This window comes from Amblyraja radiata, chromosome 34 (assembly GCF_010909765.2).
Source record: "Amblyraja radiata isolate CabotCenter1 chromosome 34, sAmbRad1.1.pri, whole genome shotgun sequence".
NCBI lineage: Eukaryota > Metazoa > Chordata > Chondrichthyes > Rajiformes > Rajidae > Amblyraja > Amblyraja radiata.
Window position 1 is genome coordinate 16,868,747 of NC_045989.1, and position 132,909 is coordinate 17,001,655.

General features: G+C 42.9%; 1 protein-coding gene across 1 annotated transcript; it reads right to left on the reverse strand.

Annotated features, from left to right (window-relative positions):
* Positions 1 to 37,015: 37,015 nt before the first annotated feature.
* Positions 37,016 to 119,215, reverse strand: aldh1a2 (aldehyde dehydrogenase 1 family member A2). The gene is made up of 13 exons (XM_033050625.1): positions 118,607 to 119,215; positions 88,818 to 88,922; positions 87,124 to 87,264; positions 84,496 to 84,625; positions 67,587 to 67,648; positions 65,183 to 65,311; positions 64,953 to 65,066; positions 50,015 to 50,117; positions 48,672 to 48,856; positions 47,895 to 48,059; positions 47,604 to 47,761; positions 41,528 to 41,602; positions 37,016 to 41,317 (listed from the first exon to the last, which is right to left on the reverse strand). The coding sequence occupies exons 1-13, from the start codon at positions 118,721 to 118,723 to the stop codon at positions 41,245 to 41,247; spliced, it is 1,557 nt and encodes a 518-aa protein (XP_032906516.1). The 5' UTR covers positions 118,724 to 119,215; the 3' UTR covers positions 37,016 to 41,244.
* Positions 119,216 to 132,909: the final 13,694 nt, after the last annotated feature.

Genomic DNA, 132,909 nt, shown 5'->3' on the forward strand with positions numbered 1-132,909 from the left:
AGATACCTTTGTGAAGGAGACATCTTCTTTGTGACCAGATGAAGAAATGTCTTCCACAGGTTAGTTGACTTTGCCCATGGTCCTCCGTAATGGAAGAGTGTCACGTTGGAAGAGGACCCATCGTTACATTTTACTTACACCAGGTAACTGAAGGCGGGAAGTTGGATGACCATTTGGGGATCATAAATAATGGGGCAGAGGCACAGCTGGAGGCCAGATGTTCAGAGGCCCATTAGGATATGTCGCGCAGTTTATGAGAGTTGCTGGAACTAATTTTCTATGCCTTTCTCCGGTTGCTCTCCTTCTCCCATCATCAGCTCATCTTATCCATGAGCTCCTCCCATTGACTCCATTCCCACTGACGGGCCGACTCCGCTTCCCCTTCACCCATCAGCCCGACATGAAGAGTGCTCCCTGGTAATCCGGCACTCTCCCTCAGCCCCACCTCTCTCCACACAAACATCGCCCCTTTTCCCTGCTATCAACAGACACCTCCGCAACAACCTTGCTCTGTATGGTTCTTAGTCATTGTTAACTCCCATATTCCGGCCTCTTTTCCAACAAAACACTGCATTGCCCAAGCACAGCAGTGTGACAGTGTACATCACCCCCTCCTCCAATACCCCAACTTCTCTTTGCACAGTACCACCGTACTTGCCTTCCTGCATGTCCATCTCGATGGGCTCACTTACACCTGGTCCCATCTGCTGGCAGTCAAAGCATTTCCAGTAATCGCTTCTTTCCCTGATCTGACATTAATCCCAAGGGGTTCCCTCAATGTTTCCCTTCATTCATGCAGACTGCATGAGTGCAGAGACATGGAAACAAGGGAATGCATTTTAGTGACTGGTTGAAGTGTTTTGTATTCTTCCTAAGAATTTCTGTTTCATCATATCTAGAATGAAAAACTAGGAAGAAGAGAGCTTCACATTTCACCCAGATAATTTATGTTGCTTCCCCTAGAACACTGAGCCACTTGTGCACCTTTCTAATGTGGAAATTACATATTGATCTTAAGCACCTGTGCTTTGCACAGATTAGATTGCATGCAACCATTGATTACTAGGCCCAAGCATTAGTAGATGCAATGCTCAGTCGTTGGTCAGTTGTTTTCCCAACATCAGATGCACATCCAATGGGATCACCATCGAAAGCCACTATACCCAATAGCCCAATACCATCCAATCCATTGTCATTCAATCCAATGCCACAGTATCCCATGCCATTCAATCCAATGCCCATTCAATCCAATGCCTATCCAAAGACAATGCCAACTAACAGCACCCAATTCATCACCACTCAGTTGTATTCCATGCAATTGAACTCTGTCCCAGCCAACACTCATCCAATTATATTATTAGGGACTCCAGGACCTGCTGCCATATACAATGACAACAATTTCCGGTCATATGTACGATTTGCAATTCTAAATCTCCGAACACTAAGGACCAGACGCTGCTGTAGATCAGCAAGGAGGAATGACTTAAAGCGACCCCAGTGTTCTTGCGACATTTCACTCTTTGCTTCTGACAACTACAGCCTTGATTCCGCAGCATATTTCTAACATTGCTGTATATTTTCTGATTTATAGTGGCCTCTCCACATAATTCACCACACACCTGAGTGGTGGCTCCCTCTGTCAGTGTGACGAGTCCATGCAGTAATTGGTCCACGCCTGGTGTGGGACAAGCCTTATCATGTGTCTCTACACTGTAAAAGGATCGGTGTATTGTTTTTCTGCTGACTGGTTAGCACACAACAAAAAGCTTTTCACCACGGTACACGTGGCAATAAACTAAACTGAACAGAAGCTGTGTTCACTATCATGGGCAGTGATGGTGGCCACCCAACCTCTGTCTTCCCTCCACATGCTCCATGGTTGCCATGGCGAGAGGTTCTTTAATGCCCCTGTCCCACTTAGGAAACCGGAACGGAAACCTCTGGAGACTTTGCGCCCCACCCAAGGTTTCCGTGCGGTTCCCGGAGGTTTTTGTCAGTCTCCCTACCTGCTTCCACTACCTGCAACCTCCGGCAACCACCTACAACCTCCAGGAACCGCACAGAAACCTTGGGTGGGGCGCAAAGTCTCCAGAGGTTTCCGTTCAGGTTTCCCGTTCAGGTTTCCTAAGTGGGACAGGGCATAAGGCTCTGACAAAAGAAGACATGGTTATCAGGGTCCATGACACAGCAGTCTTGGCCTTCAACAAATGTGCAGGTAAGGTTGTTAAGAGTGAACCAGGTGAAAAAACACGCATCAAGTGTTTTTACCAACATCCCATTTTTAGCCAGGTGGTCCAACTGGACATTTGTGCATTCATTTAGCTGTGCAAAAAAATAGTGAACTTGGCACGTTAGACCCTCCTGCTGTTGGTGCCGGGATAAACTGACCCCCCATGATCCTGATCGTCTGAACGTTGCTTCGATATTTGTGGAGCAAATTGTGTAAAGAGATATATGTGGTGAGAAATTGAACACATGGGAGTGGGTTCCTTTACGTGTAAGTCACTTTATGTTGCTTGATGGACATTGGGAAATTGGATTGGGTGCTGCCATGCACGACTCCCCTAGTTTTACACGAATCCCGCGCCAATCTTGCAGCTAACAGTGTCATCACATGTGCAGCAGCTATTTCTGCGATTACTGAACTACCTTGGTGTGTTAACCTATCGCCTGCATTTAATTAGCACAGAGAAAGCAAGGAACAAACTGCAGGGCAGATTGGCAGAGAGACGTGAATTAAGGAGTCGCCAGTGTGTGCCATGACTTCACTCACAGCTTCCATCACAATATTCAGTCCCATGGACAAGCACCATTGTCGGCTCCCTCAATGATCACAGCATAGCCAGACTGATCGAATCATACGCTGCAAAAGTTCATGTCCATTAGTGATAGGAGCAGATTTAAGCCATTCGGCCCATCAAGGCTACTCTGCCATTCAATCGTGGCTGATCTATCTTTCCCTCTCAACCCCATTCTCCTGCTTTCTCCCCATAACCCCTGACACCCATACTACTCAGGGCAGGGTCCCTCACAGCTCTTTCAGTGCATTAAAATGCTGCTTTCAATGTAAATTTGCAGTTTTGCAAACGGTTTCCAGAGAGGGCTTTAGTGTCACTCAGTAGATGTTTAACACTAGAGAAAGGTGAAGCTCGATCTCTACGCATTGGTCTTTCAATATCTGACATGAGGTGATTTGAGACAAGGCCTCTTAATAGATTCCAGCTTTTATGTACAAGCTAGAGCACAACCTGCAGCAGATTAAGTGTCTGAAGCCCTGAAGACTTTATATCATAAAGAACATTGCATTCAATGGTTCTTTATCGTCATGTGTACCTAAGTACAGTGTAACGTTTTTTTGTATACAGTTCAGGGACATCCAGAAGGAGGAACAGTCCATTTAATTCATTGGGGTCATTGTGGCATTTAACATAATATGGGTAATCTTTTATCTAACTTTGTACTCTCTCCCTAAGATCAGGTCCCTTCATTGCCTTGATTTCTAAAGAAAGCAGCAATGATAAGCTTCTGACAATTTATTTAAAGGAAAGGTTACAGAGGCATTTGCCTCATCCAACTTGTGGATTTACAAAATATTCTGCGTTTAGTTTAGTGTAATTGAGAGATATAGCATGGAACCAGGCCCTTCAGCCCATCGAGTCCATGCTCACCATCGATCACCATTCACACTGGTTATATGTTATTCCACTTTCACCTCCACACACTAGGGGCACTTTTACAGAGGCCCAATTAACTTACAAATCACATGTCTTTGGGATATGGGAGGAAACTGGATCATCCAGAGGAAATCCATGCAATCACAGGGACAGCATGAGGTCAGGGTGGAACCCGGGTCTCTGGCGTGTGAGGTAGAGCTGCTGCCACACAGTGCCATGCCTGTTCCAGGGTTCAATCCTGACCTTGGATGCTGTCTGTGTGGAGTTTGCGTGTTTTCCCTGTGAACACGTGGATTTCCTCTGGGTGCTGCGATTTCCTCCCACATCCCAAAGGCGTGTGTCTTTGTAGGTTAATTGCCCCAAGTGTAGGGAGTGGATGTGTAAGTGGGATAACATCGAACTTGTGTGAACTGGTGATCGATGTTCAACATGGACTTATGGGCCGAAGAGACTGTTTTCACTCTGCATTTCTAAACGAAAGCTAAAAGCTGCAGCAGTTGTATCATACATGGTTGTATCAGTAACCAGCCTGAATGAATCATTTCCACTTAGTATTATCAGTGAGATTGAAAAGGTGCATTATAAACGTATTCGGTAATAAAAGCAATGGTTGCTTCTGACAGAGATCTCTCCCACTCACTACCTGCATGGCAATGTAAACACATCCAAGTCTTCCTAACACTTCAGAAGTGGAGGAGGCTGTTACTTGGAGCTGGAAAACAGAGAGCTGACAAACTCCAGTCGATGTTGGCTATCAGCTGGAAAGGCTGGTTACTGCCACATGGCCCAACATTAAGTGATGTTAGATCTGATCATTTCAACAGCAATGCTATTAAATGTACTGCACTTGGGAATAGGGCAGCCAGCACCTGTTTGATTCCACTTACTATTCAGTCCTCTCTTATTTTACTCCGACCTCTCGTCTCCCAAGGATGGTAAATCACGACCCACAAGTGCCCACAGCTCAACCTCTTGCATCCCTTGAAGCAGCCCAAGAGCTCCAGGTCACCCGTCCACATGGTGAGCCCGTTCCCTTCAGCTAATCATTTGCACATTGCACCAGCATTGAATGGGAGGTGGATACAACAGATATTCTGCAATGTTACTGATCGTTTTTACACAAAATGAATTACAACTTGCGGGGAATGGCTTTTGTTTTGGCAGAAATCCTGGCATCCTGCTTTGCCAACTTGAATTTAGCTCAGAGGGAGTGGATGCCTGACTCTAGGCAGAAAACAACTTTAAATCAATTACTTAGGGACATACCTCACTTGCCAAACCTTCATGCGCCTATTTTACAAACCATTTATTCAACAAATGTTGAAAATCTAGTTTGAGGAAGGTTTCAACACCTCCCATTGACCCACTTCAACATGTCCATTGATTTATTTGATATTGTTTTAAAGCTATCACAGTTCATTGTGTGATCAGGCAATGAGATCTTCACATGATGTGTGCTGAAGGGTGTAACAGTTTCATTGTTTGATACATGGGCTGCAATAGACATTTCCAAACATGACATCAATAAAAATGCAATAAAATCAAACTGAGTTTTTTGATTTAACTGGCACAGACTCGTCAGCTTTGACATGAATATATTAATGAGCAGCGTTTAGGCTTTGTGCCAGAATATGTCAGGAACTGAAAGCTGCAGACACGAGGCTGTTTCTCAACACAGCTCAAACCATTTTATAAATGAAGTAGTAAAAGATCAGGGGCAGCAAGGGGGAAAAGATACTGACATAAAAACAATGCAGAATGGCTTGTAATGATTTGTTAATATTGATCCATAACAAAAAACAACTATTTTTTACGCAACATATCTTCAATTACTGTCAGAACTTGAAATACAGTGCAGGATGATGTAAATGGGTAACTGTGCATAGATGGGTTATCAAATTCTGCAACACTAGAGGCCATTCAGCCCATTGTGAATGTACTAGTCCTTTGAATCTTTTAACTGTCCAGCCCTATCCTTAACCTCATCCATCACTGGAAGGACACAAAGTGCTGGAGTAACTCAGTGGGTCAGGCGGCATCTCTGGCGAACATGGATAGGTTTTGCAAACTGGCATCTGCCGTTTCACATCAAGAATTAATGTTAGAAGTGACACATGTAGCTACTTGCGGCTGTCTAATAATCACATAGATTGGCTTTTAGTCGACACACATCAGAAGGTTGAATGGCTGTGTTGGTGCAACATTTGAAAATCGAAGCTCTAGGTGTACGGCAGCATTGTGAAGAGATTGTACAAGGGCAAAGAGATGCAGAACTCGGATGATGTGTAGCATCGGGGTGTCGGTGCACAAGGTTCAGCTGGGAGCCGACCACAGAAGCATGCGTCGTATGCCCTTGAATTTCAGAGGCTGAAGGGCAATTTATTTAAGGTCCCTGCAAGTGAGAGAAAAAATTGATAAAGTGAACTTCTAGAGGCTATTTCCTCTCGATGGGTTATCTAGAACAGGATAATGGTCAGAACCTTAAAATTAGAGGCTGGAAGCAATATTAAAAGGGGATTGGAAATGTGGACTCAGGCCTGCCTCAAGGCAGAGAGAGGCACTGAGTCACAGACTGAGGTTGACCGTTTTTTAGACTTTAGACATTAGAGATACAGCGCGGAAACAGGCCGTTTGGCCCATCGAGTTTGCGCTGACCAGTAATCACGCCATGCACTACCACTATCCTACGCAATAGGGATAATTTACAAGTTTTGTTTAGGGAATCCAATTAATCTACAAACCTGCACGTCTATGGAATGTTGAAGGAAACCAGAGCACCCAGAAAAAACCTACGCGGTCAAAGGTTTCAAAGGTCTTTTATTGTCACCTGTACCAATTAAGGTACAGTGATATGCGAATTACCATACAGCCACACTAAAAAATCAACAAGACACACAACTTCATAAAAGTTAACATAAACATCCACCCCAGCGGATTCCCCACATTCCTCACGTTGATGGAAGGCAATAAAGTCTAATCTTCATCCCTCATTTTTCTCCCGTGGTCGGGGCAGTTGAACCATCGGTCAGGGCGATCGAAGCTCCCGTGTCAGGACGGTCGAAACTCCTACGGCATGGAGCTCCTGAAGTCAGTCTCTAACCAGAGGCCGCGATGTTAAAGTCCGCAGGCACCCGCGGGAGAGCTCAGAGGTCGATCCCTGGCAAAGGGGTCGGGGGGTCCCTGATGTTAAAGTCCCGCAGGCTCACGTGGTGGAGCTCTCGAAGTCGGTCTCCAGCAGAGGCCGCCAACTCCTCGATGTTAGGCCGCAGTGAGGACAGAGATACGACACAGAAAAACATTGCATCTCCGTCGAGGTAAGAGATTAGAAAAAGTTTCCCCTAACACCCTCCCCCACATAAAGAACAAGGTAAAGAACATTAAAAACATACATTTAACACATACTAAAGAAACAATGAAGAAGAAGAAAGGGACAGACAGATTGTTGGCGAGGCAGCCATTGCTGGCGCCACCTGGGAGAACGTAAAAACTGTACAAATAGCACCTGTAGTCAGGTTCGAACCCGGGTCTCTGGCACTTTAAGGCAGCAACTCTACCACTGGGCCATTGTGCCTTACTATGGATATAATAAACTGGATATAATACAGCTAAAAGAAGTATTCAATGCATTTTACAAATAAATAAGATGAAGGCCATAACCAAAATGAGCCCGTGAAAAATCTATTTCACATTTCCTGTGCTTTATAGTTCAGTATTAGGTTGAATCATTCATCCTTGAGTGGGTTTGACTCTGAAATCTCCTGTACTGACTTCTTTACCCATGTTATACAGGCAACGAGAACTGCCAGCCCATCCATTCACTGCTGGATCAAGCAGCACCAGTTGGTTCTTCATTCAATTTGCATTCATTGCATTAGTTAAATTATATGAGAGCTGGTTAAGTGGGTCAGAAGGTGGCGCCACACGCAAACTGAACCACAAGACTTTCTCAGTCGTAAAGGAATGGAGGTAGCTTCATACAAGGAGGAGCCAAGGTGGTCATGTTTCTCACTCACGGCTGTGGAGCCCTTGGACAATTAGGGTTTGTAATATTCCACAAGACTCTTACTGTGTGCTCTGGTTGAGAATATGATAGATATCTGCTGTGATGGGAATAGATTGGAAATTTAATGATAAGAAGAATGGGATTAATGTCCGGAGTTGTTGGGAATACAATGGATATATCTACATTGGTGAGAATGAGATGGATACCCGCTGTTGTTGGGAATGGGTCTGAAATTTGCTGTTGCAAGGAATGGGATGGTATCCACTGTTACTGGGAATGTGATGGATATATCCGGGGGGCTGGGAATGAGATGGGTATCTACTGTGGCTGAGATTGCTGCGTATATTTTCAATGCGGGAATAGGATAAATATCTGCTGAGTTGGGAATGGGATGGATCCCTGGTCTGGTTGGGAATGCTGTGGATATTTCCGGTGGCTGGGAATGGCATGGATATCTGCTGTGGCTGATCCCTGGCCACGTCAGCAATGATCCCATTTTCCTGATGGCTCCCTGCAGCCAGTGGAAGGACTGACGTAAGTCAATGTGGCAGAATCTGTCCTGTTTTTAATCATCTTTACAAAGCGACTCCAGGGTTGCTAGGCATCCTGGAAAAAGACAAAAGAGAATTTACTGTGTTTAGATTAAATGTGTACTGCTGTTGGAAATGCCACAATGACGCCTTTTGTTTTGGTCTATTTTTATCTTTTTCCTGAGAGTGAACTACTAATTGAGTGTCCACTCTTGCTGCAGTGGTTACAATTCCCCCCTTTCCTTAAACCCCTGTTCCACTTGGAATTGATGCCCAGAGACGGGCGGAGGGCCAGATGGCATCAACTGGTGGCACTGCCCCTGGAAGGGAAAGACACACCCCTTGATCAAACACCAACACAGACTCCCAGACTCACACCCAGCAACACAGCAGGGTTTGGTTACACTATTCCACCACAATAAGAACAGAGCCGCACCACAGGCAGGACACCCTGATGACCACAACCATTCACATGTCGTGCCAAGGGATCGTTCCCGCGCGACGTTGACCAAACTGCACAGAAGCACAAAGTAAGTTGTGGAGACGTAGTTCACGAAATCTAGCATGTCTCTGGGCAATGGGTGCCAGCGCTGCAGGGAACCTCTCACCCACACGTCTGGGGTACGTGGATTGGGCCCATCCCCATTCTGCTCAGCAGGACCTACATCTGTGTCTGTCTGAGGAGAACCACTTCACAGCCAACAGAAAGCTTTTTCAGAAATTCCATCCTGTTACAAAAATAATTTGTCCCCTTCCAGTAACATCTTAAGAGAGCTGTTAGAAGTTTCACTGACAACACAGGGACAAACATGGTTCACATTTAACAGTGTCATTCTGGGAGGAAGGAGATCTTGTTGTATTCTGATGCCAGCTGTATTGAAGGGTGGTGCTATACCTGACTCACAACCCAAGCACAGCAGGTACTGAAGATTCATTACGTCCCCATGGTTTAATGAAGGTTGGGATAACTCCAGCTAACGCCTCAGCCAAACCAGATGAGTTGCTCTCAGCCAGTGTAGGACTGGAGTACAGCCTGTACAGCTGGAAGAACCACTGCCTCACCGCTCCAGCAACCCTTGTTCGATCCTGATCCCGGCCGCTGTCTGTGTGGAGTTTGCAAGTATTTTCCGTGACAGTGTAGGTTCACCCCTGGGTGCTCTGGTTTCCTCTCACATCCCAAAGACGTGTGAGTTATGGTGTTAATTGGCTGCTGTCTGTGTGGAGTCTGCCTGTGTCCAATGGCTGGATGTGGGGAGGCTGAGGGGAATGTGGAGAGGATAAAGTGGGATGAGTGCAGTGGGATCTCCATGTTGGCTCAAAGCTGCCATATTCTATATTCCTAATGTTTTAGAGGCACGACTGTGAGGGGCGGGTGTGGGCGACTGATGGGGACCAGTTGCAAACACAATCAAGTGTAGAGGGAGGGTCGGGACACGTTGGGAGCTCACGGCTGTGCTGCCACAGAGGACAAGCTATTGAATGGACCTCGAGAATGGCTCCCACTATCAGAGTTGGTGAACAGCTCATGCAGATCTGCCGTTAGTAGCGAGAAGAGTTCACTGAGAAACAGAAACATTTATGACATAGAAACATAGAAAATAGGTGCAGGAGTAGAGGCCATTCGGCCCTTCGAGCCTGCACCGCCATTCAATATGATCATGCCTGATCATCCAACTCAGTATCCTGTACCTGCCTTCTCTCCATACCCCCTGATCCCTTTAGCCACAAGGGCCACATCTAACTCCCTCTTAAATATAGCCAATGAACTGGCCTCAACTACCTTCTGTGGCAGAGAATTTCACAGATTCACCACTCTCTGTGTGAAAAATGTTTTCCTCATCTCAGTCCTAAAAGATTTCCCTCTTATCCTTAAACTGTGACCCCTTGTTCTGGACTTCCCCAACATCGGGAATAATCTTCCTGCATCTAGCCTGTCCAACCCCTTAAGAATTTTGTAAGTTTCTATAAGATTCCCCCTCATTCTTCTAAATTCTAACGAGTACAAGCCGAGACACAGAAGAAGGTTATTTGGTGTCTGTGTTGGTTGAGAGCTGCACAGATCGATCGAACCTTCCTGAAGTGGCTCTGTGGGCCTGCAGGGTAGAACTCCTCGAGTCCACAGACAAACACTCCTTCAGGCAGTTCCCAGATCCTCACTAGCCTCTTTCTCTCATCTCCTGTCCAATCCTTTTATCAAGTGCTTTTGATTTATGCCCCTGGTTTTGGACCACCTTCCTAAATTCTCATCCCTCATAATTCTATCACCTTAATTAAACCTCCCTTCAGCCTTCTCAGTTCCCGGGAAAACAACCCTAGCTTATTCAATCTTTCCTTATGGTTCAAGTTTTCCAGTCTTGGCAACTTTGTTATATATCATTTCTGCACCCTCTCCAGTGCAATCACAGCTTTCCTGTAATGTGTTTACACAGTCCAGGTAATTCTGCTACAACTTGTGCCTCCATAACACTAATTGGATTTAATACGATTGATGATTTAGGGAACACTATTTGAATTATAAGGGCTGAAATTTTTTTAACTGCAGTAACAAAAATAAACGTATAGCTATTAAAAAGACCTTTATTTTTGCAAATTCTGTGGGGAAATATAACTTTGCTATAGTGAGTCTGAAACTCTCTCACCCCCTAACCCCCCTTTTCCCCATTGACACTATTTGTTTTTATAATGTAATTTTCTATAATGTGAGCTTTGTTAGAAATGCAACTATCGTGTTCTAGCAGAACTGCCTGGACTCAAAATGTGGTATTGTGTACAATTGTAGTATTATCTACTTGCATTTGTTTTTTTAGTTTAGTTTAGAAATATAGCATGGAAAAAGGTCCTTCAGCCCACCGAGTCTACGTTGGCTGTCGATCACCCCATTCACATCAGTTCTATTTCATTCCACATTCTCAGCCAGTCCCTACACACTAGGGGGCAAGTTACAGAGGCCAATTAACTCACAAACCCGCATGTCTTTGGGATGCAGGAGGAAACTGGAGCACTTGGAGGAAACCCACGCGGTCACAGGGAGAATGAAACCCACACAGACAGCACCCAAGGACATGATCGAACACGGGTCTCTGGCGCTGTGAGGCAGCAGCTCTATCAGCTGTGCCACTGTGCTGCCCTTTACTCCTGGACTCCGAGTCACAGAGATGCCTTTCTCAGCACATCAACTTGCAAAGGGAAGCAATCCAATCCATTTTGAACATCTTCATTGACCTATCTGAAGTTTTCTATCTGATGTTTTTCAGCCTTAATGTCACCCGTTTGGCCGCATCAGCAGACCATGTGTCAACTTCCTTGTGCACAGTAAACTTTGATCAGGTTTGTTATATATATTACATATAATCTCGCATCTGGCATACGGGCTGTCTTTGCAAGAATGGGCTGTAGTGTTAGTGAGTTGCACGTGAGTTAATGACAAGCACGGGAGTGATGGTTCACAAGCACGTTGTATGTGGGTGCCAGTCTATGTCAGGGAACCTCTCTGCTATTTGAGGATATATGGAGCAATTTGAAAGAATGTTATACTTCCCAGTTGTATCTTACTTTGTTGGATTGTGTGGCTTTCATAGAAATTGCACTAGAGGCTATTATTTCTAGGCCATAATGCCATAACATCATAGTTTGGGTATTGTTGATCGAGGCTTAGTTTTCTCCTGATACTGTCTAGCTGGATCATATGACTAATGTTAAAAAAACTAGACACCATCTTTCAAGCAATTCTCATAGCTTCTATAATATCAGTCACAGGAAGACAATTAGTTCAGTCTCTGCCTGAACAAAGAGGGGAATTCCCAGCCTTTTAGTCAAATAGTCTCAGAATAAAATGACTGTAATTAGGAAAAAAAATCTTGGTCAAGGAAAGCGTAGATCTTTATTCAAAGAGTGTGAGTTATCAGTTATTAGGCACATTATGACAGATCTTTGGGGGATCAGACAGGAAAATGGATTTGAGATATTAGATTAGGATTAGGATTCGCCAGGATCTCATTGGATGGTCAAGATGTTTTGCATTATTCATGCTGCTATTGCTTATGTTCTTCAAGATGCTACAGGAATTATTTGTCATGTCAACAAAGCATCGGTTTAACATCTCGTCCAAAGGATAGCACTTCCCAAGGCTCTGTACTCTCATAAAACTGGTTTTATGAGCCAGTTTAAATTATATACCCATATCATTGGAACGAGTCGTGAACACACAACATTCTGACTAAGAGACAGGAGTGAAAACACTGGAATCTTTTTTTCATGTTCCTGGGCAACATTCTAATCCACTAGACCAAAACTGCCCAGTGAAAATCTCTCGGCAGATTGGTCCATTGATAGTGGATAGTTGTCCAGGGTCCTGTGGCAATTTCTAGCAGACCTTGATCCAGCTGTTACAATCATCAGATTGTAGGGATGAAGGGAGCGATTTTTTTTTTGAGCGGAAAAACCTTAGTGTAAACATTTTGTTAATACAAAACAGGAGTTGCACTATGTGCTTGGACCTGTTGTAATTTTTCCAGCAAAATTGTTAGTGGGAAATATGTTGTCCTTAAGTGTCTGAGTGGAGCGGACCAGCAAATAAACCTTCATTAAGGAATATAGGTTTGTCCGTGACCAGCGCATGTGTGGGAAAAGTGACCCAGTATGGACTGATTTGCTCATACACTAAGAGTTTGCTTTTCCTCTCAGCAGTATGGAAACGATGCCAGATTTTTCTGCAGATGTAAGCAGGAGCAGATAATGAGCTCCGGAGAAAAACAACACCAGTTGAGCTGGGGTTTGGCCAAGGCTCATTTGGCCTGTGGTCTCAAGTTGGGGACCAATCGTGCTTTCTTGCTTTCTGTGGCCTCCAACATCTCTCCCAGGAGTTAAGGAAAACAAAACGATGTGGTACAATTACAGCTTCCCAATATGCCAGCTTGGACAATGAGATGTGAGGGGAAGATAATAAAAGCTATTTTTGCTTTACTTTATAAGAGAAAAACAATGATTAAATCAAGACAATATGAATAACAGCTGCAGCAGGTTATCATTGATGTTTAAAGAGCGAAATGAGAAGAAAGTAAATAAGTATTTCCGATAAGATCACTAAAGCAGCAATAAAGAGAAACAGTGGAAATTGTACAAGCAAGACACCAGCTGATACCCAACATGTGATTCTTTTACCATTAACTTATTCACTCACTGAAGTGATACACATTATTCATGGGAAATGGAAACAGTATTCTACAGTTCTGAGTGCTTATAACATGACGCGATGAAATCTATATATTACTAAAAGTCCGTTTCTTTCTTTGTTTGTTTGTATGCGTACGTGTGCGTGATAGTTCAAATCCCCGCTAAAATGGTGCACGATAGTGCTGCAATTTGTGGCCCACCTTACTCACCATTTTACTTGGAAGTAAATGAAACAACATTAGTTCGGATTAATGTTATATTTTACAAGTTATTGACATTTTAAACTTTACAAAAATCACTTTTCAAACGACTTTTCCACTTGCCCTGCCCGTCAGCCGCATTCGACGTCACAATGATGTCACAATGGGATCCCTGAATCCCATTTTAAAAATCGCAATTTTCAACGAACAAAAAAAAGTGTTTTAATCAAATTCTTCTGTTTTCATAAACAGCTAACATTGTGTTTAGGTTATTTTAAAGAAAAAACCCAATTCTCATTGAGAATTTCTTTTTTTTTTAATCACGATTTTCATTGTGGAGTGGTAGGATAGGGGAGAGGTTTCATTTAAAAAAAACATCGTGTTTTTCATGGTGGGGGGGTGAGATAGGGGGAGGTGGGGAGGTGATGAGTGGGGAAGCAGGGGGATAGAGGGAGAGGAGGGGGTAGGGAGGGGAAAGTGGGGGAGGTGAGGAGGGAGTGGGGGAGGAGTGGGGATAGAGGGAGAGGAGGGCAGTGTGGGAGGTGAGGAGGGAAAGTGAGGGGTAGGATAGGGGGGAGGTGAGGAGTGGGGGAGCAGGAAGGTGGAGAGGAGGGGGTAGGGAGGGGAGAGGGGTTATGAAGGGAGGGAGGGAGTGACTGAGGGTAGGGGAAAGGAGAGGGAGGGAGAGGTGAGGAAGGGAGTGGGGGAGGGAAGGAGGAGGGGAAAGAAGAATGAGGGTGAAGAGCAGGGGGAGCGAGTGCTGGTGATGAGAGGGAACGGAGGAGGATAGGGGTAGGAAGAGGTTGGCGAGGTGCAGTTGCGGGTGGGTTGCCGTGACTCGTGTCACAACAGAAAGCCCTCAGCCGCCCGCGCCTGTGCAGTTGGGGGCTATGGGTATGTGGTGGAATTTTGCCTTGGGGGACGGGCTCAATGGGTCCGCACCTGGTCTAGTGTAATAATAAAGCTTCCCATTTATAACAGTAAAGGGTGGGGTACTATGTACTATGCCGATGGAAAATTGCTGTCTGGTGAAATTAATCTTCACTAATGGAGAGATTAGTTTAGTTTAGTTTATTGCATGGAAACAGGCCCTTCGGCCCACTGAGTCCATGCTGACCAGCAATCACCCATACACTAGCACGATTCCACACACGAGGGAAGATTTACAGAAGCCAATTAACCTACACGCCTGTGGGAGGAAACCGGAGAACCTGGAGAAAACCCGCAAGGTCGCAGGGAGAATGTACACACTCCATACAGCCAGCAACCGTAGTCAGGATCGAACCTGGGTCTCTGACGTTGTAAGGCAGCAGCTCTACCGTTGCGCCACCATACTGCCCCAAAATGAATTGTCAAAGGCTTGACCATGTAGTTCAGTAAAAAGTCCAGCAATTTTACAGAGACTGCCAAGGAAAGATTCTCTTCACTGTTCTTGTGCGCTGTACACAAATCTGAAGACCTGCTGCCCCAGTTCCCCGTATCCCTGGAATATCAATCCTTCTTTCCCTATTTTTATGCTGCTGCTACAAATGCAATGGAACATCTCGCGATATCTCACGTTATCTCCTTCTTTTATTCACAAGTGCTTAACATAAGAGGCGCTAAAATATGCCAACCGTACATTAGTGGGTTGTGCAAAAGAATGTCACTCTGCTGTGCGTACATGACAATAAAGAATCATTGAACCATTGAACGTCAAATAGACACAAAATGTTGGAATAACTCAGCCGGTCGGGTCACATCTCTGGAGAACATGGATAGAGATGCTGCTTGACCTGCTGAGTTACTCCAGTGCTTTTTGTCTTATATTTCTGTAAACCAGCACCTGCAGTCCCTTGTTTCTCTCTCTTTCTCTCCTCTCTACCACATTATCGTACTTGCTGACTCTTCCCCTCAGAATACACACACTATCCTAAGATACTTTTACCCATTGTCAGAGCTTCTTATGTGGGCACAGTAGCCACTGGCACCATGAAGATGAGACTCAATCAGAGAGAACTCAATTACGAAGGGAAATTAACACCAACCTGACAATTCCTGACACTAATGAACTAATCAGATCTTGGCACCAGTGATATATATAGATGGTGAGTCATGTTTGAAGTGGCCAAGAACAATTTTGCCAATTTACTCTCTCATTTTCTGCTTAACAGATTTCAAAAGGACAATTTTAAATAAGTATCTCTGCTGCCTCTAAGCCCCAATGTTGGTTACATTCAATTATTTCAAACAAGGTGGTTCATAACTATAATTTAACAAGACGACATGGTGACGCAGTGGTAGAGTTGTTGCCTTACAGCGCCAGAGACCCGGGTTCGATCCTGACTACGGGTGCTGCCTGTGCGGAATTTGTACGTTCTCCCCGTGACCGCGTGGGTTTTCTCCGGGTGCTTCGGATTCCTCCCACACATCAAAGACGTGCAAGTTTGTAGGTTAATAAAATGTGTATATTGTCCCTAGTGTGTAGGATAGTGCTGTAGTGTATGGGGATCGCTGTAGTGTATGGGGATCGCTGTAGTGTATGGGGATCGCTGGTCGGCACGGAAGGACATGTTTCCGCGCTGCATCTCTAAACTAAATTAATTCAAAATATTTTTGAAATAATGAGCACATGAGACAGTGGACTATGCTCTCTCTGATAATACTGGGATCATTGTTTGGATTGTAACTGAAAACTGATGGACAGATCATTGGGAAACTAATGTTGGAGTTGCCTGTTAAAACACTTCATCTTTTTGCCACACATAGTGACAAATGCCAGATTTTCCATATCAACATCATTTTAATGGCAGAGGTAACATTTATTTTAATGAATTATGATCAGTACTAAAATAAGCCCAACAGCAACAAGTAGGATCATAGTTCATTATAATTCAGCACTGAAATACTGACTTTTAAAGCACATTTATTTTCATTAGTAGAAATGTATTTGCAATGCAGATGCAGTTAGGGGGTGAGATGCATGACAAATAGACAGATCGATACAGAGACGCACACATACGCATACACACACACACACACACACACACACACACACACACACACACACACACACACACACACACACACACACACACACACACTCACACACACACGCACACACAAACGCGCACACACACACACACACACACACACACACACACACACACACACACACACACACACACACACACACACACACACACACACACACACATAAGAAAGACACAAAATGCTGAAGTAACTCAGCGGGACAGGCAACATCTCTGGAGAGAAGGAATGGGTGACATTTCGGGTCGAGACTGAAGAAGGGTCTCCAGAGATGCTGTCTGTCCCACTGAGTTATTCCAGCATTTTTGTCTATCTTTGGTTTGAACCAGCATCTGCAGTTCCATCCCACACTCATAAGGGAAGCTTACAAGACACTAAAACATACTAAAATAAAGAGAGAGAAAGGCATAGACACAGAGAGAGACACAGAGAGACACAGAGAGACAGGCATAGACACAGAGAGACACAAACACAGAGTTGAGTAATACTTGTGTGGCAGATCATAAATTTATGCATAATCTTTCTTCTGCTTGCCACGCCAGCAGGGTTTGTGTCGCCACTGACCCTTAAATCACAACTGATCTTTGTGGAAAATGTAAGTTGCCCACGAACCAAATCGGTCTCAGCAGAAATCCAAGTTAATACAAATAATTAGCAAGAAAATTACAAATACTTAAATAAATAAAACATTTGTGTGTTTACATTGAGGCGAGACTCGAGACAATCCCCAGATAACAACTTCCATTTTGTCGCTGGCCCCTTGATGTGAATATGTATTCTCTGAAATGCCAAGGCTAGTGAGGACGTGTGGATCATCTCATTCACGGAGAATTGTAACCTTCCTAACCATGATGCAATATTATGAAGACATTTCTAAAATTGAAACTCGATGGACAAGCACTCCATGGTTGGAAACACAACTCACACAGAGGGAGATGGTGGTGTTTTAATAGTGGTCCATAATCCTGGCCCTGGACATGACTGTAGGAGTTCCTCAGGTCAGTATCCTCGATCCTAGCTATCTTCAGCTGCTTCCTCAATGAGTTTCCTTCCATCCTGACGGACGTCCCACCATCAACTTTTTGAGGGTTGCAACTGACATGAAATTCAACTGGAACAGCTAAATAAATCCTCCAATTATAAGGTCGGAAGCATGGCAAGTGAACCTGCTCCAAAATCCTTGAAGGTCACCCCAGGACAAGTCAGGAGGGCCTGGATGAATGGAGCTCCAAAGGCACTGAAGAAGCTCAACATCATCTACCTCACACCCTTGCAACACTCAATTATTTATTCCCTAGTGTGTGGATGAGCATCACAGCCTGGGAGAGTTGACATCAATGTGGGGAGAATAAAAATGGATTCTTGTAGGATTTGTGTAAATGGGTGGCTGACGTTCGGTGCAGACTTGGTCTGCCAAAGGGCATGTCTCCGTGCTCTATCTTTCTGTGACTCCATTACTTTAAAATTCATGAGGCATTCATGAATTGGAGGAAAGCCAGAATGAAAAAAAGTCATTAATCATTCAGTAAATAACTATCAGCCAGCTCTTTAACTTCATTATATGATTTGACAGGATCCAAAATGATTTGATAACCAAAGGGGACGAAAATGTGCATTGGTTTGGGAATGATGCGTTTCCCCCCCCACCATCTTGATTCATAACATCAACGGCATTCGTGAGGCAAAGCAAGGCCATGTATAGTGGTGGATGTTACTCCTCAGTGTAGATCACACCCACCAATAGATAGAATCCACACTGTGATTTGGGGAGTTCCTCAGTGGCCACCAAAAGAGGCAAAAGGATGGCCTGGTACTAACCTTCCCTCTGGCAAAGAGTAGGGAGACCCCCTGTAGTTACAGTCACTGGAGCGGTCTCCTACTTCAGTTCCGATGCTGCAATCTCTGATGTTCCCTGGCATGTCCTTGTATTCCTGATGGTGCTTTCTGATACTGAAGCCAAGAAGATCTTCATGGGTGCTAATTATGGTGGACTTCAGGGCAGTTCAGACCCTGCGGTCACTATGCATCTCCTGTTAGTTTAACGTGTGCGATGTACAGTTTTGAGTCACTTGAGACCTGCGATGTCGGTGTTAGAAACATAGAAAATAGGTGCAGGGGTAGGCCATTCGGCCCCTCGAGTCAGCACCGCCATTCAATATGATCATGGCTGATCATCCAAAATCAGTACCTCATTCCTGCTTTTTCCCGATATCCCTTGATTCTGTTAGCCCTAAGAGCTCAATCTAACTCTCTCTTAAAAACATAGAAATATAGAAAATAGATGCAGGAGTAGGCCATTCAGCCCTTCGAGCCTGCACCGCCATTCAATGTGATCATGGCTGATCATCCAACTCAGTATCCTGTACCTGCCTTCTCTCCATACCCCCTGATTCCTTTAGCCACAAGGGCCACATCTAACTCCCTCTTAAATATAGCCAATGCACTGGCCTCAACTACCTTCTGTGGCAGAGAATTCCAGAGATTCACCACTCTCTGTGTGAAAAATGTTTTCCTCATCTCGGTCCTAAAAGATTTCCCCCTTATCCTTAAACTGTGACCCCTTGTTCTGGACTTCCCCAACATCGGGAACAATCTTCCTGCATCGAGCCTGTCCAACCCCTTAAGAATTTTGTAAGTTTCTATAAGATCCCCCCCCTCAATCTTCTAAATTCTAGCGAGTACAAGCCGAGTCTATCCAGTCTTTCTTCATATGAAAGTCCTGACATCCCAGGAATCAGTCTTGAAAACATCCAGTGAATTGGCCTCCACAGCCTTCTGTGGCACCGTGGCTGTTGCTGCAGTTGGTTTGGTTTGATGGAGGTACTGTAACAGATGGATTAGACAGTGCTCAGTCCACCATTTGACAATCAGAGACCAAACAATATATTATGGTTTATTCGGAGACAATCTCCAGCTCTTTAAAGAAGAGATATTGCTTGGCTTAGGTTTTGCGGTCAGCAAGGCAAGTTTATCACAACATTTTTAATTAACTTTTTGAACATTTTACAGAGCATGGAATCAAGATCGGAACGCGCATGGGATTTAGTTGGAAACTGAAGCATCATAAAGTTAAAAAATTAAGATTAAAATATTTTCTAATATTTTAAACGAATTACATTTTGAATTCCTTGACTGAGGAAATGACAATCCAAGTTGTAAAATTAGTTTATTGAAGTCTAATGGCTTCCTGGACAATAATTATAGCTTAGTCTGATGTTGGAACCATACTTACGCCACATGCAAAACTTTTCAGAGATCTTTACAAGAATAATAATTTGCAAACACCGGAACTTTCTATTAGTTTTTTACTTTCTCCAGATTTCATTGGGGAAGTTGCAATCATGTTCCCTGTGAGGGGCGGATTGTCATCAACTTCATTCCTATGACTATGCATTCTCCAGTTATTGCTTTAAATTCTCACAGTAGTATAGTGTGTACAGAGAGGCATAGGGTCAGACAGCACAGAAACAGGCCCTTCGGCCCAACTAGTCCATACCGACCAAGGTGTCCCATCTTAGCGAGTTCCATTTGCTGGCATTTGGCCCATATCCCTCCAAACCTTTCCTATCCATGTACGTATCCAAGTGTCTCTTAAATGCTATCATCGTACTTGCCTCAACTAGCTCCTCTGGCAGCTCCTCCTCCTGGCAGCTATGGAGAGAAGGCAGGTACAGGATACTGAGTTGGATGATCAGCCATGATCATATTGAATGGCGGTGCAGGCTCGAAGGGCCGAATGGTCTACTCCTGCACCTATTTTCTATGTTTCTATGTTTCTTCTATGTAACCCACCACCTTCTGAGTGGAAAAAGTTGCCTCTCAGGTTCCCAGTAAATCTTTCCCCTCTCACCTGAAACCTATGTTGTCTGGTTTTTGATTCCCCTACCTTGGGTAAAGGCTCTGAGCATTCACCCCATCTGAGAGTCTCACATTTATTTCTAATCTCATGTTCTGTCCTTCACAGTTGCTGATTTATTAGAAGAAACAAGATACGAAGGGCCACCATATTTTACAATGGATGGTCAGTACTTCTGTAACCATTGCAAGGGAAAGAGTGCTTCCATCCCGTTTGTCCCCACTCCTGTTGTCAAACAAAGGGGATGGAGTCAAGAGCACCTCATGAGAAGGAAGAGCTAGATTTATATCCAGTCGTAGGTTTAGTTCATGTGTCATTGGTTATAGTGTTTGAAGCTTTGACCACTTGTTTGTTTAATAGTATGGCTTACACTTTTGGCAGCGTATTATTCAGAGCATTAAATGATTCAATCAGGAGACATTCGTCAAACAGAAAGATCAAGAGAAAATAAACATATTGAGCAAACCCACAAAAGTGGACATTTGTAAGGCCAGAAATTAAAATAACAACAGCCAAAATGAAGCACAGATGTGGGACGTGGACAGCTGTGTACAACTTTGTAATAGTTTTCTTAATATTTGAATGAACGAGGTAATATTATCCTTTTTGATATTGAGTCAAGTGCAAAGAATGTCATGCTAAGACAACAGAATGGAAGGGAGCGGAATAAAAACTAGAACACCAGAGAATGAAACATTTGACAAGACAAAGTGTTTGTCTCCTGCATGATATTGCGGAGAGGTGAGACTGGTGCTTGTGCAGTACCTGCGAATGTGTAGAGCAACAGGTTTGAGCTGCACAAGTCTCTGGCAAACATGGGTATTCAACAATATTCAAAGGTTTACACCAGTGTTCCAACACTTCACTTCAGTCAGAGTATACTGTTACCATAATGCTACAATTTGATCAACACCTTTCAAATGCAAATGACAGGCAAACTGCTCCTGGAGGCACTTTGTGGGAAGTTTTCATTTAAAACGGGAGTTTATAGATCAGCAAATACCAAGGAACCAAGAGCCATGCCAAGTAAACAAATATCTTCATACCTTGTAAACTTTTTATTTTGTTTTGTGTATGGTGCCAGTTTGGCCAGTGATCTGTGTTCAATAGCTTCAAGGGGTGACTTATGACTGACAATGTTCTAGTTGTACAAAACAAGACTTGGCAACCAAAGAAGTTTACCGTTCACCGCGTCTTTATCAGTTAATGATTGGGATGAAATGTTCTCTAGATTGACACATGGAAATATTTAGGTTTTTAAAAAAAATTTCAGCAGAAAATCCTCAGATGATTAGATACAATCATTTCTGAAGATGATTAAGAAATTCAAAGACTTGCTGTGGTGCAGCTACTCAATGGAACATTGTATGGATTATTGCAGAGAATTACTTTTACCCAGGTGCTGCTGTATTTTGGTATGCTGATGTCCATGCCCTTCTCAGAGTTTAGTTTCATTTAGTATAGAGATACAGCATGGAAACAGGCCCTTCGGCCCATTGAATCCACACAGAGAAATGATCTCCTGTACTATCTCCCGTTCTATCCTACGCATTAGGGGTAATTTACAGCAGCCAATTAACCTAAAAACCTGCACGTCTTTGGAACGTGGGAGGAGACAGGAGCAAACCCACGTAGTCACAGGTAGAACGTACAAACTCCATACAGACAGGGCCCGTAGTCAGGATGGAACCTGGGACCCTGGTGCTGTGAGGCAGCAGCTCTACCGTTCCACCACGGTTCGAGTGAACCTCACGTTGGGCGACAGCGATTGGCTTTAATAGAACTGAATGCTGTGTCAGTTTCTATCCATGTCAGAAAAGACCAACATGAGCGGAGGAGTGAGGGAAGAATGGAATTGTTCCTCCTCTGCGCTGTTGTGGTTTTCCTGACATAGGCTTGGGGCAGCTGTGAAGGGACCAGCCAACTGACATCTGGAGAAAGACTGGGCTACTGGCTTCCTGTTTTCCATGGAAAGTGAACGTAATTGGAGAATAAGATTTACAAAACACAGATAGAAGTCCAAGAATTCCATGTAATGAAAATCTAAATTGATTTTTTTACAGCCTCTGTAAATCAGTTGTGCTTGTAATGTCCTGTCTGCAATATCCTTGTGCTTGTCAACAAGAATGGAGCAACTTGGAGCCAGCATCTTAAATTACTGCCATTTCCAACCTCCTCTGATGTACATTTTATGCTCTTAGAATGTCCGATCATGTCTGTTCTTTCCTTAGTACTAAGCATGAGATAAGCATTTCCCTCATCCAGCCCTATCTTTCCCATTGAGACTCTTTGAAAAGTTACCCATTCCTTCTCTCAGGAGATGCTGCCAGTCCCGCTGAGTTACTCCAGCTTTTTGTGTCTATCTGCGGTTTGAACCAGCATCTGCAGTTCCTTCCTACACCTACCTATCTTTCCCATCCCTGTATTCCCAATTCCCAAACCATTGATTCATCAGCAGTTCAATCCTAATAGTCATAGCGTTATACATCACGGAAAGAAACCCTTCAGCCCACCACATTCATGCCAACCTTTTTGCCCACCTATACTGATCCCTGTTTGCCCACATTATGTGTGCATCCTCCTATGTCTGATCTCTTCATGTGCCAGTCTAATTGTCTTTTTAAACATGATGATAGTATCTGATTCCACCATGCCTTATGAGATAAACAGATGATAACAATGGTTCTCCATATTTAAAAAAAGTCTCCTCTTCTGTTAAAACTGCTTCCTCTGAGTAAAACCCTGTGCCCTCTTATTATTGATATCCCTGCTATGGTGAAACGATTCTGACTATCTACCCTATCTATGCCTCTATCAGGTTACCCCTTAGCCTCCTTCATTCTAGGGAAAGCAAGCCCACCCTATCCCCATAACTCAAGTCCTCCAATCCAGGCAACATCCTGATGCATCTCCTCTGCACCCTCTCCAGTGTAACTACATCCTTCCTCGAGCTTGGCGACCAGAACTGCACACAATAAAACTGCAACATTACACACCAGTTTTTGTATGCTATGCCCTGACCTGTGAAGTCAACTGTGCCATATGCCTTCTTTCTTCACTGTACTAAAGACCTCTGTAGTCACTTTAAGGGAACTATGGATTTGAACCCAAGGTCCTTCTGTTCATCAATACTCCTTGATGTCCTATCACTTACTGTCCATGTCCACCCCACTTGACTTCCCAAAATGCATCACATTGCACACGTCAGGATCAAATTCCATGTGTCAATGCCCTGCTCAACTTTCCATCTGATCTACATCTTGGTTGTAGACTTAGATCTATATCCTGCCATAACCTTTCTCAATATCCATAACACACTGACCCACATGTCATCTGTAGACTTGCTAATCATGTCTGCTACATTCATATCCAAGAAGATATGAACACGTGGGCAGCTATGACTTCGACAATTGACCGATAAAGATTGTAAATTGTCCCCAGTGTGTAGGATATTGCTAGTGTACGGGGATCGCTGGTCGATGTGGACTTGGTGGGTGGAAGTACCTGGTTCCGCACTGTCTCTAAATTAATTAGTGGTACATTAAACAAGTCCTGTGCTCATACAACTACTTGCTCATGGTCTGGAACACTTCTAATATATTGATCAGAGAAATGTTTTTGACAATATTTAAAAGGGGAAATAAATCAGATCCTGTTATTTAGCAACAGTGGAAGAAAAGATGGTAAAAGTATTGAAAGAAAAGCGTTACATAGAAACATAGAAACATAGAAATTAGGTGCAGGAGTAGGCCATTCGGCCCTTCGAGCCTGCACCGCCATTCAATATGATCATGGCTGATCATCCAACTCAGTATCCCGTACCTGCCTTCTCTCCATACCCTCTGATCCCCTTAGCCACAAGGGCCACATCTAACTCCCTCTTAAATATAGCCAATGAACTGGCCTCGACTACCCTTTGTGGCAGGGAGTTCCAGAGATTCACCACTCTCTGTGTGAAAAAAGTTCTTCTCATCTCGGTTTTAAAGGATTTCCCCCTTATCCTTAAGCTGTGACCCCTTGTCCTGGACTTCCCCAACATCGGGAGCAATCTTCCTGCATCTAGCCTGTCCAACCCCTTAAGAATTTTGTAAGTTTCTATAAGATCCCCTCTCAATCTCCTAAATTCTAGAGAGTATAACCCAAGTCTATCCAGTCTTTCTTCATAAGACAGTCCTGACATCCCAGGAATCAGTCTGGTGAACCTTCTCTGCACTCCCTCTATGGCAATAATGTCCTTCCTCAGATTTGGAGACCAAAACTGTACGCAATACTCCAGGTGTGGTCTCACCAAGACCCTGTACAACTGCAATAGAACCTCCCTGCTCCTATACTCAAATCCTTTTGCTATGAAAGCTAACATACCATTCGCTTTCTTCACTGCCTGCTGCACCTGCATGCCCACTTTCAATGACTGGTGTACCATGACACCCAGGTCTCGCTGCATCTCCCCTTTTCCTAGTCGGCCACCATTTAGATAATAGTCTGATGGTTCTAAGATGGTTTGGAATGGCTGGTTATTAGAAAATGTCTGACCCAAAACATCACCCATTCCTTCTTTCCAGAGATGCTGCCTGTCCTGATGGGTTACCCCAGCTTTTTGTGTCCTCCTTCGGTTTAAACCGCCATCTGCAGTTCTCTCCTACGCATTAGAAAATACTAGGTCTCTTCAGGAAATGGAAGATTTTCCTCAATAGGTGAATAAAGTGGCCAAATTAATGGCTGATAGTTCAATGGATTTTCTGTAAACAAATATTGTTGGCTTTTTGTGCTTGATGGGGCCACACACTAATAGTACACCATTTCTGAAATCCCCTGCAGCAACATCAATGACTTTCAGAAGTAAATACCCAGTGTGACATATATCCAAACTTAGCACAAATCAGTGAGGACAAACTTCAATGAGAGTTTTTAATAGAGGTTATTTAGATGACCAACACAAAATGCCGGGGTAACTCAGCGGGACAGGCAGCATCTCTGGAGAGAAGGAATGGGTGACGTTTCGGGTCGATGCCTGTCCCGTTGAGTTACTCCAGCATTTTGTGTCCATCTTCGATCTAAACCAGGATCTGCAGTTCCTTCCAACACATTATTTAAATGACTGTTGGATAATACGTTCTCATATGACATTTGCTGGGGAACAGTTTTACTGTATTCTTAAAACTCTGCAGCCTAGCCTGTTCAACCTTGTCATGTAAAGCAGACTACTCGGCCCAGTAGACCTTCCCTGATCTGCTTTCAACACATTAACACATTTCCTTGAATACAGGGACCAACACTGTGCATGGTACTGTATATCTGGCCTCACCAATGCCCCACATCCCTAAAGCATTACCTCTCTCCTTTGTATTCACTCCACCTCCCAATGACAATGACTTTCAAAACCTTCCTACCTCATCTGCTTCATTTGCACACAAGCCTCTGCAATCTCTCACCATTTGGATACAATTATTTGCTTTTATTGTCCTGCCAAGGTGTACAAACAGAAGTTTTATTGTGTACATGTTTAAGAAAGAACTGCAGATGCTGGAAAAATCGAAGGTAGACAAAACTGCTGGAGAAACTCAGCGGGTGAGGCAGTATCTATTGAGCGAAGGAATAGGTAATGTTTCAGGTCGAGACCCTTCTTCAGACTTCTTCTTTTATTGTGTACAGGTTTGTTACCTGAAGGATGTGCATATGGTTCCTTGCAATGAACACATCTCCACATTATGGACTAGATGTGATGAATGACGTATGCCAAATACTTCTGTTTCCTTATGCGTGCATGTTACATTGCTGTGTGTGGAATAGCCCTGCGGACCCCGGTGAATGGTTGGTATAGAAGCCAGGGCAGGGTGGTTTTGGTAGAACAGGTGGTCTTTCTCTTCGTCTATGCATACAGGGTCTTAATATTTATTTAACTTCACATTGAACCTTTTAGATAGCAACTACAGCCATCATCAAAAGGGTACACTATCATCGTATATACATGTTTGTCATTCCTGTTTAAATATGCACAACTCAACAATTATCTACATTAAATCCATTTGCCATTCTTTCCCCCCTCCATTTATTTAAGAGGCCTGAGAGTTGAATGAGGTTTATGTCTTGGTATCAACTTGGTATCATAAACATAATTTATATCACTGAAAGTATTTCACATAAAACTGTTTATAAAAAGTGTAAACAGCAGGGAACGCAGGACTATTCACCACCCCTCAGGAACAACTTTGTCCGTTCCCCATCACTTTCCTCCCCACTGCTAGTGTTTGGCTGGAATTCGATCCAGGGGAACTGGAAGTCACCTGGTCACTGTTTCATCACAAAGATGGGACAGGTTGGTGGCCATGTGCACAAACACTTTAGGAATCCGCTTTAAATCGAATCGCTCCTCCTCGCGTCTGTGGAAAATTCAAAGCTGAAGGGAAAATTAGCATTTTCTTTTCCGAAACAGAATTTTGGAACAAGTTTAGAATAATCTGTGCCTTGTTTCCTGTTAGGTGGATGTGGTGCTGCCACGAATCTCTGCGACTGCTGGCACCCAGTCTCACCGCGCTACCATTTGGTTCAGGTAACGTGTGATACAGAGAGAATCAAGCTGCCATTTGCACCGCGCTCACAGCAGGGCTTTTTAGATCACTAATAAAGCTGGTGCAAACCTCAAATCATTTTGTCTGTGGCTCCATTCATGATCCAAAGTCACACAACAAAAGCCTCACAAAGGCTTAATATGCTCCTTTTGAAAAGTGAGAAGACATGGATGTGTTATATTCCATCGGCAGCACAGACACCCATTCATCACATTTTCCCAATGAGGCATCTGTCAGTTAAATAATCTGGCTTTCCTATTTTTTTGTGTTTGTAATTATGCGCTAGATGTGCCGTGTTTTATGTTACTCCTCTTGAGGGTGGGTTACAGGAGGGACGTGGCCCAAATCATGCAATGGGGATTAGTTACTCTGTAAAGTGAACACCCTTGGTGAAGAACCACTGGAAATTCCTACCTGATGGCAATGAAACCAGAAGAATAAGCCAGAGACTCGAGAAACTGCAGATGACAATAGACAATAGACAATAGGTGCAGGAGTAGGCCATTCGGCCCTTCGAGCCAGCACCGCCATTCAATGTGATCATGGCTGATCATCCCCAATCAGTACCCCGTTCCTGCCTTCTCCCCATATCCCCCTGACTCCGCTATTTTTAAGAGCCTTATCTAGCTCTCTCTTGAAAGCATCAAGATGCTGAAATCTTTTTTTTTTTTTTTTTTTTTCTTTATTTATATAGCACATTTTTAGTCAACTTGCATTGACCCCAAAGTGCTTCACACAATTACTTCCATACAGACAGGCAAAGGTGGGTGAAGTGTCTTGCCCAAGGACACACACAGGCAAAGGTGGGTGAAGTGTCTTGCCCAAGGACACAACGACAGTATGCACTCCAAGCGGGATTCGAACCAGCTACCTTCCGGTTGCCAGCCGAACACTTAGCCCATTGTGCCATCTGTCGTACACTTAGCCCATTGTGCCATCTGTCGTACATCTTGAGCAGAAACACAAAGTGCTGGAGGTACTCAGCAAGTCAGGCAGCATCTGTGGAGGGAAATGGACAGACAACGTTTAGGGTCGGGACCCTTCTTCGGATGGAAGGACGATGTGGGAGGGGGACAAATGCCCCCACCAATGGACCTCTGGACATTATCTGATGATGGATGGTTCTCTACTTTGAGGGGATTTTAGAGAATGTAAAATAATTTCATGCATTCATAGAGAGAAAGAGCATAGAAACTGGCCCTGCGACCGACCCAATCCGTTCATACATTTTTACACTCACCCTACTACCCTAGCCCATTCCATTCTCTTCACATTTTCATCAGCTCCCACTCACAAGAGTAATTTACAGTGACCATTTAACCTAATAAACTGAACATTTCTCGGCTATGGAATGAACGGCGAGCAGCAGCGGAAAATCCACATGGTCAAAAGAAAACATGCAAACTCCACACAGACAGTGCACGAGGTCAAGGATGAATGTGGAGTCAGTGTCGCAATGAGGCAGTAGCTCTACTAGCTGCACCACTGTTCCTCCCTTCATCATCTTGGTCAACTCCGCAAGTGTGGTTTTTACTCGCCTGCCTGACTGAAACCAGACGATTAACCATAGGTTGCAGAAGCCCTGCTGTACAGAAGGAGGCCATTCGGCCCATCGTGTCTGTGTCGGCCAGGAGATGCTCACCGCCTTTCATCTTGCAACGCTGGGTCTGAGCCCATTATCTGGAGCCCATTTAAATGCAATAAGGTTTCGGCACCCACTACCCTTTCACACAGTGAGTGCCAGAACCCTGCCAAGCTCTGGGTGAAAAATCTTCTTATCCTTTCCCCTCCCATACGTCTACAAATGATTCTAAATCTATTCCCCTGCTCTGGTTTTTGACCCTTCTGCTAAAGAAAACAGGGCCTCCTTATTTATTATACATTTAACATTGCCCCTGGGGTTTGCTGCAGCCTTCCTGTGGGTTCTGAATGGAGCTGGCGTAGAGGACACCAGCTGAAGTCCAGCAATGCCTTTCCTTGGATGAAATTCCATTAAGGCAATTGGGGCCCAACTGCAGGATAGCTGCTGGTACTTGCCTGGCCCATCTCTCAATCACTTACCCAAGTACCTGCACTGGCCCTTTCATGGTGCTTTTACTTGCTGTTCCACTGCCATCTTGATTCCAATCCCTTAAAACATGGTGACCCCACTTTGCCGAGATCAGGATGGATGGTAGCCTGACTTGTCCTCCACTCTTCTGACTCACGCCCTGAGTGAGAACTGTGCCTTTAAACATGTGGAATCTCCATGGCAGATATATTTATTGTTCATTAATCTATTTGTCGTGAATGAAGAGGTCGCTCTTTAAACTCTCACCCTAAAACCGATTTATTTTAATTGGAGGTTTATTCCTGTGAAGTCAAAGGTATTAACACTCCCATCAAATCATTTCTTGTACCTGAATAACTTTTAACAAAGCAATTACATTGAAGCTTCCAATAATGAGATTTAAACGGCAAGAAAAATTTAAAAGAGGAAGTCTGAGAGAAAAGTAAAAATTAGACTAAACTGGATTTTTTTTTAAATCCCCATTATTGCCTGTGTATTTTGGCAGTACTGGTTTGGATCAGTTCAAATATAAACAGCAGCTGAATCAAAATTACAGTCGCAGACTAAATAAATGTATCTCATGCTCCTCGGTGCATCTGTGGCCAGTCAAACCACTTCTCATGCATGAATTTAACAGAAATGCTTCCTCAAGAAAAATTATCTTGGCGATTTACACTTCAAAGGTGTAATTCAGTCATGACAGAGCTTCCTGTACTGAAAATCTGGCCAGTCCCCAGCTCAATCTGTGAAAGCACTGAAGAGGACTAGTGAGTGGAACACATGCAGTTTGAGGCAGCCTTTCCCATGCTCTCTGTGCCTACCATTCATTTGATGTGTAGATCTGTGCTGTGTTGTTAATATCCCATCTCATAACATTGGAGACATCAGTCTTAATACAGTTTTTATTTTTTGACTGTATCAACACCGCACTCTCGCTGCAGAATATTTCACAAAATAAACAGAATACCCTCTGTGCCTTTTGTTGTAATTAATGAGGAGTCACTAATCTTCTGAAGGTCAGCATGCTAAATGGTTTCAGGATTACCTTGCGGAATGTGTAGGATTGGGAACGGGATCATGAAGTTTACAGAGAAGCATGTTTTTCCCGTGATGTCATCATGTCGATGCCTGATGAAAGGTCTCGACCTGAAACGTCACCTATTCCTTTTCTCCAGAGATGCTGACTGACCCGCTGAGCTTATCCAGCTTTTTGAGTCTATCCCAGGAACAATAATTTGATTTATGGAATTATTACAAAACGGGATATTTACAGTATTTGAGCGAGGACGAAGTATGGTTTGTTTTGATAACTTTTTTCTATCGTGGAACAAGAAACACGCAGAGAGACTTACACCAAACCATTAACTCACTTGGAAGTCAGTCTTCTTCTTCTTCTTCGTGTGTATGGTGTGCACAGCCTAAAGTTGTAGGACAGCTTGTTCTATTTGATCTTATCTGATTGTGCACGCCGGGTTGATTGCATTCGTCGAAACAGCGAGGACCACGTGAAGGTTGCGATCTCCCACCCACTTGAAAGTCAGTATTTTAACGGTGGAGAACGTGTTATGAAGGAAAGTCGGCCATTTTTGAATTTCTTGTTTAAGGAGGAATTTCTTTAGCCTGAGGGTGGTGAATCTGGGGAATTCATTGCCATAGTTGGCTGTGGAGGCCAAATCATTGGGTATTTTAAAGGGGAGAATGATAGGTTCTTGATTAGTAAGGGCGTCAAAGATTATGGGGAGAAGGCAGAAGAATGGGGTTGAGAGGGAAAAATCTCAATGCTGATCATCAACCCCCCCATTTACACTAATCCTGCACCAATCCCATTCTATTATCCCCGGTCCCCGCATCCGATCATCTCGCTCCAGATTCACAAACACAGTGGAGACAATTTGCAGAGGACCAATTAACCCACCGACCTGCGAGTCTTTGGGATGTGTGAGGAAACTGGAGCACCCGGTGGAAACCCACGCAATCACAGGGAGAACGTGCAAACTCCACACCGACAGCACCCCCCGAGGTCAGGAATGAACCGGGCTCCCTGGGGCTGTGAGGCAGCAGCTCTACCCACTGTGTCAGCGGCTTCAGGATGCCACACGTGGTCAGATGCCACCAAGGTGACAAGGGGAGTCCGGCACCTCTTCTGCAAATGCTCTTGATGGTGGTGTGAATGTTAATTTTGGATCTGAGACACAAAGAGTGGAAGGTGGGAATGTGGATGTTGGTGGCACTCCAGCCACTGTCACCGAGTGGTGCAACAGCCCTGAGGGGGTGGGGGAAGGGAGTGACTAACAACCAGTTCCCACGTTCCACCTGTATGTCTCACATTTGTTGGGCTCTGCCTCACACTCAAAGTTCTACCGGCTGACATTTGGAAAAACATAGAAACAGAAAATAGGTGCAAGAGTGGGCCATGCGTCCTTTGAGCCAGCACCGCCAATCAATATGATCACGGATGATCATTTAGAATCAGTACCCCGTCCCAGCTTTCTCCCCGTGTTCCTTGATTCCATTAGCTCTAAGAGCTAAATCTAACTCTCTCTTGAAAACATTCAGTGAATTGGCCTCCATTACCTTCTGTGGCAGAGAATTCCAGAGATTCACAACATTCTGGCTGAAAAATAAACAGTTTTTCCTCATCTCAGTCCTAAACGGCCTACCCTAAATCTTAATGGCCTACCCCTTATTCTAAAGCACGGACCTGCACCAGTTAATTCTTTGACATGATTGAAAAGTGTGACTGAGGTCCTCCTGTCCTTGCCTGGAAGGGGGATGCTCCGTAAAAATGCACGAGGCTTTGGCAAGCACTGAACAGAAACATCTTCTGCTAGAAAAGTTCTCATAGCCATCCTTTTCTATATTGATTGACTGACTACAAGGAACAGCCTGGAGTCCATGCCAACCATCGCTGGTTTGATGTTATTCCACTTTCACATCCACTCCTTACCCACGAGGGGCAATTTACAATGACCAATTAAACTACAAACATTGGGATGTAGGAGGAAATTAGAGCACCCGGAGGCCATCCATGCAGTCACAGGGAGGACGTACAAACTCCGCACAGACAGCACCCAAGATCAGGATCGAACCTGGGTCAAAGGCGCTGTGGGACGGCAGCTCTACCAGCTGTGCCACTGTGCCATCTTCCCTCAGGAATCTCCATGCCAGAAAATGACTTTGACAGGAAGCAGGTGGGCTTTGACACTGGGCTTTGACAGATGAGGGTCAGTGTAAAGTTGTGTGCATGAAGTGGCTGAAAGTGCTAAGCAGCGGCCTCCTCATCGGTCCCCGCACAAGTGAACAGCGATATCCATGATAGCTGAACGTTGAAGAGCTTGTCGCCACTAGACGGACTACAGGACAGATGCAAGTAGCATTGCAAGTACAATCCAACAACTTGGTCTAACAAATGCAAACACCATCAGTTGCTAAGAGATACAACGATAACTACAATGTAACTCTAACAAGAATCTAAGTGAAGGTAGCAGGGCTCCCGGTCGCCATCTGTTTTACATTGGTGCTTTTCGTACCTCCTGCTCGCATCATTGGAAGGACTTATCATTTGGACCAAGGATTTGCGCAGAGCCTGAGGTAGGCTCAGTGTTGTTTGTGTTGTGTGCTGAGGGTGACACTAAACCCCAGCTCTGGGTGCCCAATAACTCAGTGAGCTGGTGCTTGACACACAGCAGCTCCCTCCCTGGGTGCGAGCCAACACATTGCTCTTAATGAATTCTTGGTAAGGCATGGGCTAATCAGGACCAGTCGGCGTGGATTTGTAAAGGAGATCACAGTGTGCAGAGAGGTATGGAGAATGCGGTGAATATTGTTTATGTGCACTTTGGAAAGGAATTTGATAAATGTCTGTCCAAGAGAAGCACAAACGAAGACGGGTTTTCGAAAGGAATGTCACTGTTTAGACGACTAAAGGATGGGGAGTGAGGGACGGAAATAAATTCATGTTTCCATAGCGGCTCAGGTTCACCCACGTGCTTGAGGGAGCCGGTGCGGATATCTCTCGTTCACCGTTTATGCACATGATTTAGTCACAGCCAAAAAACAAATGACATTGATTTGTAATGTTAGTTAAAGGTGGGGAGGGGGGGGCAAAAAGCGAGGGGAAAGTCAGGAACAACAGAAGGTCATAGGCAGTGAATTCAGCACAGATGTAGAAGGCAGTGGCAATCCAAGGTGTTAAAGCTGTTCCTTTCTGGGTTAGGTTATACTGGTGATTATTTCCAGGTGAAATTGCATCAATGGGGAAAGTGGCCTGGCCACCTCCGAGCACAATTCACCTGAACCTGAGGTGTTGCCAGCGTCAGCTGCGTTATTAATGGCACCACAACATGTGCACTGCACACGATCTTGGCTGCGGCGATAAACACATGACTCTGATCCCGCCAAGGAGATGCCAACTCTACTTCCTTAGAAGAGTCGGGGAAGGAAATTCGGCAATGACGGACACAGAATGCTGGAGTAACTCAGTGGGACAGGCAGCATCTCTGGATGGAAGAATCTGGGATGATCTGATGTCTCCAATGACTTGTACCAATTTCAACAGATGCACCATAGAAAGTATCCAATCTGGATACATGGCAGCTTGCTTTGACAACTGTTCTGCCCAGGATCTCAAGAAATTGCAGAGAGTTGTGAACTCAGCTCAGTTCATCACATAAACCAGCCCTGCCTCCCCCACCCACCCACCCCTCAGTCAACTCCATCTACACTTCACGCTGTCTCAGGAAAGCAGCCAACATAATCAAGGACCAGTCACACTATGGCCAGTCTCTATTCTCCCCTCTCCCATGGGGTAGAAGGTAAAACATCTTGAAAGTGCACATTACTAGATTCAAGAAAGCTTCTTCCCAGCAGTTATCAGTCTCACGGAGTGACCTCTCAAATGCTACAGATGTTTTCCCTATCTCCCAATCTATCTTGTTGTGGTTCTCGAACTGCAGCTGCAAACACTATTCTGCATTCAGTTTATTTTCCCTTTTTACCCTACCTGCTGTACTCATCCATGGTTTGCCTGGATAGCACGCTAAATAAAGTTTTTCACAGTATCTTGGTACATACGACAATAATCACCAATGATAATGGCAAGAGAACATATGCCATCTCCACGTGTTGGAATCTATAATCCTCGAGAACGTTTCCTGCGTGAAGCTTTTTGGTTTTCCACGTCATCCCTCCATGGAGTGGTGGAGGGAGTGAATGTTTTGGAAGAAGAATGGTCTACTGACCAAGTGGACTGTTGTGCCCTGAGCAGTCTTAAGCTTCTCAAATGTCGTTGGATTTGCTCCCATCTCGGCAGTGGGGAAATATTTCCCATATCAACCTGTTGATGGTGGTAAGGCTTTGAGAAGTCACTCACTGCCTACTTATTTTTCTCGAGCTTTATTTTTTCTGTCTCATCCTTTTCCTTATTGATTTCCTTATTTCAACGATTCATTGATCCGGTAAAATGAGAGATGATAGTTGGGAAATGCAGTACACCTAGGCAGTACACAAACGTCGCCACGTTTTGGCACAGACTAAGTTACAAAAGTTCACCGAATATTCTTGATTGCAGAGGATTTGAAAGAATCAAAGTAAGTCTATTGGGGAGAGGTTTGCATTTAGCGATCCATTTGCCGCCCAACATTTGCTTCCACTGACTTCAATTAGGCCAAATCTGTGGAAATGAGTACAGATGGCACCTCGCACGGTCAGTGCTGGCCACCTAACGTGCGTGAAGTCCCAAAGGGTGAATAAATCGGCAAGAATCGATGATTCCAGTTTGGTTCTTTTTGTTCAGGCTTTCTTTCGAGAAAATTCAATGCAAATCCCAGAAGCTACAAAACGGTGCAGCATTATGTTCCTTTGACTTCGTGGAGACCGTGGCTTATTGATGAAGCCAGCACAAGCCCTAGTGAAGAGGGCAGATGCATTGAGCAGTAATGAGGTGATGATGTTAATACGCAGTTATGTATTGGTAGGAGACATAAGGAACTGCGGATGCTTAGAACACAAAGTGCTGGAGTCTGGAGAAGGGTCTTGACCTGAAACTCTGCCTATCATGTCCTCCAGAGATGATGCCTGACTTGCTGAGTTACTCCAGTGCTTTGTATTCCAGTCACAGGGAGATGGGGTTTTAAGATCCCAGTAAAGAAAGTAAAGTGAAAGATTGTCTTCTGGTTTTGAGTGTGAATGGAAGGTCAGTGGTCACGATTCTATCTCACATCCGAATCCTTCTCAATCTGCTGATTCCCCATGCATCCTTCAATTCCAGGCCTCTGAGAATGTTTAGTCCACTTCCTCACTATTTGACTTCCGTTACAAAAAAATTCAGATGTTTGTTGCAAAGTGACTCTAAAGTAAGGAGTGTCATACGTTGCAGATGAGTGGGGCAATGCCAGTGTTATAGACGTAATCCAGACAATGCTGCACATAGCAAGGATCATATACTCGCACATATATCCCACAGCCTGGGGCGGGACCTTTCTTCAGAATCCAGCACTTTGTGTTCTGCATCTACAGTCTCTTGTGTCTCCTTCCAACGAATAACTGAGTATTACCATCATCACCCATCACTGCTTTATTCATCTGCCATTTTCACAAGGACTTTTGTGGGCTTCATCACAAAGTCATTATGTCACATCAAAACATTATATATCACGCAGCCTTTTGTATCCTATATTTCTCTGACCTTTGCCCTCCCATCTACCAATCCAGCTATCACTTGCCTGGCTTTGTCCCGCCTCCACCTGTCGTCCAGCTTTCTCCCCCATCAATCATGAAGAATAATCCCAACCAGAAAAGTCGCCTATCCATGCCCTTCAGAGATGCTGCCTGTCCCGCTGAGTTCCTCCAGAATTTAAGAGTTATCAGGTTTTATAATGCTGTGGTGTAACTGCACCTTGAATAGCACATTTCTTTAAGATTCAAGAGGAACATTCAAATGCTGCAGGCAGAGCAAATGAAACAGAAAGATCGACGGAGATTTCTGCTTCAGATGTTCACCTGCTCCAGAGTCCGTTATGAAAAAACAGGGAGAGACCTAAGGTGGAAATTCAATCCCTAACGCATACACTAAACACCAATGTAAAGAAGTGGTGTGCTTAGGATCTAGAATGCTTGCATCTAGATTCGATGTTTCCACTAGTGGGAGAAATATAGGACTAGAGGTCATAGCCTCAGAATTAAAGGATGTTCCTTCAGGAAGGAGGCGATGAGGAATTTCTGTAGTCAGGGAGTGGTGAATCTGTGGAATTGTTTGCTACAGAAGTCTGTGGAGGCCAAGTCAATGGATATTTTTAAGGCAGAGATAGATAAATTATTTTTTAGTACGGGTGTGAGGGGTTACGGGGAGAAGGCAGGAGTATGGGGATGGGGTTAGGAGGAAGAGATAGATCAGCCATGATTGAATGGCGGAGCAGACTCGATGGGCCGAATGGTCTAATTACGCTCCTGTCACTTATGATCGTATGACCTTAGAACAGAGGATAATCTTTTACAACACAGATTTTAGATGTGTGTTTCTATAGAGTGTGTTAGATCGCTGAGATAAAGTAAACTCAAGAAGTTATTTTAAATTGAAGGGAACAACAGGGTATACAGGTGTCAAAGAGGAACAGGCTTCTTTTGATTCTTTACACAGGATGAATTATGTGATATAAGCATCCACAAAGTATGGTGGAAGTGGAAGCTCTGGGAGTACTTAGGAGACATTTGGATGTAGCATCAGGGAGTTTAATAATCTCTCTGGATTAAGATGAACTGTAATAACTTTTCTATTCACGATTACTGTAATAGGATCACCAGGCCTTTTCTTAACGAACCACACAGGTAAATTATTATCATTCTGATCTCATTACATCTGCTATCCAAACAGGCATGCAAACATTTTCTATTTCACAACTTATTGAAAATAACAATGACTGATCACAGATATCTTAACAAAACAAAACCTTTATTAGCTGCAGGATGAATTGCTAAAATGTTCAGTTCTATTTCTGGGTATACTCAAATAACCAAATATTTATGCAGGCTTTTCTATGCTTACATTATTTGCACTTCACTTCTAGCATGATAAAAGTTAAGATATTGAGCAGTTAATGGATTTTAATACATTGCAATAAAAATTATTAATAATATTTAGCTGGAGGGAAGGATCCAATCTGAAAATGTAATCATAAGTTGCTCATGGGGATTAAATGTGACAAGGGCTCAGTGCTTGGTGTTCGGTATGCAGTTGCCAGAACTAAGTGCACCCATTACACTTTCATCGAATTATAGTTCTGGGGGAAGGAGAGATGGAAGATCTAACCACCAAACTCTGTATTTAATAAGCGTAAAGTGAATAATATCTACAATAGTCTCCACATTCAAAACTGTTCTCTTCCTTTAATGCACACAGCTCGGGTAAAGGGAAAGAGATTTGAATCAGACACTGGAGTCCAATCTCCCGTAAGAGGAGTTTTTATATTGGATTAGTCACAACCAGTACAACTCAACTGATATCTGTTCTAAAGCTTTGTCACATTTTTAGGCGAATTGCTCTCACATAATTTTAACACTCCGATACCAAATGTATCTTGGGTTTTTTTTTAATGAAAAACAGCATAGAAAATAAATTTATATATTCATAGTACATAATTGTATATACATGATTTCAAAACTGCAATACAGTTAACAAAAAGAAAGTTGCAGTCATTCAATCAGTGTATAAAGTTTACGGATTTACACATTATTGCTTCTGTTGTGACATCAACCATAGGTGACTTAAAATAGAGAAAGTAAAAGACACAAATGGTGAAACTTGGCAACATTAATGCTCAGCTTTCATATGAGCGCAGTGAAAGGTATGAAATAAAATATTAGATTAACATTCCTTGCGATTATAGCAAAACAACAAAATATGTCAAAAGCACAATATCCTTTAAATCACAGTTTTATTAACAGATAGATGTATATGAATTTACATAAAATTCCCCCGTTCATTGTTTTAATAGACATATTAATCGGATTTTTAACAGCTGGGTTTTCTGGAGATGGTGAAAGGTAACCTCATTGAGATTTTCAGATGGTTTGATCGGGTAGAAGGTGAGAGTTGGAGAGTCTAGAACCAAGGCCATAGCATCAGGAAAGAGCTCACCCACTTAGGACTGTGATGAGAAGTTCTCCATTCCGGATGGCTGTGGGTATGTAATACTTGGGGCGATCCATTTTGGAGCATCAACAGAATCAGTAGACATGGAATTAGGAGTTAATGTGTAAATTCAAGCAACACATTCATTCGATGGCAGAGCAGGTGCAATAAAAGAGAGGACCTTGCTCTTATTTCCCAAAGTTTTTTGATAAAATATAGGATTGAGCAATGTCCTATGGTTATATACTCATTGAGATAAAATCATCAATAATAAAAGTGATCTATTTAAAGCAGAGACATGTTTCTGAGTACTTTGGTATCGTTCCATTTCATATCATATATTATGTGATTTTTTTTTGGCTCTTATTTCAGGTTCTGCGTTGATTAGGAAGCTTTATTTCTATATATGCTGCACGTTGCCTCATTACTTAACTCTTGTTGTTCAACAACCCAGTGACAGAAATTCCATTTCAGTGGCAGAGTACAGTCATGTAGTTGGGATTAGAATACACATTTAGCACAAGCCACAGAGCCATTGTTCCTATTCCATAGTAATTTATAATGGGTGTTGATATATATTGTTGTGGCCCAAGTAGAACAATTAATGCTTGGTATCTGGCACAGAGTTGGGTGACTGGGGTACTGTGTGTTGTTTAGGATGCATCATTCAATGGCGTTGAGCTTTCCAATGCCTCCAAGGCCTGGGTTTTATTCTACGTGGCAGAGTAATGTTTAATCACCAACGTCACAATATCACAGACTACACTGAAAGAGAATGTGGCATGTTTCTGACGGAATCATGGTTTTAACAAACCTTGCTGGCCTTGTCCTTGTAGAAAGTATAGAATCATGCACTACTTTCACTACAACAACATTCAAAAGACATTTAGGAAGGGGTACATGGACAGGGTAGGTTGAGAGGGATACGGGCAGGCAGGTGGGACTAGCATAGATGGGACAACTTGGTTGGCATTGGGGAGCTGAGCTGAGAGGCCGGTTTCTGTGCTGTTTGATTCAATGCCTTTATAACGCTGTTTAGAGGTGAAGGCTGCAAAGAGGTGATGAATTGTAATGTACCCATCAGAGGCGAGTGCATACAATTGCTGAACAAGTTCACAAAAGACAATGCCTTGGTGAGGTTCGGCCTGGAGTTTGGTGGCATGACACATGGGCTGCTCATTGAAACTCCTTAAATAAATGATGGTCGGATGGTTTTCCAGGAGAAATGTTTAAAGTTGCACAAGGAGAGAATACTTCATTGGAAGTAACAGTGTGTGAAACACTTCAGTGTTTGCATCTTATGTTTTTGCCTGCGATGAATTGGGAAAATCAACCTTACTGTTACTGGGCAGGGTGGAGATATTGGGATTTTATTTAACCTGGTGATAATTAGTACGTGTCTCCCATTACCACCACTTTGCCGTCTGGCGACATGTTACAAAGAAAGCCAACAATTTACTATCACTTGCCTGCTATCAGACACAGAGAAATGCTGTCCGAACACTGAGGGGGGAGGTGTGGGTGAGGTGGGAAGCAGAAGTCTTAGCTCAGACTCACACTGAGCTTGAGTACAGGCCAGCAATGGAGCCTCTTTGCACACAGTGAACGACGGCCTTTCACACGGTTACTCTGTGGCTGAGCCGCCCACCAGAGCCAACCTCAGAACCCACCTGCACCATCGACGGCCAACAGTGCAAGGATACGGTCTCAGAGTGATATCAGAACAGGGGGACCGCAGCAGGCAGGGACATTTGAACATGCTGCGACAATTGAAAAGGTGACTCGACCTTTAGTTCTTTAGGTTGAACAATTTGTGACCACAGTGAGTTGTTCAGCCCAGTGACAGAGACATCTTTAGTCAGCATAGCATGGCAAGGGATACAAGCATGAGATCACCGTGTGAGACGCAGCGGCAGAGGAGGTCTCAGGTGGGACATAAGCTCACCAATGCAACAACGAGGCTGAGTCACCCTGTTTCTGTGCTGCAAGTAGTACTTTTATAGAAAAGTACATTTAAACTAAACACAAGGCTGCCGATCGAACTGGGACCAACAACTGGGTCCAGTTCTACCCTAAACTGGATGTTTTCAAGAGGGAGTTAGATGTAGCTCTTCGAGCTAATGCAATCAAGGGATATGGGGAGAGAGCAGGAACGGGGTACTGATTCTGGACGATCAGCCGTGATCATATTGAATTATGTTGCTGGCTTGAATGGCCGAATGGCCTACTCCTGCACCTATTTTCCATATTTCTAAATCTCCCTCCCTGCAACACACCCCTTCCCTGGCTCCGGATTCTCTCAGTCTCCTTGTCTTTTCCAGAGAAGAGCAACAATTGGCTTTCATGAGTTGAGGAGTTGAGCTCCCAGTCTGAGCTCGCTATAGTGTTGAGCAGACTTCCAGCTCTCTGTGACTTTGTCATCGCAGGCAGAGTCTGTGAGGAATGGCCAGCGGGCTGTGGCAAACCACCACTGGATGTTGGTATCTGGGCTGCCGACAGAACCACTCGGAGATCTTCCCAAGTGCAAGCGGTTCTCTTCGCTTAGGCTTTTCCCACTTTCTACAGAAGAGCAAAGGTGGTGGATGCCACCCTGACCTCACCCTCACTTACCTCTGGCTGCTCCCAGCAACCCACCTGGCATCAGAGGACACACTCTCATTTTCAACAGGCATTGTTTACCCTCCGTGGCAAGTCCCAACTCGATGGAAAGAAATAAGAATTTGTCCTGCAGCTCCCAGTGTTGTGTGGGTCCATGGACTGACAAAGCCCCACCAACTACAGATTACTCAAGGCTAAAATTGACCAAAGGGGAACCATGTAATGAATGCACTCGGGGGAATTTGCTGAGATTATTGTATTTTCTTCAAATACACAGTATTTGTGGTACATATACATTCACTAGTATATATTTTTTTACATTTTATAAGATAAAGCTTCAACCATATGCTGCACAACCACTGTTGTGTGTGTTTGTCTTGCTGGTAAATGAGAGGATTCACTGTGTCCATGGCCAAGTCTGGCCTCGAAGCTCTCTTAAGAATTCTTCTGTTGGATTTTGACAGTCACAGTTTTGATTTCAGTGTATTCCTTTAGTCCATATTCTCCCCTGCAAATACAAAACCATTTTGTATCACCAGAGTGACTGAGTTAATGCGATTTACAGTATTAAGAAACATATTTGAAATGTTTCCATAGTTTAAGATTTTCCCATTGTTTAATTTTTTACGTTTAACAGAGAACGTGTCTGCAGAAATTCAACAGCACACTTTGGTGAGAAACTCGGTGTTCTGAAATCTGAGTCTATAAACCTACTTACATTTCTCGACCATTGCCAGACATTTTAAATCCTCCAAAGGGACTCTGGACATTTAAGGCATTGTAACAATTAATCCTGCAATAAAGAAAGAATGAATTTAATTTGAATTCAATTACTTTTCCGAGAAACTTTTTCAACTACAAAGTCGACAAGCAAGACCGCTGGAGAAAGGCTGAAGGATGATTTGGAGTAGTATTCACAGGAGGGTTTGGCGCATGGCAAATGACAGTGAATTTAATTGGTACAGACAAGCTAAATCTGGAAATCTGTAATCTCTGAAGAGGGCACACACCGCAAAGAGAAAGCAGAACCAACTCAAACTAATCAGAATAGATAGCAACTCTAAACTTAAATCATGTCATATTTTTGTCCTCTTCCAAAACCTTAATGAAAAGTTGCCCTGCGTCAGAAATTATAGTATAGTGCAAAGGATTCAGTTCTTGGAATAATTCCCGTTCCTTGAAATTCCCTGGTGCTAAGCCAAGATTTCTAAAATATGAGTAAATTTGGAGCACGCTATTAACGAGTCTGCGATTTGATATTTTCAGCCCAACTAAAGATGCTTCCAAGATGACCCGATGCATGTTTTCCTTCCAATTGTTTTCCACATGGTTAATTTTTTAATTAGCCACAATCACCCGATGAAGTGAAGTGATCTGTGTGTCTCTGGATGTGCGTGTGAGTGAGGCAATGTGTACTGGTGTGCATGTCAATGCTTTTATTGGTCCATTCATTAGCAGTCCGAGAATCAAATTTTGAACCATTGAAATTGACTCCCAAGTTTAGCATTTTATTTAGCGCTCTTTACTAATTTCAACTTTTCCAATTTTGCTTCCACTGGTTCTGGGAAGAGGTAACTTGAAGTTGTATGTGGCAGTGCAGTGATATTTTATGTCACTATGTTTCTCTTCCTTTGTATTCAATCATGTCTGATCAGCAAACTTCCAGCCCCTCCCTCAAACGCCCATTCCAGAGGGTAACCTTAGATCCTCCGGGGGGGGGGGAGGGGGGAGGGAACCAAATGGAATTGGTTGCAGCTGGCTTCTGAGCATAAAACTGAACAGAAAACAACCCAAGTCAGGACAGGAAGGGCCAATAAAATTTAAATCAAGTTGTGAGCCTCTCCACACCCCACTCCTACCCACAAGCCCATCTGTATCTCAGCTAACATTACGTCAGTGAATTACTCTGCTCCATACTCTTCTTGCACGCATTACATTGTCCACTCAGTCACCAAGGGAGCAACAGAGACATTGACTAATTGCCTTGCATTGCTAAAGCCCAAGGCAATGGATGAAATAGATGTGCGCCAACAAGATCAGAATAAAATTCATAGAGCAAGTCTAACATACAAAATAAATGGGTCGTGCTCTGCAACTTATATACAAACAATGTTCTCGCATAATGTCACATATCCTGGAATCTGTTAGCCTTGAATAAAACACACGATCGTACTTGACATCAGATTGAGCTGATGGAGGTAGGCACTGTTGTGGAGGTTGGAAACCATCTGAGGCAGGAGGCCTGCCAGCGACTGGTGCCAGCAACAGCCCTGGCAGCAGCCTGTACTGCAGCATGGTTGCCAAGTTTCGAAAGTAGTGAGCGAGGCAGAAGCACACCAACTGACTTGGACAGCTTGAATCCATTGTTCAGCGACAGTTCCCCGTACACTGTATCAGAAACCCACACTCTTCGCTAAATAAGAACGTGTTAGGAAGGCAGCAACAGATTTCAGGAGGACATCGACAGACCGCTCAAACACATGGGAGATAAAATTAAAAGCAGAGAAGTGTGAAGTAATGCATTTTTCAAGGAAGAGTCAGGGAGACTAATATATACTGAATGGCGCATTGTTAAAGTGGGGTGCAGAAACAGGGAGACGGGACGCAGATACAGACACACACATACAAATCTTTGGAAGCTAAAGGATAAGTTGGAGGTTATTCCAAAAACATATGGCTGTCAAAATAGAGTATAATATTAAGGTAATAGAGTATAATATGAAGAAATGGTAAACCCGTCTGAGAAATTGGTAGACTCAGCCCTCTCCATGGAAAGCATCTACATGAAGTGCTGCCTCAAGATCACAGCATCTATCAACAAGGTTCCCCACCACTAGGACAATGCTCTCTGCAATGCTGCTACCATCAGGTAAGAGGTACCTGAAGTCCCATCTCACCAGGTTCAGCAAAGAGTTACTTTCCTACAACTACTAGCTTCTTGAACCACCCTGCGGAACCTGTGTTATCTTTTCAATTTTGCTTTGTGTCAGTGCCTTCTTTTTCGTTTGCGCAGTCTTTTTCTTTTCACTGTCTTGTAAAATTTACATGTAATTTATGTGTAATTGAAGAATTTGTGTGTAGTCTGAGTCTATGTGAAGCTGTTGCAAACAAGATTTTCAATGTACTTGTACTGCACAGTACTTGTGCATATGATAATAAGCGTGACTTGGCTGGACTTGATAAGTCGCTGTTATGTCCTGTTTCTGGGCCATCGCAGTGTCAAGACCAGGATGCTGATTTATTGGGAATATTAAGGATGAGTGAACAGAAATAGGTTACGGGGGAATTAATTTAAATATAAGGATTAAATAGGGAGTTATTCTTTCCATTGGAAAGAAGATTGGCAACCAGAGAACACTGATTTAAGATATCTGTCAAAACAGTGACTGGAGGGGTGAGAATCATTTTACAGAGTGCGTGTGTGTGTTAGGTTTGGGAAGCATTGGTTGAAAGAGCTTAGATATAGGCCTTTCAGCCCATTGAATCTGTGATATTCCTCTTGATCCTTTCACATAACCTTGTGAAAACAGATGCAGATATTATTCATTTTGTAAGTGAAATATTTGCAGGATTAAGAAGACATCACAGGTTCAATGCGTTGATTGGCCTAAATTCCAATGGGATCGGTTGGTATAAATTGGTAATGTTGCATTTGGTAAAAGCTCCGCTTCGCTTGTTTTCAAAGGTAAATACGTATTGCTATAGGAAATGTAGCTCACAATGCTGCTATGTTCCTTGATAATTAATTCATTGATTAGTTGGCGTCTATGTTGGCGTCAATCGGTGGGCGGCGCGACTCTCGTCAGCAGCGGCCTCTGCAGTCCGTCTGTGTTTTGTTATTTTCTGTCTCATTTTTATGTAGTTTTTGTTATTTTTTTTGTTGGGGTATGTGTGTGGGGGGGGTGGGGGGGGAGGGGGTAACTTTAAAATCTTTCCCCTGCATGGGAGACCCTACTTTTTCTTTGTCGGGTCTCCGTTGTCGTTGGGGCTGCAACGTGGAGCGGCCTCCAACAGGAACGACCTAGGGTTCCAGCTGCGGAGCTGTCGACTATTCACCGTCACGGGGCTGGCTGAGTCTGGAGCGGGTGGAGCTGTGGTGGAGCGCTGCTGCCACCCGACCCCCGGAGCTTCGGAGGCTGCAACTGCGGGTTTGGCGGACGGCGGCACCGGGAGCCCGCGGGTCCCTGCTGGGTGACCGCTTTTCGGGGCTTCCGCAACGGCGACTTCTCCCGCCCGAGTTGCGGGGTTGAAGAGCACCTGAGCGGGGCCTTACACCATCGCCCCGCGCGGCTTGGAATGGCCACGGGACTTTGCGAGCGCACGCCGGGGGCTCTAACACCAAGACCCGGTGCGCGACCTTGCATCACCCGGCGTGGCTTTAATGGCCGCGGGAAAATCGCCATCGCCAGCCAGGGGCTTTGACTTTGACTCTGACTCTGACATCGGGGGGGAGAGTGCAGTGGAGAGATACGTTTTTTTTGCCTTCCATCACAACGATGTGATGGATGTTTGTGTAAACTGTGTTGTGTCTCGGGTCTTTTTGTTTTGTAATGTATGGCTGCAGAAATGACATTTCGTTTGGACCTCAAGGGGTCCAAATGACAATAAATTGAATTGAATTATATTGTATTGTATTGTATTGTATTAAAACTAAACATTTGCCGAATCGTTGATGTGTTGGAATTCCACATTTTGTAAAGGCTCCATTCTGAAGAGAGTACCGTGGTAGGGAGCTCAGAGAAAGGTTTCCCAGTCTGTGCTCCTGGTAGGCAACACATGAACAAAACTTTGCAAGGTTTACTTTTTTGATTCTATGTGGACAGTGAGTGAATCCATCACATTTGAGCAAAACTATCTTGAAATCCTCACAAGCAGAGACTGATGTGAACAACATTGAGTCATCCAGCATGGAAACAGGCACTTTGGCCCAACTTGCCCACGCCAACCAACTTGCCCCATCTACACTAGTCCCACCTGCAAGCATTTGGTTCTTTCTAAACATCCTATCCATGTCAAGTCAAGTCAAGTCAAGTTTATTTGTCACGTACACATGCGAGATGAGCAGTGAAATGAAAGTGGCAATGCTCGCGGACTTTTGTGCAAAAAGACAAACAACCAAACAAACTATAAACACAATCATAACACACATATACCTTTACATAATAAATAATGGAAGGAAAAACGTTCAGTAGAGTTAGTCCCTGGTGAGATAGGCGTTTACAGTCCAAATGGCCTCTGGGAAGAAACTCCTTCTCAACCTCTCTGTTCTCACCGCATGGCAACGGAGGCATTTGCCTGACCGTAGCAGCTGGAACAGTCCGTTGCAGGGGTGGAAGGGGTCTCTCATGATATTGTTGGCCCTGGAGTTGCACCTCCTGATGTATAGTTCCTACAGGGGGGCAAGTGAAGTTCCCATAGTGCGTTCGGCTGAACGCACTACTCTCTGCAGAGCCTTCTTGTCCTTGGCAGAGCAATTCCCAAACCAGATGGTAATGTTCCCGGACAAGATGCTTTCCACAGCCGCTGCGTAGAAGCACTGGAGGATCCTCGGAGACACTCTGAATTTCCTCAATTGCCTGAGGTGGTAAAGGCGCTGCCTTGCCTTACTCACGAGTGCTGAGGCGTGTGATGCCCATGTCATATCCTCGGAGATGTGAACTCCCAGATATTTAAAACAGTTCACCCTATCCACAGGATCCCCATTTATCCTCAATATAGTGTACGTCCTCGGATGATGTGCCCTCCTAAAGTCCATGATCAGCTCCTTGTTTTTTTTGATGTTCAAGAGGAGGCTGTTGTCCTGGCACCAGAGTGCTAGACCAGCCACCTCCTCCCGGTAGGCCTTCTCATCGTTGTCTGAGATCAGGCCCACCACCACAGTGTCATCAGCAAACTTAATTATTGAGTTGGAGCTGAACCTAGCCACACAGTCATGTGTGTACAGGGAGTACAATAGGAGGCTGAGGACGCAACCCTGGGGCGATCCTGTGCTCAGGGTGAGGGACTTCGATGTATTCCCTCCCATCTTGACTACCTGGGGCCTGGCGGTGAGAAAGTCCAGGACCCAGGCACACAGGGAGGTGTTGAGCCCCAATTCCATTAGCTTCCCGGCCAGTCTGGTGGGGACTATCGTGTTGAAGGCTGAACTGTAGTCTATGAACAGCATCCTCACGTAGCCCCCCTTCTGGCTGTCCAGATGGGAGAGAGCGGTGTGCAAGACCTGGGAGACCGCATCGTCCGTGGATCTGTTCGGACGGTATGCGAACTGCAACGGGTCCATGTTCCGAGGGAGGAAGGCGCAGATGTGTTTCTTCACCAGCCTCTCAAAGCATTTCATGACTACCGAGGTAAGGGCCACCGGACGGTAGTCATTCAGACAGGTTGGGGAGGCATTTTTAGGTACCGGTACAATGATAGATTTTTTGAAGCAGGCAGGGACCACGGACTTGTCCAGGGAGAGGTTGAATAATGTAGTGAGCACTGGAGCTAGCTGCGTAGCACAGGACTTGAGTACTCGCCCCGAGATGCCATCAGGGCCTGCAGCCTGCAGTATCTGTCCAAATGTTTTTTAAAGTTGTGATAGTACCTGCCACAACTACCTCCTCTGGTCCATATATCCATCACCCTTTGTGTAAAAAAGTTCCTATATAATCTCCCCCCCCTTCACAAATCTAATTTTGTAAGGGAATCAAGGATCAGACTGCTCAGGGTAATTAGGTCAATAATCTCATTCAGGACAGTCCCATCTCCACCATGCCAGTGTAGTACTATCGGAACACCATACCATCTCTTACCAGACTGTCCCAGCCTGCATTGCCGCAGAAACTGTTAATGCTTTATCAATATCTTTGGTGAAGACAGCGGCTACCAATCCGAACTGCGAATTATTGGCCCTTTCCACCACTTCTTCCATGGTTTTAAACTTGATAATGAGTTGAACTGGGCCAAAAATCTGAAAGAAATACATGAAAATGCTCAGAATTAAATGAAAATTTGGCAACAGGGTAGCATTCCAAAGAGTTGCGTTGAATGGCAGAATCTAATCACTTTAAACAGCAATCGGACGGGTGTTTAGACTCTTGTACCTCTTCCTTTGCTATCCGCATATCATCCGTCACGTTTGAAAAGACAGTCGGCTCAATGAAGAAGCCTTTCTTTCCCAGTGATTTACCACCACACTCGAGCTTTGCTCCCTCAGTGATGCCACTCAGCACAAGTTCAAGGACCTTATCGCATTGTAGTTTGTCAATCTGAAAAGAAATGAAATCCTTCAGAGCAGCAATCCATCATCGCAAGCCAAATGACTGTAGCATTTGGCACGATATCACACCAGATTCTACCTCGTGATGCGCGCGGAAATTTTTTATCTCATTTCGGAAAATTAAGTGGTGTCTTGTATACAACATACCGGAGAAAAAAAAACATTGTAAAAATAAAACAGCTTTACTCCGTTTCACAATAAACTCAAACGTATATAGTACTGAAAAAATTAAAAATACTATATCAAACTATAAAGAACCATGTATATTGTTTTGTGAAATATGCAACCTTATAACACAGGGCAGAAACAGCCTTATGCCAAGAAGTACAAACATCAGAAGTCTGTCTTCCTCTGGAATGTGATGCTAATATTTGCGGGGTTTATTAAGATTAACATTAACTGTTTCCTTCAGATGTTTTTAATGTGATGGATGGCACAGGATGAATATTGTGTTTTGATTTTCTTTAAACAAAGACCCATGTCCCGAGCTCCTAAAAAACCTAAGATACAGCATGATACAAAAATCTCCTCCATAATAAAAGTGGATGAATATTGACACAGTCATATTTTTGTTTGCTTTGCTTGAAAAAAAAAATCTTACTTGGGGCCCTTGCTCAGTGGCCGGATCAAACGGGTTTCCTACTGTTCTTCTCTGTGCACGCTCTGTACTTTTTTGGACAAACTCCTCGTAGATCGGCTCTTCCACGTAGATCCGTGATCCTGCTGTGCAGCATTGGCCTTGGTTGAAGAACACTCCCTGATGAGCCTGTTCCACGGCGTAGTCCACTGTGAGAACGAGACAAGAACCCAAAACCAGCATTAGCACTTCTCCTGTATCCGGAAATGCCAGGAACAGACTGGGCAATAAATTCCCAAAGTATCAACATTTTCCCAGCAAATGTTTACAAAAATGGTAAACTGCATAAGTAAATATCACGAAAAAAATGATGAGATTGCAGTACAGCCTTTTTATTTACACCATCAACATCTGCAAACTTAGACGATATCTAGGTTGGTACCAAAATACCACTGTATTCCCCAAAGCATGAAACGATCTAAGAGATCTTCCTGTCCTTTAAATGCTTGACAGGAGAAAACAATTGCATTCTTTCTTTATGAGTCCTCCTTGGTCAGTAAATAAATCTACTTTATCAGCTGTTTCTCTGTTTACTCCTCCTTTATTCTGTCCAGGGAAGCAGAAGGCAAGGGTTGGCCTGATTCATTGGAGATACAAGGAAATGCAGACGCTGGTTTACAAATACCAAACTCAACGTGCTGGAATAACACAGCAGGTCAGGCAGCATCTCTGGAGGGCATGGGCAGGCAACGCTTGTGGTCAAACTGCTGAAGAAGTGCCCCGACCTGAAACGTCACCAACCCACGTTGTCCAGAGATGCAGCCTGACATGCTGAGTTACTCCGGCACTTTGTGTTTTTTATTCATCTAACTTTAGCTGGTTTCCCTGTCACATGATGTTTGAGGAGAGGATGCTTAATCTTCATTCAGCTAACGTTTGAGAAACAGTAACATATTACACAAGCATCAGTATTACTCCCTCCATGAACCGCAGGCGAGGAATTGCTACAGTCCATTCTATCCCAACTGGAGTCCTGTGTGTGTGTGTGTGTGTGTGTGTGTGTGTGTGTGTGTGTGTGTGTGTGTGTGTGTGTGTGTGTGTGTGTGTGTGTGTGTGTGTGTGTGTGTGTGTGTGTGTGTGTGTGTGTGTCTGTCTGTCTGTTTCTGTCTGTCTGTGTACATGTGTGTGTCTGTGTTTGCATGTGCGTAGGTGTGTATGTGGGTATGTGTGTGTTTGTGTGTGAGTGTGTGTGTTTGTGCTTGCGTGTGTGTACTTCACAGGTCCTGCATGTATGTGCGCACGTCCACATGTGTACATGTGCTAGTATTCCTTTATACACAATACTCAATACTTTAAGAAGCACCTACAATCAGCATCTGCAAAGATAATGTTTGGGCTCTTTCCTCCCAGCTCCAACGTCACTCTCTTCAGGTTGCTCCTCCCGGCTGCTTCCTGGATTAGTTTCCCAACCTAATTAGAAACACAGAATGCCAACTTTACAACATATGAATGCCAACACAGCCCAAGAGCAAAGTGCAATTAAAACAAAGTGACAAATCTTAGACGAGTAGAAAGAAATAATTTAAATATTCTTCAGAAACCATTCTATTAATTTGGCTTAAGACGGAATTGGCAAAGTAAATGTTAGGCCAGGTGAGGGACATGTTTTGGACAGCTGTTTGTATATAGCCACAAGTCGTAAGATCAGCAGTGTGATGGATGTGTGGGAGAGGAGGTACCATCCACACTGTCACAGCGGCAGCACATTCACTTGTCGTATTCCATGGGCCCTCAAAGTCTTTAATGCTTTTCCTTTTTAAAATAGATCACACTCGAGGAACTCTGGAAACCCCGCTGGGTGACTGATGGGTTTTGTAGTTAATGCAGCTGTTAACCCAGAGAATTGGGCGGCTGGGATTTTAGTCCCTGTTTTAGTTTTATTTACATTGACGGTTGTCCACACCCAACTCACTGCCGATGTGAGAGTTAGCAGTGCCATTTGAAGTAGCTTTGCATTACTTCAGATTGCACTACAATCTATACACTATTCCGCTGTTTTGCCCTCAACATTGTATTTATTGTTGTGACCATCGTCAACATATACGCTGTGTACTTTATGTGCTTCATGCGACCAAGCCTAGACCATATGACACCCTGGGGCATATGACAATAAACTGATTTAAATCTGAATACACATTCAGAATTGCAGTCTCCTTTATCAGCAGAACACTGAATAGACACAAAAAATAACTCAGCGGGTCAGGCAGCCTCACTGGTGAAAATGGACCTGCTGAGATACTCCAGCATTTTGTGTCGATCTTTGCTATAAACTAGCCTCGGCAGTTCCTTTTATTCCATACCATCATCACTTGGTTTTGCCAGAAGAGGTGACTATCTGGCCTGAATCCACCAGATGGCTCAGTCTGAACATCTACCCTGTTTTTAATACTCAACAAGTCACCTATAAATAGCAATTACACTGACAAGGGTAACAGGAATTACAAAAACACTGGAAGTCTTGGCTTGTTTGCTTGTGGGTGTTGTACAAAGAACAGATGGCAATACTTGGATTACTGAGAGACACCATCAGCAAGAACATTCGATCTGCTCTCATACAGATCCAACTGAGCCTCAGCTCCTCAGAACTATCCCTCAGCTGCACCCCAGCCCACTTCCACCAGGAGTCCATTACTACTTTCCAAACGGGCGCTGTGGGTCCACAGCCCTCTACAGAGAGACCTGAATCTGTCACTTCAGCGGTGCACTGAGAGGGTGCCACATTGTCAAGAGATGCTGTCTTTTGAATGAGACGATAAGCCATTGTCCTAAGTGAGCCCCAGAATGTAAAGAATAATGGTCTTCATAAGTTATAGAAGCAGAATTAGGCCATTTGGCCCATCAAGTCTACTCCACTATTCAATCATGGCTGATCTATCTTTCCCTCTCAATCTCAATCTCCTGCCTTCTGGTCTTGAAATGAGCCAGATTTTTTGCTCATCTTACAAACAGAAAATGAGCCCCTGAGCTTCAGTGTAGTATTCTGTATGTGTTCACCCACTGTCTTGCGAACGGTTCCTATGTACAGAAAATCTCCAACAATCGAACCCCCTTTAATCTGAACCAGCGGATAGTCCAGGAGATTAAATGGTGCTCCTAACAATGACCCCACATTTTTATTTCACCATTATTCCCTGTGCCACAGTAGTATTTAAACGTTTTAATTGAAATGTTTTTTTCAGTATATATGGGAAAGATTTAGAGTGATATGAGCCAAATGCAGGCAGATGGGATTAGTGTAGATGGGGCATCTTGGTTGTTATAGGCAAGTTGAGCCAAAGGGCGTGTTTCCATGCTCTGTGACTTTATGACTGACTAACATGACAAGTTTAAAGTTTAACCTGTGATGTTTCAGTTTGTCTATTTCAGTCAAAACCAGGCTGAATTCTACAAGCTCTCCGGCCACAATCTCCCCAACTTACTGTCAAACTTTGTTCCCAACCCTGGCTCTGGAGACCAACAGGGACGTAGCCCAGGCCCCTGGCCCTGGTCACACCACCCGCTGGCATTCCGAACTAAGGGATGTGCCAGACTCCAAACCCTGAGGATTCCTGAACAATCAGATAATGGATTCTCTGAGTTTTGTTGTAACTGTGCAAGAAGGAACTGCAGATGCTGATTTAAGCCGAAGATAGGCACAAAAAGCTGGAGTAACTCACGGAACAGGCAGCATCTCTGGAGAGAAGGAATGGGTGACATTTCGGGTCGAGACCCTTCTTCAGATTGAAACATAGAAAATAGGTGCAGGAGTAGGCCATTCGGCCCTTCGAGCCTGCACCACCATTCAATATGATCATGGCTGATCATCCAACCCAGTATCCTGTACCTGCTTTCTCTCCATACCCCCTGATCCCTTTAGCCACAAGGGCCACATCTAACTCCCTCTTAAATATAGCCAATGAACTGACCACAACTACTTGAAGAAGGGTCTCGACCCAAAATGTCACCCATTCCTCTTTTGTTGTAACTGTTTTGTGCCTGTTCCTCGATCAGGCCTAAGATACCTTATGGATATTTCAGCAGGGGCTGGAGATCCAAATCAGAGCATCTTTCTCCTGCACCTTCCAGAGTGTCCTCACACTCAGGCATTTGCTGACCAGCGCACGGTGTCGGTAAAAGGACAACATTTCCTGAAGTGAACCTGCAAGCCAGTGATGTTCAATATTCACGTCCTCGCCCCGCACTGTCTCGCCCCCTGCTCTATGCGCAGCACACTGGCAGACTCCACCCTACGCTCTCCCTGGGTGAATGAGGCCAGTGAATCTCCTTTGTCTTTGGCCCTGCTGCCAGCCCCATGGTACAAACAGCAGGGGGAACAGCTTACGATTTAGTCCTTGTAGGATCCTGCTGAACATCAATTAGCTGCAGCAGTTTCCTGCCAAATAACAGTCACTACAGATCACGGCAATACTTTAATTGTGAAGAGATTTGGATGGCTGCAAACGATAAGAAATAATTTTAAAGGAGGGGCAAGTGTTTTTTTACACAGAGAGTTGTGGTTTCCTGGAATGCATTACTGGGGCTGGTGGTGGAGGCAGATACAATAGTGGCATTTAGGAGACTTTTAGACAGGCACGTGGATATGCAGGCAACGGAGGGATATGGATCACGTTCAGGCAGAAGAGATACTTTTATCTTGGCATCATGGACATTGTGGGCTGAAGGGCCTGTTTTTTTCCTGTACTGTTCTATGTATTTCATTATAATCACCAGGTTAAGAATTGTTTTGTGAACAAATCCTATTAGCATTGGGTGAGATTGTTCTTGAGCCAACCTGTAAGTCACACTCCCCTCCTGAACTAAAACTCTGGTTCCCATTACTTTTGCAACCCAGGGGATGAAGTTTAGAGGCAGATCCTGCTGCTGTGACCATCCTTGGCAATGAAGTGTCCACAAGCAGTGATCAGGCTTCAGGTTCAGCAGCTTCTGATGCCCCAGATTGCTCCGATGGCTTTTTGACAACTCATTGTTGTCGAAGGTTCTCCTAATTGTTTTTAAGCGTTCCTAATAATCAGGAACATTTAAAAATCAACTTAAGTAATTTAATAAATTAAAGATAACCAAACAAAAAGAAGCTGAAGTAAGACGCATTTAGATGAGAGAAATTAAAAATATTGAGGATTCGTAAAATAAAGTGAAGACAAGCGGTTTATCTGTGCTTCTTTGCTCAGTTGTTGACACTATTGGCAGGAATGGGCCGTTCATGTCCAGGATGAGCCTAGAGCTGAGCATTGCTGTGCTCAATGCAAGACGAAGGCCAGCAGTGGAGGACAAGGTCCAGGTCCAAGTTCAACAAGACTTCCACCTTGTTCCCAACAATGGCTGTGGATGTTGGGAATGACCAGACCTTCATAGAGCCGCCGGTCAGATATTCCCCATGCAACTCCACCCTTGGTGGTGAGCAGCCTGAACAAGCCTGGAATTCTCCTTTTGTGAAAAAACAATAAATTGGACAGGCCCCACAACAAAGCACTTGCGCATTTGGATTCTTCCAGTGAGTTGAGTATTTGGATACTTTCCCTTCAGATGGTGACAATCCAAGAAATCGAAGCAAACGTAGATATTTCCTCCTCGTTCTCACCAGCCGCTTCAGGGAGTCAGCTTTACAATGTTTTTGCTGAAGGAAACCTATTTTAGAATGTTTGGCCAATAATCAACTCAAAGACATTAAAGTGGAGGCGATGTGTTGAACTGGACCTCTTTCATGATCGTGACTTCAGGAGGCGCCTTAGGGCGAGAGGATCAGTTGCCAGGCATGGAGGAGTTTACTGGAATCGGACAGGGTGCAATTTCCTGCTTAATAAGAAGGCCACAAATGGGAGTACACTATTGCTTTTTTTTTTCCTCAATAGATTTGTCAAAGCTCTAAGTTATTGTTTGCTTCCTGTTCCCTTTTGGCTTGAAGAAAAGCTCCTCAGTGTTGTATCCGTCTGGTCAATGCAAAGTGAGATCTGATCAGAAAGGCTTTAGCAAATGCTCATCACCCCCTCTACTTTAGAGTAATTATCACAGGAAATCATTAATGGCCAACTTCAGAAGAATGCTTTGGGGGAATTATGGTGGGCTGATTCTCCTCTTAATTGACACTTGTGGATGAAATAACCAAGAAAATAAAAATAAATGAATTCTGGCATTTAAAGACTTGAGACAGGAAACAGCTTTCCCCCTCTGTCTTGACTTTAGGTTTTTAAGAGGACATTCTTGAAATCTTTTAGATTTCATCCATCATGTGAAAGTTGGAAAAATCAAGTTAATTATTTGCAGAGCAATAAATTGAAAGCCTTTAACAAATACAGCTTTTTTTCCCCCGGCTCAACTGCCTTTGAAGTTGACTCCACTCCAATGGGCAATGGTGCCAGCTTTGGGAGATGGAGAAGAGAGAGCTCGATAAAGAGGAACGACTGTTGTAAAATATGTTGGATGAACATGGTCCCATTCACTCTCTCTCCATGGAAAATGGTAAGGTGCAATCTCATTCAGTCCTCAGTAAGTCTATGGTTCTTTATCATATTGAATCATTTACATTGGGGCATGTTAAATGGCAAATTAATTACTTTTGAAAGCCACCATTTTTGTAAATGAATATGGATATCCCTCCCTGTTTTCTCTACCTTGCCTAAACTTCTTGACAATTCTTTGTCTGAGGAACTCATTCCTCTTCTCAGTTTCCAGCCTACCCAATTTCACCAGGTTTCATTTCGTCCAAATTGCAGTAGGTTCCCAATGAGCAGGTTTGCGTTGATCTTTAAAATGAGCAAGCTGTAAATTAAATCTTAATTTTAGTAACTAGAGACGCAGTGAAAAGACAGTCCATGATCTTGTATCAGATACATGGTTCTGCTTTATTGGAACCAGTTATCCACCTTGGTTGTTTGTCCACGAGTCAATGATAGGAAACTATCATGTTGAGTTGGGCCGATACATGGGCCACTTTAGTCTTCAGTAAAGATGTTTGAACAAGTTGAGTTTTCCAGTGTGTCCCCGTCCCCACTAATATGAAAACTCTGCCGATACTTGAAAAGTCTTCTCATTTATGTATGGATTTAGCCAGACATCAGCAGAAAAATAAACTATGCATTATTTTGGAAAATTTCTAAAAATTCTGAAAATTAACTGCAAAAGGAACGGAGCACCAAAAATATTTTAAAATGGCAAAATAAACAAATGGCACATATCGTAACCTTTAAGAAGCCTGTTGTGATGTTTGCAATTTGTGATCAACTTCTCAATTGGGTGTTCGACATCACTACAGTCAGGGATTCAGGTTGGAGACATGGTAACATGAGGAACAGCATTAGTTCCATTAGACTTTGCGCATCTTCTGTCACTGAATTAAACTTTGGAGTTAGGAATGGGGACACACTGGAAAACTCAACTGGTTCAAACATCTTTACTGAAGACTAAAGTGGGCCTTGTATCGACCCAACTCAACCTGATAGATGTCTGTCATTGACTCGTGGACAAACACACAAACTGTTAGACAACTGCTTCCAATAAAGCAGAACCATGTATCTGAAGAAAGTTCTCGACCCAAAACATCGTCTATTCCTTCTCTCCATAGATGCTACCTCAGCCGCTGAGTTTCTCCAGCATTTTTTGTCTACCCATGTACCTGCTATGATCATATCCATTATCTGAAATGATTATCTCCACTATTCCACCTTTCCGCTCTGTCTCTCAACACCCTCACCTAATAAAAAGCGAAATCACTGAGAACTGAAATCGTCAGCTAACTCAGCATGCGTGGTCGTTAAGGGTGGGATGGGCGGGAGAGTTGGGGGCGGAAATCAAATTCCATTCCTCTGATACCTTTGCACAAGAAAATGCCACCTGACTTTGCTGTGAATGTGTTTAAGGAGGAACTGCAGATGCTGGAAAATCGAAGGTAGACAAAAATGCTGGAGAAACTCAGCGGGTGCAGCAGCATCTATGGAGCGAAGGAAATAGGCAACGTTTCATCCTGAAACGTTGCCTATTTCCTTCGCTCCATAGATGCTGCTGCACCCGCTGAGTTTCTCCAGCATTTTTGTGTACCTTTGCTGTGAATGCCCTGGGTTCACCTTTTCGTATTCAGCCTTTCCTCTCATTTCCACAATGGGTCACCGCTCACCACTGTTTTGTTACTTAAACTCCTTTCCACATGACTGTTCTGTCCTGACTGAGCCCCATGTAATTATTGTATATGAATGTTGGGTGGCACGGACAAAATTGGTCAGCGAACCACTGCCCACAGGCGGGCCAATGGCCTGGACCCATCTGTAGACCACAGGGTCCCTCACTGCACATAATGTCCCCAAATATTTACCCTAGTGCTCACAAACAATTTCAATTTCCATTCCTCACAGTCCATTTCTTCTTTGTTGTTAAGGAGAGTGGTGCTTCTTAAATGGAAAGCAGAATTTACTTTATTGCAATGAAATATAAGCATCGCAGCTGGCAACAAACGTTGGAACATGACATCAAGCCCAGACATTTTCTATTTAAATATTTAATGATCTGATGCCTAGTAAAATCAAAGGGAGTAATTCCTGCAACTCCACTTGAAACTGTGCAGCAAGTCACTGCCATCGACATGCGTAGAACTTGGAACCAGCAGGTTTAGAACCAGGCAGCCCAGAACAAGGCCATTCAGCCCAGTGTGTCTTTGCTCACTCTTTACTGCAACAATTCCAAATTAACCTCATGTTCCTGCTCTCTCTCCTCACAAAGACATCCCGTAAAAATTCAATGATCTCTGTCCCAGCAGATCCATAGGCAAATGGACATGTGTCGAAAGGAACTGCAGATGCTGGTATACACCAAAGACAGACGCAAAGTGCTGGAGTAACTCAGCAGGTCAGGCAGCATCTCCGGAGAAAAAGGATGGGTGACATTTTGGGTCGGGACCCTTCTTCAGACTGAAAGTAGAGGGGAGGGAACTGGAGGTAAGAAAAGGCCAGAACAAAGCAGGACCGGTAAAGGAAAGGTCCACAATTGTAGGAGAAGGGTTAAGAAAAGCTGCTGTAGCTTGTGGCAGTTTTAATCAATTCTTGCATTGGCTTCAGTTTTATGGGCAGTTGTATTGGTGAAGGAAAAGCAGGCTTTGTGGATAGTACATGAACTGACCCCCAGGAGGATTAGCAGGAGAGCTAACAGTTCCATTTAGGGGCCACTGAGATCAAAAATAAAGAAAGAATTAAGGATGAAACCTCCAGATGTTGCAGGCATTAGTCCATAGAGAGGTTGCAACATCACCATTATTTACAGAACAAATTGAACTCAACTGACATTTTTGTAATGTACTGCAATCTCCATCCCTCTTTTTCCATACAAAAAACATAGGTATTGTTGTTGGTATCTGACAGGACTACCACAAAGATTACACATTTTACACGGAAAGCTAAAAGTAAGGGAGACTTTTCTGCTCATACATTTAACAATGCTATCTATCACAGTAGCTATCTATCTATCTATCTATCTATCTATCTATCTATCTATCTATCTATCTATCTATCTATCTATCTATCTATCTATCTATCTATCTATCTATCTATCTATCTGTCTATCTGTCTATCTGTCTATCTGTCTATCTATCCACACACACACACACACACACACACACACACACACACACACACACACACGCACACGCACACGCACACGCACACGCACACGCACACGCACACACACGCACACACAATATATATATATATATATATAGGGTTATATATCTACAGGCCTGCATCCTTATAGATTCTAGAGCCACAAAGCAGGTAGCAAATTATAAGCAAAGATCTTCAAAGGGTTTGTTGCAATTGTGCAGGTCTTTGGCAAGGCTTCACCTTGAGGATTGGGATCAGCTTGGGAAGAGCCGACTTGCTATAATGGGAATGGAGCAAAGGTTCACTCGACAGGTTCCAGGGATGGCGGGTGGTCATATGATGAGAGATTCAGAAATCTGGCACTATACTCTTTAGTGGTTATAATCAGGGTGACGTCTCATGAGCATATAAAGATTTTTCTAAATGACTGGGTGCTTTAGATGCAGGAAGGTTGCATGCCCACACTGAGGAGTTCAGAACTGGGCGGTACAATTGGAGAATAAAGGGTCAACTATTTAGGACAGAGATGAGGAGAAATGTCTTTGTTCAGATGAAGGCAGACCTTTGGAGCTCATAAGGGCATAAGGAATAGGAGTAGAATTAGGCCATTCGGCCCATCAAGTGTATTCCACCATTCAATTATGGCTGATATATCTCTTCCTCCGAACCCCATTCCCCTGCCTTCTCCACATAACCTCTGACACCTGTACTAATCAAGAGCTGTAGAAGCTCTTTCACTGTGTTGCTTTATGGTAAAGCTTGATATATGTTTGAGCATTGTGGGACTACGGAATATGTGGATGGGGTTGGATAACGACTCCGAGATTAGCCAATGGCCCAGATAAATGACACCACAAGCCTGCTCTTGTTTCTTTCATCCTTAGGTTTGTTAATTGTAAGGTGGACAATGTTGTGGCGGTTATCAATTGAAGATGGTCCATGGAAAAGGAATGCCATTTTGTCTTGGAATTAAGAGACAATGAGCAGGTAGCTGGATAGCAGGCAACCCTTTGTTAGTGGACACAAAATGCTGGAGTAACTCAGCGGGTCAAGCAGCATCTCTGGAGAGAAGGAATGGGTGACGTTTCGGATCTCGACCCGAAACGTCACCCATTCCTTCTCTCCAGAGATGCTGCTTGACCCGCTGAGTTACTCCAGCATTTTGTGTCTACCTTCAATTTTACCAGCTCTTTCTTACCACATTAAACCCTTCGACAGTGTTGGGCATGCGGTACAGACTCTTATAGGAAAATAGATGTACTGCCTTGTCGTACTCCTGTCAAACCAAATGTCAACTCTGTGCAAAGCAGTGGCTCTGAGACACTTGGATCATAACAGGAAATCAAAACCCAAAACGGACCAAGTTTACAATGGCTGAATGTCACAGCGACCATCTGTGTTTTGTTTGGCTCCGCGAGAAGGGGTTTTAGATTCACAAATTTTTTTTTTCTGGCACCAAGACATGTACAGGTAATAGAAAAACTAAACTTGACGTGAATTGCACAATATTAAGTTCGATATTTCCTGGAAATGCAACTTTTATTATTGCATTTGAAATCAAGAGCCATTTCCAACCATATATATATATATAACTCTAAAATACCTCACTTAAAAACTCCAACAGTAAATGAGAAGAAATAAGAAATCTAGCAAACTTTTTTTTTGGTTCTGGAATGATTAAGGCGTTTCGATTTGGCTTTCACATTGCAAGCAGCTGTTGTGTGAATACACTGTGCTGGATGGGAAACGTGGTTTATTCTGATCATCAAAGACTCATCTCTAGATTAAGTGACGATGGTGATTTGATTCGTCTGATTGTAGCATTCCTTTTGCAGGCTGCTGCACCCTATAAAAGTTCTAAATTTAAGGAAGGTCTCTATTCCATTCCAGGTCTCTGCCCCAGTCTGAAGAAGGGTTTCGGCCCGAATCGTTGCCTATCTCCTTCGCTCCATAGATGCTGCTGCACCCGCTGAGTTTCTCCAGCATTTTTGTGTACCCTCTATTCCATCAATCTCATTTCACCCTGTCTTTTATTTATTGCCCATTTAAATGGCGCTCAAAATTTCCATTCAATATATAAATCCTCCAATGTGCTGTCCATTTTGCCATTCCTTTACTCACTCTCTTTAGACATTAATTTCAGCCCCTTCCTCCGACTCTATCATCTGCCAGGCAAGCCTTGAGCATCTCAGTCTAAACCTGGATCCCTCTCTGTAAACTGTCTTTCTATCACCCCCATCTCAGGCACCACTGCCCCTTTGATCTCATTCTCAATTGTGATCAGTATTTTCGCAACTGCTTGCATCAATTCTCTCCTTTCTGAAACATTAACAGCATTTAAGGCAAGCTGTTACTTATGACGGAAGGAGAGACTGGAAATATTTTTCTACAAATGCATAAAATGTCACAACTTCTTTCACACCAGAGTTAATTTTTAAAGAAATTCAACACAATCCGTTTTCACTTGAAGGTTTTTGGATTCTTGCCCATAAAGTATTTCCAACCATTCCAGGTCTGTAACAAATCTCTTTTTTTTTCAAGATTATCTTTAGTATTCTGACTGCATTGGGAAAATCAAAAGCCAAATTCCCAGCGATGTTCTATACATTTTAAAGTGCTTCTCCTTCCAACTTTGTTTTATGTTATACCTTGGTGTCACTAATCATTGGGGTACCACTTTTTACCTGTGCCCGTTTGAACCGTGAAACAGATGACTACAAGATTCCCTGAAATATCCTGACACAAATACCAGTCAGCTCGGCCCTGTCCTGCCATGACACGCGACAGGCCCTTAGTTAAGTAAACAGGTGCAGTACAGTAACATCACCAGCCCACTCCTCAGTGCTCAGTAGGTTTCCACATGTGCAAGACAGGATCAGTCAACGTCAGCGAAGTAGAGATCAAATACCAGCATCTTGCTTGTTAATGCCTTGTTAAAGATAATTAAATCTGAACTCATTCAGTACTGCACAGCTGGACGCGTCAACTCAAACAGTGAACATTTCATTCTAATTCAGGCACAGCATTACAAACTTCAGTGGAGCAATGCAAGTGGATTGGCAAAAAAAAAGAATGAGGCAGTGGCTGCCTGTGAGATTGGTGTATGGTGTAGCATGTTATGGTGTGTTATGGTGTGCTGTAGTGTGCTGTGGTGTGCTGTAGTGTGCTGTAGCATGCTGTAGTGTCAGTTACTACCTATATTGTTGGGTGGGTATAAGGAAGGGGAAAGCTGGGAAAGAAAGAGCAACATCTCAGCAGATCTTCAAGCAAAGGGGTCTGTAAAGTGGGCTTGGTGTATCAGGCAGCTCAGACTCACGAGAGGAGCATTACCTCAGCTGTGGCACTTAGTCAGAGACAACCTGAAACACCAATCAACCAACTAGATACAACCCGAAGCACTAGTCTCCAGAACTGTGGCACCAGAATTCTTCAGATAGTTCAGGACAAGAAAAGGAAGTAAAATTAGTCATCAAGTACTCAAGCACACTGAGTACTCATCTATCCTTTGACATTTTACATTGAGTACTCATCTATCCTTGTCCCAGTTTTCATTGGCCCTCCAGCTAGCTCAACCACTCAGTGAGATCAGTGCCTGGTTCAATTCACACTCAGTCTCCATATCTCTTGTGTGTCTCCACACCTCTTGATCCATTCACCGTCCAAAAAGACCTCAGTCTCTGTGACTGAGCAAAGCAGCCTCTGAGATTCAGCTCAGTCGTGGCCTCTGGGATTGTACTGGGTGAATAAACAAGCGCAGTCTCTATGTCTATAATAATATTGAATCCAAGAATTGAGACACCAAAAGTGACTGAGCCTTCAAATCACCTGGAATTATTATTATTGAGCAAACACAGAAGGTTTGCTGTTCAAGAAGGAACTGCAGATGCTGGAAAATCGAAGGTAGACAAAATTGCTGGAGAAACTCAGCGGGTACGGCAGCATCTATGGAGCGAAGGAAATAGGCAACGTTTCTGGCCAAAACTCTTCTTCAGACTGACTTCTGTCAGACTGACAGAAGGTATGCTTATTGCCACTGACAAACAATCAGGGAGTATACTTAATGAAACAGTATCCATACTGTTTGGCTATAAAATAATACAGAATGCGCATATTCAGGGTCTGTCCATTTAGAGGGCCTGAGATTAGAAAATGATTGAACATCCATATGCTTCCATATTTCCATATGACATAGGATGCCATTCAGCCCTTCAAGTCTATGCCAGCTCATTTCCCCCCACTAATTTTTACTGTGATCTATTCTCCCTACATTCCCATCAACTCCGACCAGGTTTTACCCCTCCCTTACGCACTAGGGACAATTCAGGGTGACCAATTAATTTACTAACCCGCATGTCTTTGTGATGTGGGAGGAACACTCAGTGGAAAACCACGTGGTCTCAGGGAGAATGTGCTACCTCCAGACTAGTGCCTAAGGTAAAGGTGAGCCTGGTTCTCTGGAGGCGAGGATGAACCTAGGCCTCTGGAGCTGTGAGGCAGTGGCTCCAACAGCTACACCATTGTATCTGTCGATCATCTAGGATTTCCGCCAACGACTGAGCATTCTCAGCCGCTGGGATTTTAGTCAATGGCTGATCATCTAGTCTCAGTCACATTTAATGTTTAATTTTTAGTATGTGTTAAATGTATGTTTTTAGTGTTCTTTAGCTTGTTTTATATGGGGGGTGGGGGGAAACTTTGTCTAATCTCTTACCTCGATGGAGATGCGATTTTGATTTTGTTTCCGTATCGTATCTCCGTCCACACTACGGCTTAACATCAAGGAGTTGATGGCCTTTGCTGGAGACCAACTTTGGAGCTCCACCGCTGGAGCCTACAGGACTTTAACATTGCGTCGTGACCTGCAACATTGTCTGCCCACTTCCCTCCACAGATGCTGCCTGACCCGCTGAGTTTCTGGGATTAGGATTAAGCATTGTCATCCTCAGGAATCTCAGTCATTGAGTAAACTTCAACATTTTCTGAGAAAATACTCCATGCCTCAATTTCCATGTCCTTATTGTGTTCAATAACTCAATGTTGAGGTTTTGGATGTTGAGACATTGAATCATATTCAATGACTCAATACGCAAAACCTCTAGATTTAGAGGCTTTCCTCTTTGAATGAGCAGCTGGAACCACTGATATTATAAAGCAAAGTGCATGCACAAATTCTGGAATTATATTCAATATCTGAGCACCATAATCCACTGGAGTTACACTCAATGTGCGATCATCCCCAGACTCTGGCAATAATGCTCAAGGAAGGAGTGTACAGAGCCTCAGTCAGTATCTTCATTGACTGAGCTTTCAAATCCTCTGGTATCACAATGGCTTGCCATGCACTGCTTTTGTGTTTATGGCCAATGGCTCATCATTCAGGCCTTGTAGAGCATCCAACAGATTGGGCAAGTTGCACAATGTCTCTGTCACTGGAGTGGCACAGCTGGCACAGCTGGTGGAGCTGCTACCTCAAAGAGCTAGAGACACGGATTCAATCCTGATCTTCGGTGCTGTCAGCGTGGAGTTTGCACATTCTTCCTGTGACTGCATGAGTTTCCTCCAGGTGCTCCAGTTTCTTCCCACGTCCCAAAGATGTGCGAGTTTGTAGGTTAATTGGTCTCTGTAAAATTGCCCCTGGTGTGTAGAGCGTGGATGAGAAAGTGGGTAATATAGAACTAGTGTGAATGTGTGGTAGGGTGGGCGTGGAGTTGGTTGGCTTTAGTGCCTGTTTCCACACTGTATCATCCCATTAATCAATCAGTCTGAGTGTACACAACCTCTGGGATTAGACAGAAGGACTGAGCACCCACCAACTCTTGTATTACATTCAATGACTGTACATCGACTGTGCAATGTCTCAATTTCCGCAGCCCGTAGAATTATGATTTACTACTGAGATGCCACAGTTCAGTGGGACTATGCTCAGTAACAGTTCCTGCACAGTCTCTGTGATTACATCCAACGCCCAAGCATCAACATTATATTTAGGGAATGGGCTTCCACAACCTCTAAGGTTGTACCCGATTCTCAGCATTTGAAGCCTTTTGGGTTGAAACGTCCCTGACTCTCCTGACGTTAATCCCTTTACTATTCCTTAATAGGGTCCTTACCCTTTATATTCTCCACACCAAGGACACAGCCTTTCAACATCAAACCTGTCAAGTTCTAAAAATGTTATCTTTTGATGCGATCACTTCTAAATTTCCAAGAATACACAATCTCTTGAAAAATCAGAGGATCAACATAGAGCCATGAATAATGACTACTTGTTTTAATTGCTCCAATGCAATCTCATTAGCAAGTGTTAGCAAGAATTTATTCATTTTGATTAATTATAACTTTCTATGTTTTTTTCCCAAGAAAGGAGTGTAGCAATTGGTAGCCAGAAGAGCAACACAATAGGACTTAAGTGAATGATGCCAAATGCAGTTGATGCAACACAAAGTAATCCTCTCCAGAATAACTAAATTAAAGATTTGTTCTTATTTTACACATCCCGATCTAACTCTGAAGAGCCCACAACAGCTTAATACCATTTATTGACAATAAAGAAATATTAAGTATCATTTCTAATTTCTATATCAACATATGTATTCATTAACAATTTACTAGGTGACATATACAACCCATTGACTGATGTGATTAGTATATCTGTGAATGATTCTACCTCAGTAGATCCAGTGAAGGCAATTTTGTCGATGTCCATGTGAGAGGCTATGGCTGCACCAGCTGTGCCGCCAAATCCAGGTAAAATGTTCACCGCCCCTGGTGGAAACCCGGCCTGGGGAAAAAAGATGGGATGAAGCAAGCTCAGTTAAAATGCAGGTGTGGAAATGAACAGTGGAACTCTGCTGGCATTATCACAGGCAGCTAAATAAAAAAGCTAAAATGGCACACCTCTTTGATGAGAGCTCCCATGTAGAGGGCAGTCAGTGGTGTTTGTTCCGCGGGTTTGATGACCACTGTGTTTCCACAACACAACGCTGGAGCTATCTTCCACGCAAACATGAGGAGGGGGAAGTTCCACTGTTGAGGGACGGAGAACAGGAAGATAATGAAAAGGAGGAAAATAACCCCATTCTGCTCACATAGCTTGTTGTAGCACAAGACCACCTGCACACTTCAAATTCTACGGGGGACTTTGATAGCATGATTGATATAACTCTTTACACAAAATCTGATTCCAAATGCACCTGTCCCACTTAGGAAACCTGAACGGAAACCTCTGGAGACTTTGCTCCCCACCCAAGGTTTCCGTGCGGTTCCTGGAGGTTGCAGGTGGTTGCCGGAGGTTGCAGGTAGTGGAAGCAGGTTGGGAGACTGACAAAAACTTCCGGGAACCGCACGGAAACATTGGGTGGGGCGCAAAGTCTCCAGAGGTTTCCGTTCAGGTTTTCTAAGTGGGACAGGGGCATAACGTTTACCAGATTCCAATGGCATTCTCCTCCTCTTGTTCACCCATTTATTCCGCTGAAGGACAAGGAATGTTTATATGTGATCCAACCTAATCCTAATGTGACCCAATACTAATCACATCAGTCAATAGGTTGCACATGTGATCCAACAAGAATCCCCACCTTTACTTTGGAAAAAGAAAGCAATGAGATGATACAGCCACATCTGTGCTTTGTGCAATGCCAAGAGTTATACCTGCAATGTTCACTTAGGCCTTAAGTGTTCCTTCATTTTAGTTATACTGTATATTAGTGTTATTTTAATTTTAGAATGGTAATTTGTTTTATTTTCACAGTACTTTAATTTTTCACAATTTCTATGAGAAGAAGTTGGGAACCCACACTAGATCTTGTCGAGCGTGTTTGGTTATGTTTACATTTTTAATAGCTGGGTCCCTTTGCGAATTCTTTGCACAAGGTGAAGACTTTTGTCATGGAGATATAAAGGGACGTTCCCACAGAATCTATTGTTTGCAGATTGCTCCATTCACATGCAAGCACTTAGCATCCCCAAAGCATCGATTGCTTTGCTTTCCACAGACGTTGCTTGCCTGACCTACTGAATGTTTGCAGCATTTTTATTTCAGATTACCAGCATCTACAGTTTTCGTTTCAATTTTCATTTAGAAACCATTTTGCAGTCTCCCTCTGAACTAGACATCAAATTAGCAAACGTCTCCCTGCCCTCAACTCTCTGCTTCTCAACCGAGAGTCAGGAGAGGAACAATTTACCCAGGGATAACGTGCCCCCACCCCCCCCACCCTGTTTTTCTCTCCTTGTTTCTGACGTCCCTTAACTTCCCAGGCAAATTGCTGGGATCTTCTCCCTCTGGTGTGGCTGCAACAGCAGACAGTGCCTGACTCCTTTCATACAGTATCGGATCTATCCACATAGCTAGAGGTTGCAACACCATCAACCCATGTAGCTGCATGCATTTACTCATTTGCTCATTACAGATCACCTTATCTTCTAGATGCAATTTTATAAACAGACGTCCTTTGAGGAATCAAAAAAAAAGTTTAGAGTTTAAGTACTTCTGACTGGAAGTGACCTTGAAAGCACCGATGCCTGGGAGATGATAATAAAACAATACTTCATTGTCCCATTCGCTCCCAACTAAAGAAGCTGAAAAGTCAGTCAATTAAATTGTCCCAGATCTTGGTTTGAGATATTAGAATCATTTTATGACTAATTATTTAATTATTTTATTTTAAATAATCATTTACAGACAGGAGACATGAGTTCACTGGTGAGTAACATTGATGCTCCAACCCCATACAATAGCACATCTCCCAATCTACAAGTATATTTGTATTGATATACTTTTTCATCGAGCATATCTACCACAAGGACCCATTGTACCTCCGAGGGAATGTGGGAGTAAGGGAATGCTTTAGAATATATTGTACATTTAGTTTAGAGTCCTTGTGTAAAGTAACTCAAGGGGTTTATATAGTTTCAGATTTCCAGCATCTACAGTTTTTATTTTTGATTTTCATTTAGAAATCATTTTGCCGTCTCCCTCTGGACTAGACATCAAATCAACAACTGGCTCCTCTCTTGTCCTCAACTCTCTGTGTTTCGCCAGAGAAGGGGTTTATTGAGTTACAAGAACACAAGGTGCGTGCATTACTCTTGCTGATACATGCAATAAGATTCAGCCAAACCTATGAACGTTCAATCATGCTGTAATTCTTATTCAAAGGATCATTATTGAAGATTCATGAGCAGAAAATTGTACTTTCATGTTGGGGGTGATCAAAAAATAATGAGCACTTTAAAACCACTGTTCTGCAATAGTCTGTGGTGTTATTGAGAACACCTCCTGCCGATGAATAATACTTACAGGGATGATCTGCCCACACACCCCTATGGGCTCATGTCTTGTAAATGTGAAATAATCTCCATCTGCAAGAGAAGTCTACAATTACTCATCATTCTCATTTAATTTGGTCACACAAACATACCATTGAGTTCTGGGCACATTAATCAACTTCCATGAAAGAGAGAACTATGAGACAAATGCTCTTGACAAATAAATTTAAATTTAGATTTAAAAGAAGGTTGTGAAAGTGCTTATAGTGCATTTAAAATGTTGACTGGAAATTGACATTTAAAGTTATTTTTAAATTATGTTTCAGCATTGTTTATACAAAGAGCAACCATTTATACACTTAAGTTCTTTATTTCTCTTATCTATTTCCCTCAATACAGCTGTTCACAGTCTGAAGAAGGGTCTCGACCTGAAACGTCACCCATTCCTTCTTTCCAGAAATGCAGCCTGTCCCGCTGAGTTACTCCAGCATTTTGTGTCTATCTTCGGTGTAAACCAGCATCTGCAGTTCCTTCCTACACATAACAAATACCTTTTCCTTTCTACCTGGGATAGTATTGAGCGAAGCCTTAAGGTCCTAGTTCCGATCTAAGTCTGTGGTCACAACTGGTCATCAGGTCAAGAATGCCATTTGGTCAATAAACAGCATATCTATTACCTCTATAATAAATAGTAACAAATTGTATGCTTAGTGTGCATATTCATCTGCATGCACAGTGGTCAGAGAGAAGGATTTGGACCTATTAGTGGCATGCACAGTGGTCAGAGAGAAGGATTTGGACCTATCACCCGCCAATGGCGAGACATGGAATAAACAACATGTTTAAGAAAGAACTGCAGATGCTGGAAAAATCGAAGGTAGACAAAAAAGCTGGAGAAACTCAGCGGGTGAGGCAGCATCTATGGAGCGAAGGAATAGGCAACGTTTCGGGTCGAAACCCTTCTTCAGACTCAGATCATTTATTCTTTGCCCTAACCTCAGATAGTGAGAGATGACTATCAAACAAAGGGTCTGAATTAGGCCATTCAGTCCATCGAGTTTGCTCTGCCATTCAGTCATGATTGATCGATTTTTCCCTCTCAACCACATTCTCCTGTCTTCTCCCCGTGACCTTTGACACCCGTACTAATTCAACTCATTTGTGATAAGCACATAACACTTGAAATCATTCTTACCTTAAAAGTTTGTTTAAGGAAGAACTGCAGATGCTGGAACAATCGAAGGTAGACAAATAATGCTGGAGAAACTCAGTGGGTGCGGCAGCATCTATGGAGAGAAGGAATAGGCGACTTTCAGATGTCTCGACCCGAAACGTCGCCTATTCCTTCTCTCCATAGATGTCGCACCCACTGAGTTTCTCCAGCATTATTTGTCTATTTACCTTAAAAGTACCTGTTTATCAATGTTTACAAATGCAAATCATTTTCTCAATAAACTGTGAGTCGGTATTAGACAAGGCATTATAAATTCAACCATATTTTGGAAATTTTCATGCAATGAAATTCATACTAGAATTATTTTTAGATTTAGTTCAGCTGGTAACTGTTTATGTAACTAATCTATACACGTGTTTTTCCAATTAATTTACAAGTGTGAAGTTGTCACAGCAAGGAATCTTGGGGAGGTAGCATGCAAAGCATTGAGTTGTGTCCAATTGGCCACTGTCCATCTCTCAACATGTTGCAGGCCTTCAAGTGACAAGAGCTGATGTATTTTGAACGCTTGCATAGAGCTTTGTGTGTTCCTGTGTTGAAGTGGACTCCGGTTGGCTGATTAGTTACTCTGATTAGAGTAATTTAATCATTTTACTTTGTGCCTGCAAAATAAGTTATTTATCTTTGTCAGTTCATAAACAATGGGGGGAAAATAGACAAACCTTTGTTGTGTTATGAAAGGCTTCCATAGCACTCAAAATGTAGAAACAAGGAACTGCTGCAGATGCTGGTTTTCACGAAAGGACACTAAATGCTGGAGTAACTCAGCGGGTCTGGCAGCATCTCCGGAGAACATGGGCAGGTGAAGTTTTGTGTCCGGACCCTTCTTTAAATGAATCGATCTAAGATGAAGGGTCCTGACTTAAAGCATCACCTGCAGCCACATTACAGGCACAAAGTAAAATGATAAAATTACTTTAATCAGCAAGGGAACTAATCAGGCAACAGGAGTCCACTATATGATGACTTGTACATCCAATGCTTGCCTGAAGAAAGTTACATTGTGAGCGTTGCTCTGTGATATTCCCCAGTATACAGTAAGTCTCCAAGCACACTAAGCTCCGTGCAAGCGTTCAAAATACATCAGCTCTTGTCACTTGAAGGCCTGCAACGTTGAGAGATGGACAGTGGCCAATTGGACACAACTCAATGCTTTGCATGCTACCTCCCCAACATTCCTTGCTGTGACACCTTCACACTTGTAAATTAATTGGAAAAACACATGTATAGATTAGTTACATAAACAGTTACCAGCTGAACTGAATCTAAAAATAATTCTAGTATGAATTTCATTGCATGAACATTTCCAAAATATGTTTGGATTTTCATGCCTCATCTAATACAGACTCACAGTTAATTGGGAAAATGATTTGCATCTGTAAACATCGATAAACAGGTACTTTTAAGGTAAGAATGATTTCAAGCGTTATGTGCTTATCACAAATGGGCTGAATTAGAAAGTGTGTCAGGGGTTTTGGGGAGTAGGCAGAAGAAAGGGGTTAAGAGGGAATGTTAGATCAGCCTTTTTTGAATGGCGGAGTAGACTTGATGGGCCGAATGGCCTAATTTTTCTTCTATAACATATGAACTTTTCAATTAGCACGAATTAGCTGTTCTATAACATATGAACTTTTCAATTAGCTGGGAAGAAAATATTATTGGTCATTTTTGTTTATTTTGCATTGATCCCAGACAAATTATCTTTTTTTTTTAGTCATTTACTGCACAGTTAAAATTACATGATTGCTAAGGCTCTTCTTGAATCTTAGCTTCCTTGTGGTATTGAGATAAGCATCTTCATCCTGGCCCATTTCTCTGCATGCTGTCAACAGCCAAACCACTTACATTTTTTCTTTTTTTCAGAAACAACGGAAAATAGGCAGAAAATAACTGAAAAGCTGTCAAATTGCAGCGTGATTCTTTGTGATTATATAATGCACCCCTCGTGATGGGTTCTTGCCTTTATATGCTTCAATAAACAAATCCCATTCTCACGCCCAGTATGTTAGGGTGAGCAAGAGAATGGCACAGTGAGAAGGTATAAATCACGGCCTCAGAAATGATTGTGTAAACACTAGTGGAAAACACACGTCAGATTGGAATAGAAATCCAACAGTTATCTGCCAATGGTTTAGAAATGACGAAAACATCATTTTCTGCGCAGTTTTACACATGGGGAGGTCAAGGAGCTAATGAAGCACGGGGTCGGGAAATTCTCCTGTTAAATTTTAACAGAGATATTCTTGAAAATAGCAGTCGAGTTTTGAGAAAATGACTCATTTTACTTCGGAGTCACGTGAGTGACTACGTGAAGAACCCCGCCAGGACGCATGCGTGTCATATCGCTTTCACGCTTGCGAAACGACAGGCGGGGTGGAACGACGTTCCCCCGTAGCGACAATTTAAACCAGGACCTGCAGGTAAGAGTACTCTGTGGTCTTTTTGTGTTTTCCCATGCTGATTACAGGTAGGGAGCATGGAAAAGTTGAAGAAACCAACGAGGGCTGCGACAAAGCTGGTGGGCCAGCAGCGGCCAGCGGCACTTGAATCACCTATAATGGGATCAACTGTGCCTGATGTCGCCTCCGCACCGGCCAGATCCACTCCGCGGCCGGGCGGTAAAGCAAAACAAAAGACCATCAAAGTCGTGGACTCAGAGGAGTCCGACTTTGAGCAGCCGCGGGCGGCCAGCGACCGTGAGCGCTGGAGCCGGATGGAGCGGTGTGTGGAGCATTTGCTCCAATGTGACAGGCTCCGGGAGATGGAGTCGAGTCACTGTGGGCTCTATGTAAAACCCACAGCAGCACCTCTTGTAGGGCTGCACAGTGCTTCTCCCTCGTCAGAGGGGAGTACTGGGGGTCAATTCTGGGCTGATCCTGAAGAGGGGTTTGCAGAACAGAAATCAAGTGTGCAGGGGGTGCAGGAACGTGAAAATCTACTGGACATGGTGTCCAACTTCATACAGCCAGACCAGACTGGCCAAAACCTGGAGGACACCTGACACCGGGTAACTGTATATCCCTGAATGTTCCTGTAATAAATAATTGTATATGGAAACTCCTAAACAGCGGGGATAACAGCTTTCACCCGCACAGTGGATGAGAAGGACATGTCGCAGGACCAACAGGATGCACTGGCACTGCTTTGCAACACACGGCCATAGACAGCACCCTTACGCACCCACCAGTAGAACAAGACCGACTGGTGAAAGCTCGAAGGTCCGGTACACCAAACATGAGTCTTTCTTAGGCCATGGCCCAGACCGGCCTTCTTGGAAGATACACAAACCTCCAACATCAACCAAACCACAAACCCAGACACCGACGCCTCAACATCAACGAAGGATTTACAAAAATAAGTAAACCTGCCACTGGTAACTATGGAGGTAGGTGGGTCTGGTTCCCTACAAATTGCAGGGAGCATGGAGGTTGGGGGGAGATTACTCTCCTTTCTGGATGCATGGAGTATGTTAACTACCGATACTTATATTTTAAGCAGTATCCAGGGATATACAATAGAATTATACACAAGTACAGCCCTCCAGATCAACATATACTGAACCGAATGTTCGTACTTTCCGGTAAAGAAAAATCAGAAGCGCATGCTGAACTGGAGCGGCCTTACGCAAAAGGGGTAATTGAAAAATCCCAACACGAACTGCTAGAATTCGTGTCCAATATCTTTACCAAAAACAAAAAAGATGGTGGTTGTCGCATCATCATAGATCTGACCAAATTGAATACATTTGAACAATATATTCATTTTAAAATGGAAACCTTTGTTACTGCTAAACAATTGATTTCCAACGGTTACTTCATGGCTAGCATCGATTAAAAAATGCTTACTATTCAGTGCCTATACGAGGTGACCACAGATGTTACTTAAAATTCAACTGGATGGGACAGCTTTGGCAGTATAGAGCGCTGCCAAATGGTTTAACATCAGCCCCCAGGCTGTTCACTAAAATTTTGAAACCAGCCCTAGCGTTTCTACGGAAACGAAAACACATGGTCATGGCATATCTAGATGACATACTTATTGTGGGCAAAACTTTGGAATTGGCCAAACAAACTGTAACAGCCACAAAACAGTTATTTGAAAAACTGGGGTTTATTATCCATCCAGTTAAATCTAAATTAACGCCTTCCACTACTATGGACTATTTGGGGTTCACCATTGACTCAGTTCACATGTCGGTGACTTTGCCAAAGGGAAAGGCTATAGACTTAATAGAGGCTTGCAATAACCTCATTGACATCAGTAACCGTCCATCAGATTGGTAGCAAAAGTAATTGGCAAAATGGTGGCTGCTTTTCCAGCCACACAATTTGGACCTTTACATTACCAAAATTTACAGAGAGCAAAAATACAAGCACTCAAAATCAATGCTGGTCATTTTGACAGACCAATGAAGCTACCAATCAAAGCTATAATGGAACTAAAATGGTGGATAGATAACATTTGGCTTTGTTTCAATCCAATCATTATCAGCAACCCTTCTATGGTGCTACAAACTGATGCCAGTGCACTTGGTTGGGGTGCCCCCAATTCCATCTCCAGCTGTGGAGGTAGATGGACTGCTCAGGAGGCATCATTATTACTAACACTGGGCATAAACTACCTGGAAATGTTGGGTGCATTCTATGGCCTAAAGTCATATTGTACTGGGTCATATCACCAGCATGTTAGGCTACAGATTGACAATACCACCGTGGTAGCATATATCGACCACATGGGTGGAAACAAATCGACATCATGTGACAATCTGGCTAATACAATTTGGCAGTGGTGTATCCAGAGAGATATTTGGATATCAGCTACTTACCTACCAGCTAAACTAAATTTAGTGGCAGACACCAGGTCACGCAAATTTAATGAAAACACCGAATGGATGTTGAATAAAAAGTATTTGCTGATATTACAGCACGATATGGAACACCAGATATCGATCTATTCGCATCCAGGCTTAATCACCAGTTATCAAACTATGTTTCATGGGAACCAGACCCTGGGCAGCGGCGACAGATGCATTTTTCGCTGCATTGGGGGGGGGGGGAGGGGGGGGGGAATTGTTTATTTATGCATTCCCTCCTTTCTGCCTCATCAGTCGGGTATTAAGGAAAATACAGCAAGACTCTGCGTCTGGTATTTTGGTAGTACCCGATTGGCCTACTCAACCATGGTTCCCAGTGATACTGAACATGGTATTAGAACCATGTATCACCATCCCGAATAGACCAGACTTATTGGTTCATCCCGTAACAAGGGATAGCCACCCATGCCATAACTATTTGAATTTATTAATTTGTAGAGTTTAAAAATACCACTACTACAGCTGGGACTGACGGACCGAACAGTGAACATGATTTCGGCGGGCCACAGACAGTCCACCAAAAAACAGTATCTGGTCTATATCAGGAAGTGGGAGATATATTGTCACAAAAACAGCATCACCTACAGAGATATGAACATCCCGTCTGTTCTGGAATACCTGGCAGGCCTCCATTATGATGAGGGGCTCAGTTATAGTGCCATCAACTGCGCTAGAAGTGCCCTATCAACTTATCTATGGCAAGGGACAGAGCGTCACTCTGCTAGGACTCAACCACTGGTAACAAAACTTATGAGGGGAATTTTTAATACCAATTCCCCAAGAACCAGGTACTCCCAAATATGGGATGTGAGTATTGTCCTGAAGATGCTCAGGAATTGGTCTCCAGCAACAGCTCTGTCCCTACATAGACTGACATTAAAAACAGTCATGCTAATGGCATTGGTCACGGCACAAAGGGTACAGTCATTACATAAACTAAGACTGGACACATGACTTCTTCATCTGAAAATATTACGTTTCATATTTATGAATTAGTAAAGCAGAACAGACAGGGATCAGCAGGCCTCAATATAGAATTTAGGTCTTACCCAACAGATGATCGTCTCTGTATAGTAAGACATTTGTCGTTATACATGGAGAACACGAAAATCATCAGAGACAATGAGAAGGCACATTTAGTCAGCCATAAGCAACCACACAAAAGAGTGACGGTCCAGACCATCTCAAGATGGCTGAAACAGGTTCTAATACAGGCTGGGGTGGATACTAATATTTTTAAATCTCATTCCACCAGGGCTGCAGCTGCATCGGCAGCTATGCAGTTGGATGTACCAATGGACCAAATCCTCAAGGCAGCAGGATGGTCAGGGGAAAAACATTCCAACTATTTTATCATAAACCAGTCATTAAACCTGGAACATTTGCAGAAACAATTTAAGTTCTGTAATTTAATTACCCCATACATAGGGGCTATAATTTGTGTTAATCAATTCATGGATTTCAATGTTGGATTCATGTCTAAAATATGTTGACACAATTCCTCCTACAGTCATTAAGGCAGATGTGATGCATGGACTCGTTTCCACGGCATGAAATCACAGAGCTTTGAAATCTTCACGTAGTCACTCATGTGACTCCGAAGTAAAATAGTAAGATTAAACGAGAACTTACCAGTTCGAAGTTTGATCGTCATTTTATGAGGAGTACGTTGAGGGAATACGTGCCCTCCGCTCCCACCCATGATCATATACTCAACTGGTATCTCTTCTCTAATCTTACTATGTTTAAGTCATTACAGTTATCTGTGATTTCACACCGCTGCTTTGAAGAATGACACGCATGCGTCCTGGCGGGGTTCTTCATGTATTCCCTCAACGTACTCCTCATAAAATAACGATCAAACTTCGAACTGGTAAGTTCTCGTTTAATCTTACTATTTCTCAGCACTGATGTTGCATTTTATTATCAAAGAGGCAAGAATTCAAGTTTAGTTGCGTGTTTGAAAACGATGATTTCCGAAAACCTTTTAAATACCCACCCACTTGCGAGTTTTTCTTGAACACTGTAATTATTTCAGCTGGACACGGATTATTCAAAGATTTATCATCGGCCATAATTCAGACGACTCTGCCTGCACAGACATCTGACCTAGTTTCACGACGCTACTCTTCCAGACTGACGGATTCACTGCATGTGCGTTTTATAAAGTATGGCTGCATCTCCACTCCCACTCACACAAACATCATAAACCAGGAAGGCATCTAGGCCCAGACTCAGTCATCATTTATGGCAGTTTTTTTTAATGTGCTTCCATCATAGACGCCCTCTTCAGAAAGGCAGAACTGCTTGATTGGGACCTGCAATTCACTCTGATTAAAGATTCAATCGTGCTGCTTTTTTTGTCTCAACAAGAGGATTTCAAAGAAAAATCCTGTTCAACTACTGCTCACTAAATGATTATGTTAAAGTGTAACGCTTTTGACTCGGATATGTGTAAGGTGCCATGTATACCAAATTTACCAGGACAAGTGTATAAAATCATGAGTTCGGGTAGATGTAGGCGAATCGAGGACCAGAGGACATAGGTTTAAGGTGAAGGGGGAAAGATTTTATAGGAATCTAAGGGATCAAATTTTCACACCATGGGTGGTGGGTGTATGGAACGAGCTGCTGGAGGAGTTAGTTGAGGCAGGGACTATTGCAACGTTTAAGAGGCAATTAGATGTACATGGATAGGACAGGTTTAGAGGAATATGGGTCAAACACAGGCAAGTGGGACTAGTGTAGATGGGACATGTTGGTTGGTGTGGGCTAGTTGGACTGAAGGGCCTGTTTTCACATTGTATGACTCTATGACTAATACAATGGAAAGAAACACACGCAGGCAATTGCTAGAGAGGTGATGTTTGTTGGTCAGCTTATCTCTCATTATACATCTGCACAGAATTGGAGATGATTTGCCCAGCACCTGACCACACCCTCCACCATTGGACTGGTCACTGAGATGGCTTCCAACGGATCACTCATCAGTCTTACCGTTTCACTGAAGCCACTGTTTGCTTATGTATTGCCTCATGAACATTTGAATCATTTATGTAAATGTTTTGATTCTTTCTTTTATTCAACTAAATGTAAATGCTTTAATACAATCACTTAAATCTTTAAAATCAGTAGACTTTATGTTAGACTTCAGAGATACCGTGCAGAAACAGGCCCTTCGGACCACCGAGCCTGCGCTGACCAGCAGTCACCCTGTACACTAACCTACACACACTAGGGACAATTTCACAACCAACCGAAGCCAATTAACCCACAAACTTGCACGTCTTAGGAGTTTGGGAAGGAAACCGGAACATCTGGAGAAAACCTATGCAGTAACAGGGAGAATGTACAAACTCCAAGTATAGTCAGCATCAACCTCGTGACTCTGGCATTGTAAGGCAGAACTCTACCGCTGCGCCACCGTGCCACTCTCAATTATTTAAAAAGTTTTGTTTCTTAACACATTTGCACATCAAAGGAATCATTTTCTCTCTAGAACTTAGGCGAGAAAATAATTGGGACGTGGTCTTGGTACATTTGCTAGTTGTTTTAATAAATGGGAATGTAAGTAGTGGTGACCACTAAATTGTCAACAATGTAATGTTTTACCTTATAGAAAGATCACAGAACGTGATGTGGGACAACTATTTTGGAAGCTGAGAAGCTTTAAGTGGTTCCAATATCCTCTGAAGGTACAAAGCAGTGTGTAATGTTGCCTGTAGTTTATAAAGATATTTGATTTCCCCAATGCATGTAAGCCTAGAACTTCATGTGCCTCCAACTGGGGTACAGGGAGGTGTTATTTGGGTGGGACAACAGCTCCTTTGTTCACTGTCATAGTGACTAAGGTCAGAGGCTTTGGTACTAAAATATGCACCGGCCACTGCTCTTCCCCTGAGTACAGGTGTGGGGACACCAGCCAGACCCCAGGTGGCAACTCTACAGTCTAGAGTTGCTGCCGTACAGAGCAAGACACTGGCATCCGATCCTGACTATGGGCGCTTTCAATATGTAGTTTGTATGTTCTCCCAGTGACCACGTGGGTTTTCTCCGGGTACACCGGTTTCCTCCCACATTCCAGAGATGTGCAGGTTTGTAGGTTAATTGGCTTCAGGTAGGATTGTAAATCGTCCCTAGTGTGTAGGATAGTGCTAGTACATGGGTTGATCGCTGGTGGGCTGAGGATGCCTGTTTCCACGATGTATCTCTAACATCTAATGTCTAAAGTGTCCATGTGCTCAGCTCTTCAGTCACCACTGACGCCCTCAGCAGGGTGAACTTGTGCGGGAAGCAAGATGGAAAAGAAAAAGCATAGTCGCATGGAAATTTCTCAAGGAGTGGTTTATCACTGAAGCTCTGCCCTTTGATTTTGTTTCAATATGTTGAAGTCTAAGACAGAAGTTCCCTCTCTGACAGTAATCAGTACTGGATAGACAGCTAAAGCCACTGCCTCACAGCACCAGAGGCGCAGATTTGATCCTGACCTCAGGTGATGTCTGTGTGGAATTTGCATGTTCCTATTTCCCCCAGGTGCCTCAGTTTCCTCCCACATCCCAAAGACGTGCCAGTTGTAGGTTAATTGATTTCTGTAAATTGCCACTAGTGAGTGGAGAGTGGATATGAAAGTGGGATAACATAGAATTAGTTAAATGGTTGGCATGGACTTAGTGGGCTGAAGGGCCTGTTTCCATGCTGTACCTCTAAACTAAATAAATTGAGACACTGCAGATGCTAGTTTACAAAAAAAGACACAAAGTGCTGGAGTAACTCAGTGGGTCAGGCAGCATCTCAGGAGAACATGGATAAATAAAATGAATTTGCACAGATTTAAAATGTTCCTGTGGCATAGAATTCAAAGCACAAAAACTGTAGTTGACAAAGTGAGTTGGACCATTGTTACCCCCCACAGTTGCAGAGGGGCTAATCTGAACTCAAGGTTAAATTATATTAGGTATCTACTCTTGTATTACACAGTTATTGAAGCAAATAAACCCAACGTTTTGGTTACATTTTGGTCACCATGTTATAGGAAAGATGTTGTCAAGCTGAAAATGATGCAGAGAAGATTTACGAGAATGTTGCCAGGACTTGAGGGCCTGAGATATAGGGATAGGTAGAGCAGGCTTGGAGTGCACGAAAATGAGGAGTGATCTTATAGAGGTGTGCAAAATCATGGGAGGAATAGATCGGGTAAACGCATATAATCTTTTGCCCAGAGTAGGGGAATCGAGCACCAGAGGACATAGGTTGAAGATGAGGGGGGAAAGATTTAATAGGAACCTGAGGGTTAAAGATTTTACACAAAGGGTGGTGGGTGTACGGAACAACCTCCCAGAGGAGATAGTTGAAGCAGGTAATATTGCAACGTTTAAGAAACATTCAGACCAGGTACATGGATTGGGTAACATAGAAACATAGAAAATAGGTGCAGGAGGAGGCCATTCGGCCCTTCGAGCCAGCACCACCATTCATTGTGATCATAGCTGATCGTCCCCTATCAATAACCCGTGCCTGCCTTCTCTCCATATCCCTTGACTCCACTAGCCCCTAGAGCTCTATCTAACTCTCTCTTAAATCCATCCAGTGATTTGGCCTCCACTGTCCTCTGTGGCAGGGAATGCCATAAATTCACAACTCTCTGGGTGAAAAAGTTTTTTTTCTCACCTCAGTCTTAAATGACCTCCCCTTTATTCTAAGACTGTGGCCCCTGGTTCTGGACTCGCCCAACATTGGGAACATTTTTCCTGCATCTAGCTTGTCCAGCCCTTTTATAATTTTATATGTTTCTATAAGATCCCCCCGTCATTCTTCTAAACTCCAGTGAATACAAGCCTAGTCTTTTCAATCTTTCCTCATATGACAGTCCCGCCATCCCAGGGATCAATCTAGTTAACCTACGCTGCACTGCCTCAATCACAAGGATGTCCTTCCTCAAATTAGGAGACCAAAACTGTACACAATACTCCAGATGTGGTCTCACCAGAACTAGGTTTAGAAGGATATGGGACAAACACAGGCAGGTGGGACTAGTGTAGATGGGGCATGTGGGTAAGTTGGCCGAAGGGCCTGGTACCAAGCTGTAGGAATCCATGACTCTATGACTCTAACATGAATATTAGCACCTGCCAATACTAGACACTGATTAATTATTTACACCAGGTACCAAGACAATGCAAACTTGTTTTTACTTGGATATAATTATGTACTGCATGTGGTCAGTTCAAAGTTATGCTGCTGGTTTTGACTTGCATTCAAACGAAAAGTAGTATGAATTAATTCTGATTTAGTTTTAATTGAAAATGAAGAGAATATGGCAACAGAACTTGCTTTTCCATATTTTTTTTTAAACTTGATACTAAGTTTTATAAAATACCCAGGGGACTAAACATGCGATCCTACAATTCATATTTGCTACATTAATATATAACTGTAATAACTTGTATCTAAGTAATCCAAAATCAGTAAAATGGGCAGGTCTAAACTGTAAAGTGCATCTGCCATTTCTTTGAAAATAGTATGATGTGTAACAGTAAAATTAAGGTTCTTCTGCCAGTTTTCTGTCAATCTGAAGTGATTTCAGATGTTCAACACAAATGTGGCACACAGAGACTCGGAATGAAATCAAGGACAGAACTGTGCAGTGAAGCCAAGCTCTCTGATTATACTGTTACTCACATGGTGGAAGAGAGGCTTCCCTTTCATGTCGCTCGCTGGAAGGTCCCCAAATGCTACGCAACCAGTGAGGAATTCCTAAAGCGACAGCACTGACGTAATGTAGGAGACACAGCAACCAACTGGCACACAGCAGGCTCCCGCAAACTGCAAAGTGATCATGGCCACAGAGCCTATTTTGATAACATTGATGGAGGAATCACTATTTTCTTGGTCAACTTGAGAGAACTCCCCTGATCTTCTCCTGAAAGTTTAATATCAACCTGAGAAAGTAGGTCAGGTCTTTATAGAAACAAGTATGGCAAATTATATTGAAAACAAATGGCTTTTTTGCGATTAAGTTCCAAGGCTTCTTTTAAAACGTAAAACATATATTCAATTACGAAAGGTTTTGGTACATATATAAGACGAAGCTTTCGAATCAACATGTGATTGCAACAGCAGGGAAAGCCAGAGCTTCACACCTGATGGATGGTGTCTTTTTCCTGATCGATGATTTTGCATCAATCCCCAGTTTTTCCTTTGCCTCACCCTTGTCTCCGTGTATTCTTGCTGCAGCTGAATAATATTCATAGCGGCTTCAAGTAATCAGCTGTGATAGTGGAGAGAAGAAAGGGTCGTTCCAACTGGGTCCCAGAGAACATGGCCTTGCTTTGACTGGGATTCATGCTGCTCCCAAGACCCATTTGATCCGGTTGCAGATGGACATCGGTCTGCAAACTACCAATGGATCTCTGCAACAGCTATTTTATCGGTAACAGCTTTTATCTGAGTGCATAGTGAATGGCAGAAACCTGTGCAGTGGTTTGGAACAGTGAGACCTTGAGTACAAGTATATAGTTCCTTACAATAGCAGCAGAGGAATACAAGATGATGATGAATGCATCATCAGAAGGGTTTCGGCCCGAAACGTTGCCTATTTCCTTCGCTCCATAGATGCTGCTGCACCTGCTGAGTTTCTCCAGCATTTTTGTGTACCCATGATGATGAATGCATTTAGCATGCTGGTACACGTGCCCTAAACGGTCAAGGCACTGAACGAAAGAGTTGGCACAACATGTTACTGATGTATAACACCATGTTTAGGCTGCACTTGGAGTATTGTGTGCATTTCTGGTAATTATACCACAGGAAAGATGTAACTAAGCAGAATAGGTTGCAGAAAAAATTCACAAACATGTTGCCTGGATTGAATGGCGAGAGTTATAGGGAAAGATAAGTTGGTTCTGCCTTCCCTGGAGCTTTGAAGGTTCATTGGTGACATGATAGAGGTACATAAAATGATGAGAAGCTCAGGCAGTTTAAATAGTCAGAGTCCGCTTCCTGTGCTAAGGGTGTCTAATGCTGGAGGGCGGAAGTGTGAAGTGAGAGGGAGGAGGTATAAAGGAATTCTGAGGGGTAACATTTCACACCAAAGAGTAGTTGGTATCTGCAATGAGCTGCCAGAGGAAGTGGTGGAAGCTGGAACTGTGGTCACATTTAAGAACCACCTGGACAGGAATATGAATAAGCAGGTACATAGGGATATAGAAATAAAGTAGGCAAGTGGGATTTATAAATACGCATGCTGGCCAACGTAGATGTGGCAGGCCGAAGGGCAAATTTCTGTGCTACACAGCTTTGGATCGAATATACTGAGCTATCTTCTTCCTTAGGGATGCTGATCCCTGCAGAAGAATTGAGTGGAACCTGGATCAGAAAATGATCCTGGAAGATGCCAAGACAAAGAGTGAGAATTGCTGGCTCTTTACATCTTGATGGTGCTCCTCCATCTTCCCCTGTGACTGGAGCAGATTCTGCATGCTTGCAGGAGTCTTGTGTTTCCTTCTGTCTCACTCCATTCTTGAAGATGAAGGAACTCTTGATATTTACATCGATATCTTCCACCATAGATGGGTTTCGAGAACCTCTAACACTCTCTCCTGGGTTCCGATGTTTTTTACTGGTTGCGGTTTTCCATTCAGCTTGCATATCCGATGGCTTTGCTCCTTTCCCCATCCCAATGAACGGTTTGGACACAGCATTGAGTTTTCTGACATCTCAGCTGGATCACCCGGCATAGCAATAATGCAGTTGGTATCATCGCCCAGAACGAGTGGACGAGACATCGTGTGCACCAAGGATTTGCTGGTAAACTGGCAATCTTTGATTTCTTGGAGATGGGGCACAGACAAGAGTGGGACTGAGTTGAACATTTTTGTACATTGCATTTATCATGAGGGAGACACCCCCACCTCCACCTCTCTGACATTAGAGATCCTGAAGTTGTTTTTCTGCAGCACAACACCCAGATCAGAGGAAGTCACAAAAATGCTGGACTAATTCAGCGGGTCAGGCAGCATCTCTGGGGAACATGGTTAGGTGATGTTTTGCATCTGACTAAAGTATGATCCCGGCCTGAAATGTCGTTTTGAAGAAGGGCCCTGACCTGAAACGTCGCCAATCCATGTTCTCCAGAAATGCTGCCTGATCGACTTAGTCACTCTAGAACTTTGCTTGTCTTTGTTTGTAAACCAGCTGCTGCAGTACCCAGTTCCGAGGAACAGTTACCGTTGCCTCCTGACCAAGCTGATTAACCATGGGGCCATCATTACCACCATTTTGTGCATGATTGCCAAAGTGAAATGTGCCTGACTCCTGGATAAACAGCATGGTGCGGCAATCTAAAGTTGCCACACTTACCGACACTGTGGACATTAGTTCAGGCAATCTCTCCCATTTTTAACGTTAAAATACACAGTCTAAAGCCACATCGCAATCAGTTCTTTGTTGCAGGAAGCCCACAGTACATGTGAGCTGCTGTACCTACTCTGCTGTTTCCAGGCATCTGCTTCAACTGCAATGCAATAGCTCCTGGACCATTCACTGGGAGTGTAACTGAGTCTGCTAATCACACATCACATTCCATAGATGCAGATTTTGACATGTTGCTAAAAGTGCAGACACTTTTTTAAAGTATTAATATATTTTATTATCATTGGGTCATTTTAATTATGGCACCAACCTCAATCCACCAACCAGGCTACGACATTTCACACAAGGTTGAATACATTTTACATGTGCGAAGGCTCGTCGGTCGGGGGGAACAGGAACCAGAAGGTTTGGGAGACGGCGGAACCGGGAGGGAGCTGGAGAAGTCGGAGGCAGGAGCAAGGGACCGGTGGGAGGGTGAACTGGGGTAATGTTTCCAGTGCCTTCATCTTCCAGGGCTGCAGGAGGCATCCCCAGGACACATGTGTAATATATGCAACTGAACTTTACTGTGAAGTTGCAAGTGTGACAAATAAAGCACTATTGGCTATTGACTATTGACTATTGATTAACATTAATTCAGATGACCCAGATTTATAGGCTTGAGGCTTGTAACCATCGTGATATTTCCTTGTCATTTCGACGTCAAATCATCAATAACCTCCGGCATCTGCACTTGTACAGTTGAATGTAGAAATCCGAGAACCACTGCCAGTGAATCCCTCTGACAGGAAGGGCTGGGATTTGCTGGTGATCGCACTTCACGGGTGCAATTAACACAGAGCCAGAGGGCCTGGCTTCAGGCTTTAACTTTTTTTAATGTGCCGTTCACGAGGCAACATTGTTGAAACTGTGCAACACTGCAGAATGAGATGTTATTCAATCCTAGATGTGTTATCACAAATCGTGCTTATCATCTGTTTTTACATTGCTAAAAAATATTTTTAAAGCCTCTATTCTACAATGAAAAGATAGGATTATAAAATAGCAAACCAATTTAATATTTTTCTTCTCAAGTTTGCCAATGGCACTTTAATCCTTGAGTAAATCCCAATCTTTGTTGTTGTTGTGTTAATCAAAGGAAAAGTTGACAATTACCCAGGCATTTCATTGCCTGGACTTGTAACTGCAAGACCCTCGATCTGAATGGCTGCTCAGCTATCTGAAGGCTTCAGTGCTCACACAACCCTGGAATGTAACAGGTTGAAAGTCAAGTCAGAGGGGAATCTAAAGCACGAACAGGGCTACCTCTTCATTGGCAATGCACTTTGAGGTCAGTTGCAACCATTAAAGGCCACACAATAGGCTCCGAGCCATCGTTTATTTATTTATTTATTGACTTTCATTGTGTTTTTTTTAATCCATTGCTCTAACTTCAAGCAAAAACAATCAAGAGCTTCAACCTACCGACTGGAATTGTCTTCCCATGAATCTTGTCGGTCCAACCAGCAAAGTATCTGAGCGTTTTTATGACTCCCTGTAGGTCAACATAATAAGCCTGGAGAAATGGCTTTCCACTATCTAGAGATTCAAGTGTCTGCAAAGAACATAAAGCAATTCAGCGAGCGAATAAATCAAACCGCAGACAGCATGTGAGATTACAGCCATGCCTTTCACAATATTAATCACTTGAAGGTATATTGCAGTCTCTTGCGGACTGTGTACACAACTTTACCCAGTTGGAAATCAGCCACATCATTCACGATTGACAAAGTGATGAGAGTGTTATTGTGATTAGGATCGTAAAACTGATTATTCGTATTTCCCAGGGAAGATTTACATTTAGGGGTTTCATTTCCTCTGGTGGGACTCTGGTTAATGTGTTCACAGGACATTCTCCAGTACATTAAACCAACGCACAAGGAAACCCTGCCTGAATGCATTACCAGGTTGCTACCAGAGGAAGTGGAGCCTCGCTGGGTGTGTAGCAGGTGCATTATTATTTGGAGAATTACCAGGACCATTTATTAAACTAGAGAAACGAGCAGAAAAAAAGGCAGTTTAAGCTGATATCAGCTCTTCTCTGGAGGAATGGGCCTCTGGGTGGGGTAGGCAAAGCAAACTCTCTTACATCAGGCAATAAGCAGCTGGATACCATAACGCAAGGGGCCCGGGGAATAGATAAGCTGGTAAGGACCATCTGGCCTTCCCAAAGGCATCTGCAGGAATTTAAATTTGACTGCTTAGGGAAGGGTACATAAAATGCGTAAACATGTGCCCTTAACATGTATAATGATCACAGTGTTGTGGGAGTAGAAAGCACTGCCCTCTCCACACTACTGGCCCCTCCCTCCTGCACATGCCTATGTGTCTTCCTCATCAGTATGTGTCTTGTTTAATTTAAATTTAAAACTCTGTTTCGAGGAAGATTTCTAATTTTGTCTCATTAAATCAAATTAAAAGTCTAATTTGGTGCAATATTATTCCCTGAACATATTTGCATGTTACGTGTCGTTGCGGAAGCTTCATGTAACATGCATTTGAGTTTCCCCTGTTGTTTTGATGGATGTGTAATGGGCAAAGCAAGAGAGGAATGTCCCAAAGTTGTAATATGTATTATTTTGCCAATAAATGAGTCTGTTGTTCCAAACACCATAAATCTTTTTTTTTTTAAATCCCAAAGATGTGAAGAAGTGTCTCCCAACATAAAACAAGCTCGTTGGTCAGTTATTGACTTCATTCTGTGGAAATTACTGCATTTCAAAGCTTACACAAGCAGTGTGGGTGGGCAAACGTAAGTAAGTTTATTGGCCAAGTATTCACATACAAGGAATTTGCCAAACGGAGACAATTTATTAGTGATTTCATAAGATGTATATTCTGTGATATTTAAAGATATCTCTCGCATGTTAACCTACTATGTTAATCTCTTAGAAATTAGTTTACAATATTTTCCAAAATAATGGTGGTTATTGTGCTTCAGAAAAAGTATTGAAAGCCATGATATTAAAATGTGTAAGTCATGGTAAATGGGGAGTGCTGATTCCTCATGTTGAAAGGTGAATGGTATTGTTTTTATGAAAGTCATTGAAAAGTTAGATCTGTTTCTCTTTCTACAGATTCTGCCTAATCTATTGAGTATTTTCAACAATATCTATGTTCAATAGTCGCAGAGAGATAGAGCATGGAAACAGGCCCTTCAGCCCGTTCTGCTAGTCTGCATTGACCATTAACCACCATTTCACATTAATGCTACATTTTTTATTCTCTCCATATTCTCCTGTGGTTTACAGTGTATGTATGTTCCTGCATTGCTAATCTTGTCACATCAGTCCCAAATGCAAGATAACAGTATTAATATATTTTATAACCCCTTCAGCTTCAAATTCAGACTGACGTCTACTCAGTCATTCACTGGTGGGAAAGTGGATACATCTCAATGAGCAGTTCTCACCACCACTTCTGCTTAGACCGTCACTTAGTTTCACAACACAGGTAAAACTCAGTTGTATCTAGTACCTCTGGGTTTTTACACAACGATTCTCACCAATGCATTTGAATCCACAGGCTTGACTTATCCTATATGGGAATTTTGCTTAATTTCAGATTTCCTACATCTGCATTGCTTTGTTTAGTTTGGTTCAAAGATACAGGAATGAAAGAGGCCCTTCGGCCCACCGAGTCCAAGCCGACCATCGATTACTCGTACACTAGTTCTATCCTATACACTAGGGACAAGTTACAGAGGCCAATTAACCTACAAACCTGCATGTCTTTGGAATGTGTGATGAAACTGGAGCACCCGGAGAAAACCCATGCGGTCACAGGAAGAACGTACAAACTCTGCGCAGACAGCACCCGAGGTCAGGATCGAACCCGGGTCACTGGTGTTGCTTTTTCTTGTGCTCTTCTAGTTTTCCATCTTTGGGAGCATGTCATGAGGGAACTCATTCCCTGGGTGGGTATGGTTATTTTGGGCTTCAGATTTAAACTGTTTTGCGATTTTTTTCTCAGTAAGAATACGATGCCTTCTCTGTCCCCCTACGGCACGGTGAATGGCAATAAAGCACCATGGAGATGTGCCTAGATACTCACAGCAAGCTGAGGTCGGTCCCGGTCCACCAGATCTGCCAGTTTGTCAATCAAACGGCCTCTCTCCGACGCATCCATCCTCCTCCAGACCGATCCGGGGGAGAAGGCAAGTCGTGCCGCCTGTACTGCCTTGTCCACATCAGCCTGGGCAAACAGTGGACAGAAATATTACCAACTATTGCAATTATTTTAGTTTTGAACAGTGTTTGTATTATACATGGAGGTAGCTCTATTTTTACACGCACACACACACACATATATATATACATATATATATACATACACATACATATATATACATACATATATATACATACATATATATACATACATATATATACATACATATATATACATACATATATATACATACATATATATACATACATATATATACATACATATATATACACACATATATACATACACATACACATACATATATATACACATATACATATACATATATATACACACACATATACATATATATACATACATATACATGCATATACATACATATATGTGTGTGTGTGCGTGTGCTTGAAAACTCAACTAACATTGTGTGCAATCACTTCACAAGATGCATATATGTACTTGGGGCAGAGATTACTAATCTCTCCACAATAATAATGGCATTTTTACCTCACAGTTCAGATACAGTAGTCCAGAGTTTCTCCTTTTCTACAGTTGTTACCTATATAGTTCTGCAGGAGTTTGTAACTCCTAAACAGAGGGGAACCCTGCAGGGATGTGCTCATGCCCATAGGTTTCCTGGCATTTCTGCTGGGGCAACTTTGTGTTTGGGCTGACTCTTTAAACTGCTGTATCCATGAAGCAGAAAGAGAGCTGTTTTGTCAATATTGCACCCGTGACCTTGACTATCACACCCAACGTTCTATCTCTTTACCCAATAAAGGGATAAGAAAGCAGAGAAAAATATGCAGAAATATCAACAGCGAAATAGTGTCAAAACAGAGAAAAAATATTCAACAACTTTTCGGAGCAATTTGCCACCATCTGTAGTGTGGCTCAATAGGTTCATCTTTCCTTTCCTGGGTTGACAATGTCATACATTAATAGAAACATAGAAAGTAGGTGCAGGAGTAGGCCATTCGGCCCTTCGAATCTGCACCGCCATTCAATATGATCATGGCTGATCATCCAACTCAGTATCCTGTATCTGCGTTATAAGATCCCCACAATGGCTATTACCAGCCCTAAATGACTGAAGTAAGTTCAATGAACATGAACTGCACAGTTTATTTCAGTGGGGAGGATTGTGACAAGATCTCATGCTTCCAGCACTGCTGAGATTAACAATGGAGTTATATCAAAGACCCAGCATCACAGAGAATCAGACATCAATGCATAACTCCTCTATGTCATCAACTGCAAGACATTTAAGACATAATAATGGGAAACCCCATTATTTCACCAATACTTCGTACAAAAATCACCATGCATTGTATATTCATAAATCAAGATACATTGTGCACCAAAATGATTTACCTCTTGGCCAAATTAAACGAGTAAATATTCATGGTTCTAATTCACTAGTATAAAATGATTACCAATCTCATTGGCCTGCATTTTAACAAAGCCAGTTATTGTCCAATTCTGGCTGTTAACAAATCCATTAATGTGTGAAGATAATTTGGCCACGTGAGTTTGGCATTAGTGAGAGGTGAGCTCACCTTGTCGGCTTCTTGAACATCACAGATTTTCTCTCCAGTCGATGGGTTGTAGGTTGACAAGGTCTTTCCACTTGCTGAATGATGCCATTCATTGTTAATAAAGAGCTGGTAAGACAAGCAACATGCAATGTCAGCGAGGAGTCTGTTGTCTCGGGGGACATGAGCACTGTTTATTACTGACTTCAGACATGTGTGAAATAGATTCCTGCACTCCCGCGGCTCATTGTCTTGTGGAAGCAGTATCCTCTAAATACCCTTCTGCCACTAAATTCACCATCAATGTACAGACACTTTTGTAGGATACAGTAAAGCAGCACGTCATATCCTTCATTATATCCATATTGGCTCTTTGAATGAATGAATTAATTTGCCTTGCATCTCTGTTCTTAATTCTAGTGCCTAGAATTGCTCACAACATTCCAGCTGGACCCTGGCAGCTTCACAGGGTTTAGTTATTGCTGTTTTCCTCTATATCCCTGCAGTATGCGGAATGGTTCTCTATGCCCGATCAATCCCCCCTGGCACTTGTATAAGGTCCTAATCTCAGTCTTCCTGCATCCATGCTAGTTTTATAATGACATAGCGTTTTATAAATGTTGTATAACGTCTCCCAATCATCTATCACACTTTTCTGCATTGAATTCTACCTGCGATGTGCCTGCTCATTTCACCATTCTTCCCCCTGGGTCCCGGTGACGTTATTACTATTCCGCTCACACTGATGAGTCTATTGCCGAATTTCGGAATAAACTTCACATTTAAAAAAATGAACATTCTTTAGTCAAGACCAGACCATTGTTCACATTGAAAGTGTGTCTCATTGGACACATTTCTGCAGTCTGATACATAATCATGTTTGCCTCTCTGCATTTTGAACCTTAGTAAATATCACAGACGTGTCCGCAGACTCTTTGACCCCCTTAGTTTTGATCAATCTGTGACATTTTCTCAATCGCCAGCTAAAAGAGGTTGAGTCTAGTGCAAGGCGCTCTCCTGAAACTAACCTACTGACTTGAGTCAGTAGATTAGGGGGGACAGACCCCGAAACCCCCACAACAGTAAACCGCCCGTTGTTTATTCTGGACCCGCCGCAGTCTTTATGCTTTAAACCCGGAGAATCCTGAGCGATCAGTACTGTTAACAGTATTGCCCATGAAGGGAAGACACAAAGTGCTGGAATAACACAGCATCGCTGAAGAAGATGGATATGCGACGTTTCGGGACGGGACTCATCTTCTGCCCACCCTCTGGGCAAAAACACCAGCATTTCCAAAACGCCGGTCCCATCCCTTTCGCGATCTCTCACAGTGCCAGCAAAGTGCCTGTTCCGGTTCCGCCTTATTAATAACTACAGCGATATCCCGTTCTCATCAGCTAATGCTCGCTTGATGTTCGCAAGCTTCATCTCAGCGAGAGGTTTAACCACAGTAAACCTTCAGAGGCCCCCGTCAATGTTACAGCCTCCTCCCCTTCAAGCCGTGACCAAGAGAGTCAAGAGCATCTTGGTCAAGAGTCTTGTCATATGCCCCAGATAGAGCTGACATTCTTACTGGCAGCAGCACAACAGAATATCATGAGAACATAGAAACATAGAAAGTAGGTGCAGGTGTAGGCCATTCGGCCCTTCGAGCCAGCACCGCCATTCAATGTGATCATAGCTGATCATCCAGAATCAGTACCCTGTTCCTGCTTTCTCCCCATATCCCTTGATTCCATTAGCCCTAAGAGCTACATCTAACTCTCTTGAATACATAGCATTCTGTAAACAATATAATAATCAAGAAACAAAAAGTTCAGTGTGCGAATATGTGTGTGTATGCACACTGAACTTGTAATATATACTGAATTGTACATATATCTGGCGGGGGGGGGGGGGGTGACGGGGAATTGCTCTCCTCTATCGGTGGAAAGTGGTGCTAAGTTCGTTTTCAAACGCCCAGTCGCTGTGTGGTGCCAGCCCCGCGGCGCGCACACACACACATACAGCAGCTCCGCCTGAGGACGCGGCGCCGGGCCCTGCCTGCCCCACTGTTACCGGCTACACCTGTGTTTCGTACCGCAGCGAGCGTGTCATTTGGCAAACTGTTACCCCGTCTACAGTGTAGGAAGGAACTGCAGATGCTGGTTTCAACCGAAGATAGATACAAAGAGCTGGAGTCACTCAACTGGTCAGACACCATCTCTGGAGAAAAGGGGCACAAAAAGCTGGAATAACTCAGCGAGGCCGAAGAAGGGTCGCGAACCGAACCGAAACGTCACCTATTCCTTTTCTCCAGAGATGCTGCCTGACCCGCAGAGTTACCCCAGGAATTTGTGTCTATCCCAGATACAGGATACTCCCGCCAACCACCGCTGGCGAATCTTTACCAATTCAGCCCGGCGCACTTTGAAATAGTGCGTCTTTACACGCTTGAAACCCCGGAATTAGACCCATCCACGGCTCATTGAGCGGGACCTTCTCTTTAACTGCGCCGTCCCCTCTCGTTGGGAGAAACTCAACAAGCTTTGCCCAAACCAGACTTCCAATGAGCATTTGATCTCCCGTGAAGATTATTTGAGGATTGGAATCACGTTTCTCAAACGCTTTAATACAAAAAAAACATCCTTTAGTGATAAACTTACAAAATTCTTAAGGGATTGGACAGGCTAGATGCAGGAAGATTGTTCCCGATGTTGGGGAAGTCCAGAACAAGGGGTCACAGTTTAAGGATAAGGGGGAAGTCTTTTAGGACCGAGATGAGAAATGAGTGGCGAGTCTGTGGAATTCACTGCCACAGAAAGTAGTTGAGGCCAGTTCATTGGCTATATTTAAGAGGGAGTTAGATGTGGCCCTTGTGGCTAAATGGATCAGGGGGTATGGAGAGAAGGCAGATACAGGATACTGAGTTGGATGATCAGCCATGATCATATTGAATGGCGGTGCAGGCTCGAAGGGCCGAATGGCCTACTCCTGCACCTATTTTCTATGTTTCTATGTTTCTATAATCAAAAGCCACCCTTTCCTGAGCTTGGAAGTCCCGCTAACATGCAATTCTCTTCGTGCTCAGCGCTCCTCTAGTATATTTGGTCGGTATTAGAAGCAGGCAACCAAGGTGCACGGTTAGGTATTGGCCAAATTTTAAATAAAAGCCAAAGAGACGGCCATTATACACAGGCAGCGAGGAATGCAGTAAAGTGATACCGTGTACACTTTTGTTTTACTTTTTACAGCTTATCGGAGTCATTAAGATCTCCCATTTATACTCTGTTTAAGTCTCCACGAGAACAGTATTTATAATACTCCCTTGCGCCTACGGATGGATGTATAACAGTCGCTAAATATTTATATAATAGAATACTGATTTATTGAAGTCAGGTACGTAAATTTAATCTGTCGGCGAAATGGGGATTAGCCGCTTCCAAGGAGATATAGAATAAAGGAGCGCAGCTCTGTGGAACTGCCCCATGAATGAATCGTTGCAGCTGGCACTCGGAGCGTTGGCAGTTTTACAAGGCGAGTCACATATCCCCATAACTCACGGCTGAAGGGTGGAGGTATTTAGTATCAGCGGGTACCGCGGTCGCAGCGCTCCGGCGTTGCAAGCAGCCGCGTCTCCTGCATTCCGTCCGTCATCGACCCGCCGACCTTTCCCAACCCCACTCTCCTCCCGCTTCAGCAAGTGGCGCTTCACCGGCGAGCAACGTCTCGACTGGGATGTTGGAGCTGACACGAAATGCGCATCCCAGCCCCGGCAGGTTGCAACATCGTGTAATAGCGGGGTCAAACGAGCCAAACAGCCGCGTCCTCTATAAACCCCAATAATCGCCAACCCTTCTCCGCTATCGCTAAATGGGACTACATTTCATTTAAATAACAATCCAGATAAGTAGGCTTTGACGTGTGGGAGGATGACTTTCCAGGCGATGTTTCAGTTTACAGTTGACATTTGAAGATGTAATTTGAAGATTATTTGAGGATTGAAATCACTTTTCTCAAACGCTTTAAGACAAAAAAAAAACCCCCAGATCCTTTAGTGATAATCCAAAGCCACCCTTTCCAGACATGTTTCCATGTCTCAATCGAAGATGTCTCAATCAGATCGCCTGAAGCTTCCTTTAATCAACCCTTCCATTGGGTAGTGAAGAATCTCTCTTGTTTTCATCGAAGATTGAGACTGAATATAAATAACTGCTTAATACTAAATTGGTTTTACCACTCCTGATATATGTATTTCGGCGTATTATTCAAATTTTATTCAACATTGAGTCTCTATCCGCCGACCAAGACTAAATTTGGTGATTTAAGGAGGGTCGTGACCCGAAACATCACCCATTCCTTCTCTCCAGAGATGCTGCCTGTCCCGCTGAGTTACTCCAGCATTTTGTGTCTGTCTTTGATGATTTGATTGTTATAGGAAATATGACTTTAGAAATACGAAGTAATCGACAGTGTCGTAGTTAAAATGCCAACTTCTTCTTTACTCTAAATATTGACCGAATTACCAGTAGATATTTCAATTGTCATGTAGGTCTTTATTGAGGACCCGTCTGATTGAAATGAATAGTCCCGAGTGTGAGAAGAAGGCGAGAGAGCGGTGTACTTCTGTATTTCTCTGCTTCAACATATTTATTTGTAATCTGGAGATGTCACGTCCCAGTATCCATGACATTTGTACTGAAGAATGCATCAGTTATTGCTTGGCATTCCCAGCGCTGTTTTTTTAAATTATTGTGTTGGAAGGAACTACAGATGCTGGTAGACACAAAATGCCGGAGTAACTCAGCGGGACAGGCAGCATCTCTGGAGAGAAGGTTTGGGTGACGTTTCGGGTCGAGACCCTCCCTCTGACCATTCCTTCTCTCCAGAGATGCTGCCTGTCCCGCAGTTTTTTTTTCATTCTCCCCTCACCCACTTTTATACCATGTGGTGGCGGGGAATTATTTTACTGGAAAATGTATCCATGTTCTGCCAGGCCGCCTGTGACTCATCGTCGCATTTCTGAAACCCGTGTGAAAACTGGCCACCACCTATTTACACTTCATTGTGCTGAATGATTTGCTGCTCAAGTTGTTGGGTGTTTAAAACTGTTTTAACTCCATCATTTAAACCGGTACTCATTGCCCAGAAATGAGATACATGGTACGTGTTTAGGACAGGTTTAGAGGGACATGGGCCAAACGCAGGCAGGTGGTACTAGTGTAGATGGCACATGGCAAGTTGGGCCGAAGGGCCTGTTTCCACGCAGTATAACTCTACGACCCCCTCTATGGCTCTCAATGAGATCCATCAGCGGTTTCATCACACGTTACCCTAGTAAAACGGCTACACATTTCAAAATCCAAATGCATCTCTGGTACAGTACATCCTTGCCTCGGTCGCAAATAATATTTGTTAATGCTTAATTGAACCAAATACATTCTGTAGACACAAGGAACTGCAGATGCTGGTTTACCAAAGAAGACACTGAGCGCCGGAGTAAATCAGAAGGTTAGGCAGCATCTCTGGAGAACGTTTTGGATTTGGACCACTTCAGACTGAGGAGAAAGCAGGTAGGGCAGGACACAGCCTGGCCAGTGCTAAGTGATACAGGTGATGGAGTGGTGATTGGCAAATAGTTGAACAAAGGCCAGAGATGAAAAGAAGTTCTGGATTCTTTGTTGAATTAACCTTGTTCCAAACTGTGTCTGTGCAGTACCAAGTCCCAAAACCGACCCTTTAAATCTCATTCCAAATCCAGCTCAATGTTGGCGCTGGACAGTGAATGGGCATGAACATTGAGGGAAAGCTTGGCTGCAACGCTGGGCACCATGCTCCCTTCTCAATAAACCTGTTGACATTCACTCCCTGGGATTACAAGTGTAGCAAGTTAGGTGGAACTATCAATGCATGAGCCCAGGACCACAAGAGTGAAGAAAGATAGAAGATGATTTGAATTGAATAAAGTCTCATTCCTGGTATTTGAAGTTCATTGTTGACTAATTGTTGAATGTTTTGAAGCATTTCAGAGTGTTGTGATAGCCAGCAACTTTCTTTTCTCCACTGCACATATATAGAGCGACTCACTGACTTGCGGAGCCTGCATAGGGAGATCGATCCCAGTATCTGGGTGTCACAGTGGCACAGCTGGTGGAGCTGCTGTCTCATAGCACCAGAGATCCAAGTACAATGCTGACCTTGGGTCAGTACGGAGTTTGCACATTCTCCCTGTGACCCCATGGGTTTTCTCCGGGTGCTCCTGTTTCCTCCGGTATGTAGGTCTAATCTATAGGGAGTGGATGTGAAAGTGGGATAGGATAGAACTAATGTGATCAATGGTCGGTGTGGACTCGTTGTGCCGAAGAGCCTGTTTCCATACTGTACCTGTCGATTAATCTAAAGGAGTCCGCAGTATTTATTCACCCAATGAAACAGGTAGGAGGTATAACACATAGTGTCCGTAACATAGACACCATGTGCTGGAGTAACTCTACGGGTCAGGCAGCATCTCTGGAGAAAAAGGATGGTGACATTTCGGGGAGGAACCCTTCTTCAGACTGAAAGTAGGGGGGGGGGGGGGGGGGGGGGGGAAATCTGGAGGTCGGAAAAGGCCAGAACAAATCAGGGGCGGCAAAAGATGACCAAGGACATAGTGGCTGCAAGCCCATTCTTCTACTCAAGTATGGAATCATGGAGTTATGGAGTCATATAGCGTGGAACCAGGCCCTTCAGCCAAACCTGTCAACGCTGACCAACATGCCCCATTTCCCCAAGTCCCACCTACTTGCGTTTGGCCCATATCCCTATAAACCTATCTTAACCATGCACCTATATAAATGCTTCTTAATTCTTGCGATAGTCCCTGCCTCAACACCTCCTCCATCAGTAGTTCCATGCACCCACCATCTTTTGTGTAAAGAAGTTACCCCTCATAGGTTTAATCTTTCCCCCCCTCACCTTGAACCTATGGCCTCTGGTTCTCGATTCGCCTATTCTGGGCAAAAGACTCAGTTTACCCAATCTATTCATTGAAGCTTGATCAATGTGTAGTGTTAGAGGACCAGAACAACATAAATCAACAGAAGCAAGGAAGAATGGTGAACCAAACTTGATGCTCAATAGGAATAAGGCAGAAGACGTTTATTGGGCAACTATATTCTCATCCATTTTAATCTATACCATTATTCACGTTCAGTTGTAATCCTCTCTATTGGGCAGTGAAATGGCTAGTGTTACTATTGTTCATATCAGGTAGATGAGCTGGATATGACCATCTGATGTGACACACCTCTAAGATGTAAAGTGATAAACCTACATGGAAATGAAAGTAACACAGAAATAACATATCTCTGGTTTAAGGTGGCATTTACAGTCCATGCAACCTCAGTTCTCACAGATAGTTGAGCCATCGCAACTTCTAATGTGTTTGAGCTGTTCCAGAGGAAATGGAGATATACCAGCAAGAATTAACTCATGGCATAATAATGAAAGCAGTTTCAACAAAGCTGTACAAATATAGAAAATGCCAGTCAGCATCTGCTGAAGGAGATACTGAGTCTTTGATTTAAAACATTAACTGTTTCTCTTTCCACAGATGCTACCGAAACTGCTGAGTGTTTTCCAGAATTTCCTGTTATTATTTCAGATTTATGAAATCTGCCAATTTTTGAGTTTCAGTTGCTATATAAATATACTTCTACTCATTTAATAGAAATAAAAATATAGTTCTCCATAGTCCACAGTGGAAGTCGGTAAATGTCCCTCATGATTGGGTCGAGCTTGTAACACGTGGCTTTGGATATTTATTGTACATATATATTTTAAGACTTTATTATGCCTCTGTGAATTAAATGACATGATATGCTAAAATGTCAAAATAGCTTCTCAGTTTTCTATCAATGTAATTTCAGCTCTACATTTACATAACATCAGAAGTCTTTTAAATACATTACAGGCATGGTATGCTTTAAAATTATGGTTTGCATTGAGCAATTAGGAACCATAATTTTAATTCGGTTTCAGAAAATGTCACTAGAAATTAAGCTTTGCTCTCATATTTAATGACATAATTTAACCAATTAAATGATAGGTTTATTACTCAGTCTCACCTTCCCTCCACAATTCCAGGTCCTGCTTTGCTAATGTTACTGCATAGAAGTGTCAAAATTGGTTTCCCCATCAGATTCAGATTCAATCTTTATTGTCATTGTGCAGTGTATGGTACAGAGACAATGAAATGCAGTTAGCATCTCACCCAGAAGAGCGAACATAGAATAATGGAACTGCAAAATATATATATGTACATACATTAGCAATAGTGCAATTTTTCTTGGGGAAGGAGTGTCCGGGGGGGGGGGGGTTAAGTGTTGGGTGCAGAGTTAAGTTGTGTAACAGCCGCAGGGCTAAAACAATCAGTTTTAAAGGTTTGTGCTATCTTGTGGCACAATGCTTGGGGAATATGAGATGTGTCTAGATTGTATTTCAAATGCAAACAATATTTAATCTAGTATGGCAAATCTTTTACATTTCAGAATTATTAGATGCATTAAAACGATGCAGAAGTTCTAAATGATCCTAAAGCTGAAATGGGCTAGAGTGGTGCCTTATTATCTGTAAGATCTAACCTTTAGACTTAGCCTAGTTAAATGGGTGCTCACCTTCTATGATGCTCGCTGCAATGCCTATGTGTAAGTTTAGCTGGCATACTCAGTCGACTTCCTGATATATATAAAATTGAGGCCATTCACCAAAGTCAACACCAGAATGGCATTTCATCCAGGAAAGCCACATTCAATGATTCAACTCAATGATTCAACTCTATAATTCATCTATAATAGAGGTGGTTGTTAATATTAAAGATATTGGGCCAGATAAATCTAAGTAATTGAGGCTGGAGTTAAAACATGTTGAAGGCAAACCAAAGAAACATCTCCTTCATCTCTGGCCAGTGCATTTATGTTACGAGAAACTAACATAAAAACGTTGGTCCAAAATTAATATTAATAACTTGACAAATGGAAGATGTGCTCAAGCATGATAAAAAGACAATGTTTTTTATTTCTCTTTTTGGAGTGTTAAGACAATAGAGATCTACATGCCCTTAAATCTTGGAGTGGAGTTGGGAAAGAGTGGGAAGGGTGTAAAGGAAGAGCAACTGAGGCAGGGGTGCTGACCAAATTCAGTGCTGAAGGAATCACCCATTCTAAAGTCTGTTGCGCAGGATCATTGGTTTCTCTTTGGTTTTCAAAAATAAAAATGTTTGAACATTGTTAGTTCATCTCTGTCCCTGCCTCCACCACCCAAACAGATAACTAACATAGAAACATAGAAAACATAGAAATTAGGTGCAGGAGTAGGCCATTCGGCCCTTCGAGCCTGCACCGCCATTCAATATGATCATGGCTGATCATCCAACTCAGTATCCCGTACCTGCCTTCTCTCCATACTCTCTGATCCCCTTAGCCACAAGGGCCACATCTAACTCCCTCTTAAATATAGCCAATGAACTGGCCTTGACTACCCTCTGTGGCAGGGAGTTCCAGAGATTCACCACTCTCTGTGTGAAAAAAGTTCTTCTCATCTCGGTTTTAAAGGATTTCCCCCTTATCCTTAAGCTGTGACCCCTTGTCCTAACGCACCTACCATTCCCATTGTTTAAGTCTCAAGGTATGTACCCCTTGAGTGGGATAATGTAGATGAGAGATTTCCTCTCAGTGACCTGCCTGTATCATTCTCGACTCACTGGGGTTTAGAAGAATGAGGGGGGACCTTATTGAACGTACAGAATAATGAAAGACTTGGATGGAGTGGATGTGGAGAGGTTGTTCCCACTCCAGTCAGAGATTCTAGGAAAGAGGTAATAGCCTCAGAATTAAAGGATGTTCTTTTAGGAAGGAGATGAGGAGACATTTTTTTAGTCAAAGGTGAATCTGTGGAATTCTTTGCCACAGAAGGCTGTAGAGGCCAAGTCAGTAGATATTTTAAAGGCAGAGATAGATACATGTTTGATTAGTATCGGTGTCAGAGGTTATGGGGAGAAGGCAGGAGAATGGGATTAGGAGGGAGAGATTGATCAGCCATGATTGAATGGTGGAGTTGACTTGATGGTCTGAATGGCCTAATTCTACTCCTATCACTTATGACTTAATTCATCAGCAGAGAAGGGAACCTTAATGGTCCCTCAAGGATATTTTGTGTTTGAACAATTAATTAGACTTGGTATTGCCTGCTATCTTGAATTGCTTGTAATGAAAACCAGAATGATAGGCTATCTGTACAATGGAATGAAAAAATGTTTAGAACCTTTGTAGTTATGAGACTTCTTTATGAATGCATTTTTGTGTGAAAATGATGTTAAGGTATTTTATATCAGGTTTTAATCTCTACATCATTTTTATAAACAGTTATCATGGACATAACTTGAATAATTACTATGAACAATAACTCTAGATACTTGTGTTCAAAAGGGAACTGCAGATGCTGGAATATCGAAGGTACACAAAATTGCTGGGGAAACTCAGCGGGTGCAGCAGCATCTATGGAGCGAAGGAAATAGGCGACTTTTCGGGCCGAAACCCTTCTTCAGACTTCTAGATACTTAATGATTTGGATCAAATACTTCTTATTGCAATTTGAATGCAGGCTTTGAATAATTTAAAATAAACATATTGATGCCTCCAATTATCTAGCGGATAGTGGAATTAGTTAAAGATGTATTACTACAACATTGTCCACAGCAATTGCAGTCTCTAATTTCACTGCTCCAGTAATGAAGGGCTCCACTGATAATGCTGTTGCATATTCCTTTTTTTAGCCCAGACATCCAGTAGTCAATGCCTTTCCTTTAATTACGTACATGGAATTACATAGAATTTAACAGTACAGAAACGTTTATTGGCCCAACAGAGTTATGCCAACATATTCAACATATTCCTCTATATTTTTACCTTTCCCTCACATGAACATTTGCTATTTGTGACATATTTCTGACAGAGAATAGCTTATTCTATCACTCTATAAAGTTTCTTATGAGATGCTAATTTATATTTAATTGTTTCAGACTCTCACGTGAATGAAACATCCTTATGTCGACCCTATTGAATCTCTCCTTAATTTTAAAGGCTTCAGAATTCTCTTTTTTAGACAAAATTGCTTCAACCTGATAAAGCTCTCAGCTAATTATGCCCTAACAATTCTGGAATCCTCCTTGTTTGCCCTTTCTTTGGTGTTTCCATATGCTTTTTCAATTGTTGGGTTCCAGAAATGCACTTGGAAACAAATTTTGCTCTCGCTAAGTTGAACTTAACTTCTTGACTCATGGATTTTATCCCTCCAGAAAGAAATCTTAAAACTTAGTTTGGAATGTTTATGGCTTTTATTAAATCACATTACCACCTTTACTGGTCATCTTTAAGATTCTTCTAATTCATTCAATAAAATAAATCCTTTGTCTCTCTCGTTCATGTTTGCATTGCCAATACTTCTACTGAGGGAATCAATCAATTTTCTTCTGTGGTATTGGATGCTTTGGACTGTACATACTCTGTGGTTGTTTTACAGTAGTGGCCTTGTTGACAGAAAATGAATGTACCATCAAATAACAGGATAAACTATCAAATACTGAGCCAAACAAGTTTGCATAAATACCTGGGGCCTAAAATTTTAAGGGCAAACTTGAGAGAGTTACTTATACTTTTATGACAGTTTTAAAATGAAAAATAAATAGACAGAGATCACTATCAAAATTAGTTTTTTAGTTTAGTTTATGGATGCAGCACCAAAACAGACCCTTTGGCCTAACAAGTCCGCTCCGACCACCAATCCCCGTACACTAGCACTATCCTACACACTAAGGATAATTTACAATTTTTTACCAAAGTCAATTAACCTACAAGCTGTACATCTTTCGAGTGTGGGGGGGAAACCTAAGTACCCGAGGAAAACCCACGTGGGCACGGGGAGAACATACGAACTCCGCAAAGGCAGCACTTGTGGTCAGGATCAAACAGGTCTCTGGCATCTCTACAGGTGTGCCACCGGGCCACCCCTATGTCAAAAGTAATGTCACAAGAGATTTTTAGAACATTTTGATACTGATCCACGTTGAGAGGTGTGGGCTCAGATAAGCAAAAGTCTGGTTAAAGAGATTTTACTTTAGGACACTCTTGAAAAAAGGAGAAAGTAGAAATATTTAGGCAGGAATAAACAGAGCTTAATGTCGACATAGCTGAAGGCAATCCATGATGTGAAACAGACCAGAGCTGAAGAATGCGTGGTTGAGGTTTGGACAAAGTAACAATGATGAGACATTGGAGAGGTTGAGCGCAAGAATGATAATTTTGGGGTAAAGTATAATTTCCTCTCTTGTACAATTTACATACAAATGAGAAAGCATTTCACAACAGAAAACCTGCATCCAGGAAAATGCATAGTGACTGAGCAAACTGGAATTGCAAAACACACAAAAACCGGAAATACCTCTGAATAATTTCAACAATGTGTTGTTTATGCCAATATTATTTATTTCATGATATAAAAGCACATTCTGTAATATGCCTTGCATTTGAGGTCACGACAATTATTCCATTCTTTTTATGTTACTCTATAAGGTAAGGATGTCCCCAACTTTGTATTCTAGTTCAGAATCTATTCCTGAGATAAAGATCTCAAATAACAAGATAATGACCATAAACTAAATCATCACACTTACCAGGCTTTGCCCAATCACACCTCCATCACAGCATTCTCCCCCCCAAAATCTGAAGAAGAATCCTGACCCAAAACATTGTCTATCCATGCTACTTGACCAGCTGAAATACTCCAGTACTTTGTGTTCTATGCAAGAATTTGCAGTTACTAGCATTTGCAGTTCTTTGTGTCTCCATAAACTAAACTGCATGGTGTACAGGAAGGAAAATTGTGTAGCAAATTCAACTGTTAAATGATGGTGGCATGATCTAGAAATATTGAGTAGTATTTTAACTATAACATTCTTCTTAGTTATTAAATGTAATATGTTTTCATCAAGAAATTCAGTATCAAATGAACTCAACTGTGGAAACAGTCCAGTCTGTATAGAGTGAGCAACACCGGAAATTGGAGGAACAGCACTTCATATTCCGCTTGGGGAGTCTGCATCCTGCGGGCATGAACATTGAATTCTCCCAATTTTGTTAGCCCTTGCTGTCCCCTCCCCTTCCTCAGCTCTCGGGCTGTCTCCTCCCATCCCTCAGCCCTCGGGCTCCTCCTCCTCTTTTTTCCTTTCTTCTCCCCGCCACCCCCCATCAGTCTGAAGAAGAGTTTCGGCCCGAAACGTCGCCTATTTCCTTCGCTCCATAGATGCTGCACCACCCGCTGAGTTTCTCCAGCATTTTTGTGTACTTGTACCCTTACATTGGTATTATAATCTATCCACAAGTTTAATTCTGAAACATAGAATAGAGAGATCTAAGACAAGACACAAAAAAGCTGGAGTAACTCATCGCTGGAGAAAAGCAATAGGTGACATTTCAGGTCGAGACCCTTCTTCAGGCCCGAAACATCACCCAGAGATTTCTCCAGAGATGCTGCCTGACCCATTGATTTAGTCCAGTGTCTGTCTTCAGTTTAAACCAGCATCTGCAGTTCCTCCCTATACAATAGAGAGATCTAAGTGTTTTCATTCATTTGAGAACATTTACTCTATTTAAGAACCCAACAAACATCCTGTACATCCTGCGATGGCTGAGGATGGATCAATATTTATTTTAAATAGAGTTGCTCAACTCTTTTTTTCTCTCCCAATATTCAGTAAAGTTCAAATTGATTTACTATGCAGCATGATAGGTGGAGAATTAGCCTCAGCATTTCTCACGGATGTTTTTGCATTTTCAGCCTCACACATGTTTTGGTACCGGAAAAGTTTTCACATCCCAAATAATGGTTTCCCACATGAGGAATAACTTTAGGTGAACGGAGGATTGAATGAATGGGAATTTCTTGCATTTTAATTGATTTAGTAGCTGGTTGCAACTTCATTCCATAAAAAAATAATTCCTTTCTCATATGTGGCTTCCTGCTTTGAGAGTTCTCGACTCCCATGCTCAGAGAGGCAGACATCAAATACTCAACTATTTTTGAAGCATTAGCAGCTGTTTGGCTCCTAGTGTCTTCCAACTCATGGAATGACACAGTTTTGTAAATATTCCATAGCCTCATGCACGCTGGGCACCTGTGCCTAAGACAATGCAGGAAATTTCATATCCTGTTCCAACTTAAGAACTTCATTTCCGGTTCTTTGGAACATTCAGAGCTGACAATTATCATTGTAATGGAAGAGATATGGGCCTGGGGAACACAAGTGTACTTTGAGATGCATTCAGTTTTACAATATAAATGTTGCACAGATTTAATAATAGAAATTCCAAACAGTTATACTACGGCCATTTATCAATTGTTATTAACATTTGCGATATGATAATAATCCTTCCATGCTTGACTCCAAATACAATCATTAGTTTATAACATATGTGCCATGAAACTATATACGCACCATATTATGAGGATCCTGAACAGATACCAAACTGGAATTCCTACTGAAATAGGAGAATCCCCATGTTATAGTGGCTGCAATAAAGCCCCAGTCACAAGGCTAATTAAATGCAGTTTTGCATCTTGCATCGTACTTTCTTTTATCACCGAAAAGGTCATGCAAGGATCGAATTTCAAAATCATTACTTTAATACCCCTGATCGATTTTAATGTGTTCATGGGGAAGGAACTTCATTGATGTGTCCATGGAGCAAAACAACGTTCACCCCAGGAAATTGGCTCCTACTGAGGTCAACCGCAGAAACAGCTCACCAGTGGAATCTGTTATCTTCTGATGAGCTGCAGATACATGGATGCTTGGAGAAATCAAATAACTGACAGGAGTCTTTAATTCTGACAGGAAAAAGGGGGGGGGGGGGGGGTGCAATTACCTTTGCAAATTTGTGAATTTACCTCATATTACTAAATAATGTTACGTGATTCAAATGGATGAGCTCCAGCCCAGTTCTGTCATAGGCAGACACAAAGAACTGCAGATGTTGGTATACAAAAAAAGACACCAAGTGCTGGAGTCATTCAGCGGGTCAGGCTGCACCTTTGGAAAACATGGATAAGGTCCTGAACCGGATACATCGCCTATCCATGTTCTCCAGAGAAGCTACTAGAGTTACTCCAGCACTTTGTGCCATTTTTACGGGTAACCATGTATTAATGAAGAAAAAAACATCAGGAATTAGTTGCTCACACAACCTTCAAACTAAGGAGAGAAGTATGAAGGAACCATAGAGAGGAAACAAACAGCTTGGAAATTGAGCTGCAAATATAAATAGATAAATCGCAATAAAACCAATTTTCTCTCCCTCATCCACAGATTCTTCTGCAGACTGCGTTTTGGTCAGGTAAGCAAGATGCATTCTCAGAATGAATATTATTTCAAATCAAATAAGATTAAATGGATGCATGACTGAAGTGAATGAATAGCAGGACATCAAATACATTTTGTATAATTAAAACTTTATTTTGCAGTCAGATTAATAACTTAGACTAACAGTGCAAAAGAGGAAACAAATCAAAAGCATGAGCCCCACCTGACCTGTATAGGAATAGTTACAGTAACAGTGCCTTATACAATCCCTGTTAAGGCACTTCCAAATGTAAACTACCTGTCATTCCCATTACCCTAGGTCATACCCCGCCATACTTCCTGTGTTAGAAAGATGTCTGTTTGAAGAAAGCAATGTGAAGGAATCCATTTGAGCTGATAGTTGTCCTTATTGATTTCTGATTCTTGAATTGGTTGCCATCCAATTTTACTGTTAAAAAAATGTTCTTACCATCAACAACATTCACTAACTGTTTTTACTTGTTTATCTAATATATAACTTTTCCCTTCCAGTCAAAATCCTTTACGTTCAAATATATATGTTGCTTGAGGTATTATGACCATAAGTGGAGACAGATTTTTAATATTGCAGACAAAAGGAACTGCATGTGCTGGAATCCTGAGCAAAACACAAAGTGACTGGAGGAACTCAGTGAGCCAGGCAGCATCTCTGGAGGTAATGTCCTTTCCTTCCACAGATTCAGCCTGCCCCGCCAATTTCCTCCAGCAATTAGTGTTATTGCAGATGGACTGCACACGTTAGGTGGAACTGGTTTTGATGGAGAAACTGCAGCCCAGCATTGTCACTTCTGATTCACTGTTCTCTAATTATTTAAACACACCATGTCAAGACCTTTTAACATTTATCTGTGAGATTTCTAGGTGAAAATAACAAACTACGACACAAATGTTTTAACTTATTAAATCTAAGATGGGTCTGTAAAATAGTTTAATATTTTAAACTCTTATTCTAAGTTTTAAAGGTTAGTTTTATATCCATTAATGTCACACTACTGACACAAAGAGACTGGGCTAAGACTACTTCCTCCAATGGGCAATGCTAAAAAAGTATTATTTGAATATGCCACATGGGCCAATGAGCTGGAGTTGGTGCAGGCTGTAAGATTATACGAGTTAGAGCAAACAGTTTCTTCCACAATTAATGAAGTCAATTTAGCTTTAAGGCATACAATTTAAAGAGTGTAGGAAATTGCAACCTCTCCCCAAAAAAGCTGGAAAATACAGTGAGTGAAGAATTGTTAGCCACAAACCAAATGTACAAAATCAATCACAGCCACTTACTGTATGTTCGCTGAGTTTGACCTAAGGAGGAATTAACTATCATGTTAATGACCCTCGGCATAGTCACTATTTTAATACCAAGACATTTTACTCAGAAGCCCCCTTTCGGAGATGGAATAAATGGTGTTAAAACGGCACCATTACTATCACCACATTAACATCACTTTCAAACTATCCAATAGTTAGTTTTTTTAAATTGCGTTAGTGGAGGAAGAGGGACTCTGCGACAGTCTGATGGTGACTGGGATATCTCCTGCTGCCTTTGAGTTTACTATCATAACATCTATGAAACATTTGGACAGGTACATGGATAAGATAGGTTGAGAGGGTTATGGGCCAAGCATGGACAGGTTGGGCTAGTGTAGATGGGGCCTGTTGGTTGGCGAGGGCAAGTTGGGCCGAAGGGTCAGTTTCCACACTGTATGATTCTATATCTATTCTATGAATACTCTCCGCAGACCATTCAAACTCTGGCAACTGACCCCTACATTGTCCATTGGACAGTGCATATTCCACCACACCAGGGGATGCTCTCTGGGTGATTATGACTGAGAGAGCCACAAGTGTCATACATAAATTTTTGTTTGGGCAAATAGTGATCACACTCATGGCACAACTGATGGTCTGAATAGCAACTGATATGGTGGTGAAACCACGATCTAGAACATACATGGGGAATGGAGGGTGGGGGGAGGAGGGGGGGTGGGATTGATGCTGGACGTATAGTCAGCAGGAACAGGCACAACTATAACACTTGTATGAATTAGCTCCGTACAGCCGGAGTAGATCTGTATAGGGACAATTTAGTTTAGTTTGTTTTAGAGATACAACGTGGAAACAGGCCCCTTTGGCCCACTGAGTTCACACCGACAACCGATCACCCATACACTAGTTCCATGTCCTACAGACTAGGACCAATATACAGAAGTCAACTAGCCTACAAACTTGTACATCTTCGGAATGTGGGAGGAAGCCAGAACACCTGTAAAAACCCACGTGGTCACAGGGAGAACGTACAAACTCCTCACAGACAGCACCCGTGGTCAGGATCAAACCTGTGTTTCTGGCACTGTGAGGATCTAGTCCGAGCCAATTACTAATCTAATTAACACTTCCTTTTAATTTCATCAGCCTTTAACTGCACTAAAACATTTTCACATACCTCCTTTATAACACATTAAAATAAACTTAAATGTATATGTTTTAATATTTACTGGAAAACATATTTATTAATATATATCATATTTACATGTTTCCTTGTGGTAAAGATTGCTTTGGATACAACAGCAAATACTTGAACATGCATTTACCATGTTGTGACAGCATCCAGAGTAAATCTTTTCCCTGGTTTGAATGATCCCAGAAGGTTTTGTTTCTGCACACACCAATTTGCACAATTTGGAAAGGTTGTAACACCTAATAATCACCCGCCCCACTGTTTGTAAATGGTTTGTTGCGGCAAGTATTATTGAAGGATAGTATCCCTAGCAAAGTGATAATACTGCATGTAGGGACAGTGTTAGAGTGGAACGCCCAGTAAAATGGTGTGATTGCTCCCTTTACAAGACTCTTAAAAACAGGGTTGTGAACTAGCCATCGCCATGAGTCATACTAGGTAATAGTGACTGCTGGAAAATATTATCTTTTAATACTATTGTGAATGAAGAGGTATTCCTGATGAGTTTTTATAGTTTCAATGAGTCGCAGATGTGTTTTTTCTCTCTTTTCTTTGTTGTCGCACAAAATGCTACTATTACCATCACAAACCATCAGCAGGAAGTTACAAAAAAGTGCTTCCAATCATCACTAATAACAGGGACACACCCCTTCTAACCATTGCACCAAGAATTATTTCCATACACTCCGCTAGCTTTGAAAACTTAGAGACTTGTTTAGCATTTCTAACTATTCGATATATTAATATATTTCCCAAGTAATAATGCTGAGCTTTTGAATTTTAAATCAATTCCTTGCATCAATTCATTTGATGAATAAAGTTTTTATTCATCAAATGTTAACCAAATTCAATGGACATCTTTATCTGGATTCAAGGGAAGTTTTATTATTATTATTTAATTATGTTTATTTTTGCAATCATCTTAAAGTATTAGTGCAATATATGAAATATAACACTTCATATTTATATACACTTTCACTGAAGTTAACATTCTATGTTTGGGTGGACTAAGGAAGTCCAAAGTCCAGGAAAGTATTTATAGGACAGTAAATGGTCTGAGGAAATCAGCAAGCAGTTTTATTCAACAAGTCAGAAACTGAAATTGCTTTATTCTACTATCTATATTTGCCAACAACTAACTTTATAAAGAATATAAAGTAATGGCGCTGTTCCTTGTAAACCACTTTGTGATAAAAATGGAAGGAAGTCCATCTTCCAAAGAGCAACTAATATAAAATATTAATCACTTCTGCAAACTCCAGTCTCACAGTGACCCATAAAATGCACAAAGTTCCATTAAGGCAATTTACCCTGTTTTTTCTCTTATACGTTTAAAACTGCAAATTAGATTGAAGGTCAAATCTAATTATAAACCTTTACATTATAAATGCACTCCAGCTGTCATTATCCTAAATATCTTTTTCGTCTGATGCAAATTGTAAAGTTGCCATTCTGAATAAAACTTAGTCTAAATAGTTGAACATTGTTGATGCAACCCTGCACACCGAGTAACCCATTAGATATCAGCATGATAAACATAAAAGTCTGTCCCAATTCCTTTCCCAGTGACACCATGAATACCATTCTTAGATTGATCTACCAGGAGGCAGCCTTGAGGGAGGTGGCTTGCCTCATGGAGTGAGGAAAAGGATGGGACAAGACGCATGCCATGCCCTTCCTCCCAACGTCTTGGATGAGAATTGCAGGAACTCAATCAAACAAAAGAAAAACAAATGGAGAAGGTTTTGGTGGAAACGTTACTACACTGGGAGCTAGCTCTCAGCCAACAATCCAATATACTGTGGCACAGAGATCAAATGTTTAATAGAGATCAAATGATTACATCTATTCCCCGAGAAACACTGTTAAAACACTATGTTTACACACATGATCATCAATGCTTGCATGCATTTTCCACATTAATTCCCACTCAATGTTCTTGCAGAGTATTCAACGCTGGACTGTTTACTTGTAAAATGTCTTCAGTTTTGCGAATATTTTCCAAGGAACCAAAACATGGATTGAGAACAGGTATGATGAGGACCATAAATTCTGCGTTACCAGCCACTGCTGTTCTATAATCTACCAACAAGATGTTGTTAGATTACAGAGCAGCAGGGAGTATGAGTAGGGAGAGTCAGGGAAACAACTATATCCTGAAGACCGCCTCTACTTGGTAGTGAATTAAACATCTTTAAATGACCACTTCTGCAGCTAATCTCTGGAAGCTGGTAAATTAGACACTGCTAAAGAGTGAGCATATTTGTAGTTGTTTTATGTTCAAATAATGATATGCTTTATTGTTCTACTTGCAAAAAAAACAAAACTACTTTGGCACAGTGGGAGAGTTGTGGCCTTACAGTGCCAGAGACCCGGGTTCGATCCTGACTAAGGGTGCTGTCTGCAGTGTTTGTGCATTCTCCCTGTGACTGCATGGGTTTCCTCTGGGTGCTCCAATTTCCTCCCACAATCTAAAGATGTGCAGGTTTGTTGCCTAAATGGCTTCGGTAAAAATTGCAAATTGTCCCTAGTGTGTACGATAGAGCTAGTGTTCGAGGTGATTGCCGGTCGGCGCAGACTTGGGATGGAGAAGTGGGCTGGTGGGCCGAAGGGCCTGTTTCCGTGCTGTATCTTTAAAGTCTAAAAACTACTTTTGGAGTTCTTGTATTTTAGTCATTTAAGAGAGACTTTCTGATGATTAGCCTGAGCAAAGACTAGTTTAAAACAATGTAGGCAAAGGCTTCATTTCTACTAATCAGACCCAGCAAGCATTATAAGCATTAGGAATGTAGAAGCAGTTCTTGGTGAGAATGCTCTGTGGGAGGGCTGTCTCACATTGATAGGATGGGAGGAGAGAACACTGGCTATCTTTTACCATCTCCCATCAATCTGTTATGAAACTGGGAATGTAACTTGACATTTTGTTATGGAACAAAATACTTGCACCAAATGTTTGCACTCTTGTGACTCTTCAATTGGTCACGAAATTTACATATGGCAACAGAGCAAGCATAGGGCACCAAAATGTTTATTTTCCTTCCCTGACAGCTTATCTGTGGGGTACTTCTCCATCCCAAATGTTTGCTGACTTCCAGAACTTGGGAATCCTTGCCACAATAACATACAAAATTATAACCAACTACATTGGAAGTAACGATTTACATCGCTTGATTTTAAGTTTCTGATACCTTGATATTCAACTACATTTTAATTCAGTAATTTGAACAAAATAAGGGCCTTGTATCATCATTCTGACAATTCCTACGCCGATTTTAAATGATTCCATGAGAAAACAAAGTACCTGTTACCCTGACCCTCATTTCTCAATATATAATTCCGTCAAGTAGATTTCATGCCTTTTCATTTTTGTTGATCAAGTAAAACCCTCTGTATTGGAAAGCTTGTCAGTATGCAGTCACAACCATTTCAGCAAAAGCATGTGAAGCACTTTGCAATATGTTATTTGCAATGCTAACAGCCAAAGCTGCTGCTTTACAATTATGAGTCTTCCATATGACAGCCTTGATCTAACGGTGGACAAACGCTTAAAATTTTGCAAGATGTTTTTCTCTCTGCTATCTTTTAAGATACATGTAAAGCTGATAACTTTAATAGAGCTTAATCCCCATTAAAATAACAACACACAGTTCACTGATGTGTGGCTGTAAATATGTGGTTCCCATAGGAAGAGCTACCCATATATAATGGTGTATAAGCAATACATATTACACATGGTTCAAAAAAAATTTCTACAATCATATTCATTAAAATACTGGAGAAAATGTTAGTAACAGCATTATGTTATGCATTTGTGTGTTCCTATATCTTAAAGTGCTTTTGTTTGAGTGTGTGTAGGTATACATTGCTATCTATATACATATCTATATTGCAATATTCAGGAATTTTGCTGTTCCATTCCTGAAAGGAAAATCATGTTATCAAGAGAACGTCCCCCTCATCAAACAGAGGAGATAACAGGAATGTCACCTTCATTTGCAACAGCTCCATTTGGCCCAATCCCCCTCCTTGGCAATGATGAATCACCAGCAGTCTCCCCACCTTCGCCCGTTTGATCTCAGCTCAGCAAGACTTAGTTTTGATCTGAAGAGCTGCAGATCACATGGGTCAGAGACAAATAGCAGACCCACTGACCTGCACAGTGGTAGAAGATATAATTTAGGCCAAAGCGATAAATATACTTCTTGAACTTTCTCTGCCCATAATCTCCCGATACATTTATGTTGTATGCTTCTCATTGTTCCACACTTTGCTGTATTCATACAACTTTGAACATTTACAATTTAACATTTTTTTTTACAACTTTACAAGTTTAAGGCAGAGATAGATAGATTATTGATTAGTACAGGTGCCAGAGGTTACGGGGAGAAGGCAGGAGAATGGGGTAAGGACGGAGAGATAGATCAGCCATGATGGGCTGAATGGCCTAATGCTACTCCTATTCCTTATGACCTTATAAACCGAAGTACACGTGACATTCATTCATTTAGGTGTTGTATTTCCTGTGAATATTTCTTGCTGATAAAATTACTGCGTACATACTTTTGTCATTTACAAATGTTTTGCTAAAAGATTGATTTTTGCGTAATTAATTAAAATAGACACCTCGACTTAAATGGAATAATAGTGATGATAGTTACAGTGTAAGTACCAGATACAAGAGGGCACTGGAATGCTGTTGACTTCATCTGTGCTTTAAAAAAAAAAGCAAAAGAAAAAATCCTGACAGCTCAAAGTGATTAACCTTTACATGAAGCGAGGAATGACATTTTAGCTAAAAATTTCAAACAAAACGTCCGCAGTTATGAGATAAAGGTGTGAAGTTACAAACGCCAGCTCCAGCATCAACCTGAAGCTTTCCACAATGAACGGTCCTTTCTTCTCCTGCTCAGAACATCTATCTCTTTCCCCCGCTTGAATCCTTTCACAAATTTGATTAAATGATGGCAAAATGTGGAGGAAAGCTCATTACTGCTCAGGATTTACTGTATGCTCAATAGATTGAACTTTGTGACACAAAATCACTAAATGGCTGGAACCACCAGCAATGCTTTCATTTGCCAAATTTATCACCCAGACAGTGCAAATACTTATCAACATGTGGAGGTGTGGAAGGCCATATTCATTACAACCAACACATGTAGCCTGATAACCAGCCGTCCTCAAAAGAAGCTTCAATGGACACATACTGGAGAAAGTTAATTCCCCGCAACCCTTTGGTCTTGCCTGGAATACAATATCACATCAATTCTAACCGTTTAGTGAGGTTTAAACTCTCTAGAGAGGTAAATGAAGTTTAATGTTGTTGTTATTCCAGGCTCGCTGCATCCACTCCCCCTGAGAACTGCCTCGGCAAACAGCTGGGAGACACAACTACAAAGACCCCTACTCACACAAGCCACTTTGTGTGGAAAGGAATAGGTCATTACTCAGGAATAAGTTATCAAGGAGTTGTTTGTCTAATGAGACATTCATGCCTAAGTAGAAAAGAAACATTTACTCAAAGAAAACATGCCTGAAAATTAGCTCCAATTTGTACATGGTCAGAGTGTGAGCCCATTACATGGCAAGTGTCAGATTTCCACCAAAGCAATTTACTGCTAAAACACTTGATCTGTGACCATTATCCAATTCTGAAATGTATCGCACTTCCTGCTGGAACTATAACAAGTAAAACACCGTACGTGAGGGGTTTCAACTATTACTCAATCTATAAAAATACATGTATTTTCATTGAGTTTATTAACAAATGTGAACATTTGGTGACTGTTGAACGATTTTATGTGAAAATATAACAATACTCTGACTAACAGATTATTGTGTGCCTTGAAAATAATTTCACAATGTTTTTTTTTTAATCAGTTTCGCCAGCTGGAAGGAAGTGTTGTTCCACAACTTTTAATTTGCCAACAGGGATGTAATTGGCAAGAAGGCTGTGCCAGCTTGGAGCTCCATAACATTCGAGTGTTGTATCAGGACAATCAGTTCAGTAATAAATTTAATCTACTGCAGGTGGACACAAATGGCTGGCAGAGTTGAGATTTAGTTACCTAGTCCTGCTATTCTACCATTCTTCCTCCGTTCCAAACTAAAACAGTGCCAGTAGAATGAAGAAGTAAGTGAGGGTGATATGTCAGATTCAGTGCCATTAGAAAATAATCATTACATGTACTTTATGTGATTACCCTGCTTAAGTCATTAAGTCATTAAGAAATTTGTCAGACTATCTATTTTGTTGTGGAAGCTTTCCTTTCGTTGCTACCCACTGTGACAGCTTCATCGCCAAATAAATGGTAACATCAATTCCTTCTGCAGTATTTTTGATGATTGGTTAATACTAATTTAAATAGGTTAATAGTTTTGTTAAAGGATTACACACAGAAACATGATGAGAATTGATTGTCCATTAACAGTAGGGTATAACCCCTTTTTAAAGCAAGAAGAGCAATGATTTACAAGGTAGTATGTCTCAAGGTCAGAACAGATTTTGAGGCTGAGACATCATTAAGAAAGCTCTCAGGTTATGATAGAACAGTTTATGCCAAAGTTTCAGCTCCTCAGTAAGCTGCCATCTTGTAATGGATGTATCTAAGAAGATAAATGCAAAAGGCATTTGCCTTTGGTTGAGTGTGCCAACAATCCCTCAGAGTGTTTCATTTTGAAGGAAAGTGCAAAGAAATGAAGGCAATTTATGGAATTTCATTCAATACTCTGAAAAATGAGATGACTCACATGTATTTAATTCCTGTAATTTTTCTACTGGTTTGCTCAACTCTGATGTAACAGTCGCATGGGTAACATAGTCCTGGTGCAACAATGGCCAACTCCCACAGATCCGAAAACCCATATTTTTGCAATCCCATGGATTACTCAGTCCAGTGTCACTCAACCTACAATTCCAGGGTGGCTTCATCTGGAAATTTTATACTTAAGATATTTTATGACTCGTCCATATCACGACATAACCTTGCATAAGTTTATTTCCAGAAAATAACGTCTCATCTTGATTTGAAGATAATGACCATTCCTGATATTACCCCAGTGAGTCTATGAATGTATCCAGTAAATTATGGATCAGCTCCTGGTCTGCGCCACATGAGATGCTACAGAAGCAGATGCAATGAAATTGGTCCCAGGCTGGGAAGCAAAAATTAGCCAGCATTCCCCCCCACCACTAATCACTATTCATTGACTTCTGCTTGAAGTGTACATATGTGATGTCAAGTAAAAGACGAGACCAGGGTAACGTGTGATGCCCCTGCGGTGAATGGCTGACAAATCTCACACATGCAGTGAGGCTACTTGCTTGAGACAGCAGCGAACAGCTTTCCACCCGCCACAGAATCAAGTTACACAGTTATTGAATAGAATTTAATCTTCATATGGGGCAGTTTTGAATCCTTTAGAAATGTAAAATAATCTAAAAATGCTCAATCTGTTTTCTAGTCACAGCTGCCAGAAGTGACACCCAATTGTTCTTGGAAAGGGAGATGCATTGATCATTATAGAAAACAGAGCCACATCTACCATGTATTTTATGTTCTGTGGAGCATGGAGATATTAAATAAGGATAGATCCATTCCACCTGATATCACGAGGGGAATAGAATGCAGAGTCTTTTACCCAGGGTAGGGAAATCAAGAACCAGACGACATAGTTTAAGCTGAGAGGGGCAAAATGTAATAAGAACCTGAGCGGCAACTTTTTCACTCAGATTTTGGATGATCAGCCATGATCATATTGAATGGCGGTGCTGGCTCGAAGGGCCGAATGGCCTAATCCTGCACCTATTTTCTATGATTCTGTGAGCTATTACAAGACTGTCTATGAACACATCCAAACTTATCCCTCCTTATATGTTCATGACTTTCAAACACTGCAAAGACACAGACAGAACTATTTCGATATCTACACAATTATGTAGGACTGCTTCTGCCTGTACAGGCGGATGTGGCCCTATGAGGAAGTGGAAACAAGGAACTTCAGGTGCTGCTCTTCCTATCCATGCATGTACACATACATGTACATACACACACTTGTCTACATAGAAACATAGAAAATAGGTGCAGGAGTAGGCCATTCGGCCCTTCGAGCCTGCACCGCCATTCAATATGGTCATGGCTGATCATCCAACTCAGTATCCTGTACCTGCCTTCTCTCCATCCCCCCTTGATGCCTTTAGCCACAAGGGCCACATCTAACCCCCTCTTAAATATAGCCAATGAACTGGCCTCAACTACCTTCTGTGGCAGAGAATTCCACAGATTCACCACTCTCTGTGTGAAAAATGTTTTTCTCATCTCGGTCCTAAAAGATTTCCCCCTCATCCTTAAACTGTGACCCCTTGTTCTGGACTTCCCCAACATCGGGAACAATCTTCCTGCATCTAGCCTGTCCAACCCCTTAAGAATGTTGTAAGTTTCTATAAGATCCCCCCTCAATCTTCTAAATTCTAGCGTCCATGTACATGGCTATCTATCTGCCCTTGGCCAAACACAGGACTGCCTCTCCATGCGCAGAATTCTGGCCGTGGACAACGTGGACAAGCAAACTTTAGACAATTCCGCACACGTTCACTGCTGCCTCCGTGCACACGCAGAGTTGTAACCTCGCATCTTCGGAAACAGCCTCCAACAATTGGAAACTCGCATGTTTCGACGGTAAAGCGATTCTGCGCTGGCTGTAATTAACAGCAGGCGGGCATTCTCCGCATGGATTTACACCCCACACCTTGTCAAATCGCGAAGTGTAAATACTGTTGCGGGGCAAGGTTAACATCCGTGTCCAACAATTTGATCCCCGCGCCACGCTAAGCGTGTGTGGTGTGAATAACTGATCAAGGAGCTGGGAAGTTTGCGAACATTTCTCCAGTGCCCGAGCTCGCTGGGGATGCAGCCTCCCACTGCAACCTTGCAACCCACATACACTTTGTGCGGGTACTGCCTTTATTATTGTTCTCACTCTGGGCTCAATAACTCAATCGACAAGAGACACAAAATGCTGCGGTAACTCGGCGGGACAGGCAGCAGCATTTCTGGAGAGAAGGAATGGGTGAGTCTGAAGAAGAGTCTCGACCCGAAACGTCGCCCATTCCTTCTCTCCAGAGATGCTGCTGCCTGTCCCGCTGAGTTACTCCAGCACACCCAGCATCTACAGTGTTTAAGAAGGAACTGCAGGTGCTGGAAAATCGAAGGTAGACATAAGTGCTGGAGAAACTCAGCGGGTGCAGGCTGCACCCGCTGAGTTTCTCCAGCACTTTTGTCTACCAGCATCTATTTACAGTTCCTTCCTACACGCCAAGATTCAAACCTCGTGCTGCAAAGTGTATGCGCGGATAGCAGCAGCATCCCAGAAAGCAGTCACTGTAGTAGCTTGAGCACACAAGGAGCAGTAGATGCTGGCATCTTGAGCAAATCACAGAGTGCTGGAGGAACACAGCGGGACAGGCAGCATATGTGGAGCGAGTGGACGGGCCCGCTGAGTTTCTCCAGCACTTTGTGTTTTGCGATGGATTTAGCAAGTTTTTAGGGAATGAAGAATCAAATGCAGAATTTGGTGCTTCCAGAATAAAAGACGTCTTGGGATATTTACACCACTGGCCAAGGATTGGCAAAATCTTGAAAAGCAACCATTAGTCTGAAGAAGGGTTTCGGCCCGAAACGTTGCCTATTTCCTTCGCTCCGTAGATGCTGCTGCACCCGCTGAGTTTCTCCAGCTTTTTTTGTGTACCAAATAGATACTTATTTGCAACACGCGGTGCTGCAATTAAGCAGACCTTGTACAGGGCCGCCCCTCACTCTCGATCCGGCACTCTCCCTGTTACTCCAGGCCCAGCCTCAGCGCAAACCAATATACCCTAACGTTGTAACAAGGAACCGCAGATGCTAGTTTACACAAAATGACACAAAACGTTGGAGTAACTCAGTGGGACAGGCAACATCTCTAGAGAGAGGGAATGGGTGATGTTTCGAGTATGAAGAAGGGTCTCGACCCAAACCGTCACCTATTCCTTTTCTCCAGAGATGCTGCGTGAATGACTCCAGCTTTTTGTGTCTATCTTCGGTGTAAACAGGTCCTCCCGACACGTGGATAGGCGACGTTTCGGCTCGGGACCCTTCTTCAGACTGATATGCCAATGTACCATGACTTCGATTCACCATTTTCGATCTCCACCCATGTTTTGTTCGTGCAAATATTTCAGGGCCCTTGAATTCTTTTCAGTGTCCACCACCCCGTCCCGTCAAAGAGTCGTGGAAAGTATACAAGTATACAAATTAATCACTAAACGCACTCCCGACTTCACAAGCCACCGCCCCTTCCCGGAAAGAGAATGGCAAATTCGAGGCACGTTACCATATGGCGAGAAAGCAAGGTTTCATTACCAATTAGATCCTAAAAAAAAATCCAGGGCTCACATTACAAACCTTGCCTCATTTCAGCTGTTTGTTTTTCTTTATAATAAGTCGGAAAGTGGAGACTGCATTAAAGGGCCGGCTGGGGATGGTTCTATCCCCAAACCACTAAATAGCCATAAATCTCACTCCCTCCCCGTTGAGACTCGATGGTGTGCACGAGAATGGGCCCCGCAGACTGCACGGTGCACGGATTACTCTGACACATCTGCGCCGATTGCCATTTAATCGCCTTGCAAAAAGGTGCGATTCACATTTTATTTCAAATAATACATTCACGTGGAGAGGTTAATGGATTTGTAAATCCTTCACACCGTCGCCAATCCTGGAGATGCCATTGATCAATAATTTCAAAGGTTTTAATGCCAGCAAAAACAAACGAGCAACCAAAATGAGAAAGACACGTTGTTAAAGACACGGATAGTTAAAAAAAAAACTAAAGGTACATTCCCGGAATGAGGATTCTTGGATCAAACTGTGTAGGGGGGAACTGCAGATGCTGCTTTACACCGAAGATAGGCACAAAATGCTGGGGTAACTCAGCGGGTCAGGCAGCATCTCTGGGTGGAAGGAATGGGTGACGTTTCGGATCGAGACCGTTCTTCAGACCGAGTCCATCTGAAGAAGGGTCTCGACCCAGAGATGCTGCCTGCCCTGCTGAGTTAATCCAGCATTTTTTTGTGTAAACCAGCATCTGCAATCCCTTCCTTTAACCAGAGGGACAGGATGTCTATGCTGGATAAAACTGGGCGTGTAGAGGTGCGAATGGCAACAACACGGCGAAGGAATGGGGCGAGAGGTCCCTGGGGCTGGAGCGCATGATCACAAACTGCGGAGAAGCTGCCGGCAACGCGACCGGCCTCCCGGGACACAACCTGGTACCAATCGGCGCAAACCACACAGACAGGATCCCTCGCTAATGCCCAGCCCCGCTCTGCACCTGGAACCACTCTCCTCCCTCTCACCTCACCGGACTTGGTCACAGAGTGTCCAATCTACCAACTTTCTTTTTTTTTTAAACCCCAAAACATCCCATTTTCCGCACGGCGACACTGTTGCGCCCAGCGGTCCCGTGATGAAGTGGCTCCACACTCCTGTTTGTCAGGTTAATTCCCCGCTGAATATGTACCTCAGGAGAGGAACCCACCTGCTGCTCCTAGTCAAAGCAAACAAACAGGAGGCGAGAGCTGGTTCCGTGTGAAAGGTGAGAGGATGGGTGAGAGAGGGTGGTGTGTGGGCAAGGGGTTATCTATCGGTGCCCAGCGGAATGGGCACTCGCCCCGCCGGCTGCCCACCGGCCAGGCTGGCTCTGGAAGATTGTTCCCCACTTGCCCACCCCTCTCCCCCTCCCCTCCCCTCCCCGCCACCACCGGACCCTGGCTAACACAGAACGACCTGAACCCAGCAGCGGAGCCCCGGTAACATAACACAGAGCAGCGAGCGAAGGGAGATGCGAGGAGACGAAGCGCTGCAAAACTCGTCACACCCCGCTTAATACAAAACAGCACCCACCTTGGTGTGTTTGATCTCCAGGTTTGAAGTGGGAGACGGCAGCAGATGAAGGGAGGCGATGAGAGCCGCCGGGTCCGCCTTCAGCTCGCTCGGTAACTCAATCTCGCTGGAAGTCATGTCGGCCGTCAGTCCCAGCTCACACACACACACACACACACACACACACGATGCCCGCTGCTTTTTCTACTTTTGCTGATCGGAGATTGTGGCTCGTCCCGGGCGCCTGGGCTTTGTTTATAAGCAGGTGTCAGCCTGTGTCTCTCTCTCTTATTGGGCATCAGCTGGGAAAGGGGGCTGGGCCGATGAATGATATGCTCAAAAAATAAGATTCAACAGTCGGGCTCTTTTGCCATTTCAATGCGGGGCTAACTCTCTCGCCTGGACCATTAGCGACACCTCGAATTATGATCCTGTCACGAGGAACACTTTATCTCTGCGTCTTGTGTCAATGCCCAGTCGCAATAAGCGAGGACATGAGAGCGCACGGCTCATCTCACCTGGAACCGCCCTGAAACGCGGAGATCACGCGTTCTTACCTGTACGCGGGCTGGGTAAAGAGTTGGGGACAAATCGCTGACTTAATTCTAAAATACAGTGTAACCACTCAGCCAATAACCCCTTCCTCACACTCCCAAACACACAGGCGGGTGCCACCATCTAGAAACCGAAAACAATTGGCAGATATTCAAGGTATTGCCACATATAGACTGGTTTCAATTGAAGAGGAAATCACATCTCCCTGTTTGTTCATCTATCCGTTAGAGCGATGCAGCGATTTTCTAAAGCCGGCTGCTTTTCACTTATATTTTTGGTCTCTTAATACAGAAGCAGATTCCAAGTAACTCTGACAATCTCTCTCTGTTCTAGTCAGCGTTTACTTTCTACAGGGAAAGGCAGCGGGTTTTTGCTGTTAATTCCACTTCGCTATTTACAATTCGTTTCTGGACACAATGTTGCAGACAGATCGATGAGAAATACCCTCCTCTGTGTTATGGTTTTTTTTCCCATGGTTAATATATTATTGTTGGAAAGCGGTTGTGTTTAGACAACAGGGTTTGATAGAACGACATACACCAGCGTTATATTCCGTTCAGCGAGACCAGAGGGCATTTGGTGGGACCCATTAGTTGGGTGAATCTGTTTGGAGCGGATCCCTCTTCTCGCAGTGAAACTGTCACATAATCTAAACTGAAACCTCTCCCAGACTAGAGAACCGCCGGCGACTGCGGGTGCGGACCGATCGCACACTTTTCCCACAGCCTCGAGACATACCCGCCACTTTTACACAGCTGGGATTTCTCATTGCCAATAAAAATCCAAGCTTTAAGTATACAAAACAGCTTTAGCGGAACGAAGCAGGCGGACTGGTCCAAAAGAAACGCGCTTTTCACAAAGGCAGCAAGAAAGTGCGGCGCATGTTTTGGACTCTCCAGTCTAACACTCCAAGTCCGCCTCTTGCCCGCGGCCTTACAGCGGGCGGTATCTCCCTCGGCCGCTCAATCCGGCATCAATTTATCCTCTCTTGCTCATTTCATTCATACATTCACATATACAGTACACTCGGGCACGTCGCCGGACATGAACTCTCCCCACCGTTATCTGACTTCCCGCCAGGTCATTACATTCCCTTGGGTATGAGAAGGTGCGATTTGGGTAAGATTATAGTGTGCCTGGTCTAGTGAATCGGGTCGGCGTTTAATCTTAAAGTGACTCGGACAGACACACAATAAGGGCAAGAACCCCTTTCGTCACTTTGCTACTTGGGGGGTAATCAACTTAAGGTAGGAAACGAACGCGTTGGACGTGCGGGCCATTTATTTTAAGTGACAAGTGGAACCTTGGCTATCGTTCCGCAAAAAAACTCATCGGGGCTGGCTGCATCTCTGGAGAGAAGGGGTGGGTGACGTTTCTCCAGACTGTGTCAGGGGAAAGGGAAACGAGAGTGATAGACGGGGGTGTAGAGAGATATATCCGTCTGAGAAACCCAATTAAGGCGTGATAATAATGATTCTGATACGTGTAATAGTTCCGATTTACAGTGACGGCGCTATTACTATAAACCTATTGCAGTGATCCAGGAAGGCACGGACCTGCATGCCATTTTCAACAAGAAACTGAGTAAGTCCCAGTCTAATGCGTATTACTGATGACCAAAGTCTCAAGACTTTAACTTTCGGACTTCGAGGAAATGACACATCTTTAAACTTTGCGGCGCATCAATAGATCATTTTACAATTGAAATGACAGCCTCGATTGGACACTATTCAAGAAATTAGCCTAAATCAACTCGTGTTATCTCACAATGTCTGAATGGGTACGCTTTCTTTAAAAAAAAAACTGTTTTCCTACACCAGAGGTTTACATCAAAGTCCTTAATTCCCGAAGAGACTGACAGTGATTAATGTAATCAAAACATCTAGCCCTCGAGTCATTACTTTAAACACAGACAAACAAGAACTCACATGCAGTTAACAAAGCAAAGCGTTGCCGGCTCACGTTGGGACCCGAGGCCGTGCTCCCTCTGCTGGCGGCTCCTGGCTCCGTGTTCAACACCTAGTCCAACCGCCCGGCTACACACCCAGCTCCAATGCAACGCGAAATCAGGCGGGAGCGTCTACAATAGTTGCTAACCCGACCTCCGTGTAACATGGAGGCTATTGTTCATGTGTAGGAAGGAACTGCAGATGCTGGTGATAGACCGAAGATAGACACAAAAAGCTGGAGTAACTCTCAGCGGGACAGGCAGCATCTAAAGAGAAAAGGAACAGGTGACTATTCGGGTCAAGACCCTTCCTTCTTCAGACTGAGAGTCAGGGGAAAGTGAAACGAGAGACATAGACGGTGATGCAGAGAGATATCGAACAAATGAATGAAAGATATGCAAAAAGTAACGATGATAAAGGGAACAGGCCGTTGTTAGCTGTGGCCTGGGTGAGATCGCGTTACAAAGAGACTCAACAAGACGGCTTAGAAGCGTGACAAGTGATATTATTTATTGAACGCTAGCAACTCCAACGAAACTCAGATCTATCTTGAATGCACCAGGAAGTTTGGGATTTGCTTTTTTTTTACACAATATTGTTTTGTTTTTAAATATATTGAACCTTTTTTCCTGTTGGTTTTATTATATTATATATTGGGTATTGTGTTTACAAAACCTGTTGTGCTTTTGTAAGTAATACTTTAATTGTTTCTTTTCGGTATATACAACAATAAAACACTCTTGTGTTCAAAAGGGAACTGCAGATGCTGGAATATCGAAGGTACACAAAATTGCTGGGGAAACTCAGCGGGTGCAGCAGCATCTATGGAGCGAAGGAAATAGGCGACGTTTCGGGCCGAAACCCTTCTTCAGACACTTAAAACACTCTTGACTTAAGTCTTGAAATTGAGTAGGAAGGAACTGCAGATGCCGGTTTACACTGAAGATAAACACAAAAAACTGGATTAACGCAGCGGGTCAGGCAGCATTTCTGGAGAGAAGGAATAGGTGACGCTTCGGGTCGATACCCTTCATCAGACCTTTCGCTAGAGATGCTGACCCGCTGAGTTACTCCAGCTTTTGTGTCTATCTTGAAATTGAGACCTGCCCGCTGAATATCATAATATTTTTTCACAATATTCTTCTTTGAAGATTTACTTTATACGCTTTTATCAGTTGGCGAGTGTACCAAAGTGTACCGTCATTTCTGCATTAATTCCGAGTAAGGATGACTGCACCACTGACTCAGTTCGAACAGTCAGTCCCATTGTGTATCGCCGCAGGACCTTCCACAGAGAGGGTCTTGAACCTTGTACCTTCCGAAGAGTCCGCCGAATATTGGACAATTTTATACTGGACATTTTTTACATTTATCAAGCCAATTAATCTATAAGCCTGTTTAAGAAGGAACTGCAGATGCTGGAAAATCGAAGGTAGACAAAAGTGCTGGAGAAACTCAGCGGGTGCAGCAGCATCTATGGAGCGAAGGAAATGCTGCCTATTTCCTTCGCTCCATAGATGCTGCTGCACCCGCTGAGTTTCTCCAGCACTTTTGATTACAATCTATAAACCTGCGCGTCTTTGGAATGTGGGAGGGAACCGAAAATCTCGGAGAAAACCGACGCAGATCACAGGGAGAAAGTACAAACTCCGTATAGACAGCGCACGTAGTCTGGATCAACTCTACCGCTGCGCTACCGTGACTGCCCTCTGTGTTCACAACGGTTGACAACGGTCTGACAACAGTAATGTGGACACACGCTGAGAGAATAAACCCGGGGTCAGCTCGATCTCTTTCGCACTTCAGATGCCAGAGCTTCGTGTGAAAATCAGCGCCGCGGATTCAAATTTGTAACTGGATAATTGTAGCTATCGTGTGTAGGAAAGAACTGCAGATGCTGGTTTAAATCGAAGATATCACAATGAATGGCGATGCTGGCTCGAAGGGCCGAATGGCCTCCTCCTGCACCTATTTTCTATGTTTCTATATACACAAAATGCTGGAGTTTAACTCAGCGGGACAGGCAGCATCTCTGGCATCAGTCTGAAGAAGGAAGGGTCTCTACACGAAATGTCACCCATTCCTTCTCTCCGGAGATGCTGCCTGTCCCGCTGAGTTATTCCAGCGTTTTGTGTCTATCTTTAATCTTAGCTATCTGTGTGTTGGAGATCCGACTTTAGAGAGAGCGCAGTCCAATTTCGACACACGAGGTAGGATGCACGAGGAATAGCTGGCGATCGTGTATTTGTAAACAACAACTGAACAGGTATCGGAGGAAATAAAGCAACGTGTTGAAATCAAGATGCCCCCGAAAGTTAATTCCATAACTGGAATTAAATCTGTAACATCAATCGTTCTCATTTAGAAAATAAATCCTCATTTATATTGTCAAGGCAATCCTTGATCCCTGGAGGACATCAAATTATGATTACTCAAAATCGTACATTCTTACAGCAGGCAGGGAAGTGTGGTTGAAAAATTCGTGTTTGGCAGGTTGGCTGCAAGTGCATATGGACCTGTGTTTGTGGTGAGTGGAAGATGCAGTGGATCGGGAGCCTAGGCTTTCCAGTCCCCTCCGCCCACCGTGGACTGGGAGCATTTACTGGAGATGAGCTTAACATGGAGGCTTGGGTTCAATGGGAAATAATTACACTGAAGATGCTCCAATCTGATTCAGCCACTTCAACTGGTTTGCCTCTTTATCTTTGCTCTTAATATCAACGGCCCTGGTCTTCCACAGAGCAGCCTGTTTCGCTGTTGTTTCGCTGCTGCACCCGCTGAGTTTCTCCAGCATTTTTGTGTACCTTCGATTTTCCAGCATCTGCAGTTCCTTCTTAAACACAGTGGTCAGCTTCCCTGTTTCCTGCCAGGTGTGGGAATACTGTGCAGCTCTTCTCCCAGGTCTAGACCTTGAGATGTATAAACCAAACTCTCCAAGTCTATGAAGGTCCTGCCATAGTTTGACTGCCCAAAATGCAACAACTCGCACTTATCTGCATTAAAATCCATGAACCATTCCTCAGCCTACTTGCCCTGCTGATCACCATCTTGCTGCATGATAACCATCTTTGCTTTCTACGATACAGCCCACTTCAGTGTCATCCGCAAACTTACTAATCATGCATCGTACATTCTCACCTAAATGTAGCCCCCTCTTTATTGTCCTTGTGACAAGACCCACAGTCCCTATAGTTGCAAACACTTTTCAATTATATTTATGTTTGATGATTTATTTTCTTCTTTTAAATCAGATTTTATAACAAGGTCTTAGTTCCTCATCGTACTTTTCTACTACAGTTGCGAGAAATACTTTGGAATGGCGTATTATTTCTGCTGACTTAAAAGTGAGATGCAAATAGCGATAAAATAAATGACATTTAGGATCAGTGTTTTCCTGGAGTCCAAGGTCATCATTGGTGCAACCAAGGCATTTGATGTAACCAGAAGCTCATCTGGTTAGCAAACTATATTGATGTCAGGCAGGAGACGCCAGTAAGCTCATTGGGTCAAGCAGCCTCTATTGAGGGGGAAAGGCAACATATATGGTGGAATAGATATATACGGAAGACTAAATATCTCTAGCAGATCAAATTATTTTTGAGAACTACCCAGTATTAATTATAACTATGAAGTTAGATTCTCAGCTTTTTTTTCATCATGGGAACAACATTCAACGAATAATAAAAGACACAACCCGCTGGAAAAAGGCAGTTAGTTCCTTGTTTCTACAAAGTGCTGGAGTGGCTCGGCAGGTCAGGCAGAATCCCAGGACTCCATGTTTTCCTGAGATGCTGACTGTCCCTCTGAGCTACTACAGCCCTTTCTGTCCTTTTTTTTTTGGTAAACCAGCATCTGCAGTTCCTTGTTTCCACATTCAACTAATAAAGCTTTGATTATTTTATTGGACATCGGCGACGTTTGGAATCTGGGGCTCTTATTTTCTCATGGTTAATGATTGCTACATGATCTGTATCATCAGATGCCTTATGTCATCTAGATTTGGTTGATAGGGCATAGGGAAAAGCAAATAGGATGAGTTTGTAGGCAGATTAGTGAGGTGTATATTTATAGCAGAGTCATAATTGTGGGTGGTTTCAGGTTAAAAATAGACTGCAATGAAGAAAGTATGTGATAGGTTATTTATGCAGTGTAACTCAACTACCCATCTATCTGTTGCTGCTTCATCAAGGAGTTTTTGGCTTGTTTTGGGATGCAAGAACAAAGGGGCCTCTGTAAAGTAGGAGACAGATAAACAGACACCACAACACAATTAGGTTTAGTGCAAGTACAGAAACAAAGAAATAATAACTGCGGACCCGGCCCCTTTACTGAAAAACACAATGCACAGAAATGGGAGTGACTGTGTAAAGATGAAATCTTTAGAAAAAACTATCAAATCAATTAGCAGCGGGAATTGTTAAAGAAGTTACAATTCAAATATATGCCAAAATAGGAATTCAGGGTTTCTGGAAATTCATAAATTACTTACGACAATTATCAAAAAGATATTTTTGCTGTGAGATCAGAGAGGTCCCAGCAGAACCTACATTGTGGACCATGAGTGGGTAATTGGAAAGTAAGAGCAACTCGATGACACTGCTGACACTGCATCACATTGATGATCATCTCGAACATGCTGGTGGTAAATCACTGGCTACATTTGATCTCCTTTTATTAATGGGATATTCTGAGGACACTTTTCACATTGTCGGGTAGATGGCAGTGTTGCAGCTCTGTTGGAACATGACGAAATCCAGAGCACAAGTCTCCATGACACAGGCAAGAGGGTATTGAGATATTCAATGTGTCCTGTCATTTCCCGACATCAGTTGGGATCTTCTTCTTCTTGCGTATGGCATGCACAGCCTAAAGTTGTAGGACAACTTGTTCTATTTGATCTTATTTGATTGTGCACGCCAGGTTGATTGCATTCGTTGAAACAGGGCAGACCACGTGAAGGTTGCAATCTCCCACCCCATCCGTTGGGATGAATCGAATTTGCTGAAAGCTGACTTTTGTGATGCTGGGAATCTCAAGAACAGCTCAGAGATATTCTTTAATAGGCACTTCAAGCTGATGATATTGCAATAGGTTCAGCCTTTTTTTCTTTAGCTTTCAATGTTTTTCCATTATTCACCAGTGAATGTGACAGGATAACCAGGCTTCGATGTGATCCTTTGTTTTTAAGATTGCTTGGCCCATGAAAACAGCCGGATCCATTTGGTGTTGTGCACATGTTAGCTTGATTTTTCATTTACATTCCTCATGGATCTGACTGGATGGAATATGGGATAAGACAGTCCATGCACAAGTGCAAATTGGCCCAGACTAACTCATGGGTACCTAGTATTGAGCTGGTGACCTGTTCTGAATCTATCCTCTTTAACACTATGGAGAGTATTTGTAAAAGGGATACTTTCATCCCCAAAAGGACTGCTTGTTGATCATCCCAATCAATTCTTCCCATGTGTGGCAGGTAAGTTGGTGAGGACATGGTTTTCTCATTTTCTGCTCACCACTCACCAACAAGCCAGAGTGGTAACCACAGCCTTTTGTTGACTTAATGGTAATGATGCTAAAGCCACACTTGGTGTTGGACTTTGTGGTTTTTCACTTGTTGGTTTCAGTGCCTCTTCCAAAGCACAGTTGCTTCAGTAATTGAGTAGCACTTGTTCATCAGTCTAGGCAAGACAGTTCAAGTTCAAGTTCAAGTTACATTTATTGTCACATGCACCAATTGGTACCGTGAGATTTGAGTTCCCATACAGCCATACGAATAAAAAAGAACACAACACACGATAGAGTTTAACATAAGCATCCCCACAGCAGGCGGTAAACACCATCTTTACCTTGTCCACATGGATTCTAGAGTCTACACTGATGACTTCCAAGGTCACTCCCTCCCCAGTGCAACCAACTGGGCTGTCAGCTGCTTTGTCTGTCCTGCTGAAGGTTAAGGCACGGCCAGCAACAGTGATGGGACATTGGCCAAAAAGTATTGGTGAGGTTGTTACTTGCCTTGTTGCCCCATTGAATGATGGCACACATTACTGACATTCATGAGGGGGATTCTGCAGGTCAGTTGGACAGAATATATTTTTGTCTCAGTTAAATCCAGACCCTAACGAATGCAGGGTTGCCAGTTGAATTTATTCTGACTTAATTGAAGCTGCAGAAACTGGTTTACCAAAGAAGACCCAGAATGCTGGAGAAGCTCAGCGGGTCAGGCATCATCTCAGGAGAACATGGATAGATGATGTAAACAAGAAAGACCTGAACACTGCCATCAGGTGCCCACACCATCCCATGAAGACCGTCGAGAATGTTGCGGCAAAGGTCGGAATGGCCACCCTCTTTTCTGTCCTCGATGCAAAGAACTACTGGCAGATCCCACTTCTGACACCATGCAAACACAAGCCAGAGACAGCGTGTGATTTAAACACTTCTTTAATGAGCACTTGAAACTTAGCAGCGTTGAGGACGACAGGTTGTCAGTGCATCCTAGCTGCTCGAACCGCAGTGCTGGGAACGAGGGTTAGTATAAGTGTTATAGTGGGGTGGAGTTAGTGATGCTGGCTTATGTGTGATTGGTTCACATGCAGCACCAATCTACAGATGATGTTTCACATTGGGACCCTTCTTCAGTTGCCTATTACTGTTCTCCTGAGATACTGTCTGACCCGCTGAGCTATTCCAACATTCTGTATCTAATCTTTAGTAGCTTGATACAATTCAGTGGTCATTTCACCATGTCCCCCGATCATACTAGTCCAGCAACATTACCACTACACTACTGTACGTAACGTTGTAGCATCTTTTTCGTTATCATTCTCTATCAGCATTGAACTATCTCACCGCATCACCATATTTCACCAATATCGCTACATTTTACAATATAAAGCCTATTTCATCTTTCCACTGTTGCCTTGTGTGGTTCTAACTCATGCTTTCCAACCTCATTCAACTCCCACCACAGCTTTTGCAGATAGAAATCTTCAGACATAATCAAAGCTGGGGAGGGCGACATTACATGACATCAAGAGAGGAGTGTTACAACATTGTGATCATGGCAATCTGTTGTAAAACAGTCGTTCGATAGCAAAGGGAAGGTTTTACAAGGAAATACCACTTGATTTGTAGCTTCATGATATTGTCTTGTAAAGATGTCCAAAGCAGGTTTCTCCAAATATAGTGAATTGCTTTTCTGCATGTACTGCAATAACATTATTTCTATATATACAAAAGGTGGAATTACAGCCAACATTTGGAAAGTTGCGCTAATAAAAGGTAATCCTCCAAGTTTTCCACATGCAATTAGTGTACAGTCCAAGGTAGAGTTCAAGCGAGCAGTCGCTTGTCTCAATAGTAATGGCACATGCTGGAAGTTAATGCGTCAGTTGAGTTATCACTGGAATGTTTTTCAAACCATTGTGAGTTTCCAAGCACCAGTTGCATTGCATAAAAAATGCCATAAGCACCAATTCTTTACTATAAAAAGGTTTGATTCTAATTGAATTTGTTACTTGATTTATTTTAATGTTAATAATGTGACCTCCCACATAAAAGCGACAGTTTTATGAAACTTCCTCTTTGACCTTGCTCTTGGGCCAGAACCATGCCACATAATTGATATCATGCTACAGCTTAATTCTATAGCCGCCGTGAATCTAAAAATCCCACTGACCGTGGCGAAAATTAAGCTGAATTATGGCTGAATATAAAATGGAAAAATTACTTTCTGGAAGTTTCTGCACAGGAATAGACGCCAAGGGCTGGATATATGTTTTAAAACTAATTTACACTGCAATAGTGGAGCTCATATTTGTTTCCCTTGCATCCTCTACATTCTGCGGCTTGTTTTGGATAAATTACCACCCCCAATCTCTGTCATTTAAATCAGCTGAAGTAGGCAGTTACTGGGATAAAGCAATCTGCAGTTAATAAAACAATTGCATTAATATTAGCCAGCACGGTTGTAGAGTAATCAGTGAAATTCTTACCTCCATCATAATACAAGTTTCGACTCACCAATGCTGTGTTCATTTACAACGTATAAAACCCATTACTCTGAATCTGAATTTCAAATTGTCAATTGATTATGATCCTATCAATTGATTGATCAGATGTTACATGGTTGCTTCTACTTCTGAAGCTAAATTCACTCCCACATGGCATATAGTCTGAACCTGGTGTATTGAGAGCATAAGGATAGACAGAACATTGAATATAAAACATAGAATTTAGAAAACAAAGATAGAAACATAAAAAACATTGATCAATTTCCCTCCTGTGATAAATAATGCTCTATCGTATCGTATCAAATAGACCAGAAACAGACCCTTCAGCCCACCATGTCTGTGCTATTCAGGATGCCAATTTAAACTTATCCCATCTGCCTGCACATGGTCCATGGCCCTCTATTCTCTCCCTGTTCATGTGCTGTTCTAAATGACACTTAAATGTTGCTATGGTGCCTGCTTCCACCACCTCCCCTGGCTCTGCATTCCAGACACCTACCATGCTCTGTGTAAAAACTTGTCTCGTAAATCTCCCTTAAACTTCCCCCCTCTCATTGAAAATCTATGTCCTCTATTATTCGACATTTCCACCCTGGGAAAAAAAAACCTCCGACTGTCTACGCTGTATATGCCTCCCATAATTTTACAAACTTCTACCAGCTCACCCCTCAGTCTCTGACACCCCAAAGAAAAGCACCCGTAATAGAATGGAGTTTTACCGGCTCTCCCACTTGGTGCATTACACATGCTGAGTAAGCAATTGCAACAGTGATGTGCACACTATTTATGTGAATACGAAGGCATTAACACATCTGAAAATCCTATTTTGCAAGTTTAGTTTGGTTTAAATTAGAGATACAGTACGGAAACAGACCCTTTGACTCACCGAATCTGCACCGATTAGCGATCCCCGCATAGTAATACTACCACACACACACACTCGGGACAATTGTTTACATTTATACCAAGCCAATTAACCTACAAACCTGTGGAATGTGGGAGGATACTGAAGATCTTGGGGAAAACCCACGCAGGTCCTGAGGAGAACGTACAAACTCCGTACAGACAAGCAGCCGTAGTCAGGATCGAACCCGGATCCCTGGCACTGTAAGGTCCACCGCTACTCCACCGTGCCGCCACATGAATTCCACAAATTCAATAGATTTCTACATTTACACTTCAACCCAAAAAGCTTAAGTTAGAAATGTACTGTGAAAAAAAATCACTGTTCTGCCACAACACATTCTACCAACATGCCCGAATTCAGAGTGAATGAAGATGTACTGTGCCTGCCTATGCCAGAATGTATGCAAGCCCAGCCAATGGAGCAGTTTTTATTCCAGCACCTAAAATCACATGACATTCGGAGCACTAACGTGACTCTGCGGCTAACTTTGGGAGAAACCTTTTGTATTTCATTGAGAAGGTGCCAGTTAAACTAGGTACACGATGGCTGTCTGGGAGCAGAAGCCATGTATTTATATAGCACCATTCCTGGCCTCAAAGCATCTCAAAGATGCTTTACATCCCATCCATAGCTGGGGTCAAGTGCAACCTTGGAGGAGTTTTGGGAACTAAGGAGTAAACTAAAAAAGGAGATCAGAAGGGCAAAAAGGGGCCAGGAGATAGCTCTGGCGGGTAGCATTAAGGCCAATCCCAAAAGATTTAATAAGTACATAAGGGGCAAAAGGATAACTAGAGAGATAGTGGGACATCTCAGGAATCAAAGCGGTCACCTCTGTGTGGAGCCACAGGAGATGGGCAAGGGCCTAAATGAGTATTTCTTCTCCTTATTTACCGAGGAGAAAGACAGTAGGACAGAGGAAGTTGGAGCAGTCACTGGAAGTGTCTTGAGAGCAGTCAGGGTTACCGTCGAAGAAGTACTGAGGGTACTATTGTGTTTGAAGGTAACAAATCTCCAGGGCCTGATCAGATATATCCGAGGGAATTGCGGGAAACTAGAGATGAAATTACTGGAGACTTGGTTGAAATTTATGAGTCGTCCTTAAATACAGGAGAGGTGCTGGAAGACTGGAGGGTGGCAAATGTTGTGCCTCTTTTCAAGAAGGGCTGCAGGGAAAAGGCCGGTGAGCTTAACATCTGTAGTTGGTAAGTTACTGGAGAGTATTCTTTCATCAGTCAGAATATTGAGTATAGAAGTTGGGAGGTCATTTTGCAGTTGTATAAGAAGTTGGTGAGACAGCATTTAGAATATTGTGTTCAGTTCTGGGCACCATGTTATAGGAAATATATTGTCAAGCTTGAAAGGGTTCAGAAAAGATTTACGAGGATGTTGCCAGGACTAGAGGGTGTGAGCTATAGGGAGAGGTTGAGTAGGCTGGGTCCCTATTCCATGGAGCGCAGGAGGATGAGGGGAGATCTTATAGAGGTATACAAAATCATGAGAGGAATAGATTGGGTAGATGCACAGTCTTTTGCCCAGAGTGGGGGAATCGAGGACCAGAGGACATAGGTTCAAGGTGAAGGTGAAAAGATTTAATAAGAATCCAAGGGGTAACTTTTTCACACAAAGGGTGGTGGGTGTATGGAACAAGCTGCCAGATGAGGTAGTTGAGGTTGGGACTATCCCATCATTTAAGAAACAGTTAGACAGGTACATGGATAGGACAGGTTTGGAGGGATATGGACCAAGTGCAGACAAGTGGGACTAGGTTAGCTGGGACATTGTTGGCCGGTGAGGACGAGTTGGGCCGAAGGGCCTGTTTCCACAGTGTATCACTCTATGACTCCCTAAGACTCTATGATAAGCTGCCACTATAGACATGCCCTGACTAATGTAACGGTTGTGTCCCGCAGAGCCTTGCAAAAGTCGGATGTTAGGTAACTCAGAAAGGAAGTGCCACTGTGCACATGTAGATTTTCTACCTGAAGACTATGTGGGAGCGCTGACGCGGGGACCACGGGGAGCTCTGATGTGGAGGTCATGGGCAAGCTCCGACACCAAGACGATGTGGGCATCAGTGGGCTTAAAGAATTGCCCACAAAAGTGTGATTTTATGTGAGTCCCCTATTACGTAAGTCGGGGAATGCCTGAATAATAGAATGTAAATCGAAGCAGGAGTGACTTATTTGGCCCCTCATGCCTGCTCCACCATTCACTAAGATAGACACAAAAAGCTGGAGTAACTCAGCGGGGCAGGCAGCATCTCTGTAGAGAAGAAACGTCACCCATTCCTTTTCTCCAGAGATGTTGTTGACCCGCTGAGTTACTCCAGCTTTTAGTGTCTATCTTCAATTTAAACCAACATCTGCAGTTCCTTCCCACTATTCACTAAGATCACAGCTGATTTACCTGGGCACTAGCCTCCTACACTAACCCCATACCCCTTGCCTTCATGCCAAACATATCCACTGTTGTTGTGTTGCCTTTGCCATTTCATGCAGATGCAACTTGGGAAAAACATGCTCATGCTTACTCGCCAGAACCAAGGTTTGTTCTGTTATAGCGCGTATATCTGCAGGAAAACAAAAGATAAAGCTAATACAAGTTTCAGTTTCTTCTTTTATATATTTTGATGAGTAAGATATTCATCTACTTTTCCATCCTATTCCTAAAGCAGCTTCAGACAGGATGCATAAAAACGAGACAGAAAGTAACGGGCCATTTCTGGCTTCTAAACAGCACACATTATAAAAACACAGACAGCATTAAGTGATTTTAATGCTGGACAGGTGTTAAGGCATTTCCAATGCTTGCTTTCAGGCAAAGAGATTCGGTTACCACTCAAACAAGAACACTGAAAATCCCAGCACCCAGCATTTTCACTTAACACTGGTATGA

Bases quoted from the DNA above. Each gene is read 5' to 3' on its own strand.
- aldh1a2 (XM_033050625.1), bottom strand. From the start codon at position 118,723: ATGACTTCCAGCGAGATTGAGTTACCGAGCGAGCTGAAGGCGGACCCG. The intron at 84,626-87,123 runs GTGAGTATCTAG...TGTTCTTTGCAG, and splicing joins GGGACCGACCTCAGCTTGCT to ACACTTGAATCTCTAGATAG. The intron at 41,318-41,527 runs GTAAGTAGGTTT...TTGTATTTGCAG, and splicing joins TCTGGCAATGGTCGAGAAAT to GGGAGAATATGGACTAAAGG.